This window comes from Hemitrygon akajei, chromosome 8 (genome assembly GCF_048418815.1).
Source record: "Hemitrygon akajei chromosome 8, sHemAka1.3, whole genome shotgun sequence".
In the NCBI taxonomy this organism is placed as follows: Eukaryota; Metazoa; Chordata; class Chondrichthyes; order Myliobatiformes; family Dasyatidae; genus Hemitrygon; species Hemitrygon akajei.
Genome location: NC_133131.1, coordinates 14,961,245 through 15,087,681, shown reverse-complemented (window position 1 = coordinate 15,087,681; position 126,437 = coordinate 14,961,245). Strand labels below are relative to the sequence as shown.

General features: G+C 39.7%; 1 protein-coding gene across 4 annotated transcripts; it reads right to left on the bottom strand.

The window, feature by feature from the left end:
* Window positions 1-24,152: 24,152 nt before the first annotated feature.
* Window positions 24,153-117,070, bottom strand: akap10 (A kinase (PRKA) anchor protein 10). Of its 4 annotated transcripts, XM_073053302.1 has the most exons (17): window positions 116,874-117,070; window positions 94,918-94,968; window positions 76,151-76,305; window positions 64,939-65,118; window positions 59,871-60,440; window positions 56,390-56,488; window positions 52,639-52,723; window positions 46,154-46,277; window positions 39,973-40,109; window positions 39,355-39,499; window positions 38,448-38,624; window positions 37,337-37,446; window positions 34,766-34,848; window positions 33,722-33,774; window positions 31,610-31,705; window positions 31,489-31,523; window positions 24,153-24,846 (listed from the first exon to the last, which is right to left on the bottom strand). In XM_073053302.1, the coding sequence occupies exons 4-16, from the start codon at window positions 65,018-65,020 to the stop codon at window positions 31,509-31,511; spliced, it is 1,776 nt and encodes a 591-aa protein (XP_072909403.1). In that variant the 5' UTR covers window positions 65,021-65,118; window positions 76,151-76,305; window positions 94,918-94,968; window positions 116,874-117,070; the 3' UTR covers window positions 24,153-24,846; window positions 31,489-31,508. The 4 variants fall into 4 exon arrangements, with proteins under 4 accessions (XP_072909403.1, XP_072909401.1, XP_072909399.1 ...); XM_073053300.1 differs by lacking the exon at window positions 76,151-76,305; XM_073053298.1 differs by lacking the exons at window positions 76,151-76,305; window positions 94,918-94,968; window positions 116,874-117,070 and adding an exon at window positions 84,149-84,753.
* Between the last annotated feature and the right edge of the window lie 9,367 nt (window positions 117,071-126,437).

Below are 126,437 nucleotides of genomic sequence, written 5' to 3'. Positions count from 1 at the left end.
GCCCCTTTATCAGAGGTGCTACCCCTCCCTGGAGCAAAACAACAAATTTCACAACATATGCCAGCGATATTCATCCTGGTTCCAAATCTGATTCTGATTCAGGTAGTTTGTAGCATAGGTAAATCCCCACATAGCAGCTGTTTGTATTACTGCCAAACCAGTAAGGTGCATGTGCTGCAGGCACAAATAATTAGTCAAAAAACCAGCTCATGGCATTTATGCAGATTCAGACCTCCACTATTATCAATGTTAGACCTTAGTGCTGAGAATTTAAATAACGCTAAGTATGTGGGCCACGTTCAAGATTCAAGTTTGTTTATTTTTGTTTACATCGAAACATACAGTAGAATGTATCGTTTATGCAATAAAACCATAAGACGTAGGAGCAGAATTATATCATCTGCCCATCGGGCGCACTCTGATCTATTATCCCTCTCAACCCCATTCTCCCTGTCTTTACTAATCAAGAACCTGTCAGCCTCTATATACAAGAGAAAATCTGCAGATGCTGGAAATCAAAGCAAAACACACAAAATGCTGGAGGAACTCAGCAGGTCAGGCAGCATCTTTGGAAAAAAGTACAGTCGGCGTTTTGGGCTGAGACCCTTCAGCAGGACTGGAGAAAGAAAGATGAGGAGTAGATTTAAAAGGTGGAGGATAGAGGTTTATGGGTTCTTTTATACACACACACACACACACACACACACACTCACTCACACACACACACACACACACACACACACACACACACACACACACACACACACACACACACACACACACACACACACACACACACACACACACACACACACACACACACACTGACTTGGCTTCCACGGCTGTGTGTGGCAATGAATTCCACAGATTCACCACCCTCTGGCTAAAGAAGTTCCTCCTCATCTCTGTTTTAAAGGGACATCCTTCGATTCTGAGTCTGTGCCCTCTGGTCCTAGATTCCCCCACTATAGGAAATATCCTCTCCATGTCCAGTTTATCTAGGTCTTTTAACATTCAACAGGTTTCAATGAGATCCCCACTCATTCTTCTAAACTCCAGCGAGTACAGGCTCCGAGCCATCAAATGTTCCGCATGCTTAAGTGTTTATACATTTTTGCGGTTTTGCCAGCACTGCCAGCATTTATTGCCTATCCCAAATTGCCCTTGGGAAGATGATGAGGAATCACTCCCTTGAATTACTCCTGTCCTTCGAGTGAAGAAACTCCCATTAAGCCATTACAGAGGATTATGGATGTACTGACAACCATAAAACCAACAAGTAAGTAATCTGATGGCCAAAGCAAATTGTGACAATCTTATCACCTTGACTCATTGGCTACCCTCTGAAATAACCATATTAGCCAAGGGCAATGAATACATCACAGTTGTCATCAACTTCTTTTGGACCTGTCTGAATGAGCATGTGCCTTTGAGAACATGCCAAACGTACCAAAACCAAAAGCCGTGGATGAACCAGGAGATTCAAAGTCTGCTGAGGGCTAAATCTGTGGTATTCAAGACCAGCTATCAAAAACTATACCATAAGTCTAGGTACAACCTTACAGAAGTCTATTTTAAGAGCAAAAAATAGAATTCTGATTGAAGTTAGAGATAGAATAGATGCACATCAGCTCTGGCAAGGTTTGCAGGCCATTACTTTCTGTAAGGCAAAACCTAACATCTTGAATGGCTCTGATGCTTCACTCCCAGATGAACTCAAAGCCTTTTATGCACACTTTGAAAGGGAGAATAAAATACACCTGTGTGAATCCCTGCAAAATCTGGTGACCCTGTGATCTCTGCCTTGGAGGCTGATGTCAGAACCTCCTCCATGAGGGTGAACCCTCGCAAGGCAGCAGGCCATGATGGTGTACCTGGTAGGCCACTGAAAATCTACACCGACCAACTGGTGGGTGTGTTCAAGGACATCTTCAATCTCTCACTGCTGCAGTCAGAGGTCCCCACCTGCTTCAAAAGGGCAACAATCACACCAGTGCCCACAAAGAGCGGGGCGAGCTGCCTCTATAGCCATCGCCCAGTTGCACTCATATTTCCTGTGAAGAATTGCTTTGAGAGATTGGTCATGGCCAGAGTCAACTCCTTGTCTAAGCAAGGATCTGCAATTTGCCTAACGCCACAACAGATCTACAGCAGATGCAATCTCACAGGCTCTCCACTCGACCTTGGATCATCTAGATAATAGCAATACCTATGTCAGGCTGCTGTTTATTGATTACAGCTCAATGTTCAACACTATCATACCCTCAGTACTAATCAACAAACACCAAAACCTGGACCTCTGTACCTCCCTCTACAACTGAATATTTGACTTCCTCATCCAGAGGCCACAGTCAGTGTGGATCAGAAATACCATCCCTTCCTCCTCTCTGACAAACAACACTGGCACACCTCATGGATGCGTGCTTAGTCCACTGCTGTACTCTCTCTACACCCACGACAGTGTGGCAAGGCGCAGCTCAAAGGCTATCTATAAATTTGCTAATGACAAGAGTATTGCCGACACGGTGACAAGGAGGCATACAGGGGTGAGGTAGATCAGGTGGTTGAATGGTGTCGCAACAACAGCCTCACCTTCGACGTCAGTAAGACCAAGGAATTGCTAGTGGACTTTGGGAAGGGGAAGTTGAGGGAACACACACCAGTCCTCATCGAGGGATCAGCAGTGGAGAGGGTGAGCAGTTTCAAGTTCCTGGGTATCAACATCTCTGAAGATCTATCCTAGGCCCAACATATTGATGCAATTACAAAGAGGGTATGACAGTGACTGTATGTTATCAGAAGCTTTAGGAGATTTGTTAAGTCACCAAAGACTCTCACAAATGTCTACAGATGTACCACAGAGAGCATTCTCATCACCGTCTGGTATGGAGGGGCCATTGCACAGGATCAGGAAAAGCTGTAGAAAGCTCCAAACTCAGCGCGCTCCATCATGGGAACCAGCCTCCCCAGCATCGAGGGCATCTTCAAAAGGTGATGCTTCAAAAAGAGTAAATATAAATCCATCATTAAGGATCCCCGTCACCCAGGGCATGCCCCCTTCTCACTACTACCATTGAGGATGAGGAGCCTGCAGACACACTCTCAACATTTTAGGAACAGCTTCTTCTCCACCATCAGATTTCTGAATGGACAATGAACCCACGTACACTACCTCACTATCTTTCTTGCTCTCTTTTTAATCTACTTATTTAACCTAAATTTTTAATATATACAGTATATTTCTTATTGTAATTTATAGCATTTTTTATTATGTATCACCACGGACTGCAGCTGCAAAACAACATATTTATTATTTAGAAATACAGCACAAAAAAGGCCCTTCTGGCCCAATGAGCCGTACTGCCCAGCAACTCACCTATTTAACACCAGCCTAATCACAGGAGTGTTTACAATCACCAATTAACTTACTAACCAGTACTTCTTTGGACTAGGGGAGGAAACCAGAGCACTAGGGGGAAACCCAAGCATTCATGGGGAGAACGTACAAATTCCTTACGGAGGATCCTGCACGTGTTGGCTATCTACGCTGCACTTTCTCTGTGGCCACTACCCTTTATTCTGCAATATTTTACTGGGAGATACTGAGGATGCTTGAGTCAGGGGTGGGTTGAGTTCTTCGGATGGCCCAAGAACCATCTGATGGGAAGAGCCCAGAACAAGGGGAAGGAGGCCTAAAATTGGGTTAGGGAGTGGATTGTTTCTCCTAGTCTGGAATATGGAGCCCCCCCCCCAAAGTAAAATCTATTTGGAACAGGAACACTGGAAATGTTCAGAATTCGGAGTTGAGGTGAGCTTCGTTTCCGTAGACATGGGCGATGATGACTGTTTGAATCGGTACAAGTTAGAAGTGATATTAAACCTGATTCTGATCCTTTTGAAATATGAAAACATTGTCTCACTTTTCTCCCCCCCATCAATGGCTCCTGAGGTAAATACAGGAGGGGAGTGCCATCCAGGCAACCTTAAGCCGGTCCTCCTCCACATCAAAGTGGAACCTGTCAGGGGCGGGAGAGAGGTAAAGATTAAAGATCAGTAGCTTTATTTGTCACGTGTACACGGAAACATCTAAACATACAGTGAAATGCGTCTCGTGTCAATGACCAATACGATCCAGGGACGCGCACCAACATAACATGCCAACAACTTACTGACCCAAACTCATATGTCTTTTGGAATCTGGGAGGAAATCAAAGTTCAAAGGTGAACTTATTATCAAAGTACATATATGTCACCATATACAGTCTTGAGATTCGTTTTCTTGCGGGCATACTCAATAAATCCATAGAATACTAACCATTGCAGAATCAATGAAATCCATACATTCACGGTGAGAACATACAGACAGCAGTGGGAATTGAATCCTCATCACAGCCACTGTAAATCATTGTGCGAACAGCTGCGCTAAGGTGCCACACTTGAATTCTTTTGTGTTCCTGCTGTGCTTCAAATATTCTTAATATGTTTACTTATTATTATATTTATTACATGTAGGAGTGTGCATAAACACATCCCAGCCGTTGCATTTGTCTGATGTATAGCAGGCTTACAGTGGAACTCAGTGACAAGATAAATAAGAGACTGTATGAAGGGAAGAATCAGTGGCAATAAATTCACTAGTGATGATTATCAGAGAACTCAAGGGTGAATAGGCGGAGGTTGAGTTACAGTCAAACTAACGAATGGAAATATATATCACGACAGCACGACATCTTGTTCAACTTAAAGCATGTTTTCAAATGCAAAATATATAATTTTAGCAAGTTTATTCAGCCACAAGAAAATCAGCTAATTTTCATGCAGATAATATTCCATCACTTGAATTATTAATTTCAAAACCCCCTTAGGAATTTCATAATAGCAACTCTAAATTTACAGCCATTAATCCTCTGAAATAATGAACCAAAGCAGAGTTAAATTTCCATAAATCAGGCAGTACCTGGCTGCCAGTCTACCAGGGATTAAAGATGTTGGCACTGCTCTGTGGAGTTGGGGAGTCCTCAATTCCAGCAGTGGAGGCTTGGCCACTGAGCATATTCAAGAATTGGGGGCAATTAATTTTCATATATTGAGGGAGTCATAAAGAAAAAGCATGGCCTCAGTATAAGAATGGTCATGATCAGACATAGTGACAGTGTGTGCCGCAGGATTGAATGGTCTAATTATGTTTTAATTTGATTTATCAATGGGCCCACATAGGCTTTGGGGGGTGAATTGAAATTGGTTTATTGTTATATGTAGTAAGGTGCAGTGATAAGCTTATCTTATATAGACAATAGGTGCAGGAGTAGGCCATTCGGCCTTTCGAGCCAGCACCGCCATTCAATGTGATCATGGCTGATCATCCACAATCAGTACCCCATTCCTGCCTTCTCCCCATATCCTTTGACTCTGCTATCTTTAAGAGCTCTATCTAACTTTTTCTTGAAAGCATCCAGAGAATTGGCCTCCACTGCCTTCTGAGGCAGAGCATTCCATAGATCCACAACTCTCTGGGTGAAAAAGATTTTCATGAACTCCGTTCTAAATGGCCAACCCCTTATTCTTAAACTGTGGCCTCTGGTTCTGGACTCCCCCAACATCGGAAATGTGTTTCCTGCCTCTAGCGTGTCCAATCCCTTAATAATCTAATATGTTTCAATCAGATCCCCTCTCATCCTTCTAAATTCCAGTGTGTGTGTGTGTGTGTGTATATATATATATATATACTGTTCATATGCACTTTACTCTGCACACTGTTAACAACAGAATGCAAAATAAAGTGTAAAAGCTACCAAAAAAGTGCAGTGCAGGCAGACCTGTAATTTCATAGCAAGGTCGATTGTGAAGTCAAGAGTCCCATCTCATCAGCTGTGTGCTTAGTCCCCTGCTCTGCTCACCAGCATATGTCATGAAATTTGTTAACTTAGCAGGTGTATAATGCAATACACGATAAATATAGAAAAAATAAATTACAGTAAGCTTGTATATACATATTAGTTAAATTTAAAATAATGCAAAAACAGAAATAATAAAAATAAGTGAGGTAGTGTTTATGGGTTCGATGTCCATTTAGAAATCAGATGGCAGAGGGGAAGAAGCTGTTCCTGATTCACTGAGTGTGTGCCTTCAGGCTTCTGTACCTCCTACCTGACAGTAACAATGAGAAGTGGGTATGTCCTGGGTGATGGGGGTCTTTAATAATGAACACCGCCTTTCTGCGGCACCACTACTTGAAGATATCTTGGATACTATGGAAGCTAGTACCCACGATGGAGCAGACTAATTTTACAACTTTCTGTAACTTCGTTTGAACCTGTGCAGTAGTTCCCCCCCCCCCCCCACCCCGCCCCATACCAGACTGTGATGCAGCCAGTCTGAAAGCTCTCCGTGGTATATTTATAGAAGTTTTTAAGTGTTTTAGGTGACAAACCAAATCTCCTCAAACTCCTAATGAAACATAGCCGCTGTCTTGCCTTCTTTATAGTTACATTGATATGTTGGGACCAGGTTAGATCCTCAGATATATTGACACGCAGGAATTTGAAATTGCTCATTCTCTCCACTTCTGGTCCCTCTGAGAACTGATATGCTAAAGAAAGCTTTTGTCACATTGGCCTTCATGAATTTTGAGTACAGGAAATGGGATGTTATGTTGAAGTTGTACAAGACATTGGTGAGGCCGAATTTGGAGTATTGTGTGCAGTGTTAGTCACCTACCTACAAGAAAGATGTAAACGCGGTTGAAAAAGGACAGAGAAAATTTACAAGGATGTTGCCGGGTTGGAGGACCTGAGTTATAAGGAAAGATCGGATAGGTTCGAACTGTATTCCTTGGAACGTAGAAGATTGAGTGGAAATTTAAATGTGGTATATAAAATTATAAGGAGTAAATGCAAGCAGGCTTTTTCCACTGAGGTTGGGTGGGACTACAACCAGAGTCGTGGGTTAAAGGTGAAAGGTGAGAAGTTTAAGGGGAACACGAGGGGAAACTATTTCATTCAGAGGGTCGTGAGGATGTGGAATGAACTGCAAGTGGTGCATGCAAGCTCGATTTCAATGTTTAAGAGAAGTTTGGACAGGTACATAGATGGTAGGGGTATGGAGGTCCATGGTCTGGGTGTAAGTCGATGGGAGTAGGTAGTTTAAACGGTTTCAGCATGGACTGGATGGGCCAAAGGGGCTGTTTCTCGGCTGTACTTCTCTATGACTAAGCAGGACATAATTCCAAGTAGTGGTTTTTCAACATTTTCTGACGCCCCCCCCCCCCCACCTTTATCATGGAGCTAGATACACTCAGCTGCCACTTTATTAGATACCTCCTGTACCTAGTAAAGTGTCCACTGAGCGTATGTTCATGGTCTTCTGCTGTTGTTCCCCATTGACTTCAAGGTTTGATGTGCTGTGCAGTCAGAGAAGCTCTTCTGCACACCACTATCATAAAACATGGTTACATGAGTTGCTGTCAGCTTGGCTATTCCCTGACTAAAAAACACAAAACTTTTTTTACCCACAGAACTGCAACTTATTGCAGTTTTGCAACTTATTTTGTTATTGCAACTTTTTTTTTCCATTTTCAACATCATTCTCTGTAAACTCTAGAGCAGGGGTTCCCAACTTTTTTTAAATGCCATGGACCCCTACCATTAGCCAAGGGATCTGTGGACCCCAGGTTGGAAACCCCTAAATCCCAGGAGATCAGCAGTTTCTGGGATGCTCAAATCACTCCAAGGTCATAGTCACTTACCGTAGATTCCGGATTTTAAGCCGCTACTTTTTTCCCACATTTTGAACAGCTTTGAACTCTGCGGCCTTTAATACAGAGCGGCTAATACATGGTTTTTTTTCATGCCGCCAAAAACATTTTGCCTCGTAACAGTAGACCAATAAAATTGATGAGTAGTTCACAGAGGTCCAATGAAATTGTACGATAAATCAAGCGCACTTTCACAATTACATTATTGTAAATCAGTCATTTGTACTCACCCCCATCAACATGGAAAACACTCGAAGAAAAGCATTGTGCTGCCTTTATGGCAGTTATTTAGTTTATAATATTTTCGCTTAGTAATTCATTTTCTAGTTAAAGTTAGAAGAGTTTTAACTATATTTGTTTTCTGTACTACATCGCGGGATGCTATGACGTCACACCCGGTTTCGCCGCGTCTTGTGGGATACCGGTTTGCGATAAACGGGACAGCGGGGGGGAGCGGCGGAGCGAAAACGCTGCTTTTAAGTTAAAGGCGATCAATAACTTTTCCTGGTAGGCTGCAGTATATATATTTTTTACCAGTCATTAGGAGATATTGGAATGTTGTTCAGTAAAGAAGTATACGCAACGTATATTTAAAAGTAGCCGCGTTACAGGCACGGTTCGAAAAAAAGCATTTGCAATATGTATTTGTTTTTGTTACCATATGGATTTAATTAAAAGTTAAAAAATCCTCACGTGTAATATCTTTCTGTGTAAATATCTCATATTACAACGTGGGACACCTGCGGCCGAAAATCCGGTGCGGCCTAAAATCCGGTGCGGCCTTTACAAGTAAAAAATTGATTTTATTTCTAAAATTAGAGCCAGCGGCTTTTAATCAGGTGCGCTCTGTAGTCCGGAATCTACGGTAGATCGCATTTCTTCCCCATTCTGAATTTTGGTCTGAACAATGCAACCACTTGACTGTATCTGCATGCTTTTATGCATCGAGTTGCTGCCACATGATTGGCTAATTAGATAATTGCATTGATGAGCAGGTGAACAGGTGTACCTAATAGAGTAGCCACTGAGTGTACATACATTATCTCTCCTATTACCTACAATAGGGGAAAAGTACGTCTCTTTAGTGAATTTTAGTTATTTTTTGCAGATTCTGATTACCTGCTTTATATTTAAAAAAATCAAGCTACTACAGGAGGACATTGCAGAAGTTGTCAGTAACTGTGCAAACACTGAATTAAGTAAATCAATTTTGTTTTGTTAATTTGGCCTCAAGGTGTCCCATAGCACTTCATAAACAATAGGTTCTGATGAAATAACTTTAAGAAGGATGTGATGATCCCAGAGAGAGTGCAGAAGAAATTTATTGGAATGGTTGCATCTTAGTGAAAGCTGGTCGAGTGTCTTCTTACTGCCCAAACTATTTATTGTTTGTTTTAAAACACAAATGATTATCTCTTAAAAACTAAACTAAAACAGTGCTGATACTAGAGAGGGTTCAAAGGAGGTTCATGAAAATGATTCCAGGATTGAACGCCTGGTCATATGAAGAGCGTTTGATGGCTTTGGGCCAGTATTCACTAAAATTCAGAAGAGACCTATTGAAATCTATCGAACGGTGAAAGACCTCGATCGCATGGGTGTGGAGAGGACGTTTTCTTTGGTGGGAGAGTCAAGGATCAGAGGACACAGCCTCTGAATAGAGGGGCGCCCTTTTAGAACGGAGTTGAAGAGGAATTTCTTTAGCCAGAGAGTGATGATTCTGTGGAATTCATTGCCACAGGCAGCTGTGGGGGTTGATAGATTCTTGATTGCTCAGGGCATGAAGAGATACGGGAAGAAAGCAGGAGATTGGGGCTGAGAGAAAAAATGGATCAGCCATGATGAAATGGCAGAGCAGACTCGATGGGCCAAATGGCCTAATCCTGCTCCTATATCTTACGTTTTTAAAAACATTTAAGTTTTGAATACTGTACTATAGCTCAGCATCAGCAATAGTCTGTTCAATTTTGTCGACAATTGTTTTTTCCTGAAGGAAATGAAAGGTAGGTGACTTACAGAGAATGCTGCAGATTGGCAATTGTTAAGAAAGTCTAAAGGAATTCAATTTCATGCTGTAATGTGATTGTGAACAACAGGATCAGTCACTCTCAAGAAGAAAGTGAAATTAGTAAATTGAAGACTAATTCAATCAAGGAATTACAACCAGAAATTGCTTTTGATTTACTTGATTTCAAGATCCACTGTTTCTAATCCTCGGATATAATTATATTTTGTCAAATGCTATGGCATTTGTGAAACATTTGCTGGTATATCTTAAAATAGAGAAGGATTTGATACTAAATAATCTCAAACACAAATCAATGAATTACAGCCACAAGAGGGCGCTCACAGCACAGAATATGTTCATCAAGAACTAATAAACTCGTTTCAAAAACAGGTCAGACATTTTAATTAATTTTGCGCTGGAGGCAGCTGGAATAGTAAATGTCTTGACTCATTTGCTCTTCTTTTTCCTCTTCTAATTTTCTGCGTTGTCACTGGGGCATGGAGGGCACGTTTCTGTGCGTTGCAACTCTCTCAAAGTCTGAAGGCGAAAAAAGTGCAGAGGCTGCATGCCCGAAATAAAAACAGAAATTGATTTTTAACACATGAGATTCTGCAGATGTTGGAAATCCAGAGCAACACACAGAAACGCTGGAGGAACGCAGCAGGTCAGGCGGCATCTATGGAAATGAATAAACAGTCAACGTTTTGGGCCGAGACCCTTTTTCCGGATTGTTATTTGTAATCACTTTTCATGATTACAAACAACTAGCTCCCCTTGAGCAATATTAACAACATTGTCATCTAAATTTTCTTGGCCTCCAGCCCTCTTTGACATACTTCTATTCTCCCACCCCTCCCACTTCTCTGGATCATTACAACTTGTTTTCTCATTTTTCCAGTTCTACCAACATTAACCCTATTTTTCACTCTACGGATGCTGCCGGACCTGCTGCGTACTTCTAGCATTTTCTATTTTTTTAAAACTCGGCCTAAACTCTTGAGCGGGAAATCTTGCCAGACAAATCTGTTAGGAATGCCAGATGCAATAATGACTCCAACAGACTTGCAGGTGAAGTGTTGCCTGACCTAGTAAGACTGTTTAGGGCCCTGTTAGACTCTTTGCCTCATCTACCTATCACCTCCTCGTCATTCCCTTTCATCTCCTCCCACCTTTATATTCAGGCTTCCACTCCCTTCCTTTCTAGTCCTGATGAAGGGTCTCAGCCTAAAATGTCATCAGTTCGTTCCCTCTATAGATGCTACTTGACTTGCTGAGTTCCTCCAACATTTTGTATATGTTTGTCAGAATTTCCAGCATCTGCAGAGTCTCTTGTATCTCAGGGAACTGAGTGTTTTCCACTCTGTTTAAGAACAGTAAAATCCTGGGTACCAAAGAGAGTGTTTAACTCATTGAAATGGGTGTATGGGGACCAAAACCATGTAATAGAAAAGTAGAATAAAAGTTGCCATTAACAATTCTCCACAAGGCAAGTTTCACCATTATTATTGCCTACAAAGAGCGCTGCCGCAGGAAAGCAGCATCCACCATCCAGGCTATGCTCTCTCTTCAGTGCTTCATCACGAAGGTGGTCCAAGAGCCGTATGTCCCACAGCACCAGGTTTAGGAACAGTTATTACCCTTCAACCATCAGGCTCCTGAACCTCACAACACTGAACTGATAATTCTACACAACCTTTGGACTCACTCTCAAGGACTCTACAGCTCGTTCCATTTTATCTATTTACTATTTTACTTATTTCTTTATATATTTGCACAATTTATCAGTCTTTGTGTGTAGTTTTCATTGATTCTATTGTAATTCTTTGTTCTGTGAATGCCTGCAAGAAAATGAATTTCAGGGTAGTATTTGGTGACGTATACATATTTTAATAATAAATTTACTTTGATGGTCTGTACATTGTCCTATCTTGATGCCTTGTTTTGAAAAGACACTATATGAATGATAATTATTCAGAACAATTTTGGATCAAAGGCGATCTTTTAATCACACATCGGCTTTCTTGCCAGTTTATAGTAGTGGTTGTCATTGTACCCTACTGTGGCATTTGTCAGCAATGTCAGATATATTAATGAAGAAGATAATCTGGATGATCTTTAAGACCATAAGTCATAGGAGCTGAATTAGTCTATTCAGCCCATCAAGTTTGTTCCTTCATTCAATCGTAGCTGATTTTATTCAACCCCATTCTCTATTCTCCCCATAGCTGTTAATCTCCTTACCGAGACTTCCAGTAAGATAGCGAAAGTTTAGTCGCTTAAAACTATCGCTCTGTTTCGTTTCTTACCTCCGCACTCTTTATCTCCTTTTTTTTAACTCCAGACTGTTAAATTTTTTGCTCTCCTACCTGCCTGCGAATACACCTGCCCTACAATGGTCACAAAGTTCCCTAGATCTGGGAAAAAAAGAAGTCTGCAACTGTGACTATCCCTGGTTCCTCTGCTGAGATTATCTCCATTTTGGAACAGCACCAACAAGAGATTGTATCTGAACTTATGTTTGAATATAAGTCTTCTTTCAGTTTGTTGGAGTCAAAATTGGATCAAATTAATTCCAAAGTGGAGGATCATGCTGAACGTCTCTCTCATCTCAAGTCAGCTACCGAAGATTTAAAATGTCATGCTCAGCAGCTGGAAGCCGTCTGTTCCAATTTGAGTGAGCAAAACACCAAGTTAACATCCAAAATAACTGACCTCGAAGGTCGGAGCAGACGTCATAACCTACGAATCCTCGGTCTGCCAGAGTCTATCGAAAGTGGAGCTCCTGTTGAATTTTTTTCTTCTTTACTCTGTGAGATTTTTGGAAAGGATATTCTTCTGATCCCACCTGAGTTGGACAGAGTGCACCGTACATTTCTAGCCAAGCCGGAGCTGGGCTCTAGGCCATGCCCAGTTATTGTGTTTTCATCAATTTCAGCTGAAAAACCTTTTGATCATGGAAGCACATTGGAGAGGAAAATTGGATTTCAAGGGTCATTTTATCCATATCATTGAGGATTATGCTCAAGTACTGAAGCTGCGCACCAAGTATAAAGAAGTTATGTGAAAGAGTTTTACAATCGTGGATTCAGGCCCTCTCTGCGTTATCCAGCCCATCTCCGAATAACTCTTTAGTACTAGATGAAAAAGAATGGTTTAGCTCGGTTACAGAAGCTCAGAAATTTGTTGAAAGTCTCCCTGCCATTTCGACTCCATCAGACTAGGTCTGATTATTTAAAATGGCCGCTAAGTACTTTTCCTTCCTGGTTTTTTTCTGTTTTCTTTTTAAATTACTGTATTTTTTTCGGAGTTTCTTGCGGGTAGGCTACTCTGGATTATTACTTTGAGTTAAGTTTAATACTCTTTGATGGAACTGTTTCTCTTTTCTTTATGTATAATTTTAATTCGTAGTGCATAGGTTCTCTAGTTTTCAAATTGTTAGTTAAACAGAGCTTACGATGATGTTGCGAAACTGGAAATTGGGTTTTGGGGTGTTTGTTTCTCTGAAGAGCTTGCTGCTGTTTTTTGTTAGCTTTCTTGTTCTGGGATTTGAGGAGGGGGGGTGTGAGGGCTCTCTAGTGCCAACACCATACATTGAACCTTTAGTTATTCTTTGTTACTCAGGACATTTTTTTGCCTGATTCTCTTGTCTTATATTTTTGCCCCAGAGCTGTTATTTGAATGTTTGATCGTGTTTATGCCTACTACCTTTTGTTTTTTTAAATGACAATGTTTAGCTCGTTGAATCTTATAAGCTGGAATGTAAAGGGATTCCCTTTACATCCTCTACACATCCTCTGAACATCCTCTACATAGCACCATCCAGAGACAGAGAAGCAGTTTCAGTGACAGGTTGCTATCGATGCAATGCTCCTCAGACAGGATGAAGAGATCAATACTCCCCAATGCCATTTGGCTTTACAATTCAACCGCCAGGAGTAAGATATGTTAAAGTGCCGGGGTTAGGACTCAATGTACTTAAGTAAACTACTTAAGAACTTTTTAAAAGCTATTATTAATGCTTTTTGAGAGGGTGATTTTAGATGCATATCATATTTTTACTGAGTTAAGTATTGTATGTAATTAGTTTTGCTACAATAAGTGTATGGGACATTGGAAAAAATGTTGAATTTCCCCATGGGGATGAATAAAGTATCTATCTATCTATCATCTTGTTAAAAGAAGGAAGGTGTTTTCACATCTTAAGCAGCTCAAAGCTGACATTGCTTTTTTGCAAGAAACACATATTCGTAGTTTTGATAACTCTTGTCTTATGTCAAGGTGGGTGGGACAGCACTTCCATTCTGCCTTCCCGGCTAAAGCCGGGGGGGGGGGGGGGTCTGAATCCTTGTTAATCAAAATGTTCCCTTTGAACTTCACAACAAAGTATCTGATACAAATGGTTGTTTTATTATTGCCTCTGGGAAATTGTATAATACTAGGGTAGTCTTGGCTAACCTGTATGCTCCCAATTCGAATGATGTAAACTTTTTTGTTTTTTCGTTTTATTGCCTGACTTGAGTTTATTTTCTCTTATATTGGGTGGTGATTTTAATTGTTGATTAGATCCCATTTTGGATCAATTGTCCTCTGTTCCTAGACTATCTACTAAATCTGCTTTATCTATTCGCTCTTTTCTTTCTAATTATGGTATCTCTGTTGTGTGGCATTTTTACCATCCTACTGAGAGAGATTATTCCTTTTTTCACATGCCCATCATACTTTTACTAGAATTGATTATTTTTTAATGGATAACCAGCTGATTCCATCTGTTCACTCTTGTGATTAACAGAGTATATTGATTTCGGATCATGCCCCAGTTACCCTGTCTATAAATTTTCCTGGTTTCCCTCAAATGAATAAACATTGGCATTTTAACCTGACCTTGTTGTCGGATAATGATTTTGTAAAATTTATGAAGGACCAGATAACTTTTTTTTAAAACACTAACACATCATCTGAAGTCTCATCCCAGGTTATCTGGGATGCCATGAAAGCATATTTGAGGGGTCAAATAATTTCATATACTGTGAATCTGAAATGAAAGACCTATTTAGAGTGAGTAGATTTGATCAGTCAGATTAAAGCAACAGACCAACTATATGCCCAGACCAAAAATCCCAAACTGTACAAGAAGCAAGTAGAAGTTCAAACTAAGTTTGACCTTATTTCCACGCAACCAGTTGAACGTCAACTTCTTGAAAGCAAGAGCCAATTTTACATTCATGGTGATAAATCTGGCAAGTTTTTAGTCAACCAACTAAGACGCTCTAAAACTAAACAACAAATTACAAAAATTCGAATGGGAAATGGGAACATTACTTCGAATCATTCTGAAATTAATGACAAATTTAAGAATTATTATTCTCGACTTTTTACCTCTGAATCTTTAAATGATAATATCTCTGTTGAGCATTTTTAAACAGTTTAAATATTACTTCACTTTCTTCCCGATCTTAAAGCAAAACTCGATGAGCCATTATCACTAGAGGAAATATCCTCTGCCATTTCTGCACTGCAGTTGGGTAAATCTCTTGGACTTGATGGGTTTTCTGCAGAATTTTATAAATAATTTTCCTCACTGCTTTCGTTTCAATTGTTCTTAGTGCTATCTGATTCATTTAAACATGGTAAATTGCCATCATCATTTAATGAGGCATGTATCACTCTTTTAGCCAAAAAAGGTAAAGATTCAACAGAGTGTTCTTTGTATAGGCCGATTTCTTTGTTAAATGTCGATGTTAAAATTTTGGCTAAAGTTTTGGCTTGTGGATTGGAGAACTTTATACCTTCTAATATTTCTGAAGATCAAACTGGTTTTATTAAAAATCGCCTTCCTTTTTTAATATATGGCATCTATTTAATATCTTATATTCACCTTCAATTGGGACTCCTGAATGTGTCATTTCCCTTGATGCGGAGAAAGTGTTCGATTATGTGGAGTGGAATTACCTTTTTGTGGTTTTAGAAAAAATTGATTTTGGACAAAGTTTTATTTCATGGATTAAATTGTTATATTCATGTCCCACTGCTTCTGTTTTGACCAATTCTCAGCAATCCCAGTCTTTTAGCCTTAAACGTGGCACCCAACAAGGATGCCCTTTAAGTCCCCTACTTTTTGATTTGGCCATAGAGCCACTCGCGATTGCATTTTGTAGCTGTGCTGAATTGATGGGGATTTGGAGAGGAGGTATTGAGCATAAAGTTTCTCTTTATGCCGATGATCTTTTACTTTTTATATCAAATCCGACTACTTCCTTACCCCCAATGTTTTTACTTCTTAATCAATTTAGTCACCTTTCCAGTTACAAACTTAATTTACACAAGAGCGAACACTTCCCAATCTATAGAGAAGCACAAGCATTAGTATTTCATGACCTCCCTTTTAAAGTAGTTAATAATCAATTTACTAACCTTGGTATTACAGTAACAAGGAACTTCAAGAATCTTTTTTGAGAAAATTTTGCTAATCTTTTAAATTCTACAAAACAGAGTCTGACACAGTGATCACCCTTATCCATGTCTCTGGTAGGTCGAATTAATGTTATTAAAATGTATATCCTTCCTAAATTTTTATACTTATTTCAGTCTTTACCAATTTTTATTTCTAAAGCTTTTTTTGGATTCATTAGATTCTATTATTTCATCCTATCTATGGAAGGGCAAACGTTCCAGACTTAATAAAGCTCACCTTCAAAAATCTAAAAAAGAAGGCGGTTTAGCCTTGCTTAACTTCCGTTTATATTATTGGGCAGCCAATATTCATTGTCTTACTTTTTGGTCCTTCTTTCATAATCAGTCTGACTGCCCAAAATGGGTAGCAACAGAGTTGAACTCTAGTAAGGATCTCTCCATTTCTGCACTTCTTGGATCCGTACTTCCTTGTCACTTGCCTAGACTAATTGTTAATCTTCTTATTGGACATACTCTGAGAATATGGGCTCATTTCAGAAAATATAATGGCCTTCATGGTTTCTCTCTCTCTAGACCTATTTTACACAATCATCTTTTCCTACCTTCTATGCAAGACTCAACATTTCATGATTGGTACAGAAAGGGCATTAGGCACTTTGAAGATCATCTCATAGATAATCGTTTTGCAACTTTTCAACAACTGTCTGTAAAGTTTAACCTACCTAATACTCATTTCTTTAGATATCTTCAAATTAGACATTTCATTAACCCTTTAATATCACATTTTCCTGAGATGCCCAAGAAAAACGTTGTGGACCTGCTTCTTTGTATTAATCCATTGGGTAAAGGTTTAACATCTACTATCCATGCTAAGTTAGTGATCTTGAGGCAAGCCCCCTTCGATAAAATTAGAACTGCCTGGGAGCATGGTTTAAATATTTCTTTATCTGATGTGGTTTGGGATTCAATTCTTAAGTCAGTTAACTCAACCTCTTTATGTGCTCGCCACTGCCCTTTGCAGTTTAAGATTTACATAGGGCTCATATGTCCAAAACTAAATTATCGTGGTTTTATCCCAACATTAGCCCCATTTGTGACAAGTATAAAGGGGGCGAGGCTTCTCTTATTCATATCTACTGGTCTTGTCCTAGTCTAGAGAAATTCTGGAGAGAATTTTTTTTATCTTTATCCTATATTCTTAATTGCCACTTAGAACCTAACCTTCTGATTGCTGTTTTTGGCACCTTGGGTGAAGTATACATGTATTTGAGTCCGACTAAATGTTGAACATTATCTTTTGCCTCCCTTTTGGCTAGACAGTTAGTTCTTCTCAGGTGGAGAGATGTAGCCCACCCACATGCTCAATGGCTTAGTGATATTATGTCCTGTTTAGACTTTGAAAAGATTCATTATTCACTTCTCAATTCGGACATAAAGTTTCATAAGGTGTGGGGACCTTTCCTTGAATACTTTCATAACTCCTCTTTAGATTAAGTTTATTCTTTTCTTTGTACTATAATCCCTTACTTCCAGCTTTTTTTTCCTTTTAGTTTTACGGTTTTTATATGAATTACATTATGGTTTTGGTAGTAGGCATTATATATTTTTTATATATGTATTTACAGCTCTGTGGGGTTGAATGCTCCGATTAATTTTTCTTCTACACATTGAAATGGTTGGCCTGGAGTTTTGTAATGGGAGGGTGGGGAGGATACTAACTTTATATAATAGATTTTATTTTGGGTGCTTTTTCCTTATTGTTATGAATTATATATTAGACGTTTGTTTTGCACTGTATAAATCTCCATTTTGTTAATTATTTTGTAGCTGTATTGTAGAAACTCATAAAAATATTAATTTTAAAAAATCTCCTTACCAGTCAAGAACCTTTCAATCTCTGCCTTAAGTGCACCAAATAACTTGGCCTCCACTGTTGCAGAATAAAGGGACACACATTCACCATCATTCACCTGAAGCAATTCTCCTCATCTCAGTTTCAAAGTGCGTTTAATGTCAGAATACATGTTCAATATACAACCTGAAATTTATCCTCTTCACAGAAGTTCATGAAACAGAAACCCCACTGAACGATAGAAATATCAAAGCCCCAAAGACCTCTCTGCCCCCTCCCACTGCACAAGCAACAGCAAAAACATTGACCCCCCACCCCATCTCTATCTGTGCCAGCAGAAGCACTGACCCCCCCAGCCCATTCCCCACTGTGTGAGCAGCAGCAGCAGTTTTAAAGGAACATCCCTTTATTCAGAGTCCATGCTCCTCAGATTCTAGACTATCCAACCAATGCAAACATCCTCTCCATGTCCACTCTATCCAGTCCTTTCAGTATCTGGTAGCTTTTAATAACTTTCATTCCAAGAGAAATCAAGTGCTCTTCATGTGTTGAACATTTCAATCCTGAGATTGCTTGTGTGAACCTCTGTTGGGCCCTCTCCTGGGTGATAAGTGTTCCAAAATTCCTCAATGTACCAAATATGGTCTAACCAATTCCTTATAAATCCTCTGCAGTACATCTTTGCTTTTTCATTCTTGTGAAAGGAATAGTGCATTTTCTTTAACACCAATTCAGCTTGCAAGTTAACCTTGAGGAAATCCTTTACATGGACTCCCAAAACTCTATGCATCTCTGACTTCTGAGGTTTCTGCCCAGTTAGAAAATTGTCTACTTTTATTCTTACTGAAGTGCATAACCCCACGCCTTGCTGTGCTGCATTCCATCTATTGTTTTGCCTATTCTCCCTCTTCTCTATAAACCTGCCTTGAGAACTTCACATTGTGATCATTTTAGTTGCAACCAACCAGTTACTCTCATTGTTGCCTTTATCTTCCAACAGTGCAGATTCCTCCACTGAATTAGTATTGTCCAATGTCAATATTAATTACTCTTTTAATGAACTTAAATAGTTTTGTCTAAGTTGTATTTCAGTTTAAAGATTCGCTTTACTAGTCATGTGTACATTGAAACATACAGTGAAATGCATTGTGTCAAATCAAATCAGTTTGGATTGTATTGGGCACCCTGTAAGTGCTGCCACCCATTTGGCACCAACAATAGCATTCTTACAATTTACTAACCCTAACCAGAGATTTTCTTGGAATGAGAGAGAAAACCTTAACATCTGGAGGAAACCCACGAGGTCATGGGCAGAATCTACAAACTCCTTATTGGAAATGGCGGGAATTGAACTCCAGTCAGTGATTGCTAGGCTACTGTGCCACACTTTTAATTAAAGAATGTTAATTGCAGATTCTAAGGATAACCAAAGTCCTCCTGTATTTATTATGTTTCCAGGTGCACACCAAACCTATACTATTGCACTCTGCTGGGCACTAAATTTGTTCTGGTGCACACTTAAGGTGTTTTCAGCTCTACTGGATTTGCCAGATTGATATTGTTAATCAGAATTAAATCTCTTGATCTGCCAAATTCAGAGGGAGCTCTTTGTTTTCAATGTAAGCTGTTTCTGTATTGGTTTCATGTTGACAATGCATTTCAGAAAGTCTTAAATGAAGGTCATTGATGCCACACAGTTTGTGAAGAGGCTGATAGAGATCAAATTCCCATGATGCTCACAGGACAAAATTATTGTTTGTCTCTTCCTGTGATGCTGAATTACCACCGCCATTGTGTTCTTCAGTTTACCCCCTCCCTTATGGGCTCACTTTCAAGCACTCTACTACAACTCATGTTCTTGGTATTACTTATTTTGTATTTGCAGTTTGTCTTTTGCACATTGGTTGCTTTTCAATGATTCTATTCTGTTTATTATTATTATTTGTACTTGCACAGTTCGTCTTGCCAGTCTTTGTGTGCAGTTTTTCATTGATTCTACTGTATTCTTTTGTTCTACTATGAATGCCTGCACAAAAATGCCCACCACTGTCTATAAGGAGCTTGTATGTTCACCCCATGACCGTGTGGGCTTCCTCCGGGTGCTCCAGTTTCTCCCACAGTCCAAAGATGTACCAGCTGGTAGGTTAATTGGTTATTGTAAATTGTCTCATGATTAGGCCAGGGTTAAATCAGGGGTTTCTGGGTGCCACGGCTCGAAGGGTCAATCCCTCACTCAGTAACATTCCCTATTTGAATAGAGAACACCCTTGATGGTAACACAGAGAAAATGCTCAGCAGTTCAAGCACCGTCAGTGAAGAGAGAAACTGGGTCAACCGTTCTGTCTGGTACAGGGAAGGTGGAGAGAGTACAGTCCATACGTTAATATAAACACTTTTCACACCATCAGAATATTTTTCAAAGTATGTTTTATTATCGAAGTACATATATGTCACTATATACAACCCTGAGATTCATTTTCTTGTGGGCATACTCAACAAATCTATAGAATAATAACTATAACAGAATCAATGAAAGACCGCCAACTAGGGCATTCAACCAGAGTGCAGAAGACAACAAACTGTGCAAATGCAAAAAGGGAAAAAAAATCAGTAATATAAATAAATAAGCAATCCCCTTTGGTTCAAAAGCCTGATGGTTGGAGTGGTAACTGTTCCCAAAAATGGTGGTCTGAGTCCTGAGGCTATGTACCTTCTTCCTGATGGCAGCAGTGAGAAGACAGCATGTCCTAGGTGGTTTGGGTCCCTAAAGATGGATGTTGCTCTCTGCAAGAGCGTTTCATGTAGATGTGCTCATCCCACGATGAGCTTTACCCGTGATAGACTTGGCTGTATCTATTATAACTTTTTGTAGGATTTTACATTCAAGGGCATTGGTGTTTCCATACCAGGCTGTGATGCAGCCAGTCAATATACTCTCCACTGCACATCTATAGAAGTTTGTCAAAGTTTTGAATGTCATGCCGAATCTCCACAGATTCCTAGGGAAGTAGAGGCACTACCCTCTACTTAGAGTAAAATCAGTATTTTTAAGAACCAGGAAAACACTTTTACATAATGTAGGGATTATTATCACTTTGTTTGGTCAATATACTATTGTATACTATCAGTATCCTGTCACAGGGGACATTCTACTGATCTGTCACTCACTTCTTCTTGGTCTCTGCCCAGCCCAAATAAGACACGAGGCACAAGAGATGGTCGCTGCTTGGGTGCAGAGTATAAAACAAACTCCTGGAAGAACTCAGCAGGTCAGGTAGCATCTGTGGGGGCAGAAGGATGGTTAACATTTCAGGTCAAGACCCTGCATCAGGACGCAAGACACTGCTCATTTAATAGGGTAAAACCATCAAACTCCTGAACCAGCGTGGATAACTTCACTCACATCAACACACTGAAGTAACTCCACAACCTATGGATTCACTTTTAAGGATTCTATAACTCATGTTCTCATTTATTTATTTGCACTGTTCACCTTCTGTTGCTCATTGGTTGTTTGTCAGTCTGAGTAGTTTTTCATTGATTCTATTACATTTCTTTGTTCTGAGTGCCTGCAAAAAATAAATCTCTGGCTATCATATGGTGACATACATGTACTTACATAATAAATTTAATTTGAACTTCAAAAATATCCTAGCAGCATGAGATAAACATTTTTGTAACCCATTGTTACCAATATCTAACATATTGAATTGTGAGATAAACCAATTTCTCAAATTAAACAACTTCACTTACTCAAAATTGAAGTTACTGGTATCTTTATATATTGTGTGCAGGACAGTTGCAATGGCCAACGGGAGATGTTTCTGTAGTCCTTTTACACTTACATGGCTCTAATGCAATAAACACCAAGATATCCCAGCAATAGAATGCACGAGTTTTAAAAGCATTTTGGAAACGAAGATGAAGCATGGGTTGTTGGGGAAACTTAGAAGAGATGTCAGAACAGGAGAGCAGCTGGAGGACCTACGAAAACACTAGGCGAATGGGAGAATGTGGTGTGGGGTATATGGTAATATCCAAGCTTTTGGATCAAGATTTGAAGAGAGATTCAAAAGTCCTTGTCCTCAGGCATGTGGAGCTTGGAACACAGTCAAGAAAGATAAAGAAAGCTCAGGTTTGTAAGTAATCAGAACAGGACATTTTTTCTTTCCTTATTCCATCAGCTGCTGAAAAAGTGGCTGATGTAATCAAGGCACAGACTCTTGGGCAATGTGCATATTGTGTTTGAAGTTTAGATCTGTGCCCACCCAATCAGCCAATAAGGTTGTAGGACAGCAAAGAATTAGGATTTTGATAAGAATTGCAATTTTCAAAGCCACTGAATAAACCAATTTACATTGTCTAATGTTCAGTACAGTTCTGATTCACTAATCACACTTACTTTGCTGTTTGTCTATGGTAATGTTTTAATTATTGCCAAGAGAGCTTACTGAGCCATTCCACTACATTTGTAGAGGAACTGGTGAAACTGCTGCCCACACAGTTCCAGCAACCCAAGGGTTGGTCCTGACCTCCTACTTTGTCTGCATGGAGTTTGTATGTTGACCCTGTAGACACGAGTTTTCTCTGGGAGCTCTGGTTCCCCCTCACATCCCAAAGACATGTAGATTGTTAGGTAAGTGGCCACTATAAATTATCCCCAGAGTGTAGGTGAGTGATAGGAATGTGGAGAAGATAAAATGGGTTTGGGTAGAGATAGTGTAAGATGGTCACTCTAGACTGGATACTCAGAAATACAATTCATCTGAGTTGATCAAGATGCCCATCTATTCAAGTCCCATTTGCCTACATTTAATCTACACTCAGTGGCCAAATTATTCAGTTCACCTGCTCGTTAATGCAAGTCTAATCAGACAATCATGTGGTTTCAACTCAGTGAATAAAAGTTTCTCAGAAACTGCCACTCTCCTGGGATTTTCATACACAGTCTCTAGAGTTTACAGAGAATGGTGTGAAAGACAAAAACAACATCCAGTGAGTGGAAGCCTATGGACGAAGATGTATGTATGTATCCTTTGCCTTCCGAATTGCATCCAGAAATTCCAGCCATTGCTGCTCTTCCATCATTCCTGCCGGTGTTCTTTTCCAATCAATTCTGACTAACTCCTCTTTCATGCTCTGTAATTTCCTTTACTCCACTGTACAACTAATACATCTGACTTTAGCTTCTCCTTCTGAAATTTCAGGGTGAGTTTGATCATATCACGATCACTTGTTCTTAAGGGTTATTTTACCTTCTTCTCTAATCAATTCCGGTTCATTGCACAATACTCAATCCAAAATAGCTGATTCCCTAGTGCGCTCAACCACGAGCTGCTTTAAAAAGCCATCTTGTAGGCATTCTAGAAATTCCCCCTCTTGGACTCCTGCACCAACCTGATTTTCCCAATCTACCTGCATATTGAGATCCCCATGACTATTGTAACATTGCTCTTTTAGCATGCATTTTCTATCTCCTGTTGTAATTTGTCGACCACATCCTTACTGCTGTTTAGGAGCCTTTATACAACTCCCATCAGTGTCTTTTTACCCTTGCAGTTCCTCAGCTCTATCCAAAATGACTCAACACCTTCCAACGCTATGTCATCTCTTTCTAATGATATGATTTCAATTTTTTTTTTACCAACAGAGCAATGCTGCCCCCTCTGCCTTCCTGCCCTTTCAATACAATGTGTATCCTTGGACATAAAGCTTCCAGCCATGATTCAGTGATGCCAACATCATACATGCCAATATGTAACTATGCTACAAGTTCATCTACCTTATTCGGTATACTATGTGCATTCGAATATAGCACCTTCAGTCCTGCAATTTTCCCTATCAACAGCTACTCCTCACTACACTTTACATCTGTTTGTAAACCAGTTACCTCATCTTCAGCACTATCATCTGTCTTTCCTACAATAACATGGAGAAAGGTTGAAAGTATGTTTTTAATTGCAAAAGAAATGTAGAACACTAGTGGTGATCATTGGTACCATTAGGAAGGAAAGCACAGGAACTCCCCAGATCACTGTGAACTTGTGCAAGATTTTAGTGGCCCCACCAGTTTCTCTCCGCTTGCAAGGGCTCAAGAAAACAGAACAGAAACAATATAAATGACACCATTCTCAATAATATATGTATTTTAAATCAAACACAATTAAATAGGTATGATTTTAGATTAAGTACAGGAATACTTATGCATCTGAAAACATAGAAATGGTACATAGTACCAAAACTTAGACACAGCCTTAATTTGTTTGCTTCTGTGATAATCTTCAATCTTAACACAATTAGGTAACATCTGAGGACCTAATCGCCACTTAACAATTATTATACAGAAACACAAGATTTCCAATCCTTTTACAAAAGTCATATTATATATAGATTTTTTCCCCATACTGTGTCACATTTTTAAACAAAAATCCTGGAGTTACCTAGCGGCTGGACAATGAAACAGACAGCAACAAACCAATGGAGTGGTGTTCAGAGCACAGCACAGCTCTATGACAAGTCACTTCAATGTACTAAATCCATACACCCAGAACCCAGATTTAAAGAGCGCTTTGAAATCCTTTCAGTGCAGAAACTTCATGAGAAAACCCTTCATAGTACCCGGTCTTCTAAAGTCACATCTTGAGGCTGAAAATCTTGGAGTGCACAGTTTTCTTCTTACAGATAATGGAGTAACATCAGACTGTGCAATTCACGGCACTGCATCATGGCTGTGTTAACAGAAAGGAGTCCTTTTCTGGATGCGGAGGGAAGCCACTTGAACAGGAGAACACATGAACCAGGTCTTCCTTTCACTAGTCATAGCTACAATTAATAGAAAAAGAACAGCAATTAACTGAAGCTTGCAAAGAAATAAACTGATCTTTCTTTAGGGAAAAAGTAAAAAACCTGAATACAGCAATGGTATGCTTTTAAAGTATTTGAAGTATGGGGGTGGGGAATATGACAGAGCTAGTCTGTTTTTGCAGACAGTGGTACGTATGTGGAAGGCTCTGCCAGGGGTAGTGATTTAAAAAACTCTTAGATAGGCACATGGATGCTGGAAAATGGAGGGTTATGTCTGAAGAAAGGGCTAAACTGATCTTAGTAGGTTAATAGGTCAGCACAACATCATGGGCCAAATGGCCTTTACTGTGCTGTAATATTCTATATTGTACCTGTGTATTAGCATGTACAAGATATACAAAGACCTACCTAAATTTTACTTAATACAGTCATAACAGATCTTTATTATTGTATTTTTATTTAGGGATACAGCATGGCAACAGGCCCTTTTGGCCCAATGAACCCATTGCACTCAATTATACCCATGTTACTAATTAACCTACTAACCCGTACATCTCTGAAGTGTGGGAGGAAACCAGAGCACCTGGAGGAAACCCACACCATCTCAGGGAGAACAAACTCTTTACAGATGCAAAGGGAAATGAGCCCAGGCCGCTGGCACTGTAAAGCATTACAGTAACCATTACACTAAGGTGTTGCCCTATGCTGCTGTCTAGTCTGTCCATATCTTACGCTCTCAATGTTAGTGAAGCCAACTCTCACAGCAGACCATATCAGATGGAAAAATAAAACTTCCCCCTTTCAGTTCCTTCTGTTTTGTGCATCAGTTGTCCACCACCTTGACTCCAAGACCAGCAAAGCATCTGAGAAGGTCCTGTATGTTAAGCTGGCCCTGAAGGTTAAGGTAATCAGACTCAAAGGGAGTTGCCTAACTGGATCCAACAATGACTTGGTGATAAGTAGCAAAGGGTATTGGTGGGAGAAACCTTTCAGACTGGAAGTCCCTAACCTATCTTGTACTATGGGGAACAGTGCTAGGACCCTTGTTTGTGCTATCAATAATTTGGGCATGAATCTTAAGAGATATGATGCATACATTTGCAGATGACGTGAAGATTGCTGGTGCTGTGGACAGTGAAGGTTGACTAAGGCTAAAGCAGGATGTTGATCAGATGGAAGGTTGGGCTGAGTGTAGGCAGATGTGAGGTGATGTATTTTAGGAAATAGGAAAGAGCATATATTGTAAAGGATAGTCATTAAAAATGTGTTCCTTGAGGGTTCAGGTCATTTGTTCCCTGAGTGTTGAAAAAAAATACTTTGACCCATGAGGGCAAGAATATAAAAGTAACTTTGCAAATTTCAATAACACTGGTTAGACCACACATGGAGTATTGCTACAAATTGCAACACTACAGGGAGGATGTGGTGATAATAGGGAAAATGCAGGAGAGATTCACCAGGTTGTTGTCTGGACTGGGACAGAGATTGGACAGAGGCTGAGAGCATGGTTCAATGCAGTCCCTCTCTCTGTGTCTCCAAGCTTGGCAGCTTCCTTTTAATGCATCAACTGCTTTAAGCACTACCTGTGGGACAGAGTTCCATGTTCTTATTGCTCTTTTGAGTACAGTAATTCCTGCTAAATTCCTCAAATGCATTTCTTGTTGATTTTCTTTTAAAGACAGCTTTTAGTTATGTTCCTCCCAAGTGGAAATATTATTTCTGCATCCACTCCATCAAAACATTCCATAATTTTAAACTCCTTATTTGGTCACCTTTCAACAGACGAAGAACCCAGCCTTCCTCCTTTTCCCACTGTGGATACCTTTGTACTCCTGGCATGGTCTGTATAAATTTATTCAGTCCATCTCTGTATCCATGATTTATATACATGCAAATATACAAATTAAGAGCAGCAGTAGGCTCTGTTTCCCCTCAGAGTTGCTCCAACATTTAGTAGGACAATTGCTAATCTATTTGTATCCATAATTCTGCAGTCTCACTGGGTATATTTAAAGCAGAGGCTGATGGATTCTGGATTAATAAGGGTGTCAAAGGCTATGAGAAGGCAGGATAATGAATCAGCCATAATCGAATGATGGAACAGACTTGATGGGCAGAATGTCCTAATTCTGCTCCCATGTCCTATCTTTCTGGTTTCATCAAGCTACAATAATCTTTTACCCCTGTGTTTATCAAGACCGTATCCACCTCTGCCTTAAAAATATTCAGTGCTTCTGCCACTGAATACTAAAATACAGGATCACCTGAGGGAGAAAAATGCCTTAAGTAAGCAACCACTTCATCCTAAACAGCAAACCTAGTTCTAAAGTTTCCAACTATAGAAAATAATTTCTTCACATTTATCCTGTCAAAACAGTTCTGGATCTTTTGTTTCAGTCAGCTCCTCACTCCAAGCTCCAGCAGATACAAACAAAAGCAGAAGAGCAGTGTATATAACCATTTCTCGTAAAACAACTTGCCTGTTCCAAGTATTAGCCCAAGTATTACATAGATTAGGAAGTTGCTGTGATGTGTTGGTCAGGGTACAACATGCAAAAATAATCAACATTCAATAATTTTAAAGAATAAAGAATAACATAGAAAATAAAGTTAAGAGTTTAAAAGTTCTTCTTTGAATGAATTCCAACACACTAACCACAATCAGTAAATCATTCATGCATTTTAATATCAGTTCCTTTGCATCTTAAGATTAATGTCAGAGCTCAAGGTGTTTCACTGTAACTGTTGCTGACCCCACTCATTCATTTACATCTTGCACTAGACAACCGAGTAGGTGTACTAGCAAATTATGCCTGAGAACATCAATTATGGTTAAAAAGAAAACGGCACTGGATTTTTGAGTTACAATATAATCCATGTACATCAGAGAACTTCTGTGAGTGCTTGAGACTTGTATGAAGCTCTCAGAATGTGTTGCAGCCATCAAACTCATGATGTTCTTGTTCATAAAGGTGTTAATGGTGGAGCATTAAATAGTTGAAGTGTGATATTAAAAGAGCAGATGCATAGAAAATCTTAACTTGCTTAACAGCCATAAAACAAGAGACCAAAAATCATTTAGTCTGACTTTCCTGCTTTTTGTTGTTGCTTTCATTCCGCACAATTTAAAAGCAAAATATGAAGACAGTAACTATTTTGTTCATTCCTACGAAGTGTACTGAAAAAGTCACGAACAGTTCAATCAGCTCTCACTATAACATAATTGTGAATTTACGATTGATGCACACACTAATGACAAGGATCAAGGATCAACTATATTTAACTACATCTTAACTACATTTACATGGATGAGGAACTTGCAGTGCTGTGTTGGTCTGGGCACGACATATAAAAATAAATAACAGCATTCAATAATTTTAAAGAATTATATAGAAAATAAAATTAGAGGCTAAAGTATCTATATGGAATAACATTTGCATATACCAGCATATATTTACAATGTAAACAGTGTTATAAAAAGAGGTTTAAAGTATTTACAGTGCTGTGGCTGGGGTTCTAGATAGATGGAGGTGTGAGGCTAACTCGAATGGATGACTAGATTAACTGCCTGGGGGAAGAAACTTTTAAAATGGCATGAAGATTTTGTAGATCAGTCATGCATTTTAATATCAGTTCCTCTGCACCTTAAGATTAATATAAGAAAAAGTTAAGAAAAAGTTCAGAAGGGAACTTTTGGGAAAGGTAGTTTACACAGTCGGTAGTGTCCACAATGGTTTGTGCTGCCTGCTTCTTTGTCCTGGATACATAAGAGACCTACAGTGATGGAAGACTGAAGCCAATGACCTTTCCTGCTGACCTGATTTAACAAGAACATTCTTGTACGTCATTATTCCAAGCCCCACGCAAGGAAAGTCCAGAAAGAAAAAAGGATATTAAAACACACTGGGGGTGAAACTGAAAGCCTTTTAAATCATCGTGTTTAGATTATAAAAGGGAAGCAAATTTACTAATACTAAAGACTCCTTCCATTGTAGCAGCATCTTTAACAAAGAGGTAGCCTCCTTAAGACAAATTGATGAATTCACCGGATCTTTGGGTGGTAAAAAAAAATTGAATTATTAGTTATGAGAAACTATTGGCAAATTTAAAAATAATGTCTACTCATCTGCATTGCCATCACTGACCTTACAAATTAATAATTCACTTAACTATAAAATACTAATAACATTTCTATAACCAGTTCACATAAAAAAACATCTCCAGACAAAAGACATCTTAGAAACATGTAAGAACAAGCAGGATAGTAAAAGGTGAGTCAGTAGATGTTTACTTGGACTTTCATAAGACCTTTGACAAGGTGCTGCACATGATGCTGTTAAACAAAAGCCCATGGTATTACAGGAAAGATACTAGCATGGATAGAAGATTGGCTGCTGGTGACTACTAGTGTTCCACAGTGGTTCACATTGGGACCATGTCTTATCACTTTATATGTCAATGACTTGGATGACAGATTTAATGGCTTTATGAGATAGGTGAAGGGGCAGGTGGTGTTGAAGTAGGGAGTCTGCAGGAGGACTTAAACAGATTAGGAGAAAGTGGCAGATGGAATATGGTGTAGGAAAGTGTACAGAAGGAATAAAGGTGTAGACTATTTTCTAAATGGAGAGAAAATTCAAAACTCAGAGGTGCAAAGAGACTTGGGAGTTCTCGAGCAGGATCCCCTAAAGATTAACTTAAAGGTTGAGTTGGTGGTAAGGGAGGCAAATGCAATTTCAAGAGGACTAGAATATAAAAGCAAGGATCTAATGCTGAGGCTTTATATGGCATTGGTCAGACTGCACCTGGAATATTGAGAGCAGTTTTGGGCCTCTTATTCTCAGAAAAGATGTGCTGGCATTAGAGAGAGTGCAGAGGAGGTTCAAGAGAATGATTCCAAGAATGAAGAGCATTTGATGGTTCTGGGCCTGTACTCGCAACAAGATAGAGTGGATGTTGAGAGGATTCCTATGGTGGATGAGTCTAGATCCAGAAGGCACAGTCTCAGAATAGAGGAATGTCCCTTTAGTACAGAGATGAGGAGGGATTTCTTAAGCCATAGTCTGGCAAATCTTGAATTCATTACCAGAGATGGCTGTGGAGGCCAAGTTATTCGGTATTTTTAAGCAGAAGTTGATAAGTTCTTGATTAGTAATGGTGTCAAATATTATGGAGAGAAGGCAGGAGAATGGAGTTGAGGGGGTAATAAATCAGCCATGATCAAATGGTGGAGCAGACCCAATTTACCAAATGGTCTAATTCTGCTCCTATATCTTATGGTCGAAGATTTGAGTGATGGGGGTCATAAACTGAAGTTATCTGCTCTGCTGACATCTCTCCCTTAAGTTCAGTATGTGCTTTTAATTCCTTCTGCAGAGAATATAGATATTGGAGGCAATGAACAAAAAAATATACAGTGGTAAAAGATTAGGGGAATAAAAGAAGCTTGATCATCAGGCTCAGTGTGGTTGAAGTTAGTGGTGAAAAGTAATTTAAAACAAAATGTAAGACGTGTCCTGGAAAGTAAGTGGGAGATGAATAAATGATTTGATGCATATTTATTAATTCATACTGCAGTGACCAAATATTGACACTTCAGTAAAAATGAATGGAATTAGAATCAGACGTTTGCCATATAGGAGATCAGCTCATTGTTTACATCAGTTAATAAAGATCTACTACTTTCAGTCTGTAATCAAGTTATCAAGCCAGCCACTCCTCTGGTCATTCTCTAAAATATAATGAGGGCTCCTGCCTTCTCTACTCCATCAGATGGTGCAATTGAGGCCTCCACCACCAAGATCTCTCAATTCCTTTTAAATCTTTTGACCAATTTAAAATCTATTATCTCTGGCTATTGCAATACCTAATGGAAATAGATCCTTCCTATTCATTGTATATACAGTACACAGTTGTATCTGAACTGCAAGGTTTCATTTGTTTGCAAACAAGGTTACAAAGAAAATTTGAACTCATTCACTTTTTTCTGTGAAAGTTTTGAGTAGACTAAAATTTATTGCCAACACCAATTGTACGCTCAATTGAATGGATGTTCCAGAGAAACTACAAATCTTGAGGTTGGCATTTTGAAAACACTGACCCACATTATTGATTGCAATCTTTGCAATTGATTGCATCTTTCCAAACTGGTCAGTCTTTTGGAAACATCAAATTCCAGCTTAATGGATAACTACTGATTATCAATCACTAGGCTTAGAAGCATTAATCAGCCTCAGTCAAGCTTTGGTGGGTGGGTAGGAAAGTTTACATTGCATGACAGACTGGGGTTAACTTTCATATCCAGGCAGCCAAACACCCATCAGCCACTGTCAAGGTCACAAATTATAAATAGGACGCTACAAGTGCAAATATGAAAGACGGAGAGAATAAGCAAGATCAAATAAGATATTATACGGCCGAATGGGGGAACAAATTCATGAGGCTATGATACCTGAGCAAGGGAGAGTGGAGAGTTCCCAAAAACTAAGTGAGTAAGATAAAATTGTGATGTGATCCATGGACAGGATTTGTAATAGGACCATTCCATTACCATCACGTAGTTCTCATAACTGTATGAAGTTCAGCAATCATTCAGTATTTTCCATTTGTTGCAATTTTCAATTATAGTATTCTCTTGATTGGCGAAAAATAATCACTTACCCAAGACACAAATGTTTCCTTTACATTCTGGTCCACTGCGAACAACACAATACATTATTTCAGGAGTTCTTAATGGTAAAACTGTTAAAGATACAGTGATTTAACATGACCAGTTCATTACCTTTGTGGACTTCACAATGTGAGGCTCACTTTGTGCTTGTTGTATGACATCATTGACAATCATTTTGGCAATCTTCCATGCCATCTCTTCCTGGGCCTAAAAAAGAAACAACTTTAGACAATCAACAATGCCAGACTTTGAAAAGGTGGAGAATCTAGTGCAGAGTAACTTTCTTGCCAACCTCTCCAAATGGCAAATTCCTCAAACCCAGACAAGTCTGAAGCATTGTACAATAAAGGGAATTAGAGGGTGCTGCAGACTAGAATGGGGTGGAATAAAGGGAGTATCTCATATCCTGTGTATGTCCTGGTAGCAGAGCTTTACTCTGCTTTGAAAATATGGGGTATCACATTGTTATTATGAGTAATTAAACCTCAAGGTATACATGAATAAGAGGAAAGAGTTGGATTAAGCCTGTAGGAAACAAAAGACCATGAAGCTGAATTAATATGGCAAGGCTCCACCAGAAGTCATGGAGCTCAGACAATGAAAAATTGGTTTTTTATTATTATCACAGTGAAAAACTATGTTTTGCATGCCATCAACAATCATTTCATCACATTAATACATTAAGGCAGTAAAAAGGAAAAGCAATGACAAAATGCAGAATGAAATGCTACATTTAGAGTAAAAGGGCAGTGCCATATGGGTTTCCTCCCACAGTCGAAAGGCATACCAGTTACGAGGTTACTTGGTCATTACAAATTGTCCTGTGACTAGGCTAGGACTGAATTGGTGGGCTGCTGTGTGGTACAGCTCATTAGGCCGGAAGTGCCTGTTCTGGGCTGTATCTCTAAAAATATAAACAAACACTGACAATACCAGCACATTAAAGATGGCATCCTTTGAATGAGTTTTGAATCCTTTGAAAGGAGTTTTCAATTCAACTGGTCAAAATAAATCAAACTGATAACTAAAAGTAAATACAGCAATAAAAGAGCAATGTCTGGGGCAACATTCCTCCTTCAACATCTGCTTAGATGGTTCATTCATCTGATTGCTTTATTTGTGGGATGCTACTGTACACACAACAGCCTCAGTGTTTATTCATGCAAAAGTAGCAAATAAATAATTAATTGGATGCCAAGTGCTTTGGAAAATTTGTTAAGCTAACTGGATGCAAATCTTCGCATAAAAGACTATTTAATATATCCTCTCTACGCATCCACCATATTAGTAGCTTTGAGCTGGACAGAATTGCTTCTCTACATCCTGTACAAGTATTCAGGACATCAAACCATGAGGCTAGTTAAATTAACCCCCCCCCCCCCCCCCCCCCCCCCCGTCCTCTAAATAACAACAAAAATAAAATCAGCAGCTCTCTATACAATCTAAATGATGTTTTATCCACATTTGGCTTTGGACATTTTCAAATTTTATCAGATAAAAGCAATTAGGAGGAACAAATTAATTGTTTCAGAGCTCTAGAAACTGGGGCAGGATTTGTGGAGAGGGAAGTCAGAACCTAATAGAAAAGTAACATTGCACTTTTATGATATCCCTTCATTTAGATTGTTTCAATAAGCCTGGGGATAGAAAGGGTACAGAACTATATAGGATGGGTTTAATAAAAGTGGAAAGAACATTGACTTGATACTAAGTATAAGTAATGGATTTATTTCAATGCTCATGGTTATAAATAAAGTTGCCACTGGTCTTTCTAGATACCGCTCTTTAGGTATGCTAATAAAATTTGTGTGAGATCTCTTATAGCTGATTTTAATCGACATTATTTTAAATTTCCAAATCTACAATGATGGAGATCAGTGACTTTACCCAAGTTTTAATGCAAGTGAGAAAAGCAGAGAGGAAGTAAGAAGGTGATATCCATGCAACTCAATGACTGTAGTAGTGCCAATGATCAGTAACTGTGAAGATTACATTGTTGACCTCCAGAACTTGAGGAATTACAGTTGTGTACCTTAAGAAAGCCATGATTAACTGAATCGATAAACGTTGTAATTTTGGGACACTTCACACTTATCACCTGAAGCAGTCCAACAGATCTGAGGATTGATTGCTTAGCAAAATTGCAGGTCGATGTTGTTTCTGGGTAGTAAGTGGGTCAATTTAAAATTATAATTTGGTTTTAAGTTTAGGTTTAATATTTACCTCATCAGTGTTCCCCTGTACCCATTTCTTCATGGCCTGTGAAAACATGGAACCTGTTTGAAATAATTTAAAAATAAGTTTAATACATGTATTTGTTGTCTCTGTGAACTGAACACCTTTGTTTCAAAAATATGTAAACTTCAACTGAGTAAATTGCCATTTTGAAAAAGCCTGGATGCAATTTTGTGTCTTCTTTGGCACAGTTGCTGAGTCAGTAACTGCTCAGCGACTGCTCATTGCAGTGAACATCTGGCATCACCACTGCGTGGCATGGCGTCTCCATGTACAAGGGTTACAAGAGGCTGCAGAGGGTTGCACTTTCAGTCAGTTCTAACACAGATAACAATGCCAGCAAGGACATCTTCAAGAGGATGTTCTTCAAAAAAAGTCGCATCCATCATTAAGGACCCCCATCATTCTGGACATAATCTTTTCACATTACCACTATCAGGGAGGAGGTACAGGAGCCTAAACACATTCAATGTTTTAGGAGCAGTTTCTTCTCCTCTGATCACACCACTAATCCATGAAGAATGCTTCATTATTCGTCTCTTGTATTATTTATTTACTTTGTGACTTTTAGTACTTTTATGCTGCAAAACCACCAATTTCACAACATATTTCAGTGATAATAAACCTGATATTGATCCTGAACACAAGGCATCACTCAAGTGAAATTTAGCTGGTTTCAGGGATGTGATCATTGGCAAACAATATTTTTGGCATTGTCCCTGTTAATTCGTTTATTTCATTTTAGGATTTTTGCAAAATACATAGATTGGGCTATTTATCAGGTCTTTTATTTGCATTCCTACAATGGAGAGCCCTTTCAGCTGGACTAAGTCTGAACACTATTTTCTCAGAACACATCTATGGAATGCTAATAATAACAATTTTTATTTATACAGTGCCTTTTATGAAGTAAAAACATCTCCAAGCTCTTCCCTGGAGCACAATTAGACAAAGACAGACACTAAGTCAATGACTGAATAATAAATTGGGCAGGTCTTTTCTCAAGTGAAAACAACCAGGGTGAATATTTACCTTTTGATTTTTTCACATCTGGCTCTGGTTCAGACTCTCTTATAAACTGGCCAAGTTCATTTATCTTCCCAAATGTCATACGCCTACAAAAATAAATCAAGAAGAATTCTGAACTTGTAATAACATTTTACTGCTTGCAGTCCATATTCCTTTATGGTTGGGACCAATGATACAAGAGTCTGTATTACACAGCTCATTACTGGAACTGAGAGTCTCTGCACTATAACAAATTGGAGACAACGCAAACTGAAAGATTGAATACATATGAAAAATATATGATATTTGTACAACAATTAGGATAGTTAAATGGGACCCAATTCAATAAATATTTAGAGTTCAAGAAAGCAAAACTAAAACTAATGAAACAGCTTACTGTTAAATAAGCACAACTTAACACCCAACTACTCTGATCATCATGTGCCGTGTTGTATGATGTGGGCAGTAATGGTCTCATGACTTCTTGGCAAATTTTTCTACAGAAGTGGTTTGCTATTCTTCTGGACAGTGTATTTACAAGATGAGTGACCCCAGCCATTATCAATACTCTTCAGAGATTGTCTGCCTGGCATCAGTAGTCACATAACCAGGACTTGAGATATGCATCAGCTGCTCATATGACCATCCACCACTTGCTCCCATTGACCCTGCTCCGGTGGGGGGGGGGGGGTGGTTAAGCAGGTACTACACCTTGCCCAAGGGTAACCTGCAGGCAAGCAGAGAGGAGTGCATTACACCTCCTTTGGTAGAGATGCATCTCCACCCTGCCATCCTAACTACACCTGTACCCAACTACACTAAATGACTTACACCCAGCTACACTTTGGCCATACATTAGTTAAATAACAATCACTTATAACAGAAGAACTATGGTAACTTAGTGTAAATTACAAAGTTCCTGCAATGTCCAGTAAAACATCGTTATCTCAGCTCATTCCCCAACAGATTATGTTTCTTCAAAGGTGTGAAAAAACAAGCCTGACTTGGAAAATAAATGAGAAACTTCCACTTAACCCATGATTGAAATTAGTCTAGAAAACAATTCCGGCCTGATCGATGACACCATGCACAATTTTTCCTCACATCCTGATTTAGCCTAAGTATCTGGTGACAAGACAGCTTCAAGTTGTCATAAGTTGTTCGGCTTCAATATCTGCAGCAGTGACTCACTCTGCAAAAGCAGAGTGATATAAAAGCCAGCAAGTCACCAAGCAAGAGTGCTGTGATAAGACTTCAGTTCTCTGCAACCACCATTGCTTATCAGATAATATCATTTCTCAAGAATGGATGTAAAGTGGAAAAGCCACAAGAGGATTGACAGCTTGTGGACAGCTATAACGTGCACAGGTGTTGCACTGGTGTCAAGGCCATATATAGCTCAAGCACCCAGGAGCCCATCACAATGAAAGCAAAGAATGAAGGTAGTCCTATCAAGGACAGGAAAGCAAGTCAATATTGGAAGAAATAATTCAGGAGATACAGCACAGAGTAGGCCCTACTGGCCCTATGAGCTAACAGTTCTCCAATTTAACCCCAGCCTGACCACGGGATAATTTACCATAACCCATTAACCTACCAACTGGTAGGTTTTTGGACTGTGGGAGGAAACCCACATGGTCGGGGTAGAAGGTCATTACAGGGAGCAGTGGGAATTGAACCCGGGTCGCTGGTTCTGTAAAGCTTTGTGCTAACCACTATGCTACCATGCTGCCCCAAATAATTTCACCTTTCTCCCTAGAACCAAGACCTCTGGTTCGAGCCTCACCCAACCTGTGGGGGCAAGAGCCTACATACCACTCAATTTTGTATACCTCCATAAATCTCCCCTCATTCTCCTATGCTCTAAGGAATAAAGTCCTAACCTATTCAACTGTTTCCTATAACCCAGTTAAGTCCCGGCATCATTCTTTTAAATTTTCTCTGCAATCTTTCAAGTTTATTGATCTCTTTCCTATAGGTAGACCAGAATTGCATACAATACCTTAAATACGACATCTCCAGTGCCTTATACAACTTTAGTATGACACCCCAACTCCTGTACTTAATGCCCTGATTTATGAAAGCCAATATACTTTATACAACCCTTCTGCAGACCTTGTCATTTTCATATTTGATATGAAACTCCTGACTTTGAGATGTGTCACAGTAAGACATGTATCATCAGGTTTCAAAAGAAAAGACTGGAGGATGTTCTCACAGCCTCCTTTAAGGAAAAAATATTCACACCTTCACGTACTGCCTGATCCACAAATGCTCAAACTTGAGGCATTCAGGATGGCCCTAAGACCCTCAGATCCATGTGCGGCAGTACACCAAAGCCCATTATGAGGGCATCAGAATTACAAATCACTCTCCACCTGCCTCAATTAAACCCATCTATGGAAGAGTCTGCAATTCCCACAATGACTAATCACTTCAGTACCCACAGGTCCAGACTAAAAGTAAATTATCCTCAATCCTGACAGAATACCCAAGATGACCAAACATCTTCCTCATCTTAATTTCACTAAATATTTAGCATCAAGACAGCAGAACATAATCTACTTAGCCTCAATATTTGCAGCAGTGACTCACCCTGCAAAAGTCCTGTGATATAAAGACTCTGGCTCCAAGCTTGCAGCGTCAACTACTATTGCTTCATCAAAGTTTTTTAGGATTTTTATTGCTGTCTTTCTGACACCATGCTGTTTAAAAAAACAAAACGAACACAAAATTAGCACCAATATTTTCAAGTTACATCACTTGGCATTGCTGTTGGTTGATGTAGTCAGTGCTCTGCAATTCTACCAAATCAGTCATGCATTAGGCTTAAATCTTAAATTAAATGACTTCCTAATTGAAGTTCTCTTAGCTTTTACAGTGGGCCTTGCTTATCAATCTCATTTTGCTCATTTCTCAAGCAACTTTGTGCAGTCAATGATAAAACTATTATCAATAGCACAAGCATTCCTCCTTCACACAACAGCAACAAAGACGAACTGGTCATTCATCTCATTTGCTGCTTATTGTAAGGTGTACACAATAGGCTGATGCAGTTGGCTTTATCATCCTTAGTATAAAAGGACATGCTAACATTAGAGAGGATTCAAAGGAGGTTTACAAAAATGATTCCTGGATTGGCTCTGAGCCTGTACTCACTGGAATTCAGAAGAATAAGGGGTGACTTCATTGAAACCTATCGAATGTTGAAGGGCCTTGACAGAATGGATGTTTCCTATGGTGGTGGAGTCTTGGACCAGAGGACACAGCCTCAGAATTGAGGGGCATTCTTTCAGAACGGAGATGAGGAGGAATTTCTTTAGCCAGAGAGTAGTGAATCTGTTGAATTTGTTGCTGCAGGTGGCTGTGGAGGCCAAGTCATTGGGTATATCCAAGACAGAGGTTGATAAGGTTCTTGATTAGTACGGTATGAAGGGTTACAGGGAAAAGGCAGGAGATTGGGGCTGAGAGGGAAAATGGATCAGCCACAATGAAATGGCCTAATTCTTCTCCTACATCTTGTAATATTATTTCAAAATTCATTGGCTGTAATGCATTTTGAGATTATGATCAAGTTTGTCATTTTATATTTTATATCTGCAATGATGTTCATTGGATTCTTACCTGTAGATTTTTAAATATGGAGTAGACATTCTAAACAACTGAACTACTAATGCTGATACACGCCAACACGTTCTTTTCTTACCTGTGGTGTACTACTATCAGGGGTGCCCGTGTTTGACTCATGTTCGTGAGGGCTATTTGGTCCTTGGCCAGGAAATGAAGTAAAGGCTTTTGCAATATCATTGCTTCGTACTGAATGGATGAGATCATTCAAGTATTTGTAGTACAAATTACTAGATAGGAAACCAGGTAAGTAAACCTGAAATATATAACATGTCAGGCTATTTAATACTATAATGAAAATCTTAAATATGTCAATATTTTCTGTTTTCAAATACAGTAAAGAGGCTCTCTCAACCAAGACTGGAGTCCTGATGAAGGGACTCAGCCTGAAACATCAACTGTTTATTCACCTCCATAGATGCTACCTGAATTGCTGAGTTCCTTCAGCCCTTTGTGTGTGTTGTTTGAAAGCCAGCTGATCAGTTAATAACATTTATAACTTAGCCCCATTGGACTCATTACATTATTTAGGCTTTCATAATTCTTACTTCCTGCTTCAATGTGCTCAAGTGCAGACAGGCCCTTCCGCTCAGATAATAAATTTACATGTACAAGTTAATCTGCAGGGATGAGTTTCATCAGAATAGTCCTCTCACATTTTGCTGGACAAATTGGTCAGGGCATGTTATCACTAGTGTTTAGTGGGAGTCAAGAATAGGTTAAAAGAAAGAATGTACTTGATTGGGTGCTTGATGGTCAGCACGGACCCGGAGGCCTGCTTACATGTTGTATGACTGAAGTTCATCACTAAGCCAGGTTCTGCAAAAGTTATGAGTCTGAACTAAAAATAAATATGCACATGGTGCAAAAAGAACTAATTTATATTTTAATTTTCTTTTCAATTCTCAAATGACCCATTTAAAAACATTTGAAACACATATTTAAAATCAATAGTGCTCAATGGAAGTCAAGAACAGCTTGCTCACTTTTTCCATTGTTGTCCAGGCTTGCCTTAATGGAGTGGTGAAGCAGTTGGGAAGTGGTCCACCTTCTCTGCAGATATTTGACTCGATTTCTAATCGAACAGTATCATCAAATCCTAAAGGGTGCGTAGCTTGCAAAGAAAAGTACCTGAAGACAAACAAGTGGTATGAAAGGACCATTTCAGTTCAAAATGTAACATAGAATTGCTACAAAAAGACTATAGGATAGAGATTCTGGGGAAGCAGTGTGCAGGTGAAACCTCGTTACTGCCAGGATGCAATAGAAGTTACATATACAAATGTCATGAACAAAAAGAGCCATGATATTATTATACTGGTTCAACATATCCACCATTAATTGCTTGAGATCTGAAGACATAGAGGGTTAAATAGAAAAACCCATTGAGACCACATTATGCATACACTCGACCAAAATGTTTTCTTTTACTAAATGAGAAGTAACATGTTACACATATATTGCAAGGCTTTTTATGCTCATCTCTGATATCACTGCTTTAGCCTAGAAATTTGCAGATGAAAGATTCAGTTTCACAAACTTTCCAAATGAAATGTAATGCCCAATCGAACACTGGCCTATACACCATAAGTAACATAACTCACTTGTCATACAAAATCATGGCATCATTCTGTGCTTCTTGACCATCATACTGCCCATTTTTAGCAGCAAGGTGAGCCTGGAAATTATCTGCAGCTAACCAAAACTGCAGGATATTTATAGCCTCTTCTTTCTCCATGTACTAGAAGGGAAAAAGAAAGCAGAATTCTTAAAGGCTTCCCAATACAAAAATTGTTGTTATTAAATGGAGGAAAGCAGGAACCATATATGCACAAAAGAAAAATCATCAGCAGTAAAGAATTAACTAATTTCCTACAAGGGTGTAGAAGTCTAGAACTTGAACTTCATGCCATTTTATTTGGCAAAGTTAATTTACAGTATCTTCTGTAAGGTGGCTCCTTGAAAACTGCATTTCATTAGTACTACATCAAAGTCTCTTCCATAAGATGCACAATACCCATAGAGTAGTTTGCCTAGAACTTTTTAAGACTTGATGCGAGGATCAACCCTTCTTCTCATTGCTGCTATTAGAAAGGAGTTACAAGAGCAGAAGACATTCTTCGCCTCCACTATCAGATTTCTGAATGGACAATGAACCCATGAACTTTACCTCACTGTATTTGCACTACTTCTTTAAATTGACATAAATGTGTACGTGTATATATACAGTATTGTGCAAAAAGATATACAGTGTATAGTGCCTATGACCTTTGTCCAGTATTGTGTTAATTTTAAGTACTGCATTGTATTGCTGCTGAAAAAAAACACAAAACAAATTTCATGACACGTGGGTGATGATAAACTTGATTCTGATATGGGTCATATTGTGAACTGAGAGTGGGAAGGCGACAGGGAGAAGGGAATCATGGTTGGGAAAATTGGAAGGGAGAAGGGAGGGAGTAGAAAGCACCAGAGAGGCATTGTGTAATGATCCAATTGTTTGGAATCAAATGACCTTCCTTGCCTGGTGTCTCAGGGCTGGGTGCGTCTGTACCTGCACTATTCCCTACCCCAGCACACCCCTCCCACAGTGCTCCTCCCTTGCCATTCTCAACATCCTTTACTCCCAGCAGATTTACAATCTCGCACTCTGCTTCATGTTAACAAATACAGTACTGTGCAAAAGTCTTAGGCATCCCAGCTGTAAGATTTTTTCACAGTACAGTATATATGTATTTATAGTGTGCATGTATATATAAACACAAACAATTGTACTACTTCTCATCAATACTGAATACTTCATTTAAACAATCACATTCTACAAACGTTAAGTATGTGAACCTCTGGGGTAATGCCTTCTACAAAAGCTATTTGGAGTCAGGTGTTCCAATCAACGACATGAGATTGGAGTTGTAGAGGTGCCCTGCCTTATAAAAAAGACACACAGATTACAGACAGAGCTTGCTCTTCTCAAGAAAGATATATTCATATGCACCATGCCACAATCAAAACAACTTTCAGAAGAAGAATTGTAGAAATGCATGAAGCTGGAAAAAGCATTTCTAAAGACCTGAATGTTCATCAGTCTACAGCAAGAGAAATTGTCTATAAATGGAGGAAATTCAGTACTGTTGTTACTCTCCCTATGAACGGGCATTCAGCAAAGATCACACCAATGTGCAATGTTGAAGGAGGTGAAGAAGAATCCAAAGATAACAGTGAAAGGCCTGCAAAAATCTTTAAGACTTGCTAAAGTCTCTGTTCATGTGTCCACTATAAGAAAAACACTGAACATGAAAGGTGTTAATGGAAGGACACTGAGTAGGAAAGGACTGCTCTCCAAAAGAAAACATTGCTGCATGCCTCAAGTTTGCAAAGACCACCTGGATGTTCCACAACATTTCTGGGAGAATGTTCTGTGGACAGATGAGACAAGGTTGAACATTCTGGCAGAAATGCACACTATATTTTGGAGGAAAAAGGACACTGCACACCAACACCAAAACTTATCCCAAATGTGAAGCATGGTGGTAGGAGCATCATTGTTTGGGGCTGCTTTGTTGCCTCAGGGCCTGTACAGCTTGCAATCATTGAGGGAACAATGAATTCAAATTTGTATCAAGATATTTTACAGGAGAATATCAGGGAAGCAGGGCGTCACCTGAAGCATAATAGAAGTAACAGACAATGATCTGAAACATGAGTAAATCAGCAACATAATGGTTTAAAAAGAAGAAAATCTGTGTTTTGGAATAGCCAAGTAAGAGTCCAGACCTTAACCCAAATGAGATGCTGTGACATGATCAAAAGGGAGCTGTTCATTCAAGGTATCCAGATATATTGATGAATTGAAGCAGTTTTGCATGAAGGAATGGTCTACAATTCCCCCTCACCATTGTGCAAGTCTGATCAGCAGCTAAAGGTAGAGGTCACTGCTGCTAAGAAGAGGTTCTACTAGTTATTAAATACAAGGGTTCACATAATTTTTCCAACCTGGACTGTGAATGATTAAACAATGTCTTCAATAAAGACATGAAAAATACATTTATTTAATTATTTGTGCATTAGTTTAGGCAGATTGTGTTTTGTCTAATCTTGTGACTAAAATAAAGATATTTTATATATACACACACAGTATGAACATTTCATCTATTATAATTTATAGCAAGTTTTATTATTGAACTGTACTGTTGCTGCAAAACAATACATTTTATGACATATGTCAGTGATAATAAACCTGATGCTGACTACAGTGCCCACCCAGCTAGTCCAATTTCCTGCACTCGGTCCATATCCCTCTGAGCCCCACCCCTCCATGTACCGATTGAAGTACTTTAAAAATAATACTATTGCACCTGCCTCAAGCACTTCCTTTGGCAGCTCATTCTGTATTCCCAGTACCCTCTGTGTGAGAAAGTTGCCTCTCAGGTCCCTTTTAAATCTTTTACCCCTCACCCTAAACCTATGCCCTCTAGGTACTAAGTGACAAGAAACAGAGGCTTCTGGGGTACATGTCCACAAATGCCCGAAAAGAGCAAAATAAGAAACAATGGTTACAAAGGCATCCTGGATATTTGCTTTTTTTCGGTATAGACATATCAGTACATAGTGCAAGGAGAAAATGGCCAATAACAAAACACAGACCTAAATACAGATCATCAATTGCTCATCAATGGGAAATCTAAACAGATCTGATTTCTCAAGTCCAATTACAGCGAAGTACTCTCCAGCTGTGACCAACTTCCAGCACTGGTGAGCGTGAGGCATATCGATAAGTCCCGTCTTATACCTACTGATGAAGTGCCATTTGCCAAACAATAAACAGAAAGCACAGTACATGCATGAGTCATGTCCAATTTAATCTTGAGATTATGAAAATGCCTGCTTTAAGAGCTTAAATGTTCTGCAACTAAATCTACACTTTTATCATTAATAGTTGAGGGGAAAGATTGAAGATGGATTAGAAAAAGATGAGTTGATTTTTAATAGTCTTGCAGAAGCTTTAACATTACAACCTGAACTTCTATGTAATGACAGTGAAGGTCGATAAAGCTGGTCTTATACTTGGAAGCTTTAAATAGTAGGTCTTTTGGGACGAGACAAAAAATCTTATCCTTAGAGTGGAAGGTATGAAGGTTGATATGACCCACTGCACAAATTGCAGTGATTTTGGAGATGAAACACAGAATCATAGTGTCTTTAAGTATTGTTTACAGTAGTTGTCTGTAAATTTCATAAAATGGCATTAATTCTTTATAAAATTCTAATTTTCCCATTAGATACTTAACACTATCTGTACAGTGACATTAAAATGTACTCTGATTTTAGAATATTTTCCTTAAAAGAATCAATTTCTGCCTCTATATTTTCAAAGATCATCTCTACAGGTTCCCCCCGCTATCCAAAAGTAGAGCTTTCCTATGAAACCTTTCATAAGCCAAAATGGCATAAAGTGAAGAAGCAATAACCATTAATTTATATGGGAAAAAATTTTGAGCGTTCCAAGACCCAAACAATAACCTACCAAATAACTCATAAAACCTAAAATAACACTAACAAAACTGATCAAACCACCCTTGACTACCTTTAAATTCCACTTTTGCAACACCTTCATCACCATCGTCCAGTGCTTTCTGTTTCAGCTTATTAAAAAGACTGATTTCTCCTTAAGTATAAGATAACTTAATGGAACATCACGCTTTGTACACCCACAATCCACTCAAGCAACAGACTTTCCATTTTATCCACTACTGGATGCTTACTAAAAGAGACCACTTTGCTACTAGCAGAACCAATAGTAACATCAGCAGTTTTCAAGATTCTTTCTCACTGCGTGTAAACTGTACAAATGGACGCAGGCAAGTTCAACGCACGCACAATGTCTTTATTTTGTTCACCACGATCAAAACGCTTAATTACTTCCAATTTTACGCTAAGTGTAACACCCTTACGAGCTCTCTTAGGCTTTTCTGATACCTTAGGACACAGCTTGCTAACGGATGCACAAAATAAATCGAGATAAAACACAGATGCTCACAGACACAGTTCAAAGCTATGGCGGCTTGATGCTGAGTGCTATTTTTGCCTTTTTCCGTAAAAGCAAAAATCCTCTGGATTTCTTTCAGTTGGCGAAAACAGGTACTAATGTAGGTCTTTCATAAAAGTGAAGTGGTGTAAAACGAACTTTCGAAGAGCAGGGGATACCTTTATTGCATTGAGTGGTCTCGACTCCCAACTTGAATATCACCCTTTCTTTTCAATGCAAACAAACCTCCGCTCTCTCTTGGAAATAAGTAAACCAGAAATAACTTACAGGAATTTATCACTCTACATCAAGGAATCTACATTAGGTATAATGGCATCTCTCTTATATTAGTTGAAACAACTTTGCCTCAGGTTCAACTCCTCATCCAGGAATGCAAGCTCACAATCCAGGTCAATAATACCAAAATTACTAGCATTTGGACGAATCATTATTCCGATATCCACCCTTTGTTCAGATTAAAGATAAGATGGACATTAGCTTTATTTGTCACATGTACATCGAAATATACAGTGAAGTGCATTGTTAGTGTTGAGGTTGTGCTGGAGGCAACCCACAAATGTTGCCAATATAGCATGCCCACAACCTTCTAACTCATACATTTATGGAATGTGGGAGGAAACTGGAGCATCTGGAAGAAACTCACAGTCCTGGGAAGAAAGTACAAACTCCATACAAAACCCTGATCTTACAGCTGGCACTATAAAGTGTGATGCAATGCTATCTTAGCACCATGACTTTTAAAGTCAGTTTTGTACAATAGCAGCGTCATTTCCATAACTTTGTGCATGAACTTTTCTCAAGATGCTGCCTAATATTCCTTTAGTCTTTTCAATTATTTTTGTACCTACCCCATTAGTTTCTTGTGAATTATGTACACAAACCTTGAAATCTTTTTGTTTCTCCTCCTAGAATTTACTATGTCATTGAACTTCACATTATTTTGAAATTTGGGAACCAGCTGACCAATCATTTAGGCCATTTGTAAACATGATGAAAAGCAGTATATTCAGCAATTTGATCTGTTCTTTCATTATAATCAAGTCTAAATCATGGAATTGCTTACTAACAGTATTGCAAGAGTTAATTCATAACATCTTCAATCATATAATCCATGCTCTATCCACCTTTCACTCAACCCATTCACAACTTCAACTCATCTAAAAATACACAACCTGCAACCTACGTCTTTCACCCAACACTAACATCATGGCCTAATTTGTTTACGGATGTCAAAACTATAAATATCTATCTTCTTTTAAATGTACTAGGTACTTATCACTTATATTCCAATAACATTATCAAATGCCCCACCTTGTCCCTCAGACTCCAGAATATGCTCACATCTAAGTATTGGCAATTATGGCTTCATCCATACATCCTTGCCTTCTGGCACCACTTCTGAAAATCCCTCCAGCTTTCCACCTCTCCTCAAAATCCACCTCACTGTCACCAATCATTTGATCACCCTGCTTAGGATTCCTTTAGGTTGCATTATGTTACAAAAACAGTGTTAAGAGAAATCTAAGCTATGGTTATTTTAGGCAACATATTTCTCAGACGTGCATCTTGCATCTCATTGGGTTTCTATCTTCCACAAATGACACAAAACACTTGACAGCTTTGCAAATATTCATAAATATCTGCTACACATCCTTGATGAATGATAGTTTAATTCAAACACGGTTTGCTGTTCCTTGAACAATTCATGACTTAAGCAAAACACCAATATTGAATCTTACCTCTGAAAAATAGAACAGTGCTGACTCATTGAAAAGAATATCAGCCAGGTAAACAGTACCACTTGTCAACACTTCAATTTGATATTTACAAAAATGGTGACTCCGTAAAAACTCTGTAAAGTGCCTGCAGGAGAATGAGCGATAAAAACAGAAGGTCAGCACATATTTTTACACTGTGTGTGAAGAATAATGTCTGAAATTTCAGCCTGAATAAATGCCACCTTAAATTGATTACTTTCAATACTTTAAAGAAATTTTTAATTTAAAAAAATGTAAATTTAGATACAATACAGATCAACACATCAACACCACCTTAAAATAAAATCATTCAATTCTCATAGCATGTTATTTAAAGCTTTTCATTTTAAATTTTGCTAAATTTTGTCTCTTTTAAAAGCATATATTTTACTCATCTAGTTAGGTTGAAGACTGAAGTGCAAAACACCTGCATGAAATAAATTGTCCTTCTCTTCTACTGCAGCTTAATAACAAAATTTCCTTATCATTTTCAAGAGGCTAATTGTGACCTTCTAACAAATCTGCTTGCAGTGTAGGATATCAGATATACTTGGGTGAAATGGTCAAAAGATTTTATGTGTTGCAAGTTAGATCAAGTATGAGCCAGCTTTGGGACTAAAATGTCTAATTAAAAAACTGATGTTCCAGTAATTTAATCCTGGGGTAAAGGTCAGTTGTACATTCTTTAACATGAACTCATTTTACAGTAAAATTGACAACTAACAAGGCATTTTGATTACTGGCAAGTCCTAGATCAGAAGAATTGGAAAAAAATCTGAAAATATGGAAAAACTGATATGAAAAAGCTGACTTATTAATTTTCTATTGCCCACAATTTTAAATGCAGCTTTCAACATCTGACCTGTAAATTGCAAGTTGAAGAAAATTTCCAAAACTTAATGAATGTCAGCTAAGCTGTGGTCAAGTTACATAAGCAAATTGGCTGGGTATGTGCAACTGAAGAGATGTTAAAGATCAGAGTAATTTAGTCCCCAAGTCCTATAAAAATATGCTGAAAATACAAAGAAAATTAATGGAATTTTCAGCATTCTGCTTCTTAACAGTCAGAATCCTAGATGACTACAGCACAGAAGCATGTCCTTCAGTCTGTGCCAAACTGCTGTTCTGCCTAGCCCCATCAACCCACACCTGGACCAAAGCCTTCCATACACCTCCCATTCATGAAACTTCTCTTAAAAGTTGCAAATGAACCCACATCCACCACTTCTGCTTTTCCACTGGCTCCTCACCCCCCAGGTTCCCTTTGAACATTTCACCTTTCACTCTTAACCTATGCCCTCTAATACTAGTCCCACCAACCTCAAGCATTTACTCTATTTACACCCCTCATAGTTTTGCATGCCTTTATCAAGTCTTCCCACATTCTCCAATACTCCAGGGAAAAAAGTCCTAACCTATTCAACCTTTCCCTATAACTCAGGTCCTCAAGTCCTGGCAATATCCTTGTAATATTTTCTCTGAGCTCTTTCAATCTTATTGATATCTTTACTGTAGGTGTATCACAGTGTATCACTAACTTCTGAAACAAAGGTTCACTACTTCTCTAAAAAAGCAATATTTATGCTATTTTATCTGTTCTTCCCCCTACATAAAGCATGGAGCAGCAGGAAAATAGAGATGAAATATTATAAAATCAAATGGCAAAACATAAACATAAAACAGCATGATTGAAAGTCACTTATTATTACTAGTTTTAAATAACTGATTAGATATCAGACTATATAAGTTCCACGCTTCTATGAACACACATACAAATATACAAATCCTTGGACTGTATTGGTTGTTAACAAAAACAAAAAATTAATGCATTTCATTCATTGTATGTTTTGCTGTACATGTGACAAAGCTAATTTTTATTCTTTAAGATAATTGGGGACTGTCTGCATTGCGATGCTAGACCATTCAGAAGAACAGGGAAAAGATTTATTTTGAAAGTGAGCAGTGAGCGGAGACTGCTCAATGGTGATTGCAAGTTCTGTTCTTTGAATTCATAAATTATGACATAGGAGATAGAATGCATAAAACCACAGCTTAAATTCAGTTTAGCATTTAACCACAAGATGGCAATAAATCATTAAGATTTTCTCAGGCCTTATTCTCAAACATACTACCGGTAAGTTTGAACAGGAAACAAATTATATTACAACGTAAAACTAACACAGGTAACAATGACAGAATCTGAAAAACCTTGACGTGCCTAGGAAGAGCTCTGTACCTGGGCAAAGGTAACAAAATGAAATTAAATTGCACATTTATCCAAGAGTGCAGGAGAATTTTTTTGGGAGTAATTACTTAAAACATGGAAGAGTACAGTGCAGAAACAGGCCACTTGGCCCACAATGTTGTGCCGAACCAGCTAAAAAGCAAGTCAGTAACACCCAAACACTAGTTCCTCCTACCTACAGCATGTCCAGATCCCTTCATCCCTCCATGTCCATAAATCCATGTGCCTATTCAAATGCCTCTTAAAAGCCTCTAATGTATTTGCCTCTACCACCATATGGGTAGCACATGCATTCCAGGCATCCAAAACTGAGTAAAAAAAACTTACCCTTCACTTCCCTCCTGAACCTACCCCGCCCCCCCCCCCCCCCCACCTTCAATGCATGCAAGGTTTTCCCAAATGTATACACAGGTTAATACAACCTAATATATAGGTTGTATAGGCTAATACAACAGGATACACTGGTATCAACTAATTCTAATCTATTTATTAGATTAATGTAGTTAATACTCCCTAAGTTTGAAATTAGAGCCAGCTAGTGGTGTAATAGCATCAGCACTGGACTTCCAGGCAGATAGTCCAGAGTTCGAATCCAGCCGGGTCCCAACCTGGGCAGCAGCAGTATCTGCGCAGAAGAAAGGCCTGGCAATCTACCTCTGTATCTTGCCACGAAAATCTTATGGACAACTACAGTATCCATAGGTTCCCCATGATAACTTGATGGCACTCAACAACAACAAATTTGAAATAAGGTTTAAGAAACACTGGCAAATAGGTGTCAACAAGTTCAGGTTTGTTGTGTTGAAGCCTACGTGCATGAAAATCCAAACTTGTTATTCATGCAGGGGAACAGTGCTGGAAATACCTGCAATTGTCCACAAAAATCAGGCCTTCCTGTCTCTATCACTTATTGAAAGATTAGGCTATTCTGGATACTTTCATTATAATATGCTAATAGTGAGCAGCTAAACTGTGGCTTTAAAAATGAGTCAGCAAGCTGGGGATTTAAGTTTAAATTCATTTAATAATACTGGATATTTCAGGACAGAAACATGAAAACACTTGGATGTCACAATAGCCAACAGTTTATTGATGTCCTTAAATCAAGCATCCTGTTGCTCTGTCTGGTCAAGTTCAGGAAAATGAGTTATGCTGCAAGGAAACAGATCCTTCAGCCGACTGGCCATCATTTTGGTATTGCTTTATTATTGTCACATGTACCAAGATACAGTGAAAATCTCGTTTGTATATTGCTCATACAGATCAAATCGCTACATGGTGCATTGAACTAGAATGAGGTAAAATAATATTGCAGCATAAAGTGTAATAGCTACCAAAAAAGTGCAGGCAAATGATAAAATGCAAGATCACAACGAGGAAGACTGTGAGGCCAAGAGTCCATCTTATTGTACAAGAGGTCTGATAACTGTGAGATGGCAGCTAATTTCCCAGCATGGGGCCAGCGCTATGCTATCGTGTTTCAAGTACGCATCGGACACTTGTGAGGGTAGCCACCTCTACCACTTCCTCTAATAGTAAGCGTCATATTTCAACCATACTCTGGTTTTCGTCTTTTAATCACCATCTGTCACCATAAATCTGTTTTTATTTTCAACTCCGATATGGAGAAGAGGTTCCATCTTTATCTTTCTATGCCTCTCATAATGGAAACAGTTTGGATAGTTGAGTCAGGTACACCAAATCCCCACTCCTCCAAGTGCACCCTTCTGTACTGCAAGGAAAACAAGCTCATTCTGTCTAGACTCCCCTCATAGCTGATGCACTCCATTCAATGCAACATCCTGGTGAGTTGCTCTATGCCTGCCTCAGTGTAATCATATCCTTCCTATTGTGATTACAACTGCACATTGCACTCCAGCTGTGGCTTAATTAGCACCACATATACTGACACACACTAAATGCTGGAGGAACTCAGCAGGTTAGGCAGCACCTATGGACAGAAATGAACAGTCGATGTTTTGGTTGAGCTCCTTTCATTGGAATACTCTCAACGACCCTTAAACGTGTGCTTGATGGTTCTTCTGTGCCACAGTACTTCTTAGGATCCCACTGTGCAAATCCTGATATTAGTCTTTGCGAAATGTTTACCTCACACTTAACAGCAATCCCCCAATTTAACCCTGGCCTAATCACAGGACAATTTACAATGACCAATTAACCGACCAACTGGTACATCTTTGGACCGTGGGAGGAAACTGGAGCAGCTGGAGGAAACCCATGCAGTCACAGACAGAACATACAAACTCCTTACAGACAAGCTGCAGGAATTGAACCCGGGTTGTGCAGCTTGCATCCACAGAAGATTTGAGAAGCCTCTGCAATCACTTCCTCTCACTCCCAAACATACACTTCATGAAGCCCAGTGGATATATCCACATTTAAGATTGCTAAAATATCCAAAAGAGGCATCTTTTTGATTTTCAATTGTTCTGTCCCCCCAAAAAAATTCCATAACTAAAATGTCCTTATCCATGATAAATATAGAAAAGTAGTGTTTATTTAAAATCTCACTTGTGTCATCAGACTTCAAATGCAAATTGCCTCATTTAGTCATTAATGAGCCCTATTGTTTCATATGTATGTCATCCTTAACAATGAGGTTATTATTGGAATAAGCAGCACAATGTTGTGTGGCTGAGAGGAAAGAGCAAACAGGCTTCACTGAAAATTAGATCGGCAGGAATTCCTCTTCCTCCTCTCCCGAATCACCAGTCTCCTGTGATATGTGACAGTGTCATACATTTGAACAATGAACCATGCCTTGCATTGAGAATGAAAGGGACTGCTGTATAGTGTACGAGAACAGAATACAAGTGCCTATCTTTAGATTTAGTAAACTTGCTGCTGGCTTCCATTTCTGAGTTTCTGCTTAACAAAGTGAATAAAGCTTGTTGCAGCTGTGCTTTTCTAATATAAATGCTGCCTGTATATATATATTGGGTAAGTGGCAGACATTTGCACAGTAGGAAAACAATACTGAGAAATGTCATGTGCCTAATTATATTATCAACCAAATTTGCTTATGGCACATTTTGCTCGTAATTGGGACACGAGGATAACAGTTTATTTTATATAAAACAAACATGCAGAGCTACACCAGCTGTCAGTGGACAGTGATCGGGTTTGGATCTCTGACAAATTTTATTTTTTCTGTTCCGTGTGACTTGTGAAATTACTCATGGTGAAACAGTGAACTTACGACAGGCACCGATGAATTTGCAGTCTTTCAGACCTGTTTTTCAGATACTGGACAGTATTAACTGTGCAATGGACGGTCCCAAGTCTGGCTGTGAAAGAAGGGTTGGGCATGGGGCTAGCAACCACATCCCGTAAAAACCCAGAGCTATAGCAACACCAAAAGAAGCTCCCAACACCTCAGTCCTGGGAGAGGAAGAATCTTTGACACCAAGATGGCTACACGTGGGGACAACTTGAAAGACTGGCCCAGGACAGAAGTCACTGGTGAGCCGCTATCAGCAGTATATGCCCCAGTAGGGGCAATGGCCTTAAGCAAGCGAACAAGCTAGGCAATATTAAATGATATAATGCAGAACTAAATCCACTGAATCTCTCTACATTTTACCACTGAAAACATTAGTGCTTTTGTTTTCTTTGTTTCAGCAATTATACTTTTACAAGGGGTGATTGATAAGTTTGTGGCCTAAGAAGGAGTCAATTTTAGAAAATCTAGCACATTTATTTTTCAACACTTAGTCCAGCGGTCGTGGAGCATACAGATCTTGGATCTCCAGAAAATGTCCACAGCAGGGGTGATTGATAAGTTCGTGGCCTAAGGTAGAAGGAGATGAGTTATACAGCTCTTGTTACTAGCACATGCAGGTCAACTCTGAGTGATAATGAAGAAAATTTAAAGTTAATAACTCATCTCCTTCTACCTTAGGCCACGAACTTATCAATCACCCCTGCTGTGGACACTTTCTGGAAGTCCAAGATCCGTATGCTCCACGACCGCTGGACTAAGTGTGTAAATGTAGGAGGGGACTATGTTGAAAAATAAATGTGCTAGGTTTTCTAAAATTGACTCCTTCTCCCTTAGGCCACAAACTTATCAATCACCCCTCGTGTGTTGCATATCAATACCTGGTTACAGGCTCCACAATGTCAGAACGTTAGAATGCCGTCTGTTTTTTAAATCAGCTACACTCTTGTTGAATTAATAAATTCCATGAAATATACTCACTCTTTTTCCATTATAATGTACATTACAGCTTGTGCGGAAACAAAACAGTTGGGATCTACTTGTCCATCTTCTCCACATATCTTAGCTGTTAACATAAAAGCACAGTTTACCTTCACAATGATGAGCTGCAACTAGAATTGCATATTTTCAACCACAGTATCAAAACAGCAATCTTTTAAGAAAAAATAACCGTAACATGGGTAAAAATGAAAGTAAAACATGAGTGCAGTTTCAGTCACTCGTACCAGCTTCTGGGCTTCGACTATTTGTTGCAGAGGATCCGTGCAAACCCAGCATAAACAATTTTAGATGAATTATCTGTAAAATAAAGTCTGGATGCTTAATCTCCAAAAATATGATTAATTCTTTCTTTGACAGAAAGTCAGTCATGCAAGTCAATTAACAAGCAGAGCAGTTCAAAATTCAAATGAAAGTAGAATGAACTATTTTAGCATTGCAACAAAACTTTGCAGTAACAGGAAGTTAGAAGATAAAAGTTCAAAAAAAAACTTAAGTTCTGTATTTGTGGCGAAGGTTGAAGAAGAAAGGAAGTTTCACACGGAGAAAAGAGAGGCAGGATGTAAAGATAAAGTAATTATAAAGAATACTGAATCAGAAACCATATTTAAAATGGATATTTCACAAGCAGAGCAGTAATTCGATTTGAACATTCAAGAGTAAAGGAGGCAAATAGAACTATCACAAGTCAGGCTATTTTCCAATTATGTACAGTTTATGCCGTCTAGGTTAACAGAGAAAAAAATATCAGTACTGCTAATTCTCTGCTTGATAGCTTGTTTATTAGGTAAAAATTATGTTCTGGAACCACAATTGCTAGCTGCCAACTTGTATAAATATAAAACTTCCCAAAAAAAAAGCCCAAAAAGACAAAGGGCTTAGGAAGCAAAAACAAACGGCTGCACAAGTCATATTTAGTCCTATGAATACTTGCATCTGTTGACATTTGCTTTGATAAATGATTGCATCTTTAAGATGACTCATAAGGTTGATAGAATTGGAATGGAAACTGGAGAGTTTCATTTTTTAATTAAAAACTACTGTATTTTGGTGCAATTGAGTTGTGGAAAGCATTAGTATTAAATTAGATGTCATTGAGCATCTGCACATACTTTGACTTGAGATGCCAAATCTAATTTCTTTTCCAGTTTCAACTGAAATGATGTTCTTGCTTCAGCATTGATCAGAGTTGGATCCAGGCACTTAGATTACTCTTTCTTTTCTAAGTCCCACTGTTCTAATTTGTATCAGATTCATATGCAAAGGAAAATTCCCTAATGTCAACACAACTGTTGAGGCAAAATCAGAAATAGAGTACAAATATAAAAAGACAATTTACCAGATCTTAAGAATGCAAACAAAATTGAAGTGTTTTAATGGATTCAATTTCAATAATTGCAAGCCAATAGAACTCTGAATCTACTTCCTCTTACAGCTACATCATGAAGTTTAGTAGATCAAGATATCACAAATGAGCAACCATAATGCCGTGCTTAGAGTGACATATACACAACTGCATCCATGAGTCTTCTACTTGTAGTTATTGATGTCAGATAGGCACTGTCAGTAGTTAACTGAGCAGCAGGTGTTTCCTACAACATAGTCAAAATAAGGAGGTAGAGAGTTGTTAGACCTGTGGGAACAGAATCACTACAAATTGCACTGGATACTGGTAGAGGACAGAAATCTTAAAAGGTGTACATTTGTGGGAAGTTACATAATGAAAGAAGATGCTGATCATGAGCAAAGAATGTGAAAAATGAGGGAAGAGGGCCCAGAAAATGTCACTGGCAGACAAGACTAAGAAAAATACAAAGGTACTTCATAAATATATTAAGAGAAAGAAGGTAACCAAGGAAGGCGTAGGGCCCAATAGGAACTTAAAGGGGCAATCACATGTAGAGTGAGAGGACTTGGGTAATGGATACCATGAAGACTTTCCATCTGTATTCACCAAGGTGAAAAACATTGCAGAATTCAGGGAGAGGAATGAAGTATTCCAGAGCACATTAATGTATCCTAGAATGAAAGGAGAATGCTGGGGCACTGAATGAGTTTTTAAACCTTTGCTGACTATGGGTGAGGTACAAGATGAATGGTGGATAGCAAATGTGGTATTTTTGTAGTATTGCACCTGTACTCCTTCCAAAAGAAAGGCAGGAGAAAGCCTGGCAGTTATAACCCTGAGAGTCTAATGTCGATGCTGGGGAATTCAGAAGGAAAAAAAATCTGTGAGACACTATTAATCAATACTTTGAAAAATAATTGATCAAAGATGGTGAGCATAGTTTTGTTAAGGAGAGGCCCTTTTCCAAGAGCCAACATATTTGCATTGATGAAGGAAGTGCAGTTGATGAGATTTACATGGACTTTGACAGAGTCTCACATGTAAGGCTGGTTCAAAACATTCAAGCCCATGGGATCCAAGGCCAGCTGGTAAACTTTTTTTTGGATCCAAAATTAGCTTGTGAAGTGAGAGGACGAAAGCTTGGTGAACCATCGCTTTGGAGACCAAAGCTGTACCAAAGGGATCAGTGCAGGTACCTTTACTATCTGTTATATACATTGATGTTTTGGATACGAATGCAAAAGATAAGATTGTAAGTTTACATGCAATAGAGAAAATAGTGGCACTGTTGACTGCAAAGAGTCAGTTACAGTCCAGGTTACAGAACAATTTTGGTCAGTGGTCATTTAAATGAAAAAATCGCAAATGGACCTTAGTTGGAGAAATGGTAGAGGGACCTTAATCATATCAAGTTTGAGGAGATGCTTTTGGGAGATCTAGTAAGGAGAGAGCATATATCCTGAATGGTAGAGTCTCGGGAGTACTGAGGAGCAGAAGCACTGTGCTGCACAAGACCAGATTCCTTACTGTGGCAACACAGGAAGATAGGTGGTAAGGGCATACAGGAAATTGGGTAGTATGGATGTGGTGGGCTGAAGGGCCTGCTCTCTGTTATACAATTCTGTGGTTTAATATCACTTGCCTTTTACCCTGACACCTCCCACTCCTTTATCCACTTTAATCTGTTGACTTTTTGATCACATTCTTTTTAAGTATTTATTTTCCCACTAAGCACTTAATGGTTTTCCATCACATTATAAAGATCTGCTAAAAACCTAACTCATTGACCATGTCCATGAGGTACCCAACCTCTCAATACATAAACACGAAGTACACTGCAGATGCTGGGGTCAAAGCATCATGTACAACAAGTTGGAGGAACTTAGCAGGTCAGGCAGCATCCATGGAAACAAGCAGTCAAAGTTTCGGCCCGAAACGTTGACTGCTTGTTTCCACGGATGCTGCCTGCCTGCTGAGTTCCTCCAGCTTGTTGTACGTGTTGCTCTCAAAACATGATTGTCAATAATAAAAATACATGAATTTTAATGATGGAACAGTTAGCTACTCTGGGAAAGGCAACTCGATAAATACACTGTCCAGGAAGGCTCCAAGAATTGATAAGCACAAAACTCAAAACCTATGCTATTCTGACTTTGTAATCACCATAAAACTACTGAAGTTATTAGGTTGAATGAAATGACAAAGTAGCAAAGAAAAATTAGATTTAGTATAATGACAAGAAACCAGAGGAAAGAAAAATCTTGATTTTGTTACTCTCCAGCTTGCTTTGCTTATTAATAAAAGGACTATTCAATATACAGTATTTTGCAAAGTGAGGCAAAACACAGTCATTCCATTTTAATAACAACTCAGCTGATTACTTACCAACTATGTCATTTCTCATTGATTCTACAATTGGAATTGGTCTGGAAGCATCTGGTGAAATATATTTAGTAAATATTTTAACTGCATCACGTTCTATACCTGAAAAGAAGAAAAATAACAATTTAAACCAATAAAAATAAAACCCTTGGGTATATCAATATAATTTACCCCCAAAGTGATTACATTTTCATATATAAATAGAACACAGAAATGATCTATTGACCAGCACTACAGAAGACTAAAGGTTAGAAATAAACACCATTGGTATTACTGATCTCCTCTTAAGTACAACCTGCTCAGCATTGCTGAGCAATCCCAGTGGGAACGGCAACTCACTGTACCAGATGAAATAGAGGTTGCTGCCATAATAAGCTACTGCACATTATGCCAGGACAAATAATTTGAAGCAATCAGAGTAAATCAATGAAACCTTACTGCTGGGACTGTGGAGTGACTGTTGCGATGCATTTAGAGAACCTCTGATTTAGCTCTTCTTGGGGGGGGGGGGGGAAAAATCAAGATTTACTAAATATTTTATACGTATTGCTGTGTGTGTAAGAATGAGCATGTTTCTGGATTCAGTTAAGATTTCAATTCAAATCATCTTTCTGGATTCTGCAGATATCACTAAACTAGGGATGAAAGGAAAACTCTCCATTAAAAAGGGAATTAGAAGCCCAATCACAGAAATTTAAGAGAGATTAGGGCAGCATGGTGGCATAGTGGTTAGCATAATTTATTACAGTGCCAGCGTCCCTGCTTCAGTTCCACTGGTGTTTGCTCATCCTCCCCACGACTGTTTGGGTTTCCTCCCATATTCTAAAGATGTACCAGTTACCAGGTGAATTGGTCACATGGGTGTAATTGTGCAGCGCAGGCTCCTTGGGCCAGAGGGGCCAATTACCTTGCTGTACCTCTAAATAAAATAAATCACAAATATTTAAACCACATAAGAGATGAAACATAAAATTTCAGGTTTTAACCATTACCCATGCTCCTTGCTCCAATTGTAGAAAGTGTCTCTTACTGATCCCATTTTTGTATTTGCTTAGTTTGGGGATTTGCTTCTGAAAACTGAGTGGGAAGAACACACGAGGAATTCAGTGGGTCAGGTGGCATCTATGGAAGGGAAGTGGAGAGTTGACGTTTCAGGTTGAGACTCTTTTATCTGATCTGGAAAGAAATAGGGAAGAATCCTGCATATACAAAGGTGACAATGTCTAGTAATTTGCCATCCAATGGTTCAGAAATCCCAATGATTCAGCAGCTGGCTCACCACATGTGGTTTCCTTGTGCTCCTTTACACACACTGGGAATCCATTTCCCATATTTCATACAACTGTATGACATAAGTTCTTTGATTCCATCATGGCTGATTTATTATCCCTCTCAATGCCATTCTCCTACCTTCTCCTTGTAAGCTTTGATGTCCTAAGTAAGAACCTATCAACCTCTACTTTAATTATACTCTTTAAATGAACCAGGGTTCCATTTCCTTTGCTTCCTTCAAAGCAGGAGTTCCCAATTTTTTTAAGCTACGGACCAATACTATTAATCAAGGGGTCTGTGGATGCCAGGTTGAGAAAGCCCTGCTTTAAAGCATACCAGGGTCACTGGAAAATGATGTAACCATGTTACATCTAAAAATAATGAATTAAAAGTGTGCTGGAGCATTCCTAGTAGTAATATTCAAAAGTCCTGAAAATCAGCTAGATTGCTACTATTGTGTCAAATTAAAGAATTGTGTCAGTAACACAGCATAATCTATTTCTTATGATCAGTTATTCTGTTTTCAATGGTATTAGTTTAGGAAATAATACTTCGCAATTACTGCAAAGGTTACTTAAGGTTTTAACTGAGGGAGGAACATTGACCAGGAGGAACATTGACCAGGATAACCAAGGTAACTTGCTGTTGCTTCTAGATTCATAGAAACTTTGCATACAATTGCACACTGAGCTATGTTCTAATGCCTCATCATAAAAGAGATTGCGATTGCAGTATTCCCCCTGTAATGTGGTGAATTATCTGTCTAAAATCAGATTGTTCTGCAACTCCTGATATCGAAGCTGAAGTTCCACTTCCTTAATCCAATTATGAATTATACCAGGTTGTTCTCATAACAAATTACCTGCTTTATGAGTCATCAGGATAATTTGAGATTAACCACGTCTTTACACACGCATACACACAGTTACAGACATACAATCACTACTTGCCATTTGCAAGCTGAATTCTTCACTAGGTAGATGGAACTTTCTGAACTACAAACTTAAGTTTTTAGTGTTCCGCAAAAAAAGGGAGGCCAATTTCAACAATTTCCAATTACACATTTTGCTTTACAATGAAGAAATTATCTGCAGAATGATGTATGCTACCATGACTTTAAAAATTATTAGGTCTAAATGGAAATTTAAGACTGAATTCCCATCCTTGTTTCGCTCCAAGAAAGGACTTGCAAATTACACACATCTTTTCCACTTCCAACCAAACTCAGACTAGGAACGGCAGAGTATTTTGCTTAGCTCCACTGCTCACAGATCAAATCAAATATTTGGAAAGTGGGTATTTTGTTTTAGTCTTTCCAGATTCACTTCACTCACTACAATTTTGAACTGATTCTACAACATACAAACTCATTTTCAAGGATTCTGCAACTCATGTTCACAACATTACTTATTTTTTTTAAATTTATACAATTTAGTTTCTTTTGTACATTGGCTGATTGCCAATCTTTGTTTATGTAGTTTTTCACAAATTCTAAATTACTTCTTTATTCTTTTAAAATGCCAGATCAGAGGCAAGAGTCGATTTTGCTCACTCTCTGCAATTTTCACTCCTCTCTCCAGGGAGCCTGAGCCTTTTGCTGTTCGATTTAAGTGATGGCCGAGACAGACGGAAAAGACAGGGTGTCGGTTGGGATAAGTGCCAATTTCACTCGTCCTCCGCGATGGTCATCTCCATGGCACTGAGGTTATGAAGAGTGGCCCAGCTGCCGTGTTCAGTGCCAGCTAATATGATGAACTGATAAGCGAGGCTTTGGGCCTACTCTGGGCTGCTCCGGGGTTCAGATGCAAGGACTCAATTTTGTTTCAGAGTGCAGTTGTTCACTTCAATTGTTTGCATGATTTGTATTTTTTTTCCCTTTCTCTTGCATATTGAGTGTTGGTCTTTTATTCTTTTTTTCTTTAATTGGGTTCTTTCAGATTTCTTGCTTTGTGGCTGTCTGTGAGTGAACAAATCCTAAGGTTGTATAATTTATACATTCTTTGATAATAAATGTACTTGAATCTTGAAATGCCTTCAAGAAAATGAATCTGAAGGTATATGGTAACATATACATACTCTGATAATAAACTGACCTATGATTTCAGAAGCTTATTACCAACGTCAATGTGAATTGTAGCTTCAAGAAGGATATAGCATGGAAGAGAAAATGGAAGTAATGATTTTTGAAGGGAAGTGATACAAGCACACTTACTTTTCATCAGCCTGTCTGAAAGCCCTTTGAGCTCTGTTGAATGTGGATGGACCATGGATGTAGATTTGATCGATTCCTCACTTGCATCCTCTGTCTGAATGGTTATTGTTTGTGATGTCCCAACATGTGACAGATTCAGATCACTGCCACCCTGGTTAAATGAGTGACCCGGAGATGCCTTAGTTCTATCTACACAGTCCAAACTTGCGGGATTAGCGATACAGAGTTTCTCACTTTGTGAAACCAGATCACCCTTTGCCTCCAGGTCAGATGAGGTGCTGGAGTCGAGCAATACTGGCCCATCAACATTAGGATGCCTGCTTGAAGGAGAGGGAGGTTCTGCTAAAGAACTATGTTTTACTATGTTCAGACTGTGGGCTCTAATGCGAGACCAGCTTGTAGAACGGAAACTTTCTGCTTCCAACCAGAATTTAAGTATATGTCCAACTCCTTGCATCTCCATATACTGGATGATATATGGAAGGGCAACGCTGTCCTGCAAGACTTGCTCAAGGGTCTTTGAAAGTCTGGAGTTAGTCTCTTCGGTTCTGTAGTTCAGAGAAGAGTGACCTATTTGAAATAAACAGATCAAAAGGATGGACATTTTATTCAGGACAATAATTAAATTACACCAAAAGATTTGTGTCATAACCAGAGCATCTTGTAGGAAACGAAAATCTATTCCAAACATATTATTGTGGGCCTCCATTTGAATGCTGATGAACTCATTTGTTGACAATTTTTCAGATAACATGCTTTTTTATAATTTTCAGACAATTTCTTTTATTGTTGGACATAATACAAAAATTACAATGATCCAGAATGGAATAAACCTATTTAAGCAACAAATCTTATCCTTTTTCCCCACCTCAAAAATGCAGCATGGTCTAATTATTCTGTTATGCACTGGCAGCAGTTCTATGCATGGAATGACAGAATATGTTGAACTCTTGCCATCTGTCACTCTGCTGATAACTAAGTTAAGCCTTTGGGAGAACTGCCAAAATGATGGCAACACATTTGGTGAATTCATGTTTCATCCTTGATACATTTTTATTGTGGGTCCAGACAGCAACAATCATCTAGTAATTCTTCAACGTCTGACCTTCTGAACAACACACTGCATCCTGCAATGTTGACACCTGTCTACATGCACCTCCCACTGGAAAAAGAACATATCTTGTACATCAGTTGTACAAACACCTGGTTGCACAGAAGCATAAAGTGCGCATTTAGGAATTCAGAGAATGCAGCACTGCTTAATGGGGAAGATGAAGGATAACTCTGAATGTATTGTTGCATTGCCTGGGCACACGAGTCAGTATTTCAACCTGATCTGCTGAATACTTCAACATTTTTTGCTTCATTTTCAAACTTCTTTGGCTCATCATTAAATGCCTTCTAAACAATAATGCATAACTTGAAATATAATGAATCTTTAAAGCTAGCCAAATACACATAACAGGAACTTCCAAAACATGAATTACCAAAGTCAATAATGGAAAAATGTAAGTATTTCAACTTAATATTAGAATACAGATTAATCTAATATGCCCTTCCACCACTACCTGGAATTATTTCCACAGATCTGAAAACACTGAATTCATCATATTCTGCTGCCTCCTCTATACAATAAATATTTCTAGAAATTAGGGAAGAGAATATTAAGTATTATGCTGCTTTCAGAAGTATATTAAAAGCAGAATTAGGTTTAATATCACTGGAATATCTCATGAAATTTATTTTGTGGTAGTACATTGCAAAACATGGTAATAAACACTATAAATTATAATACACATATATTAAAAATAATTAAGTAGAGCAAATAGAAAGGGGGAATAATTACTGAGGAAATGCCTGGTCATCAAGAAGTTCATACTGAATTCTGTTCCCAGTTGTTTCACAGGATCAGTTTAGTACTGCTTTGTACTGGGTGTGTATTCTGAACATCAGTAATGTAACACAACCATACGATTCTTGAATAAGCAAAGCATGGCGAAACATGGAATAAATGCAGGCAATTAGAATTAGAATACACAAACATGATGGTCTGCGCTGATATGGTGGGCTGAAAGAAACACATACGAAATGCTGGAGGAACTCAGCAGGCCGAGCAGCATCTGTGGAAAAGAGCACAGTCAATGTTTTAGGCCAAGACCCTTCAGTAGGGCCGATATACAAGAGGCCACACCGGAAGCACTGGATACAAGAGATGACCCCACACCTCTGGAGAAAGCTTATCAACTGATGTCTATTACAAACCCACTGACTCTCACAGCTACCTGGACTATACCTCTTTCCATGAGTTATTTGTAAAAATGCCACCCTTCTCTCAATTCCTCTGTCTCCTCCACATCTGCACTCAGGATTAGGCTTTACATTCCAAAACAAAGGCAATGTCCTCCTTCTTCAAAGAAAGGGACCTCCCTTCCTCCACCATCAACCGCATCTCTTACATTTCGCGCATGTCTGCTCTCGCCCCATCCTCCTGCCACCCCAGCAGGGATAGGGTTTCTCATCCTCACCTAACATCCCACCGGCCTCCACACCCAGCACATAATTCTCCATAACTTCCACCATCTCCAACAGGATCCCACCACCAAGAACATCTTTCCCTTCCCCCCCACTTTCTGCTTTCCACAAGGATCACCCCCTACGCAACTCCCTTGTCCTCCCCATTAATCTCCCTCCAGCACTTATCTTTGCAAGTGGAAAATGTGCTACACCTCCTCCCTCACTACTACTCAGGGCCCCCAAACAGTCCTGCTAGGTGAGGTGACACTTTACCTATGAGTCTGATGGGGTCATCTATTGTACCCAGTGCTCCTGGTGTGGCCTCTTGTATATTGGTGAGACCCAACATAGATTGACAGACCGCTTTGCCAAGCGCCTATGTTCCATCTGCCAGAAAAAGAGGGATCACCCAGTGCCCATCTATTTTAACTCCATTTCCCATTCCGACATGTCCATCCATCACCTCCTCTGTCAAGATGAGGCCACAGTCAAGCTGGAGAAGCAACACCTTATATTCCATCTGGGTAGCCTCCAACTTGATGACATGAACATTGATTTCTCAAACTTCTGGTACTGTCCCCCCCCCCCATGCCCCATTCCCATTTCCCTCTCTCACCTTATTTCCTTGCCTGCCCATTGTCTCCCTCTGGTGCTCCTCCCCCTTTTCTTTCTTCCACGGTCTTCTGTCACCTCCTATTAGATTCCCCCTTCTCCAGCCCTGTATCTCCTTCACCAATCAACTTCCCAACCCTTTACTGCACCCCTCCACCCTCTCCTGGTCTCACCTATCACCTTGTGTTTCTCTCTCCCCTCCCTCTACCCTTTTACTCTGACTCCTCATCTTTTTTCTCCAATCCTGCTGAAGGGTCTCATTCAAAACGTCAACTGTACTTTTTCCATAGACGCTGCCTGGCCTGCTGAGTTCTTCCAGCATTTTATATGTGTTACTTGAATTTCCAGCATCTACAGATGATCTCTTGTTTGAGGTGGGCCAAAAGGCCTGCCCTTACACTGAACAACTAGCTAAGCGCTTGTAGTGTGTAACTATAAGAGATTGAAGCAGCTAAGGGATAAAGAGGAATGATTCTTGGATCCCCTTCTATTTCTAGTCCATATTAAGTGGATTGGATATCAAAACTACAACATGATAAATGAGAAACAGATGTCAAAATAGAGTTTGAAAATTAGTTACACAATTGTGGCTTTGCCCACAAGTCATCCAAACTAACAGACTATGCATCAACTCTATTTTTTTTCTGGTCCCCAAATTAAATCAAAATGTCCCAAGGTACTCAAAAGAATGGGTAAAAGGTCTTTAGAAAAGTGAGACTGCTTTCAAATAATTGGCATTAATGTGAAATATTACACAAAGTAACTTTTCAATGAACTCTATGTCTAAAAGGAAACTTAGGGTAGAAGCTAAGCATAAAAGAAATTGGTACAAATTATTTCAAAACAATATTATTTAAAATTGAGTGTTCTGATGATCTTTCAAGTTTAGAACCCAGTCAGAAAGATATGTGGGAGGGGGTAGAAGATGCTTTGATTATGGCTTGTCATAAGAAGACTTAATCTGTCATATACACTCAGTGGCCACTTTATTAGATATACCTGTACACTTGCTCATTAATGCAGTATCTAATTTGAAAGCAACTCAATGCATAAAAGCATGCAGACAAAGTCAAGAGATTCAGTTGTTGTTCAGACCAAACATCTGATTGGGTAAGAAATTAGATACACGTGACTTTGACTTTGGAATGATTGTTGGTGCCAGGCAGGAGTGGTTTGAGTATGCCAGAAACTGCTGACCTCCTGGGATTTTCACGCACAACAATATCTAAAGTTAACAGAATGATGAGAGAAACAAAAAGCATCCAGTGAGCAGCAGTTCTGTGGGTTTAAATGTCTTGTTAATGTGAGAGGTCAGAGGGGAATGGCAAGACTGGTTCAAGCTGAAAGGAAGATGACAGTAACTCAAAAAGCCACACATTACAACAGTGCTGTGCAGAAGAGCATCTCTGAATGCACAACGTGTCAAACCTTTAAGTGGAAGGACTTCAGCAGCAGAATACTATCCGGGTCCAACTCCTGTACCTAATAAAGTAGCCACTGAGTTTATATGAAATTGCACAGAACATTAACTGGAGAGGGCTTGCAATAGATGCCTCCTCAATTTTGACAAAACCTTTGAGCACATTTAAGAGTAAATGTAAGGTGCAGTTTATAACAATTATATTGGGATAGTTTTACAAGTACCTTAATTATAGATGCAAATCTATGAACACTAAAAGGAAGATAAGAGCTGCTCCCAAAGGCATTTGGAATGTGTTGCAAAGGCTGAACAAACACAAAAGCAAAGTACTTGGAGATCTCTTGATATTTTGAACAATTGACATGTTGTTAAATTATCCCAAAAGCTGAACTGTTGTGATTATTTGCAATTGTAAAATCCTATGGACAATAATGGCACTACAACTTCAGAAAGTTGTATTACGTTCAGCAAAGGATATCCGTGGAATAAACTCATTGACTTAAAGTAAATCATCAACCTTACCCAAGTCTCCAAAATGAGCGGCTTCCATATGAATTGGTTGTTGCTTGAGAACTGCGGTTCTGCCACGTGCAAATGAGTCCATGTTGGCAGAGATGACATTGATTGCCACATTGCTTGGCCCTGCAGCTTCCAAAAGTGCATGGTTTCTGCTTGGCGATGGGGTCGCTACTGAAACGGGAGCTGGGAATGCAACGGAAACAAAACATTTCAGGAATGAAATACAGTCAGTAACTTTGCAAAGTTATTGTGATGTAATTAACATCCATTTTAAAACATAACAATAGAGGGAATATGGGACTTTGTTGCCACCTTCCCAATGGTTTAAATTCCAAGTCTTTCAAATGTATAGATTTTTGAAGAAAAGACAAAGGTTTGTTCCAAAATCAGTCAAAGATCCTATATGGACTGAATTTGTAAAGTCTAAGCCCTTAGATGGATGCTCCTCATGCACTCTCATTTCGTACTTGTGACCCTTTAGCACCATAAGCCTTTAATTTTGGAAAAAATAAACGTACACTGCACTTCTAGCAGGAAGAAGCTTTTATTGCAACAGGACAGTTAGCAATTCTTATAACTCAACAAGTTTCGTTACATATTATATATAAATTTTTAGTTCAGTTACTTCTAGTCTAATTTAACGGCCTAAAATCATTAATATGGTTTGTGTATTCGGGATTCATAACATAACAGCTACGTATTGGCTATTTAGCGATGGTACCTGTAGTTCAGCTGAGTATAATACAAGCTGAAGTGAACATAAACGTTTACTAATCCTATTTTGCAAGTTCTGCAATAATTTTAAACAGACAACATCTGGGCAGCATTACTGATTATAGAACTGCGCACAGCACCAAGTTTTCCAAAACTCCCCCAAATACACTGCAGTCATATAGGAAAAGATAAGAGGGAAAAAAAAGAATCAATCATAGCTTTAATTTCCAGTGAACACGTTATCTTGTATTCAACCTACTTTGCTCTTACAAAATAAAAATTAATTAAATTTTTCACTGCACAGCAAAATATTATACTGTAAATTGGGTAGACTGAAAAATCCTTCTCAATTATGATTGGATGAATGATGATCAAGTTATAGTCATTGCAAAGCCAGAAATTATATGATTTGACATTACATTATAAAAGGGAAGTAAAATAATATGAACTAGAACATCATTTATTAATACAAGTCAAACAACTCAGCTCAAGCTCTACCATTAGCATTCAGGAACAGGCTCTAGGCCAATGTACTAGTACGCTTCACTATTAGAACAAAGGATCAGAGTATTTGCCATACACAAAAACTTCCTTGTATTCTAAAGTTAATGAAAGTGAAGTTGTAATAGCAACTTTACATTCACCACTACCTTTCGTAACCATTAACCCACTTGCTAATCAAATATCTATCTTGCCTTAAAAATAATGAAGAAACTGCTTCCACTATTCTTTGAGAAACAGATTGCAACTTCATAATCTTAAATGGTCAACACTTCTTTTCTGTGACCCCTTTGTTCTGCATTCTTTTGTAAATGAAAACATTCTAGTCACGTGCATCTTAAGACAATCAAGATCTTGTATTTTAACAGATGACCTTTCACTGTTCTGAACTCAGACATTTCTTTACAAGGCACTCTGTCCATTCCAGGTAATCAACCTCCTTTAAGCTGCTTTCATTGCTTGAAAACATTTTCCTTGAAATGAGACAAATACCCAGCTCAGCACACCAGATGTAGTCACACCAATGCTCTGTGTTACTAAATCAAAACCTCCTTACATTCATATTCAAATCCTCCTCAATAAATTGTAGCATTCTGTTAGCTTTCCTATTTATTTGTTGTACTAATAACATGTAGTGGACACCCAAATCCTTCTACATCGCAACACTGCAATCCCACACCATTTAGTTAGCATGTTCCAGTTGGAGCAACCAACAATCTGCTGGAAGAACTCTTAAGTTGAACAGTGACCATGGGAGGAAAGGTACCATCAATATTTCAGGTCAAAATCCTGCATTAGTCCCAAAACATCAACAATTCCCTTCCTCCCACAGCTTCTGCTTGACCTGCTGAGCTCCTCCAGCAGGTTGTTTGTTGTTCTGGATTCCAACATCTGCAGCCTCCTGTGTCTTCCATGCCCCCATTTTCCTGTCCAAATAAATAATTTCATATTTTTGTACATAATACAACATCAACATTATGGACCATGCCTATGACATGGGGGATCATGGTCTTTGACTGTGATTGTTTTGGGCAAATTTTTCTACAGAATTGGCTTGCCATTGCCTTCTGGGCAGTGGCTTTACAAGACAGGTGACCCTAGCCATTATCAGCACTCTTCAGAGATTGTCTGCCTGGCGTCAGTATTCACATAACCAGGGTCAACCATCCACCTCTTGCTCTCACAGCTTCATGTGACCCTGATCGGGGAGCTAAGCAGGTGCTACACTTTGCCCAAGGGTGACCTGCAGGCTAGCAGAGGCAAGGAGTGCCTTACAGTAGAAACATATCTCCACTCCTCCACCCAATACAACATACATAACACATTTGCCAGATCTTTGCCTACTTACTTAACCTATTGGAATTATAGCCCACGTTCTTCTTAAATAATTTTCCTACCTGGTTTTGTATTAAAAATGTTAGCAACTACAGTTTTGTTGTCATTTAAATCGTAAAACCCAGAGGCCCAATGTCACATTACTTGTTATATCCTGCTAACCAGTTAAGACCCAGTTAAGCCAACTACATCCTATTAGTCAGCCAAACATTTGGTCATATCAGATTATTACCCACAACATAAATCTGTTACAGTAATTTTGATATGGTTGCTTGTCAAATGCCTTCTGGAAATTTAACCTCAGAATATCAATTGGTTTCCCTTCATCCACTGCACCTAACATTTCTTCAAAGAAGTCCAAATGGGCAAACATGATTTCCCTTTCTTTCAAATCATTATGTTGATTTGATTGACTGTTTCCTCTGTATGAAAGGTGCTCTGCTGTATCCTTCTTAATAATATTTTAACCCAATGAAACATTAAGCTAATTAGCTTCAGGTATCCTATTATTTTTGTTTCCGTCCCTCTTTGAAAAATGCATTTGTTATCTCAAAATTTAATGGAACTGGCCCCAAATGTAGGAAATATCATAAAATGCATCAACCTTCTCACTAACCACCTGTTTTAAAGCTCGAGAACAAAGTTCATTGGGAACCGGAGCCTGGTTAGCCTGTAACTGCAATAATGTGCTCAGTATCTTTACAATTCAAAATTAAACATTTTCTGGGATATCACTTGTAAGCAGTGTAGTGAAGATGGTTAATATTAATATTAGCAGCATTCTTGCTGAAATGCTGGGGATACAAGAGACTGAAGAAGTTCTAATCTGGAGCAACAATCTGCTGGAGAAACTCAGTAGGCAAAATTAAGGAATTATATGAGATAAGGAATTGTTCTATTTCAGGATTGATGCCGGGAATGTCAACAATTCCTGCAGCCATGCACCCCCCAACAAGATGGTGCTCAACCCACTGTGCTCCTCCAGCAGTTTGTTTGAAGTCCTACTTCTTAAAATATTTTGCATTTTTAAAAACTTAGCTAATTAACCTTGCAAGAACTCTTTGCTTCACACCCCAGTTACAACTTTTAATTTCCCACATCCTAAAGATGTGCCAGTTGCCAGCTGATAGAGTGAATTACTCCTAAAAGCAGCAAGCACAGAATCACAGTGGAGCTAATTTTTGTTTGAGACAGAATAAGGATCAATGGGCAAAATGGCTGCCTCCTCTGTTGTAGAAATATAACAATGAAGTAGAACAAGACAAAAACAAAAACTTTTTTAGTGATCGATTCCATTCAAATGGACAGAGCTGGACTGAATAAGCTAGCCATGGCCGAGGTAAAGTTAGAAATACCTTACATCAAGAAGCTCAGGTCAGTTAATTAGAAAATGCCCCTGAAGCAACACTGAGCTCAAAGGCAGAGCAGGGCTCAAATGCACCAACATCTCAATAACACCATGATCATAGTTCATGGGTCAAATGGTGCCATCTTAAACTAGACAAATTTTTAGTCCTCTTCTCAATCCCACCTCCAAGGAAATCAGTGGCACTAAGATAATGTGCACATTGGGAATAGGGTGCACAGCAAATTCATGTACAAGGAAGATCCTGCAACACTGAACGTAGGAATAGAAATAGTTCACTGCACATTCAGGAAAGCACAAGGATCTGATTATATTTAAATAATCTAGACAAAGTACAAAAAGCAAAATTTTTTTTAAATATTCACATAATATAATCTATTTATACATATTACCTATGTAATGCTTCAAGGAAATCTTCAAAAGGTGGCAGCCATCATTAAGACCCCCCCCCCCCCAATCACCTAGGACGCGCTCTCTTCTTATTACTAACTTCAGAGAGAGAAGGTACATGAGTCTGAAGAAAACACTTCATGTTTTAGGAACAGCTTCTTCCCCTCTAACATCACATTCCTGAAAGGGCAATGAATCAACCCACGAACACTACCTCACTATTTTTGCTCTCCTTTTGCACAAATTATTTAATGTTACTTTTAATACAACTGATTCTGGTTAATTGGGACTCATCAAGACCATTCAACTTTGGCCTAACTAAGCAGCTGCTCCAATGAGCCAAAGTTTCATTGAAATAGGTATAAAAAGATTTAAAAAGACAAACTACAAAGAGTAACAATTTATGTATTTAAATTAAATACAGAACAAATTAGAACACTAATATGGTACTGTAGTAGTTTCAATATTACTACAGTACTATAAAAATGTTTTAATTTCTAACAGTTATTGATGGAGGAATTTATCCAGTGTACATTGCCAGGTCCTTTTGATTGACTGCAAATAAACAAAATTAGTGCAGACACCTAGAGCAGATAATGGACTCCCTTCATACAATGCTTTTGACGATAGCATCCTTCAAATCTTCATTTTCATTGTAACATTCAAGGGGACTGTCAATACCTTCAAATTCTTTGTAGTTCCTAACTTGAAGTATTGAAATTGTTTCATTTTCACCCCTGGCCATTTCTGGCATCTCCAAGCCTGAATGCTTGAAATCACAATGAGCAAAACTATTCCAAATTATCTTACTGCTTATTGAGTTTGCAACTGAGGCTATTTAAAAACTGTTGGCTCTAAGCACAGTGTAGAGTTTAATGGCCACATAAGTGTACGTGACTGATGCTAGTTACAAACTGTTCGGAGAGTCTCCTGTCCTAATTAAGCAACATGGTGTCCCAAATAAACAAAGGAAATCCCAGCTATTTTCTTGATTAGTTTTTGTTGTTCAAGAATTGTCCCAAATAAGTGGCTAATCTGATTAACCAATGGCCCAATTAACTGGAATCCACTACATATATTTCTTATTGTAATTTATAGTATTTTTTACGTATTGCATTTTACAGCTGCCACCAAACAACAAATTTCATGACATACAGTACTTCAGTGATACTCAACCCGATTCTGATTTGGACCCCAAATTCAATTAATAGCCCAGTTAGAGTGCTGTTTCAGTTTAATTTAAGGCAGTTGCAAGGTTTGATTACAAATGCCTGCAATTTAAACAGGTGCTGTAATTGTTCAATTAAAGTGACCAGATGATATTTCATCATGTTCACAGTAACAAGTTTCTTCAGCTTTAAACAGGAAATATTGCCAACACCAGTGTAATTGATGAGTGTAAATTTACCATGCAGCAGCTAAGTTTGTCACACCATCAACCCTTGCTGAAAGGATGCAGAAATCCAATGGTGAATTTCCATGCAACAAAATGAGAGTTTCTAAAATGTAACAGCAAGAACATTCCAAAAGCATTTGGAAGAGCATCATTTCACTACACTGGACATAGGACATAATTGAAAATAGACAATGATAAAGTCATTCTTCAAATCACAAGTTATCAAAATAACTGCTGCAACACGACACCATAATGGTATAATTTGAATGGATGAAAAGGTCAAACACAGCAAGATATGACATTCTGAATTGGCAGGCATTCCAGAACTGAGCCTTACATCCTTCCAGGTTTCCTAAAGGCACTTAATCACCATACATTTGACTTGAAGCTATTACTTAACAACACAATTAACCCTGTCAACACAAGTTTAAATCCACCTGAAGTGAAACATTAATTCAAAAGCTTGGACAGTTCAAACTGCAGCATTTTATTTCCACGTAAACTAATTATAGTTGTCAAGCATCACTTTATTGAATCAAATAATGGACTGAATGATAATCACAAGAGATTCTGCAGATGCTGGAAATCCAGAACAACACACACAAAATACTGGAGGAACTCAGCAGATCAGGCAGCTTCTTAAACTGTCAACATTTTGGGCCGAGGTCCTTCAGCAGTTCCCAAGTTTGTTCAGCATTCTGTGTGTGCGCGCGCTATGATGGATTGAATAAAATAAAATTATTAAAAGAGAATACTTTTGTAAATACTTCACTACAGCAATATATCCCATTGCAACTTGGAGGCTATCAAATACTTCCCAAAAGTAGCAAGATCCCACAAACAACCTGTGCAAATAATCTGGTTTAGGTCTGGCTCAGGAATAACTATCAAATAGAAGGCTGAGGCACACCCATTTTCTTCAAATTATTCTATGGGATATTTTTCTTTCCTAGGTAGCCAGGAAAATGCTTTAAATTCACAAGCAAGAGACATCACCATCAATAATATAGTATTCAACTGGTTCTGAAAAGGATTGCCAGAAAACAAAAAATCATGTGCCCAAGTCTCAAGGGACTTAAGCCAAGACATTGACTCAGAAACTACAGTGTTATCATAAACCAAAGCTGACAGTTATATAAGAAGTGGTAATAAACATTTATGGAAAATTAAATCAGCTTCAGGCAAAGCAAAACATATTTACATTATCAACATTACAATACTTGTGAGAAATGTTGAAAATATTCTTCTGATGCTGATTTGTAATTTTGGTATTGTGTTGAAATGTACACTGATCCATCCTTTTCAATCGACCTGCATCATTATTAACATCACTTGCATTTTATTACATGAAGCTCATACTGACATGACGTAGTTTAACTTTTACGTTAATACAAATAATGCTAAGTCACCTGAAATGCACTTCAAGAGGCTGGAGCCAGCTCTACAAAAATGTCTTTATATTTTTAGCTTCACTACAATTAATACTAGGCCAACATGAAGCAGCATAGCTTCCTCCACATATTCAATTTAAAATTTGAAATTTGTTTTATGTAAGGGTGGGAGGTAAGAAGCAGAAGGAGCATGTCTCCATCTCCCAGTCAAAAATAACAAGGAGTAAGCCACTCAGCCCTTCAAGCCTGCCCTGACATTCACTATTATGGCTGATCCATAGTGGTCTCAATACCTCTTCTGTGCCATTTCCCAATAATCCTCAATTCCTCGAATCATTGGCTGGGAGCCTCAATGTTCTGATAGGCTTAAGTTCCAGCACCAGCAATTGTAATGCACTTAACTTTGAGTATCCCTGTTTCATGCACATCCTATAGTCAACAAAATCCAAAGAATATCATATTTATCCATTGTGGTAGCACTCTTACCTAAGAAAGTAACACATTCTGGTACCACTGAACTGAGTACAAATACGTAGCTTGAAACTCAGGAGAACAACATTGTCTCAATGCCATCATTAAAACAAAAGGGCCTAGTTTCCTTCCTCAAAAGGGATGTAAAGGATCTCAAAAGGTATCCATCAATTAATATCACCATAATGAATTATCTTATCAACATCACTGCTGTGGTGAACTACATATACCCGTCTGGACACCCCCCCCGGCTGACTGCTCCTGTGGCTCCTCCCACGGACCCCGGTATAAAGGCGATTGGAGACACAGCCCCGGCCTCAGTCTCCAGGATGTAGTGTGGTGGTCAATTGCTGCTTGTTCTTTCTTCCAGCCAATAAAAGCCTATATCTCGTCTCACGTCTCCGAGAGTTATTGATGGTGCATCAATTTTATTGGCTGGAAGAAAGAACAAGCAGCAAGTGACCACCACACTACATCCTGGAGACTGAGGCCGGGGCTGTGTCTCCAATCGCCTTTATACCGGGGTCTGTGGGAGGAGCCACAGGAGCAGTCAGCGGGGGGGCGTGTCCAGACAGGTATATGTAGTTCACCACATTCACCCCGCCTTTGTTTTAAAAGAGAGTCCCCATGGGGCGAAGTTTCTTACAAGTATATTTACAGGTTAGGTCTATCAGGTGGTCGAATCTGTCGCTGCGATCTACGTAGCACCGGCTGTGATTGCACAGGTGCCGGTGGTGATTGCACTGGAGATGGAGGTTGTGCTGGTTCCGGCCTGACTGGAGGTGTCAGCCCACTCGGCGTCAGTGATCCCTCATGCGTGTGCGAGGCGCCTGGTATATGCGTGTGCGAGACGCCCGGTATGGGAGTGTCATGAGGAGTCTTTGTAGGGCTTAGTGTGCGCGGTGTCACCTCGGGTACAGGGTTCATAGTTACCGTGGAGTGTTCGGGGTAGTGGTCTGCTTGGAAAAATCGTTGGAGGTTGGTGTTGTGATCCGGCCAGTCGTGACCACAGATGGTGATGTTATCCAGATAGGGAAATGTGGCCTTCAGTTGACACTGGTCCACCATCCGGTCCATTTCCCTCTGGAAGACAGAGACACCATTTGTGACACCGAAGGGGATGCGCAGGAAGTGATAGAGCCTGCTGCCCGCCTCGAAGGCGGTGTAGGGGCGGTCCTCTGGGCGGATGGGGAGCTGGTGATAAGCGGATTTCAGATCTATGGTCGAGTACACCTTGTACTGAGCTATCTGGTTGCCCATATCCACGATGCGGGGAAGGGGGTACACGTCAAGCTGCGTGAACCTATTGATGGTCTGGCTATAATCCACGACCATCCTATTTTTCTGCCCAGTCTGAACAACGACCACCTGGGCCCTCCAAGGACTTGTGCTTGGCTCAATGATCCCCTCCCTGAGCAGCCGCTGCACCTCCGACTGAATGAAGGCCCTGTCCCCCACGCTGTACCTCCTGCTTTTAGTTGCCACAGGTTTACAGTCGGGGGTCAGGTTGGCGAACAGCGGTGGGGGAGGGATCTTGAGGGTGGAGAGGCTGCAAGTGGTGTCAGTAGCGCAGCTGTCGGCATGGTGCTGGGTGGGATGTGTGGGTCGGTGTGTGTGTGTGGTCAGTAGCGGGGTATATGACGAAGTCCCGCAAAACTGAGAATTCCTGACAGTGAGTGGTGGGGGGGAGGGCCCCGTCATATGCCATAGTCACACTTTCAAGGTGGCTCTGGAAGTCCAGCCCCAATAGCACAGGCGTGCACAGTTGAGGCATGACCAGTAGCGCAAAGTCCCCATATTCTGTGCCCTGCACCACCAATGTCGCTACACAACCCCCCCGGATGTCTGTGGAATGCGACCCAGAAGCCATGGTGACCCTCTGGCTTACTGGCTGTGTCACGAGTCCGCAGCGTTGCACCATGTCCGGGTTAATAAAACTCTCAGTGCTGCCCGTGTCAAACAGGCAGCTAGTCCTGTGCCCCTCCACCAGGATGTCCATCATTGACCTTGCAAGCTGGTGTGGGGCGCTTTGGTCGAGGGTTATGGAGGCCAGAGTTGAACCACCGTCTTGGTGCCCGGTAAGCACCCGTGGGTCGGGGGCGGGGCGAGGTGGCGCCGACAAAGATGGCCACCCCCATGTCTTGCACGAGGCGGGCAGGCAAGATGGCGGACTGAGTGTTGACTTTAAGGGCCCCCTTCCCTCCACCGACCGCAATGTCTACTTTCTCAGCATTATCGGCGAGTACTTGCGGTTCCCCTTTGCCATCCCCTGCCCCGACACCACTGCCACGTCCGTCATAAAAGCCCTGCGCCAGTTCTTCACTCTGTTCGGATATCCCTGCTATATCCACAGTGATAGAGGGTCCTCCTTTATGAGTGACAAGCTGCGCCAGTACCTGCTGGCTAGGGGCATTGCTACTAGTAGGACCACGAGCTATAATCCCCGGGGAAATGGACAGGTGGAGAGGGAGAATGCCACAGTGTGGAAGGCCACACTTTTAGCCCTTAAGTCAAAAGGGTTGCCGGTCTCTCGATGGCAGGAGGTCCTCCCCGAGGCACTCCACTCTATCTGCTCTCTGTTATGTACGTCCACCAATGCCACCCCTCATGAGCGCCTATTTTCTTTTCCCAGGAAGTCTGCCACTGGGACCACCCTACTGGCTTGGCTGACGTCCCCAGGGCCAGTGCTGCTCCGGAAACATACGCGGAGCAATAAATTACTCCCCACTGGTTGAGAGGATTCACCTACTACATGCGAACCCCCAGTCCGCCTACGTGGTCTTACCTGATGGGCGGGAGGACACGGTCTCCATCCGCGACCTGGCGCCCGCAGGAGCAGCAGACCACTACCCTGAACACTCCACGGTAACTATGAACCCTGTACCCGAGGTGACACCGCGCACACCAAGCCCTACACAGACTCCTCACGACACTCCCATACCGGGCGTCTCGCACACACATATACCAGGTGCCTCGCACACGCATGAGGGATCACTGACGCCGAGTGGGCTGACACCTCCAGTCAGGCCGGAACCAGCACAACCACTGTCTCCAGTGCAATCACCACCGCACCTGTGCAATCACAGCCGGTGCTACGTAGATCGCAGCGACAGATTCGACCACCTGATAGACTTAACCTGTAAATATACTTGTAAGAAACTTCGCCCCATGGGGACTCTCTTTTAAAACAAAGGGGTGGGTGAATGTGGCGAACTACATATACCCGTCTGGACATGCCCCCCTGCTGACTGCTCCTGTGGCTCCTCCCACAGACCCCGGTATAAAGGCGATTGGAGACATAGCCCCGGCCTCAGTCTCCAGGATGTAGTGTCTTGGTCACTTGCAGCTTGTTCTTTCTTCCAGCCAATAAAAGCCTATATCTCGCCTCACGTCTCCGAGAGTTATTGATGGTGCATCAACTGCTATTTGCAGGATCTTGCTTTGTACCAGCTTTTATTGTCCTTGTTTTGTTTAACTTCTGCAGTGTATGACATTTCATGCATTAACATCAGTTTCAACTATTATACTGAATAATTGTGCAGCAGAATTAGCCCTTCCAATACACTTGGAACATCAGCATCTACTTGTGGAAAACTGGGCAGGTATGCCCAATCACAAAAAAAGTAGGACTAATCAAATCTGGCTGATTACCTTAATTGGCACCTGGCAGCACCTGGCCTTCAGTCACTGCTTACCGATGCCCAGTTTACGAGTATTTCCAGGATCACTTGAGTGTGGACCTCCATCACAACATAGGACACAAAACTGAACGTTGTCCATGATTCCTCTTGACATCAAATGAGCATCTAAAATCAATGAGCATTAAAGATACACTCTAGTTGTTGAAGCCCCAAGTCAAATACAGGAAGATGGCAATAGTTGTGGGAGGTCAACCATCCCAGCCTCAGGACATCACTATAGGAGTTCTCCATAGCACCATCTTCAGCCTACTTTCTTACCATCATTATGGCAGGATGCTCACTGATGATTACACAATGTTCAATGCCATTCACAACTTCATAGCAACCTATGATAATAAGCAGCAAGATCTAGATATCAGAAATAAGCAGAGAAGAGGCAGGTAACATGTACACCAGAATACCAGACTTTGACCATGTCCAACAAGAGACCCACCACTGAAATTCTGGGACTCATTGACCCAAAACTCAACTGGACAGCCACACAAGAACCATGGCTAGAAGGGCAAGTCAAAGGCTGAGCTCCTGTTGTACAATGCCCCACTTGGCTCGCATCTTATCAACCATGTTAAACATTCATTCCATCACTAATGCAGTTATGCCATCAACAAAATAAACCACAATGACACCTTCCGAATTCATGACCTCTACCAGCAGGGGAATGGACAGGAGGGGCATGGGAACATACTAACTGCAGGCTTTTCCCCACCTCCACCCCAACATCACACACAATTCTGATTTATAAATATATCAGAGACCTCCAGGCAGAGGGAATGTAGTTGTTCACCATCACCTGGTCAAGGGCAATTAGGTGAAGGACAATAAATGCTTGTCTTGCCGGTGAAGCCCAGATGTTAAAAGCAAATAAAAAAATGAGTCATGGCTACAGATTGGAACTGTACAAGTCTTGTAATATCGGAAGTGTTGCCTTTCAAATAAAAATATCCAACTACTAACGTAGATAAAAGTTCTCAAGAATTTTTTTTGATAAACACACACAAAATGCTGGAGTAACTCAGCAGGCCAGGCAGCATCTATGGAAAAAAGCATAGTTGACGTTTCAGGCCGAAACCCTTTGGCAGGACTGGAGAAAAAAAGCTGAGGAGTAGATTTGAAAGGTGGGAGGGAGTGGAGAGAGAAACACCAGGCGATAGGTGAAACTTGAAGGGGAGAGCTTAAGCAAAAAGGTAGGAAGTTGATTGGTGAAAGAGACAGAAGGCCATGGGAGAATGGAAAAAGGTGGGGGGGGGGGGAGCACCAGAGAGGTGATGGACAGGCAAAGAGATATCCAAGCATTGTTTATCTTTTAGCTAACATTATTCAATGTTACTTGCTGTTAAGAAAAAAATCAAAATCTGTTACCATTACATGGACAAACATTAAATCAAGCTGTGTATTGCTAATAAACTAGAAAAGTCACACTGAAGCCAATATGCTTTTACACAACATATATTTATGCCTGGGTCATAATACTGTGCCCAATCCAAGAACGGACCCCTCAAATCAGCCAAACATTTGGTGCAGCATTGGGATTGTCGAAGTCAACGTGGGGCAAAGATGGCCAGGGGCAGTTGTAGCCAAGCAAGACCTTTCAGGTGAGACTGCTGGAGATACCTCTGCTTATTACAGACAAGATAGTGTGGTATTCAAGCTAAAACCATGAGGCCTTTGTAGTGCCACTTTTACAAAAAGGACTTCCTAAAAATAGTGTCCCTTTACAGAATAGGGGTGCAGGAAAAAGATGAGATAACAGAAGAATATGAACTATACCCAACACTAATGCTCTATTGTCTTTACTAACATCAAATAACTTCAAAATACCATAACATTTTGATTGACTTTAATGCCTCTTATTGTGAATGGCGATTGATCATGTGAGTTAAGAAATAAAACATATATAATTTGCAATAATCAGTATCTGTACTGATAAGCCAATTCTGTATAACAATAGCAGTTTTCTATTCTGACTTCAGAACAGAGACAGGAGCCCATGCTGTTCTCCTTGTGCACAAGTAAAATAAAATGCTTGAGTTGTAAGAGTGCTGTATTCTGGGCCTAGTTATTTTATCATTGGTGCTGACAGTAATTTTGACAAGATGATACTACATTTTAAATAGAGATGTGAAATTAAAGACTCACCCATCTAAAGGATTCCATATCAGTACCTTAAGACCATATAAGATTCATACCCCACTCACACCAATGTTGTTTATGGGCAACTTCTATTAATTAACCAGTACCAGGAAGTGGTCATTCTATTAAACATGGATTACACCCTTGTTATTCTGCAGATAACAAAACATGAACATTATTGTCGGCTCTGGCAGTGTCCCCTCTATGGAAATAATTACATTGATAATTTTCATCTCCTTGTAACTAGTTGAAATGCTTCATAGCTGATTCATACTCTGGACAAACCAAACAGAGGCGGGGGGGGGGGGGGGGGGGGGGGGGGTGTGTGTGTGTGTGTGTGTGTGTGTGTGTGTGTGTGTGTGTGTGTGTGTGTGTGTGTGTGTGTGTGTGTGTGTGTGTGTGTGTGTGTGTGTGTGTGTGTGTGTGTGTGTGTTCCTGCTCGTTTGGTGACTCTGAAACAAACTGGAGGTTTTAAGACTATACGACAGAAGGAGATTGAGGCCAATTAGCCCATTGAGTCAACTCTGCCATTTGATCATAACTGATTTATTTTCCCTCTCAACTCCACACTCCTGCCTTCCCACGGTAATCTTTGACACCCTTATTAATCAAGAACCTATCAAGCTCCACTTTAAATATACCCAAATGAGTGAGCCTCCACAGCTGTGCAATGAATTTGACAGATCCGTCTCTGGATGAAGAAATTCATAATTATCTGTTCTAAAACAACATCATTCTATTCTGAGGACGTGCCCTCTGGCTCCAGACTCTCCCACTACTGGAAACACCTCTTAGGCCTGGGGTCAGCTTGGTAAAACTGACAGTTTTCCATATGACTCTTCAGCTGTTATGCTAGTTGAGCGTCATATTAGGTGATATTTGATGTGCTCATCTTCTGTTCACCGGGTTTCCAGCTCCCTTACTGCCATTCTGTTCACTGGTTTCTCAGTTCCCTTTAAACTAGGTTCACAGAAAACTGATAAATGTTACACAGTACTACAATAAGTTAAAAGTTGGGGTATTAATAACATTAGTCCAGAAAAACTACCAGTCTAGCAAAGTCCTAAGCATGCCATATTCGGAGATTTAATGTGGAGAACAAGACGTCAGATTTCCAAGGACATCCTACATCAGGCCTCTATTACATGCCACACACACAAAATGCTGGTGGAACACAGCAGGCCAGGCAGCATCTATAAGGAGAAGCACTGTCGACGTTTCAGGCCGAGACCCTTCGTCAGGACTCATTATTACATAATTACATATACATAACATATATATTACATGCTGTATTTATCACATCTCAGTGGCCGCATGCAAAACAATTTATTACCTGTGAAGTAGTTTCAAACATCCTGCAATTCAATTATTACAACAGAAATGCAAAATAATGCTGTGAACTCAATGGTGAACAGTTTGAATTTAGAATTTATAATATGGTATTTGATAAATTATATTTATCATTTAAAGTAATGGAGGAGTCAGAAGAATGGGGTTGCAAGGGATGATGGAATAGCAGAGCAGACTCACTGGGCCAAAAGGCCCAAACTGTTTCTATCACAAACAAAAGAAAATCTGTAGATGCTGGAAATCCATGCAACACACACAAAATGCTCAAGCTATCACTTATGGTCTTATATTGTCATCAGTGGTAGAACAGCAATCACTTGCAGTTCACTTGTGTTTTGGTTTCATAACATCCAGACTTGAAGGATTAACTCAGTTTTAATCACACAAGTCTGATAGTCTTGTACAGTATGCCACCCTTGCACTTTGATGTATACACAGTGGCCACTTTGTTAGATACAGGAGTGGAATCTGGATTGCTTTTCTGCTGCTGTAGCCCATCCACTTAAAGGTTTAACATGTGTGTTCATAGATACTCTTCTGCACATCACTCTGAGACACTATTGCCTTCTTTGAACATTGACTTCTCTAACTTCTGTTAATGCCCCTCCTCCCCTTCTTACCCCATCCCTGACATATTTAGTTGTTTGCCTGTTCTCCATCTCCCTCTGGTGCTTCCCCCCCACCTCCTTTCTTTCTCCTGAGGCCTCCCGTCCCATGATCCTTTCCCTTCTCCAGCTCTGTATCACTTTCGCCAATCACCTTTCCAGCTCTTAGCTTCATCCCACCCCCTCCAGTCTTCTCCTATCATTTCGCATTTCCTCCTCCTCCCAATACTTTCAAATCTCTTACTATCTTTCCTTTCAGTTAGTCCTGACGAAGGGTCTCGGCCCGAAACGTCGACAGTGCTCCTCACTATAGATGCTGCCTGGCCTGCTGTGTTCCACCAGCATTTTGTGTGTTGTTTGAATTTCCAGCATCTGCAGATTTCCTCGTGTTGCCTTCTTGTCAGCTTGAACCACTCTAGTCATTGTCCTTTGACCTCTCTCATTAACAAGGTGTTTGCACTCACAGAACTGCCACTCACTGGATTTTCTTTCGTTTTTCACACCACTTTCTATAAACGCTAGAGACTATTGTGCATGAAAATCCCAAATTACCAGTTACAGAGATTCTCAAACCACCTCGAATGGCACTAGAAATCATTTCATGGTCAAAGTCACTTAGATCATGTTTCTTCTCCATTCTGATGTTTGGTCTGAACAACAACTGAACCTCTTGACCATGTCTGCATACTTTTCTGCACTGAGTTGCTGCCACAATGAGCCGATTAGATATTTGCCTTAATGAGCAAGTGTACCTAATGAAGTGGCCTCTAAATGTAAATCATAATGAAAGGAAGAGACTGCAATAGAATTTCACTTCATCTGCACCTGACTGAAATTATAGTGAAGATGCTGAAAGAACGACTGGCAGCTATGCAACTATGGGCCAAGAGCAATTTATCAGGCAGCTCAACTGGAAGGCAATACTTCAGAGAATCTAGTTCAAAGAGTCTGATATTCTATTTTAAGTTCTTTTAATGAGAGAAATGTTCATGCTCCATTTACAAGTTCTATTAAAAAAAATCCTTTTGAGGTTAAGAAATGATCTTTGCTCTCATGAGCGAGTCATCCACCCCAATATCCACATAGAAAAAGGTTAAATCAAATCAAAAGTGGAGCAGGACGCACTGTTCCAAATAACATTTGCAATTGTATTCCTCTATCATTCACTTTGTAGAGAGAATTAAAAGGCACTGAATAATTTAGCAAACACTTGAATCACTGTGCTAAAAGGTTTATAATTATTCTATTTTAATACTAAAGTTACAGATGTAATTGTCGTGACTTCTAAATAATATATTTGAATGTGTAGTAAGTAATATTCTGAAGATGCAAAAATAACTAAGTAAAAGAACTAATAACTAAAACAGAAATGCTGGAAACACTCAGGTCAGGTAGTATCTACAGAAAGAGAAATAGTTATCTTAAAGTCAAAGATACATTGTCAGATCAAAACTATCTGTGTCACAACTGAGATTAGGAACATCATTAATTAAGCAGTCTATCACAATGACAAAACAGCAAACATAGGCAAGTCTCAATTCAAATATTACAATCTAAATTTGGATTACAAGCTACATTTTATTCAAATTTGTATGTTAATTCCTGTGTCATCACTGTTATCTGTGACAATAGCTTCCAGTAATAGTTCACTGAACAAGTAATTGAGCAGACAGATCAAAACAAGCTCATTAAGGTATATGGAAAATAAGAACTCTAAATGATTCTGGGCTGACAATGGAACTTGATACAGATTAATGCAAGGGTAAGACAACAATTAAATAAGCAGTGTTGCTCTAAATTATGAAAGGCAAGAATAATGGCAGCATAAGGCTCAAAAAGTAAAACCCTACATTATATAAACTTTAGAATGCAGGCCTTGCATTTGAGTAGGGACCAATGAACATTAGGAATAGACACAACTGTATGCTATTGGCCCTCTGGTGCCTACTCCCCTATTCAATAAGGGAGTATACTTCAATAAGGGTTGTATACTTCAGCACAATTTTCCAGCACTAATCATAGATCTTTCAATTCCCTTAATATCAACAAATATACGCATGATCATACAAAGAGTCCACTTATCCCTAAAGTTTTTTTCTGGCCTTTTCAGAGAATGGTTGATTTGATTATAACCTTTACTCTGCCTTCTCACCTACTCTTCCACTTGCTCATCACAAACCTATTTACTTTTCCCTCAAGAGTATTCCAAGATTCTGCTTCCAATGATTTTTGAGGAAGACAGTTACAAACTTTAAGACATTCACAAAAACTTTAAAAAGGCTCTAGTGCTTTCCCGGCGTATATGACAAATAAACTCTTCTCGGACTTCTAGCCGGGTACAGATATCAATTATAACCAACGTTTTGAGGACAAACTCTGCCATCCTCATCAGGGATAGCACTGTTTGTCATCGTGACGTCGATTATAATCGATACCTGTACCTGCTGAAAGCCTGAGAAGTTAGGCTACATCCACACTAGACTGGATAATTTTGAAAACGCTGGTTTTGCATAGAAACGAAAGGCGTCCACACTAGGCATTTTTTAAAATATTTCTGTCCACATTAAAATGGATATTTCAGCGAATCTCCTCCTACTGCACATGCTCAGGACACATCTACTGAAAACAAGCAACATGTTTGGTGTCGAATCTCACCACGAAAGACTAGGTGCACGTTTGTTCAGTTACAGACTAGAAAAACTTAAATGACGGACAGCTGTTTGCTCTCGTGCAGGAGGACTTAAAACTAAAAAAAAAACAAATACTGGAGCATATGGAGGCAACCAACAGGGAATTCACAGACAGTATGACCCAGCTGATGACGAACATTGAAAAACTGATGAACTCTGTGGCATTAATAAAGCACCTTGTTAAATGTATAAAATAAGTCTGCATCAGTATTATCTTGTACTTCCATACAGTGTTACATTAGGCTGTATTGTCTATTGTCAGAGAAGTACTTGCATAAATAGGTATACCACCTTCATACGAGCAAGGACAGAAAACAGGTATACTTATGAGTATACTTATTTATTCAGTAAGTTATGGGTCAAAGTATTCGGTGAGTACATTTCTAACTCTTCTGGCTTCAGTTTCGTTGCCGTCTGTTCTGAAATTGTTAGGTTGTGTTCAAGAAAACAATGAAATGCCGTGCTGCCGCCACCATCTGTTCCGGCACATCATGACAGCATTTTTAGATTTCTCTGGTTACCTCGTCCACACTGCTCCGGCCAATCCAGCATTTTCAAAATTACACACTCTGGAGAGTGTTTCTGAAATTCTCCGTTTTTGGGGGACGAAAACGCTGTTTTAGTGTGGATGGAGGGCAAAACCGAAGAGAAAAAGCTTTGGTTACAGATTTATCCAGTATAGTGTGGACGTATCCTAAGTTTTAAGTTCTAAACCTTCATTCTAGATTCTTTCACAAAGGGAAACATCCTCTCTGCTCTATAAAGTATTCGTAGAATATTATGTTTCAATCAAGTCACCTCTTACTGTTCTAAATTCCAGCAATTACAGGACTGGCCCCCGTCCAATTATCATTTCTCATAAGACAAACCACCCATCCCAGATGTCAGGGTGTATTCTGGAGTTAGGATATACACCCTATCCTCGTTATATGCAGGGGATATGTTCCTCGCAGTCAACGCACAATGTGAATAATTATTTAAGTGGAGAAAATAGGGATGCGTTCCAGAGGGCTTCCTAATTATGTTTTATCTGTAATTTATTCACATTTTCATACCAATACGACACAAAAGCAGTACCACAAGGCAACATTCGTAATGTATTTCATCAATTTAAGGTAATATTCAATGTAATAAATCATAAACAGTTAACATACTAGGGTGTACAGTACTCACCAACATTGGCAGATGTGTTCGCTCTGGGAGATGAGCGGTTGTTGTGATATCGGGCAGCTTTACATGGATAAGGTGGATGGTTGTGGGTCGTCAGGATCATATCAAGCACAGCAAGGGGTGAAGGAAGACTCACAGAACTCAAAACTGCCGGCAGCAGGAGATGACACCAGTTTGAAGAAAGTGGTGAGGGTTGTTTGCTTGGCAGCATTTTGTTTTTCAGCATAAATTTGCTTGTACGGAAGAAGGGTTGATGGCAGGGAACAACTGAAATGCTGACTCCATTCTAAACTTGGGTCCATGTCCATCACCATGTGTGCCAAGTGTTCTGACTTCCACCATTCCCTCACTGTTGGTAAACCCCCAGGGTTTTCAAAATCGTCTGTTGCTTGCAGCATCTGAGAGATAGTTCACCATTAAAAAAAACGCCTTGAATGTGGATCACACCTTGGTCGATTGGTTGTGTTAGGCGGCAGGAAATGCACTGTTACGTTAGGATGAATGCTGTCCAAATGTTTCGAAATGGGCTGGCACATTTTCAAGCAACAAGAGAACTTTAAAGGCAAGATTCTGTTCCCGGCAGTAGCGTCCCAGAGCTGTGTTACCTTCACCTGATGCTGCGCTGTTTATAATTTCCAACTTTTTTTTCAAGTGTTAAAGCGGTTCTCTGCCGCTCGGCTGATGGCCCAGGACATGAGATCGGATGCTTAGGAGGCATAGCTAAATATTTCAAGCACAAAATCACTGCAATGTAGGTAAAACCAACAAAAGTTTAAGAGCGCAAGATCGCACATCCACACCTTGCCAAAACCAATGCAGGACTGGCGGGAGTGAGACTGTGAGGCGTGTGCACCTGACTTGTATTGGTGGGAAAGCGATGCTTCTCATCCCAACAGTGAAACTATGAGGGGTGCGCACATTACTAATATTGGCGGGAAAGCAGTGCTCCTCGCATAACTGGGAGTTTTGGACACATACAAGGAGACGTTGGTAGAAGTAGGTTCCTCGCATAACTGTGAATCCGCATTGTCTTAAGACGCATATAACGAGGACAGGGTGTATAGTAAATATTAATTTCACAGCAACCAGCCATCAGATCTGAATATGGATGGAGGGTTGTTGTGATGGAAAATAACTGGTTCTTTGAGTCTCAACAGTAGAGGCCTGGACACACACAGTTTTAATAATAAGGAATTTATTTACAAGGGGAAGTCGGGTCAACACAAGCAACTACAATACACAGGAAGCGGTGTGGGGACAGGGTACAGTTACACATACAAAGAACAAGCGAAAAGCACTATGACAGCTATCCCCCTTGACCTTGGATAGCTGCGGCTCCCTTACCAGGACAAACGATAGACCTTCCGAAACATAAATCAATATACTTACCTTCAATGAGGTGGTCTGTAAGAGAGGCCAAGCCAGGCACATGTCTCACCTTTTATAGCATGGGGCTGGGCGACATAATCCAATTAAGGTGACCAATAATTTAGGTGTGCATTGATCAGTTGGGGGGGACTAAATGTTGATTGGCATGTGGTGTGTCCTCCGACCAGCCAGGTGGCAGTGCGTCTGTCACATGGCCGGTATCTCTGGATACAAGGGTTGAATTTAAAATGCAGCTCAGAACAATGGTCTTCCTGAAGATTCAATTTAGAGTAAATTGCAGATCAGGAAATACCCAAATGATTATGTCTGCATATGCATGAATGCAATCGATACCCCACTGCATGAATACGACTCAAAGACCACAATAATTAACACTCATTTTGGATGTGTTAGTGGGAAGACTCAAGAATTTGAAAAATTACACACAATTCAAAAGAAGCATTAAGAGGGCAGTGTAATTATAGAAACTGTCCTGCTACCTTTGTTCTTTAACATATAAAAATGTGCTGTAATGGTGGATCCGGGAACCTCTCTCTTGGGTGACTCTAAAGGCTGTCAGCTTGTGTGTGTCCCGAATAAAGACGTCTATATCTGCCACCTGCATCTCTCCAGTGACATCTTGCACAGTCATGACACCAGCTATTATTGTGGTAAACCTATGCTCAACTGTTTCCAACACATTTAAATCCTTCCTTGGATAAACATGACCAATAATAGTCCCTAACACAAGAAATTCTGCAGATCCTGGAAATCCAAAACAACACACACAAAATGCTGAAGGCATTCAGCAGGTCGGGCAGCATCTATGGAAATGAAAAAAAACAGTCCATATTTTTGGCTGAGAACCTTCTTCAGGACTGGAAAGGAAGAGGGAAGATGCCAGAATAAAAAGGTGGGGGAGGGGAAGGTGAGAGGTGAAGCCAGGAGGGTGGGAAAGGTAAAGACTGGGGAAGAAGGTATCTGATAGGAGAGTGGGCCACGGGAGAAAGGGATGGAGGGGCACCAGAGGGAGGTGATAGGCAGGTGTGCAGAGGTAAGAGGTTAGAGCAGGGAATTGAAGAGGGAAGGGGGAGGGAATTTTTTTTTAAAAGAGGAGAAATCGAAGTTTATGCCATCAAGTTGGAGGCTACTCAGATGGAATGAGGTATTGCTCCTCCACCCAAAGGGTGGCCTCACTGTGGCACGGTGGACAACATATTGGAACGGGAATGGGAATTTGGTCACCCAGAAATGCTGCTTTTGGCAGATGGAGTGAGGTGCTCGACAAAGTGGTCCAATTTACGATGGGTCTCACCAATGTAGAGGCGGCTGCATCAGAAGCACCAGATATAGTAGACAACACTAGCAGATTTGCACGTGAAATATTGTCTCACCTGGAAGGACTGTTTAGGGCACTAAATAGAGGTGAGGGAGGAAGTGAATGGGCAGTGTAACATTGTTTGCAGGATTAAGTGCCAGGAGGGAGATAAGTGGGGAGGAACGTATGGACAAGGGAATCACAGAGGGAACAAGCTCTGCAGAAATCGGAGAGAGTTGGGGGGTGGGGGAGAGAAGGTAAGGATGTGTTTGGTAGTGGATAACTTTGGAGGCGGGTTGTGGAGAATGTTGTGTTTGATGTAGAGGCTCTGGTAGGTTAGGACACGAGGAACTCTATCCCTGTTAAGGCAGTGGGAAGATGAGTGCAGAAGTCTGGGAAACCGAGGGGATGCAGGCAAGGGCAGCATCAATGGTGGCCTCCAATTTGATGGCATGAACATTGACTTCTCCAGTAAAAAAAAAATTCCCTTCCTCTCCCCTCTTCTATTCCCGACTCTGGCCTCTTAACCTTCTTCTTCCCTTTCTCCCACGGCACACTCTCCTCTACTAGAATCCTTCCTCTCCAGCTCTTTATATTCTCCCTCACTTATCACCTATAAGCTTCACCTAACACCTTCTAGCTATCCTTCTTTACCTCCCTTTTTATTCTGGCATCTTTCACAGTTGCTGCCTGGCCTGGTGAGTTCCTCCAGCATTTTGTGCGTTGTGCTCTTCCACCTTCCTTTCCAGTCCTGAAGAAGGGTTTCTGCCAAAAATGTTGACTGTTTAATAATTTCCATAGATGCTGCCTGAGCTGCCAAATTCCTCCAGCATTTTGGGTGTTGCAATAACAGTCCCTTACTCCTGACATGGTGTCACCAATACATGCCTGAGCCAGAAAATAGCAGAATTCATCTTTTTATTTAAACTGCAGAATGGATATTACTTGCACTCTCATATAAACTAAACCTTTATATTTAAAAATAAAATAGAAACACATGGTGATATGTCACATAAATACAAGTTTTTCATTTGTCATTGATTTAACCTCATGTTTCAAACATTCCAGCAAGTCCAGTTATCAAGATCCTAAATGATATTTCAAATATTCTCAGGAAGTCAATTCATCTTTTTATTTAAACTTCAGAATGGATATTACTTGTACTCTCATATAAACTAAACCTTTATATTTAAAAATAAAATAGAAACACATGGTGATATCTCACATAAATACAAGTTTTTCATTTGTCATTGATTTAACCTCATGTTTCAAACATTCCAGCAAGTCCAGTTATCAAGATCCTAAATGATATTTCAAATATTCTCAGGAAGTCAATTAAGTTTTTTAATTGTCCTTCAGGAAGCACATGCAGTAAATTGATCAATCCTTTTGTAATGCCCTTGGAAGCAATCAACTAAAAATAAGTGAAATCACAGAGAAACCAGTATGCAAACAAATGTACCTCAAAAACTTCCCATATTATTTTCATTTGTGTACTAGCTCATAAGAGGAATACATCAAGTGGATAGCTAGAGACTTTTTAGACATGGAAATGACTAATACAAGGGGTCATATTAGTAAGGCGATTGGAGTAAAGTACAGGGGGAGTCGCAGAGGTAAGTTGTTGCTGTTGTTCTTTTTTCAAAACACACACACACAGTGATGACTTCGTGAAACACCCTGCCAGGGGTGGTGGTGTTGGCAGTTATGTTAAGGACGTTTAAGAAATTCTTAGTTACGCACATAGGTGATAGAAAAATGGAGGGCTAAGTAGGAGGAAGAATTGGATTGATGTTAGAATAAGTTAAAATGTTGGCATAACATAGTGGGCTGAAGTGTCTGTATGTGTTATGATCTATGTTCTATTAAGGTTTTACAATTCTGCTATTAAGATTTTGTTAGAGGAATAGAACCTCATTCTTCCTGGGTAGTAACAACTCTAAGACATGAATACAGAATTCTCTTATTTCAGGTAACCTACTTCCACCTTCTCCCCCTCCACACTATCCTTTTCTCTCCTTCCTTCTGGTCTACTCACTTCCTCCTAGATCCACCTACACCATATCGCCAGAGTACCCAATCACAACTTCTTTCCCTTCCTCAATCCCTCCATCTGCCCATCACCTAAACACACCTCTCCCTGGGTCCTCTTCCCCTCACTGTCCAACCTCCCATACTGGTTCCATGTTCCACCTTCCTTTTCTACCTGGTTTCTTCACCTACCTCCACCTGTCACCTCCAAACCGGTCATTATTTCCACTTCTCCCTCCTGCATCTACTTATCACCCCTAACTTACTGCTCGACAGCTCCTGCTCCACACCCTCCCCTCACCTTTTTATTCTGGCCATCTCCCTTCAGAAACCAAAATGTCAACGGTCCACTTCCCTCCATAGATGCTGTTTGACCCTCCATATTAATTCCTCCAGCAGCTTGTTTCTTGATTAAGTCCTGCTTCATTCATAACATTACTAATGTTTATTCTCCTCCACAGTAAGTCAGAACCTTCCTGATTCTGACTAGTGGATTCAAAATATTTACAAATTAATGCAAACACTCTCGGATAGTTTGCACAAAGCAAAGATAAACGACGCAGTGAATAATGCTAGCAAAAGCAAGAAAAAAGGAGAAAAAATTCTTTTCAACACACACAAGATGATGGAGGAACTCAGTAAGTCAAGCAGCATCCATGAAAATAAATTAACAATCGATGTTTCAGGACAAGACCCTTCTCCAGGAGTGGAAAGGAAGGGAGAAGGCACCAGAATAAAAAGGTGGGTGGGAGGGGGGGAAGAGGGGAAAAGGATAATTAAAAGACGATAGGTGAAGCCAGGTGGGTAAGAAAGGTAAACAGCTGGAGAGGAAAGAAACTGACAGGAGAGAAGAGTGGACTATAGGAGAAACAGAAGGAGGAGGGGACTCAGGGGGAGTTAAAAGGTGGGTAAGGAAAGGTAAGAGGCCAGAGAAGAGGAGGGGAGGAGGGAATTTTTTTTACTAGGAGAAATTGATATTCATGTCGTCAGGTAGGAAGCTATCCAGATAGAATACAAGATGTTGCTCCACCACCCTGAGGGTGACTTCATTGTGGCCATGGTCCAACATGTCGAAAATGGAATGAAAAAAAAATCAGATTTAATTGGCCATTGGGAAGTTCCATTTTTGATGGATGGAGCAGTGGTGCTCAAAGAAGCAGCCCCACATTTACAACCGGTCTCACCAATATAGAGGAGATTACATTGGGAGCACCAAATACAATAGACAAACCAGCAGATTCGTAGGTGAAGTGTTTCCTCATCTGATAGGACTGTTTGGAGCCTGAATGGTGGTGAGGGAGAAGGTGAATGGGCAAGTGTAGCACTTTGCCTGCTTGCAGGGAAATAGTGCTGGGTGGGAGATTAGTGAGGAGGGACAAATGGACAAGGGAAACATAGAGGGTGCGGTTCCTGCTGAAATGGAGGTGAAAGGAGTTAAAGATGTGTTTGGTGAAAGGATACCTTTGGAGTTGTCAGAAATTGCGGAGAATGACGTGCTAACATGGAGGCTCATGGGATGGTAGGTTAGGACAAGAGGAAATCTATCACTTTTAAGGCGGTGGGAAGATGGGGCGAGTATGAATGCTCAGGAAATGGAGACACGGAGAATCTCTGTTCTGTGAAGAAGGACAACATCTCTGATGTTCTAGAAAATAAGCTGCATCCTTCCAACAGATGTGGGGGAGATGAAGAAACTGAGAAAAGGGAATAGCATTTTTACTGGAGACAGGGTGGGAAGAGGTATAGTCAAGATAACCATGGGAGTCAGTAGGCTCCCACTGTTACTTTGACTATACTCTTCTCACCCTGTCTCCTGTAAATATTCTTTCAGATGAGGCAACACTTCTCCTGCGAATCTGCTGGAGTTATCTTCTACAAATGAGTAGTTACGGCATTATATAGGCCAACTAATTTATCGCTGGACACCCAAAAGCATAAATAACCTCCAGTTAAATGCAGATACACCCATCACATTTGTCTCTGAATATAGCCATACAAAAGAAAACAATCACAATTGTTGCTGATGGAGAAGTGTATTGATTTAAATCATGATTGCACAAGGAATGCACTTTAAAGGCCAAGTCATACAACTGTACTACTTTTCTGCCTTCTGTCATCAGTAACAATATCCATTGTTGCAAATGACACAATCTTAGCTGGCACAACATCGCAGGCCTAAGGATCTATACTCTACTGTACTCTTCTATGATATTTTAACTTCAGGAGTATCACCACATATTTTTAGCATTTCACTATATAATCTCTTACAATTTTTATAAGAGATTATAAAAATCAAATACAGGTGACCCCCACGTTATGAATGGATTGTGTTCCTAGAAAACTGTATGTACTACAATTTTCTGTAACAAAAAAAACTATTTCCCTTTGAACACTATCTTATGAGTGGAGATGCATTCCTTTTTGAAATGGTTTAACCTGAAAGAGTATCTATTACATTGGGTGAATAAGCTAAGGGAAAATCTGGAAGTAAACTATGTAGAAAATTCCTAATTTGTAAATATCTAAAAAAGTGTACATTAGATAGGTCATATTTATCCACTAACTGAGTGAAAGACGTTAAACGATTGCCCATAAACAAATCTAAAAAAGTTACTATTCCTTTGGTTTTCCAAACTGAAAAGGTCTGATCGGAAATTGATGGTTTAAAAAAAAAATAATTGAGATGGATTTTACTAGGAAAAACAAAATTATTAAAGTCAAAGAATCTACAAAACTGAAACCAAATTCTTAATGTATGTTTAATAATAGGATTAAGGTCTCGACTACCAATCTTAGAAAGCAAAAAAGGAAGAGGGGCTCCCAGTAAAGAGGCCAAAGAATATCCCTTCATTGAGTTTTTCTCCAAATCCACCCATAAAGGACAGTCATGTATATCTGAAAAATGAATCCAAAAAACGGTTTATCGAATATTAATTGCCCAGTAATACATTCTAAAATTTGGCTAAGCCATACCATCATACTTTTTTAATTTCTGCAGTAAAGGTTTAGTCAATCTAGGATTTTTATTATTCCAAATAAAAGATATAATTTTAGAGTTTATTCTATCAAAAAAACAGTTTAGGAACTGTTTAGGACTGATAGCTATAATTTATAAATGGTTATTAAATTTGCATATGTTATCTAATGATAAAATAAAAGCTACGTGGGAATTGGAATTTTGAAAGTCACTTTCAGATAATCAATGGGATAAAAAAATTTATTTGGTAAATACTTCATTTATTTGTGCCCATCATTCCCTGATACAGTTCAAGGTAGTGCATCGGGCACATATGTCAAAGAACAAATTAGCCCGTATCTTTTCCAATATTAATCCTATTTGCGATAGATGTAATATTGAGGTGGCTACTTAAACACATATTTTGGTCTTGTGTCAAGTTAGATAATTTTTGGAAAGAGTTTTTAAAAAAAACTTTAAAACGTTAAAAAGTTTTTAAAAAGTCTTTAAAACTTTATCAAAAGTCTTGAATTTGGATCTACAACCGAATTTACTTACAGCAATTTTTGGGATCATTCCATCGGAAGCAGGAGATATTCCTGTTTCAGCTCAACGGTTGATATCTTTTACAACTTTATTGGCTAGGAGAGCCATTTTGCTTAAAGGATCCTAATCCACCTACTGCTATTTATTGGTTTACTTCCATTATGTCCTGTTTAAGTTTAGAGAAAATAAGTACCGTAGTTGGAATTTGAGGAAACTTGGCGACTTGGAAACTTAGCATATTTTCATATGCTTTGACTTATGGCCCTTCCAGTTACCTTCTCGAAATGCTGAATTTGATCAGAAAGTTTTTCTTTTTTCTTGCTTTCACTCTCAGTTTGAGCTGCCCAGTTCTTTTATTTCCCCTCTTCTTTTTTGTTTTGGGTTTTTTTGTGTATATTATAATTATAAAAGTTTCTTTATCTTTTTTCTTCTTTTTATGTATAAGAGGAGAATCAATTACCTTTTTCTTTATTATATACTATTATATTAATACTATGTATGATCTTGATAATGTTTATTTTACCTTTTATATGAATTGTTATTGATATAGATATTTGAGATAATTCTCTTGTTTATATACATGCACTCTTTTATTTAAATAATAAAAAGATTGATAAGGAAAGGAGATGCATTCCTACGTGTTTTTCCTTCAAAAGTAATGATTGCACCGCAGCTGCTGGTTCAAGCCAGGGTGCCATTTATGACATTTCTTTGTCAGCTTCCAAAGCAGAAGTCTTAACTGAATGCCAGCTGCGTTTGAAACACAAGTAACTGCAGATGCTGTAAACCAGAACAAAAGAAAATAACAAACTGAAGGTGGTAGGTAGAGACAGATAAGGAAATCATTAATCACTGATTCCATTTATCACCTTCAGCATCTGTCATCTTTTGTATCTGCACTTATTATCTTCCAACACTGTTGGAAGTTTAACTTGGACTTAAACTTGCTGGCCCTTTTCCAAAATACCTTGAAGGTAAATAATATGGAAAACTTAGTTTTCTTTGGGGGGGGGGGAAGGGAAGGGGGTTGGGAGACTATTCTGTAGCAATTTGAACCTACCATGTATCAAACATGAGAATAGAATAGAAAATTTTAAAAAATTGTTTGCTTTGTATCTTGTTTAATATTCCCCCATATGGAGTCATGAGGTAATACAGCACAAAAACAGGACATTTGGTCCATCAATGCCAGGCACAGCATTCTCCCATGTTCAGCCCAAAACCCTCCAAGCCACTACCCTCCAGGTTGCTACCCAAATCCCTCTTAAATATTGCAATTGTACCTACCTTGACCATTCCATCTGGGAGCTCATTCCAGGCATTCACTACCCTCTGAGTTAAGAAATTAATGCTCAGGTCTTTTAAAAATATCTCTCATTTGTATCTGTGCCCTTCAGCATTACCTCTAAAGAAAATAAATTGACCATCCACCCTTTCCATGCCACTCATGATTATATAAGCTTCTACCAAGTCACCTGTTATATTCCTAACCTACAGGGAACAAAGATCCAACATGGTCCACCTCTTCCTATAACTCAGCCCCTCTAGTCCCAGCAGTATCCACGTAAATCTCTTCTGCACCCTCTCCAGCTTAACAATGTCTTTCCTATAACAGGGTCCCCAAAATTTATACAATGCTCCAAGTGTAGCTCACCAATGACTGAAATTCCAATATATTGCTCCTGTTCCTACACCTGATGCCGTAACTGATGAAGGCTAGCATGCCAAGTGCCTTCTTCACCACTCAGTTAACTGAAAGTAGACAGTGTACTTGTACTCCAGGTCTCTCTGCTCCACAATACTTGTGAAGGCCTTGTCATTCACTGTACATGTTTGACTATCCAAAATGCATCAAAATTGAAATCCATTTGCCATTCATCTCCCTAACTTATCAAGATCTCTTCCAATTCATTATAATCTACTTCACTATCAATAATACCCCCTAATTATGTACCATCAGCCACCTTGCTCAGTATACGATGTACATTCATATCCAAATCTTTATATAAACAATGATAACAGAGTTCCAATACTAATCCACTAGTCACAGGCCTCCAGTTGGAGCATCAATCTTCAAGCATCATTCACTCCTTCTTATCACTGAATATGAATTCTGGAAAAGCAAATTTTGTTCTGTATCACATATTTTTGGATGGTGATTTGCAAATTCTGCATGGGTGAAATTAGTTAACTATGTAGCTGTAACATGGGGATCACATCTGCACATTTCAAAGAGTTTACTTAAAATTTAGGTGGAATGGATCCACTGTTGATAGCACTAATGTCAGCTTTTTCTGTTAAAGCACAAAGACTAATTATACATTTATGATATAAGAAAGAATTTAAGGAAATATTGTACAAATGAAACTTATTAATATTAACATAAGGGTGTCATTCAGATCAAAGGGCATATATTAAAATTCAAGCAACATTTGTGTTCCTGGATTAATCACACAGCACCATTCTGTGGAAAGGCAAGTTCTTTTTCATCCCCATCTCTGCCAAAACCTCCTTCGCACCCAAACATTGTTAACATATTTAAATAAAAATTACCTTTATTGATTTGTGCCTCTATTATTTTCTCTTTCTCCCCTTTGGCTTTACCTGTATAAAATAAAAATATATTCAATAATTGCACATCTCAAACAGTATGTCCAGAATTATCATTGAGTTTTATCTTAGTATATGCATGCATTTTTAAATTAATGTCCAGTGCTGGGGGTGTGGTTTAACTACATTCTATTACATTATTAGCATATATAAGATCATATAACAATTTTTCAAACATGTAGACTTCAGATTTATGTCTTTCCATTTCATAGTCCTATTTACAATAGGAATAACAATCATAATTCACAGAAGTTTGTCCCACTAATAACTGATATAATTACACTAGCCAGTCTAATCATTGAACCAGTCAGCTCACACTGAGCTGACCCTTTTAATAAAAAGAGCAAAGAACACAAATTTAAATAAGGCAATGACAGACAACAGAAAATGATGATCGCTAATTGCTAATACCTCCCACATAGACATGTCTCACATACCAATCTCACTGGCCCAGATATGCAATAACTAAAACAGGTTGTCAACACACTTCTGATTTAGAAGTGGCAATCAGACAGCAGCATACTGTGACTGCACAGAAAAATCAAGAACTTTGCAGATAAGCTTCGGTTGTATAACTTGGCTTAATGACCTAATCAAATGTAAAAATGCACAAATGATATGACTGTGATTGAACACTGGTTTTACAGATCCCGAATGATAATTTGATAGTGGACAAGGAACTGCACAGGTGTTACTATTATGAGAAGCCCATCAAGTATGCCTGCAAATAAAGTGCTCAAAACTCCACTGTAGCATACATTTTCTTTACTGTATCAGATATTGTTACTACTGTACTGCCAAATGTCAGCTCTCAGACATTTCCGCATAACATCCACTGCACCAGAGAATGACGGACTTCATTTCCTCAGATCTTCTGTCCACTGCTTTCTACCACCCCTCACTCCCCCACTCCTAAACTTCTTCCACATGCAAAACTCTCCAGACAAACCCCAACACACTTATGTTTTCCTACTTTGGCTCCATCATCTGGTCTCGTCCTTTCAAATGTGTACCTCCGACATCTCTGATACTTTCTGCCATTTCAACAACTTCCAATTTCTTAGTACCAAATGGCTCACTTGGAGAAGGCATAAGGAAAACATAGTCATGGGCTCTATCAACTATGGTAGAGGAGAGGCCACCATTCAGAAAGAAAGATATTTCAACCACTTGTGTGGAAAGTTCTCTCATATTTACACCTCCATCACACACAAGGATGGCCTTCCACTTCTTTGTAGAGTAGACACCCAACCTGTCCCTTCCACACACAAACACACTCCCTTACTAACCTTGTTTTCATGTTGAACAGTTTCTTCTTCAACTCTCCTCACTTTCTCCAGATCAAAGGGGAATTTACACTGGCCCAAACCAAGCTGCTGTTTTTGTTGGACATACAGAACGCCTTCATTCAGTCCTATTTAGAGCCCTCACCCCTTCCCAGCACATTACTAGCTGTATTAGTGCTGTTTCCTGCTCTCATACAGAAATTAAAAATTACTTGTATTGCATATTGATCTCTTTCAGATTGTCCATATTTGATTCTTCTGTTCCTTTTCAGGATCTCTCTACTTCAGGGCACAGTTTAGCAAAATACTCATTGCAAGGCCAGAGAGTCCTACAGCTATATCGACGATATTTCCTTCTACCCCATTTCCTACAAGGACTCTGGTTCCAGTTCCTTTGTTGCCAGGTTCTGTTTCACTGATGAAACTTTCCAAACAGGTGCTCAAGGTGTCTTCCTTCTTCCTGCACATGGGCTTCCGTTCTCCTAATCAAAGCTCTTGACTGCATCTGATCCACCTGCCCTCACCCTCTCCCCTCATAGACAGAAGGCCCCGGGCCTCAATTCCTATCTTACCAGCATCCACAGTCAATAGACCATTCTTTGCAATTTATGTTATTTCTAACAAGATTCCACCACCAGACATATGCTCTCCTCATTTCTAGGTTCAGCATTCCCTTCACAACTTCCTAAATGCTCATCCATCTCTGAACTTATTAAAACTCATTCATTCACAAGAAATGATATTTTTTTAACCTCTTTCCCCCCCCAACAGCTTAAACAGTTCTTCCAGGTGAAGCAGCAATTACTGTGTTCACTATGTGATTTCCTCAATAATGCAGAAACCAAATAAATGCAGATTAGGTAATCACTTTGCCAAATAAGTATGAGCAGTTCTGCAGGGCACTGTTGATCTTTCTGTGGCCAGTCACTAAATTTCCACTGCCCTCCTATGCTGACCTGCCTACCTGTGGCATCCAATACTATTACAAGGTCCAACATAAACAGAAGGAACAGCGTCATATCTTCTGTCTGGGAACATTGATTTCTCTGTTAGTATCAAAGATGTCCAGTTCTGCGATAGATCATCCATCTGCAATATGTGGGTTTCTCTTTACACAAGCACAGCCTAATGTACCACATATGTCCTACTCTGCATTTCATAGTGTTTACATTCCTTTGTTTGCATTCGTTCTCTAAAAATCCTGGTTAACCTATCAGCGATATACATTATTCGCCAGATATATTTACATCATATATGTCAAACTCAAGGCCCGCGGGCCAAATCCGGCCCGCGGTGGAATTATCTTTGGCCCGCGAGATAATATCTAATTACTATTAAAGCTGGCCCCAGTAATCGAAGCGCCTATGGCGTATGATATGGCTAATGCTGAGTTTATTCAGGTACCAGGTTTTCAGGGTTTTTAGTGTTTATTCGGCAGTCTTGCTCGGCAGTCTTCTTCATAAGCAACGGAATTTGTAAAGTGAAACACTTTGTAATTATAGCAGAGACTGAGACAGATGAGAGCAGGCTGAAAAAACGGAGGCAACGAAAGCTGCATTCGCACGCGTCCGACTGATCCGGCCCGCATGAAGCTGCATTTTGCTCAATCCGGCCCGTGACCTAAAATCAGTTTGACACCCCTGCCATAGATACTGTCTGACCTATTTTTAGTTCAAGTTTACGACATCTGCAGTTCTTTGATTTACTGTCCATTTTGGAAGGCACAACAGGTGCACTTAGGGCAAAGTTTAACAACGGCACCTAACTCAAGTCCAACTGGGAGAAGATGGAAGAACTAATTCATTGTAAAAGTATATCTTTTTATATAATTGTCACACTCTGAACACAGTTATTCCACTTAGCACCAGGTAATTATACACCTGTACATCTGCAACATTCATAATCACATATCCATAACAATACATTACACCCCTGTGGATAATGTCAAAATCATAAAAATACTCTCTGACCGGTAATACATCAGAAAACGAATCATAAGCTGTCAAACCAGTTTCACTGATGAGGCAGATTTAGTCAACTAATGGATTGCACAACTGTCAACAAGAGCCAATGTGCACCCGCTCTTGCAAATTTACACAAAAATAGCTATAAATCCAGAGACAAGAATACAATTTGCAATACTGTCACACTGCAGTAAAATAAAAACTAAACCAGAAAAAAAATGCTAACATCATGTGGTGCTCCCAGTAAATAAAACAAAAAAAAAATTCCAGCATAAAGGCTTTCCACTGCAAGGCCAATCGTTCTGCCCCTTGTACTGGCTACTCAGTCCCTACCATCAACGGAGAGAAAAGTATTTTATTTCAAAAACAGGAAAATTCACAAAAGATTATTTAAAAGTAACTGGGAAATTATCTCATCAATATTTCCAATGTATTAACAATAGGTACTTAATTCAAAATATAACTTAGGGTTCTGAAAACATTTGATGGGGAGTCCAAGATGATGATGCTTTGAATTGCTATTAACTAATCTGTAAACATTCACTCAGTGGCCACTTTATTAGGTACACCTGCTCGTTAATGCAAATTTCTAATCAATCAATCATGTGGTAGCAACTAAATGCAATAAAAAGTATGCATTGTCAAGAGATCCATTTGTTGTTCAGACAAAACATCAGAATGGGGAAAAATGTGATCCAAATTACATTGACTGTGGAATGATTGTTAGTCCCACACAGGGTTGTTTGAGTACCTTAGAAGCTACCAAATTATAATGGGTAACATTTTATGAGTAGCTAGTACAAAATATTTGAAGGAAACTAGCTCAGTATATGGAAGGTAAAAGGATTAGATGAAGAGGGGTGAGTGTGAAACATTAAACCCTCCATTGATCAATATGGCAATTGACTGTTTCTGTGCTCCAGAGTCCGGGTAATTCAATGTAAAGCTTCAGTAACCAGTTCAAAACACTGCTGCACTTTTAATTACATCCTTTCCATCATTCAATCTGAATTGCAACCATTTCCAATGAGAGACATTGCTCCTAATTCAATCTATTTGATTCTTTAATCAATGAGTTGCAGAGGAAATGACAGTGGATCAAATGGCTGGAATAGTTTCATTTTTGTTTCTTTCCACCTGCCCACACATACACACACAATTACACAAGTGCTAGTAGAAACTATCAGTCTTCACACCCATGATACAATGATAATGGCAAGTCCAATTCTAATGGTGGTACTACAAATAGATTTGGAAGCTCTGATGTATCAAATGACACAGCACTTTCAAAATCCAACCAGTTTACATCCCAAATCAGAAAGATGCATGTATCACCTATTTCAGGCATAATGTAAGGAACCAATCCAATAAGAAAACCACCAGATCAACAAATGTTTAGGTTCCGAAGCAGTTTGCGGTATTCAGGTCAGGAGAAGATGATACCAGTAGCAAAAACATTCAGCATGTCTTATCAATGGGACCGCCGTGCCAAAACCAACAAATGTATTCAGTCGAAAGCAAGTATCCACTAGTCACAAAGAGTGAATAAACTCACATTCTTAAAAGAAAAATGACTACGTAACTAAATTCTAATTCATTGTATTCATGGAAAATGGAGAAAGCATTCCAATTACTGCAAGAAATTTTTCACTGCAGATTTGGATAAATATTGTAGCATGAATTTCATGGTGCCTTATTTTTTGATCATTTTACAAAATATCAAGACTGACAAATTGGAATCAAATCCCAAACTCAACCTGCAAACCAAATTCCTTCAATTAATAACCAACCTTTAAATCACATCACATTTCATTAAAAAGCAATAGAAAGGTCACAACTACTCCTCTTCCTTTAGCTTATAAATTTGCTATCCCATGTAAAATAATCAGTCAAATGACTGAGTGGTCTTTCATCTTTTATTATATCTGTTTGATGCACAAAAACTACTCACTAGGTTATCAAAGCAATTAGATGTGTACTGTGAAGCAGAATCAGAGTTCGCATCTCCGAGAGGACTGTGCAAGCCACAAGGACAGCAAACTATAGATTCACAGAAGCTCCAGGATAATCCTGGAAGGATTCATGCACGTGCCTAACAAATCATACATTCAGAAAGGGAATAATTACCACTGCATTATCACATTTTATTTCTTGCACTGCTACAATTACTTGGGTGGCCTGGAAAATGTTCCACAAGAAGATTGCACATCCTACATGAAATATCCCACCTGTCTTTAATGTCAATTTAAACCATCCTGTTGAACAGAAATGCAAACAAGCTGAGACAAATAATCCTAATCCTACTGTTCCAAATCAATGCTGATTTAGTAGTAGTAGTATCACTTCAAATATTTTTTTAAACCACAATTTTGGAACACTCACATTATTGTGGTTTCCAACCATTAAATATTGATATATTTCCTGCAACTATTTTAACTAAATAAAACCACAATTAGGAATCAGAGTCATGTAACAAGGTAAAATATCCTGGTCATTAAGTACCACTGTATATGAATCCCAGGTTCCAGGGCTTGATTTTTAGTTCTCTATGCCCTTGCCACATCATGTGACACAATACATAATGACGATGATGATGATGATGCCCTGGCATTTCAAGTACTCATCTAAATACTTCTTAAATGTTGTGTAAGTACAGTACATGCCTCCATTATCCCTCAATGCAGTGTATTCTGGATCTGAGTGAAAAATTCTTTATTCCCTTTAAATCTCCTACACAATCTTAAGCATAATTCCTAAGAGGAAAAGTTTCTCATCACATACTTTAGCTCTGCACCTCATAATTTTGTAGATATTAATAAGGTCACTCCTGTAGCCATCTCCACTGTAAAGTAAATTTCACCTTTCCAATCTCTGAGCTATCTCAGGTAACATTTTAGTGTATGCACTCCAGTATAATTGTATCCTTCCTATAGTGAGGCAACCAAAATTAATGTCATACATAATCTACCTGCTCTTTTATTCTGCACCTTCAACTAATGAAGGTAGGAATACCATATGGCAGCTCAATCACTTCTATCTTCTGCCTTTGAGATCCTTGGACGTGTACACCAAGATCCCTTTGTTCCTCAGTAATTCCTAGGATCTTACTGTTCAATATACATTGAACTTATTTATTTTACTAAAACACATCATCTCCCACTTTTCAGAACTAAATTCTCTCTGCCATTGCTTTGCTCATTTTACCATCTCATCAAATATTGCTCAGTAACTACAGAAAACCATTCACACTATCAACAACAGGACTAACTGCAAACTTACTAAGAGTACCTCCAAAATCACATCAAGATTACTAACATATACAAGCAACAATAGTTCAGCACCAATCTACAGCTCCATATCACTTAGGAGGCTGTTTTGGCTCACTGAATCTATACAGGCTCCCACTCTTATTTTCCCTACAATTTATTCTGCACACATTCCAATCAAACCCACCACTGCCAGAGATTCTACCCTTTACCCATATACTAGGCACATGCTAATTACCCTACGAACCCACATATTTTTCAGATGAGGGAGGAAACCAGAGCACTTGGGAGAAACAAACATGGTTACAGTGAGAATGCAAAAACACCAGACAGCATTGAGGTCTACCACCAAATCGGGTTCAGTGGAGCTATGAGATAGCAACCCTAATAGATGCACAAATAACCACAGACCTTTAAATGCAAACAGAGTCCTCCTATAGCCAAGACAACTTTGGATCTAATTAGATAAATTGGTCAGGATCTCGCTGTCTCTCGCCTTTGCACAAGATTTTCACATGGGGCCTTATCAAAGGACCTACCCAAGTCCACATGGACTACATCAAGCACACTAATTCACCTTCAAGGTGAGGTAGTAAACTGGATTAGATACTGGCTTCACAGAATAAGCCAGAGAGTGGTTGTAGATGTTGCCTCTCTGACTGGAGGCCTGTGACTAGTGGTGTGCCGCAGGGGACAGTGCTGGGTCTGTTGTTGTTTGTCATCCTTATCAATGATCTGGATGACAATGTGGTAAACTAGATCAACAGATTTGCGATGACACCAAGACTGGGGTTGCAGTGGATAGCAAGGAAGACGATCATAGCTTGCAGTGTAATCTGGACCAGCTGGAAGAATAGACTGATGAAATTTAAAGCAGACAAGTTTGAAGTGTTGCATTTTCTGAGGACCAACCAGGGTAGGTCTTACACAATGAGGGGTAGGGCACTGAGAAGTGTGGTAGAAGAGGGATCTGCGAGTACAGATGCATAATTCCTTGAAAATGGCATTAGGCAATAGGGACATAAAGAAAGCTTTTGGCATATTGGCCTACATGGATCAAAATACTGATTACAGGAATTGGGATGCTTAAATTGAAGATGCTGGTGAAGCCTAATTTCGGGTATTGTGTGCAGCTTTGGTCACCTACCAACAGGAAAGTAAGGAAGGTTGAAAGAGTGCAGAGAAAATTTATAAGGATGTTGCTGGAACTTGAGGACATGAGTTATAGGGAAAGATTGAATAGATTAGGACTTTATTCCCTAGAACATAGAAGACTGAGGGGATATTTAATAAAAGTACATATTCAAAATTATGAGGAGTATAGGTAGTGTAAATTCAAGCAGGCTTTTTACACTGAGGTTGCTTGAGACTCCAACTAGAGGTCATGGGTTAACGATTAAACGTGAAATGTTTAAGGGGAACATGGTGGGGAACTTCACTCAGAGGGTGGTGAGAAAATTGAACGAGCTGCCAGTGCAAGTGATGGATTTCAACATTTAAGTAAAATTTGGATAGGTACATAAATGAGGGGGGTATGGAGGGCTATGGTCCAAGTGCAGGTTGATTGTTTTAGGCAGATTAATGGTTCTGCACAGACTAGATGGGCCAAAGGGCCTGTTTCTGTGCTGTAGTGTTTCATAACCACTTCAAAAAAGTCAAATTCATCAGCCAAGATCTCCCCTTAAAGTTATGCTGACTATCCATAATTAATATCCATCTCCCCACATTCAGATTCATCCTATATAATAATTTCCTGCCAATGTTGTACTCAGCAGTATATAATTACTGGGTTTGTCTCTGGTGCCCTGCATGACTAAAATTACAGTGTTCACTATCACCATGCACCTCTCCTGTGGCCAGATAAGATCTTTAAATTAAATGCAAGTAATTAGGTGAAATTTACAAATTGCTCAGCTTCTCTTTTTTATAAACATATCAATTTGCTCAATTGTCTGCGAAAAAATAAATCCAAGATATTCACCAATGGGACTATTTTCCTGTAAACTCCAAAACATAAACTATGTTGATTCAACAATGAACTGTGGTACAGTGCTTTCTTTTAACTGTGTATATATTTTTAATTGCGTCACCGGCCAGCTTAGTATGATCACCCATTCCCATCACCCAAATCAGGGCAGCCTGTGCAACAAAGGAATATTCAAATACTATATTGATAAGAAATGCCAGTATTTGGGGTCAATGATGTTACAAGATTGGCAATGTATTTCCAAATGAGACTATTTCCTGAAACTGAAGGGAATCCTACAGGCTTTGGTGTTCTACTGCATCAACTGCCTTTGTCTGACTGTGTCTGGAGATACTGAATCAGGGGAAGCTATCAAAGAACCCCTGTCAAGATGCTTCCATGCATCTTGTAGATTCCAGTCTAGGCTCCATAGTGATGCATGCATGGAGGGAATGTTTAAGGTAATGGATGTGGATAACTTCAAGCTTCTCATGTTGGTTGAAGCTAAGTCCATTAAAGCAAGTGGGGAGTATTCAATATTTCTTTCCCTAATTAAATGTAGAAATGTTTGGGGGTATTGAGATGAGTCACTTACTTCACAATGCTTCTTGTAAGTTGAATTACTCTTCTAGTTAATGGTGATCTCTGAGGTACTGATACTGGAAGAAACATCACAAAGTAACTAGACTCTTTCTTGTTGGAGATGGACACTATCTGACACGCATGGCAGAAATGGGGGCGGCACAGTAGCGTAATGCTAATATAGTGCCAGCGACCCAGGTTGAATTCCACCACTATCAGAAAAGAATTTTTACTTTTTCCCCATGATCACGTGGATTTCCTCCAGGTGCTATGGTTTCCTCCCACATTACAAAGATGCATGGGTAAGGGCGAATAAGTTGTGGGCCTGCTACATTGGCAGCATGGCAACATCCTTGTACTATGCTGGTCGTTGACACAAATGACATATTTCACTGCATCTTTTGACGTGAGATGACAAATAAATCTAATCTTATTTCCCCATTTAAAAAAATATAAGACTGAACATAGTTGAGGCCTTCTTGCATGGCTTCATTGAAGAACAGTTTTGGAGTCATAAGTGAACATTTGTTTTTGAACACAAAATGAAGGAAAAGATGTTGAAGCAGAAAACTGAATAACATTGTTGAAGGAGTTCTTCAGTGTAGACTTCTAGGTACAAACTTCAGGGAAATCATTTGGTTTGTAAGGCAACTGCACCTACTGAAAATAGTCTCCCCAAACTTTAAAAAAAAAACTGAGAAATTAACACTATCACAAATCAGCTCTGTTGCTTTCAAAATAGCGCATAGAACAGCTGCTATTTCTGTTATCTACATATATGCCAAAATGCAAGAAGCAATAATTAATGAGGAATAAAAGAAAACCATTGATGCTACTTGGAATTTGAAGTAATAGCTGTAGTGTGAAGTATTGGAACTTCCACAATACTCATCTGTATTTTCCATAAAAGACAGAAGATCTATATCAATTAAAACACAGCCATAGAGCTCACATGGAAATATAGAAAAGACACAAGCTGCAGAGACACATACTTATCAACCATTTCAGAACAACATCAACTTTAGAGCCTGGGCTCTTCTGTATCAACAAGAGGCAAATGAAAGGGAATCTATTAAAATAGAAAAGGTTGATTATAAGAGAAAAAACTACTTGTAAGCACTTTTCGATCATAACTAATAGCTCAAGGTACAGAGATGTGGTGGAAGTGGCAAAAGAAAAGATCTCAGTTGGAAGCATTTCTTCAAATAAGCAATAACACTTTGGAACAGCTTTGTAGGAAGAAGGTTGGAATCAAAGTCACAACTAAGGGGAATTTGATGAGCAGGGAAAAGTACCAAGTTTTCTGCATCTGGGTTTAATGAGAAGTGCATTAATAACAGAGGGTTATAACACAATCCATAGCTTTCCAAAACAGATTCTTTCCTGACTCTCCTGGCCCCTGTTTGCCATTTATATTTTTTGGACAAGATTTGTTAATAAGGTATGCAATGGTATTCAATTATGCTCACATCATGAGGTTAGGTGTTAATTTCCACACCCCCCCCCCCCCAACACCTTCACAGTAACAATTTTAGAACTGCAGGTCTGAAGTTAGATATGGCCCTTGTGGCTAAAGGGATCGGGGGTATGGAGAGAATGCAGGTACAGGGTTCTGAGTTGGATGATAGTCATGATCATACTGAATGGTGGTGCAGTCTCGAAGGGCCGAAGGGCCTACTCCTGCACCTATTTTCTAGATTTCTATGTCTCAATATTTTGTTTACAGCAATCTAAATTATTTGTTTTGTGAAAATAAAAAATTAACTGTCAAGATCCTTCATCATTTAGAAATTGAACAATTTATTCAGTTCTGTTTTACTGCTTGAATTATCTACCCACCCTAGAATTACAATGACACATTTAGCTCCAAGGTCATTGTGCACTATATTTGTGAAGCATCTGCCTTGAGCAGATCCATGTCATTTCATTAGCACCCAGATTCAGTGCATTTGAGTGTCTGATAATATCATAGGAAACTGAGTCAGAAAGCACAAGTCAAGGACGCTAAAGTGACCATTACATTACAAGGGCTAACATTTCTCTTTCTACATCCTCAAGTAGATTGTTATAACACATTTAACATTTTAAACAAAATAAACATACTTGGTTCTCCGCAACAAGCAGATTTCCTGGTGGCCAACCGTTTTAATTCCAATCCCCACTCCCAATCCGATAGGTCAGTTCTACCTCCAAATTTGCCACAACGAGGCCTCTCTCAGGTTGGAGGAGCAGCACCTCATTCTGTTTGGGTAACCCTCAACCTGATGACAACAATTTCTCCAACCCAGTAATTTTTCTCCCTCACCCTTCCTCCTCCTATTCCCTACTCTGATGCCCCTCTTACCATGTCTCTTCTCCTCACCTGCCTATCTTCTTCCCTTTCTCCCATGCTCCACCCTCCTCTTCAATCAGATTTCTTCTTCTTCAGCTCTTTAGCTCTTTCACTCATCACCTACCAGCTACCCACCCTTCCAAAACCCACCTGGCTTCACCTATCACCTTCTAGCTTATACTCTTTCCCCTCTCCCCATCTTATTCTGGCACCTTCCCCCTTCCTTTCCAGTCTTGATGAATTATCTCAGCCCACAACGTTAACTCTCTATTCATTTCCATAGATGATGTCTGACCTTTTGAGTTCATCCAGCGTTGTGTATGGATTTCCAGCATCTCCAGAATTTCTTGTTTTTATTCTTCATTCAATTTATTTTATAATCCTGTTACTGTTTTATTGTATTTGCTATACTCAATTAAAGCAAGCTTCATGATTTATATTATTTAGTACACTGGATTCTGTTCACTTAATTCACTGTAAATGAACAAAATCAGCACAGACACTTAATGAAAATAATAGACCGCCTTCATACAATGCTACTGATTCCATTCTCCAAATCTTCATTTTCATTGTAACATTCAAAGTGGTTGTTGAAACCTTCAAATTCTTTGTAGTCCCTGCCTTGTTGAAGTAATGAAGTTATTTCATTTTCATTTCTGGCATCTCTTAGTCTAAAATGCTTGAAACCACAGAGAGCAAAATGGTTCTGAATTCTCTTACTGCTTAATCCTCGCAACTATCAGTGACAAACATCACTGCTTTTTGAAAACAAGCACACACAACTCAAACAATTTAAAATCTGTTCACTCTAACCATGGTATAATGTATATTGGCCACACAAGTGCATGCGTGTGGTGTGTTCAGCAACAGTCTCCAGCCCCAATTAAGCAGCATAGTGCCCCAAATAAACGAAGGATATCCTGGCTATTTTCTCAATTAGTTTTTGTTCTTTAACAGTTATCCCAAATAAATGGCTGCATCAATTAACCAAATGTCCTATTAACCAAAATCCATTGTACTTTAAATGCCTCTAGTTACTACATTCTCTACAACTGTATTGCTTCAGATACTGTTATGGTTTCACACTTAATAACACCAGTACACTAATCTCTGTTAACCTTTTGACTTTAGATGGAGTATTGATCATTACAGCATAGTACAGGCCCCTTGGTCCACAATGTTGTACAAACCTTTTAACCTACTCTAACACCAATCTAATCCTCCTCTCCTACATAGCGCTCCATTTCTCTATCATCCATGTGTGCCTCCAAGAGTTCTTAAATGTCCCTAATGTATCTGCATCTACCACCACCCCGGCAGAGTGTTCCATGCACACACCACTTTCTCTATAAAGAACTCAACTCTGACATCCTCTCTATACTTTCCTCCAATCACCTTAACATTATGTCCTCTTGTATTAGTTAATTCCACCCTAGAAGTCTCCAGCTGTTCAATTAAACTATCTTACCATCTTATACACCTCTCATCCTCCTTTGCTCCAAAGAGAAAACCCTATCTCATTCAACCTCTCCTCATCAGACATGTCTTCTAGTCCAGACAACATCCTGGTAAATTTCTAAAGCTTCAAATTCTTTCTTATAATGATGTGACCGGAACTGAACACAATAGTCCCAAGTGTGATCTAATTAGAGTTTTATCAAGTTGTAACAGTGCCCAGTGGCTCTTGAACTCTACAAACTATGGACTCACTTTCAAGGACTCTTCATCTCATGGTCTCAATATTTATTACTTATATATTATTACTTTCTTTCTGTATTTGCAAGTTTATTGTCTTTTGCACACTGATTGAACACCCAAGATCATGCTGTATTTCAATGATTCTGTTGTGGTTATTTTTCTATTATGGATTTAGTGAGTATACCCACAAGAATATGGTGACGTGTTTCGACAATAAATTTACTTTGAACTTAACCTAAGTAATGAAGGAAACAGCCACTTTGGCCCAACTGGCCCATGGAGGCTAACCTAGTCCCATTTTTTTGCATTTGGTCCATATCAGTCCAAAAATTTCCTAACCATGTACCTATCCAATCTCTCTGTACATCAGTGTTCCTAGAACCCCTGGCATTTCCTTTAAATACCCTTTCAGAATTTGGCTTCCCAAAACTACATCACCTGGTACTTGAATAGACCAGTTTCATTTGTTGCTGCTTCATCCAGCTTTCCAGCAGATCTAGGTCCCACTGTATCCTAAGACAACCTTGTTCCTTAACTAGAGCTCCACCAATTTCCATGTTGTCTGCAAATGTACTAATCAGACCATCCATATTCTCATGCAAGTCATTTACAGTGGCATGCAAAAGTTTGGGCACCTCTGGTCAAAATTTCTGTTAAGTGAGTAGAAGATCAACTGATCTCCAAAAGTAATAAAGTTAAAGATGAAACATTCTTATCAAAATTTTAAGCAAGATTAGTGTATTATCTTTGTTTTGTACAATGTTAGAGTGAAAAAAGGAAAGGAGTACCATGAAAAGGTTTGGGCACCCCAAGAGATTTGAGCTCTCAGATAACTTTTACTAAGGTCTCAAACCTTAATTAGCTGTTAAGGCTATGGCTTGTTCACAGTCATCATTAGGAAAGGCCAGGTGATGCAAATTTCAAATCTTTATAAATACCCTGAAACCTTGTCCCAACAATCAGCAGCAGCAACAATCTAAGCAGCTGCCTAGAATTCTGAAAATTAAAATAAATGATACCCATAAAGCAGGAGAAGGCTATAAGAAGACAGCATAGCATTTTCAGGTTGCTGTTTCCTCAGTTCGTAATGTAATTAAGAAATGGCAGTTAACAGGAACAGTGGAGGTCAAGTTGAAGTCTGGAAGACCAAGAAAACTTTCTGAGAGAACTGCTCATAGGATTGCTAGAAAGGCAAATCAAAACCCCCATTTGACTGTAAAAGACCTTCAGGAAAATTTAGCAGACTCTGGAGTGGTGGTGCACTGTTCTACTGTGCAGAGACACCTGCACAAATATGACCTTCATGGAAGAGTCATCAGAAGAAAACCCTTCCTGCGTCCTCAGCACAAAATTCAGCGTCAGAAGTTTGCAAAGGAACATCTAAATAAGCCTGATGCATTTTGGAAACAAGTCCTGTGGACCAATGAAGTTAACATAGAACTTTTTGGCTGCAATGAGCAAAGGTATGTTTGCAGAAAAAAGGGTGCAGACGTTCATGAAAAGAACACATCTCCAACTGTTAAGCACAGGGGTGGACCAATCATGCTTTTGAGTTTGTGTTGCAGCCAGTGGAACGGGGAACATTTCACTGGTAGAGGGAAGAATGAATTCAATTAAATTCCAGCAAATTCTGGAAGCAAACATCACACTGTCTGTAAAAAAAAAAAAAAGCTGCAGATGAAAAGAGGATGGCTTCTACAACAGGATAATGATCCTAAACACACCTCAAAATCCAAAATGGAATACCTCAAGAGGTGCAAGCTGAAGGTTTTGCCATGGCCCTCACAGTCCCCTGACCTAAACATCATCAAAAATCTGTGGAGTGATCTCAAAAGAGCAGTGCATACAAGATGGCCAAGAATCTCTCAGAAGTAGAAGCCTTTTTCAAGGAAGAATGGGCAAAAATCCCTCAAACAAGAATTGAAAGATTCTTAGCTGGCTACAGAAAGTGTTTACAAGCTGTGATACTTGCCAAAGGGGGAGTTACTAAGTACTGAACATTCAGGGTGCCCAAACTTTTGCTTCAAGCCCTTTTCCTTTTTTGTTATTTTGAAACTGTAAAAGATGGAAATAAAAAAAGTAATATTGCTTAAAATGTGTCATCTTTAACTTTATGCCTTTTGGAAATCAGGTCATCTTTTACTTGTTTAGCTATTCACAGTAACAGAAATTTTGACCAAGGGTGCCCACACTTCTGCATGCCACTGTATTTGTTGAGTTTCTGCCCAGGAAAGCAATTTGGTAGCAACCAGAAGACTTTTTAACCGTTTTTGACATTTCTGGTTCTTCTTGGCTCAGATGGCTCACACAGTGGTCTGAGTCAGGACATTATAGGTTTGGGCTTCATTCTAGAAAATTGAGAAGAAAATATTATGCTGGTGCTTCAGTGGAGGAGGCAGTATTAAACATAGTTTAATGATTTGGATGACAGAATTGATGGCTTTATGGCCAAGTTTATGGACAATGCAAAGATAAGTGGAGGAACAGGTAGGTTTGAGGAAGCAGAGAGGCTAAAGAAGGACTTAGATTAGGAAAATGGGCAAAGAAGTGGCAGATGGAATAGTGTCAGGAAGTGCATGGTCATGCATTTTGGTAGAAGAAATAAAAGCTACCATTGACCATCCCATGTTACTTCACTCCTGATGAAGGGTTTCAGCCTGAAACGTCGTCACTACCTCCTCCATTAGATGCTGTCTGGCCTGCTGAGTTCTGCCAGCATTTTGTGTTTTTATTTATTTCCAGCATCTGCAGATTCACTTGTGTTGCCTTTAAATGGTAAAAGCTCTGATAGAGTGGATATGAGAGGTTGTTTCCTATGGTGGCAAAGTCTAAGAACAAAGGACACAGCCTCAGAATAGAGGGGCGCCCTTTTAAAATGGAGACGATGAGGAATTTTTTTTTAGCCAGAGAGAGGTGAATCTGGGGGATTTGTTGCCACAGGCAGCTGTGGAGGCCAAGTCATTGGTTATACTTAAGGCAGAGGTTGACAGATTCTTGATTAGTCAGGGCATGAAAGGATACAGGGAGAAGACAGGAGATTGGGGATGAGGGGGAAAATAGATCAGCCATGATGAAATGGCAGAGCAAACTCGATGGGCCTAAATGGCCTAATTCTGTTCCGATACCTTATGGTTGGTCTTAAACTGTTATCTCTTTTGCTTTCTTAGATAGATGCAAAAGTTCAGTGATCTGCTTCGAAGAGCAGTGGAGTTATCCTTAATTCTCTGTACATTTATTTTTCACAGCATAGTAGCATAATGGTTAGCACAATGCTTTACAGTCTATGCGACCTGGGTTCAATTCCTGCCACTGCCTGCAAGGATTAGTATGTTGTCCCCGTAATGGGCGGGACAGTAGCATGGTGGTTAGCACACTGCTTTACAGAACCAGCAACCTGGATTCAATTCCCGTTGCTGCCTGTAAGGAGTTTGTACGTTCTCCTTGTGACCAGTTTCTTCCCACATTCCAAAGATGTACTGGTTGTAGGTGAATTGGTCATTGTAAATTGTTCCATGATTAGGGAATACTGGGCGGAGCAGTTTGAAGGGCTGGAAGGGCCTACTCCATGCTGTACATCAGTAAATAAAAATCACGCGAGTTTCCTCCAGGTGCTCTGGTTTCTTTGCACAGAACAAATATATTCTGGTTGGTAGGTTAACTGGTCATTTTAAATGGTCCTGTGATTAGCTTTTGGACATGGCTCAAAGGGCTAGAAGTGCCTATTCTGTGCTGTATCTCAATAAATAAAAATAAAACTTCACAACAGTGAATTCCTTGATCAAAGGATCTGGGTGGTTGTTGACCTTTTTTGCATTGCAAATAAGCTCGTGCATTTTCTAGAAAGCTACAGACAAAAGTATTTCATTGCCTGCAAGACTACAACGCACTGTACAATAGGGCACCTTTCTCTTGGTGAAGACTGATCACTTTCAGAGCAAAATTAGCATTAATGAGGTAAAGGTAACAAGACTTGCCCAGCAGTGATTGTAAGCACGCTGATGAATACTGATCAGTGTTGAATTCTTTTGTTTACTTGTCCTCCCTCACAACTGAGAATAAATTTCAGTTTGTCAGAAAATTGCTAGATTATTTTAATTTATTCTGTAACATTGCGTTATGACTAAGGAAATCAATCCTTTTGGAGAAGTAGATATTGGAAAGTATTGAGTAGCATTGTGAACTCAAATATTAAAACCAACCTAAAAACAATATTTTGATTTTTGTGCCAAAATATATTTTTACGTGTGACGAAGAATTTTAAGAATCCTGTCACTCTCATATCTATGTAGACTATAATATGTGCAGTCCTGTTTTCTTAAAAGATTCAGGAGGATTTATCAGGCATAATAAATCTTTTATATCCAAACAGCAGGTTAATTCAATTTCAAGTTCAACCCACCTGTATATCGCCAAAAGAAAGAGCCTGTCTCCGGAACAAGGTGCTTAACACAGTTCATACAACTCACACACAACAAACAAATAACAGGGTGCATTTATGACACAAATCAAAATGTAAACAATATACGCTACTGGCACTTCATATGTGATGAGACCTGGGTGGTGACAGTGAGTTCAGTAGTTGTACGGCTTGGGAGGGAGGGGTAAGAAGCTGTTTCCCATCCTGAGAGACCTTGCCCTAATGCTACAATACCTCCCGCCTGATGGTAGGGGGTCAAGGAGATTGTTGGACGGGTGTTAAAGGGCCCTGTAGCCCTCAACACATTCCTATACAGATATTAAGTACTGCTGAATAAAAGGAGACTTTATATCCTTGATCAGATCGAACATAAACAACATAGCACATACATGAAGTTATGTCAAAGATTCATTCATTCTGCGGAATCTCTCAAGAAGCCCTTTCACACAGACCTTAAAAAGCTGTAAAATATTGGACATACATTATGGAGTTCTAACTAAACTCACCAGGATAAAACATGGTACTACCTAGGAAACTGTTTTAAAACAACAGGGAAATGGAGAATACTAAGGGAATAGTAGTAGAAACAAGATATGTAACAGATCAATTGTTTAATAGTAGACAGATATTGGCTTAAATGGACAAAATGTTTACAAAGCAGCAAGATTTGGGAAAAGGACATTTGTGGGCCAAATGGACCATTCTTCCCAGAGAGGGTGTTTGCTGTGCACACCATCCACCCATACCTTTGAGACAAACCCACAAAAATATCAAGGAGCATGATTAAAAGCTTGCTCAAAATATATTTTAATTAGCATCTTTAAGAAGGATAGAGAATTAGAAGGGCAAAGATGCTTATGGTTGGAATTCCACAGCATAAGCAGTTAAAACCAGATCATCAAAATAAAAATGAGGACACAAAAGAGAGTTGTAGTTCATAGAGGTAAGGCCATAAAGGGATTTAAAAATAATAACAAGAACTTTAAAATTGAGCAAGTGCTAAGTAAGGAGCCCAAGTAGCTACACAAACAGAAGATGTTGCTGTAGAGTTCAAGTGTGTGGAGCATAAAAAATGTGAGGCTACCAGTTACACTTTAGAACACCACAAAGAAATGAAAATATGACTGAGGGTTTCAGCAACAGTTGAGTAGAAAGAGGGTGGCGATTAGCCCATTCTTCTGATATAGCAGATAACTCATTGGTTACAAGTTTATCTAGGCATTCAATATGACACTAAGTTTGCAGATATTTAAAAGAACTACAGTAATTTAAAATCCCCAGCTGAAATACCCTCTGTTGGATGTAGGGAAATACGATCATCTTGGTGTTCACTAAAAAAGTCCACGAGACAAATTAATGACTGCACAATGTTTTAAAGTGTTATTTCAGGTCCTATCTTGTCCACTGTCCTAATTCTCACCCTGCTTGAGATGAAAAAAATACTTGACAAAAAGGTGTTGCCAGAGAATCAGAATGTTTTATCAGCATCTGATAATGATACAAAATTGGTTTTGTGACAGAAGTACAGTGCAAAGACATAAAAATGACTACAAATTAGAAACTAAATAATAGGGTACAAAAAGGAATCATGAATTAGTGTTCATAGGTTCATGGATTCCTTTAAAAGGTTTCCACCCTAATATGGGCACGTAGCATCACTCCAAGTCATAAACAACATCCTATTGTAATAAAGGTCATCTCTCTTTTACTAATTTTCTCAACTTTCACATGCTTAAGCTCACTAAGCTCCTACAAGGCAACTCCACCATCATTTGTAGGGTGGGGACTACTCCCATTTAGACCCATTCTTATCTCCCCTAGCAAGATACAGCAGCAACAGTTTATCTTCCTATGGCTGTACCATTATCTATCCTTTCTCATCTATATTCCGTCCTCTGGCAGTGTTAATCAAATACATCAGTCCCCACAAGTACACTGACAATACCAAGCAATACTCCAACTATACCTCCTCTGATCCTACTCCCTTCCTATCAAGTCTGAATATATTTTGGATATTAGAACTGGCTGAGCAGAAACGTCCTCAACTGAACTCTGTAAAATCTGAAGTTGTTGCCTTTAGGCTTAGTGTAAATCCTGTCTTCTAAACACAAACTCAATCCCTCTCTCAGGCAAAGCCTGAAACTGGACCAAACTGTTCTCAAAGGTGGTGTCATATTTGACATTGAGGAGAGCTGCAGACCATATTTCCATGCCCTCACTATATTCCAGTTTAGGCTTTTAACTTAACTTGCACAGTGAGCAGATGTTAGAGCAGCAACCCCACAGATCCAGTGACCCAGGTTCAATTCTAACCTGCATAATCGCCCGTGTGAAGTGTGCATGTTCTCCGTGTGGACTTCCCCAGATATGTCACCCCTCAGTCTCAAGATCTAGCCGACTCAACCCCTCCCCATAACGCAGCACCTCAAGTCCTGGCAACGTTCTCAGCTTAGTGACATCTTGCCTGTAACAGGGTGACCAGAACGTGCATAACACTGCAAGTGCAGCCTCAACAATGTTTTGCACAAGGGCAACATAATGTCCCAACTCCTATGCTCAATACCTTGATTGATGAAGGTCAGCATCCAAAGTCTCCTTCATCAACCAGTCTATGAGTGACAGCACTTTTAGCGAATGATGTGCCTGTTCTCTGAAGTGCCTCTGTTCCACAACACTGCCCAGCAAGCTATTATTCACTGTACAAGTCCTCTGCTTTGACTCCCAAAATGCAACACCTCACATTTATCTGGATTAAAAGTCATTTTCTAATGCGCTCTACATTCTTGGTTAGTTTCCACTGTCGTAGAACATTTCAGCACAATACAAGCCTGTGATGTTGTGTCGAACTCTTAACCTATTCTAAGATTAATCTAATCGTTCCCTCCTGCAAAACCCTCCATTTTTGATCATTCATATACCTATCTGAGTTTCTTAAATATCCCTAATATATCTGCCTCTACCACCACCCCTGCCAACACATCCCATGCACCCACCACTTTCTGAACAAAGAACCTACCTCTGACATCCCCTTAAAATTCTTCCAGTCACCTTAAAATGATGGCCTCTCATATTAGCCATTTCCACCCGGGGGAAAGGTCTCTGGCTATCCACTCAATCTTTGCCTCTTACCTCTTGTACACCTCTATCACGACATCTCTCATCCTCCTCTCCAAAGAGAAAAGCCCTACCTCGCTCAACATATCCTCACAAGAGATACTCTCTAATTCAGGCAACATCCTAATAAATCTCCTCCGCATCTTCTCTAAAGCTTCCACATCCTTCTTATAAGGCAACCAGAACTGAACACAATATTCTAACTGTGGTCTAACCAAAGTTTATAAAGTTGCAACATTATCTCATGGCTCTTGAACTCAATCCCACCCACACCTGACTAATGAAGAGCAACAGCCCTCTGTGCAAACCAAACTGATTGGAAGAGTGTTATATAACTTGTAACAGGGGAAGGGCAAAATTGTACTCGAAATCTTTTGGCATCTACAACCAATTTATTATTTGTTTCTCCTCAGCTGAAGTACGGAGTGCACCACAAAAAAATCCTAGACTATAAAGCTCATGCATTTCTTCATCATTACTTATTAAAACAGTAACAAGGAGAAAACAAGGTGAGATAAGTACATTGAACAAACGAGCAAACCAGGCTTCGTTTAACGTTTGTGCAATCCATTTTTGGCTGAGAATTCTGAAACGCCCAATATCTGGTACCTTAACTCATTACGTGGTTTTGCACTGAACTATGAGATTCTCTCTTCAGACTTCAGAACTCTATTTGCTTGTGGTTATTGGTTTGTGTGTTTTGTGATTTTTTTTCTCTCTCTCTGCACATTGGGTGTTCGACGGATCTTTTTTAAATATGGGGTCTTCGGATTTTTTTTGTTTTGTAGTTGCCTGTAAGGAGACGAATCTCAAGGTTGTATAATCTATACATACTTTGATAATAAATGTACTTTTTACATTTTCCCTCAACCTATATCTTAAAGCCACAACGCTTCAGTGACTCACGTAATTACTGTTGTGATTTAAGTTGCAACTAAATAGTCAATTAAATTGCACTACAATATTGAACGGGGATCGCAGAGACCCTGAATTTTTGAGGTGCCCAATGTGTTGAAAATTAACCTGAGAATTTTAATGTAACAGAATTGAAGGAAGGACATTTCCATTTGAGAAAAGTACTAGAATGCACTTGACATCAATAAAAATGCAGCAGGAAGTCTGCATATCTGTAAATAAAACTGGTCTGCTCAGCACGCTGGGCGGGAGAGAGGGTGTTGTCTGCAGGGCTACAGCCGGTTCTAGGAGGCCTACCCCCAGCAATACGGCCTGTTCCGCCGTCTCCCTGTGACCAAGCCCGCCTCCCTCCTCCTTACCTTTTCGCTTAAAAAATGACATGTTCGGGACTGTGCAGGAAACCGGGCCGCCACTCTTTCAGTGCATGGCCACCGGCGGCTCGAAGCTCGCTTCATTCATTATTCGAGAGGGAAAGAGGGAGCTGTCAAACCAACACTTCCTCCTCCTCATAGTCCCTGTCCGCGGCCATCCTCCGAGCAGAGCCGAAGGTGACCGATTAGAAGTGAACAGAGCCGAGGGTGAGCGATAAGGACCGAGCGGAGCCGAAGGTGAACGATTAGAAGTGAACAGAGCCGAGGGTGAGCGATTAGAATCGAGCGGAGCCGAGGGTGAGCGATTAGGACCGAGCGGAGCCGAGGGTGAGCGATTAGGACCGAGCGGAGCCGAGGGTGAGCGATTAGAAGTGAACGGAGCCGAGGGTGAGCGATTAGAATCGAGCGGAGCCGAGGGTGAGCGATTAGGACCGAGCGGAGCCGAGGATGAGCGATTAGGACCGAGCGGAGCCGAGGATGAGCGATTAGGACCGAGCGGAGCCGAGGATGAGCGATTAGGACCGAGCGGAGCTGAGGATGAGCGATTAGGACCGAGCGGAGCCGAGGATGAGCGATTAGGACCGAGCGGAGCCGAGGGTGAGCGATTAGGACCGAGCGGAGCCGACCGCGCAGTACCATGGGAAGACTCCTGGTCCTGGCAGTGAGAGGGCTGCGCGGTAGGGGATGTTGTGTTCTATATTTGAAGTCCCATATTTTCGTTCACAACTAAATATATTCAAGCTTTTCACACATATTTATTTATAGATTATGTATTTATCAATCTATTGTTAGAAAACGCTTAAAAATGTTGGAAATTGGTAGGATCTATGAACTCTCACCTTAAGGTCCCTGCCATTTAATGATTATGTCTTGACAGTATTAGATGTGCAAAATATACCATCTCACTCTTGCTTGGGTTAATTTCCGTCTGCCACATTCTGCTCAACTTTCCGGATAATCTATATTCCCCTGTGTTCTTAGGCAACTATCCTCTCATCTACGAGTCCACTCATCATTGTGTCATTAGCAAATTTACCAAATAATCTGTGATTCTTCAGTTAGTTTGGATCCCTGGATGTTGAAACAAATATTCAGGATTTAGAGATCCACCACAGGCTGTCATGCTCTATGTATAGTCTGTGATAAATTACTGTTTTGAGGGTTTCATGCACTCATTTAAGAAAGTTACAACCAGAGGTAATTTTTTAAAAAAGTAAACCAGGTTATAGAGACTCTAGTGTAGTGATTATCACAACTAGTGCGGGAAAACCGTGACATTTAAAAATCCAACAAAAAGTAAGTAAATTTTACCTGAAACCACTGCAAAAGGCACGTCTTGCAAAACTGTTTTGGAAGTTAGATTATAGTTGTTGCTTTATTTCAATAAGGTGGATGATATTGTTAACTAACAAGCTGCTGGTTTTATAAAGTGACTTTAAGTTGATTTATTTTTGGGATTTTTCATCTGCATGCCATTAAAAAGAGTCCGTAATTTATGGATGCAAAGTTTGATAACTTAATGCCTTATTCCCAGGATTCTTAATAAATTACATTTAGATTTAACTCTGCGCCTGACATCTAAATTTATTTTAAGCCTACAAATATATGTCATCAAGAGATACTTCAATTGATTTCTATATGGAATTTTACGCACTACTGAGTGATTTGCATTTATTAACACAACAGTGCACTCGTGCCTAACATTATAAATCCTTATTTATTCTTACAATGTAATGAAAGCAGAGTTGTAAATTATTGGATGTGTAATTCAGGGGTTCCTTAAGGTTGTTATAACAGGGAGTGGTAATGGGGACAAGCTCCCACTACCTGTTAAATGCTCCCAATAGCGTGCACCTCAAATAGTCTCTGACATCTGCCTTCACGTGTGACTGAGCTAAGAAGCCCGGTGGAACAGTTTGTGACAGTAAAGGGCGCCTTAAAACCAGTTGCTTTGGGCAGATGAGGCTCATCAGCTGTGGTTGGCTCTTCATCTAGGAGAAGGGCTGAGAAGTGGCAGATGGAGTTCAACCCAGATAAGTGTGAAGTGGTTCATTTTGGTAGGTCAACTATGATGGCAGAATATAGTATTAACGGTAAGACTCTTGGCAGTGTGGAGGATCAGAGGGATCTTGGGGTCCAAGTCCATAGGATGCTCAAAGCTGCTGCGCATGTTGACTCTGCGGTTAAGAAGGCATATGGTATATTGGCCTTCATCAATCACGGAATTGAATTTAGGAGCCGAGAGGTAATGTTGCAGCTATATAGGACACTAGTCAGACCCCACTTGGAGTACTGTGCTCAGTTCTGGTCGCCTCACTACAGGAAGGATGTGGAACCCACAGAAAGGGTGCAGAGGAGATTTACAAGGATGTTGCCTGGATTGGGGAGCATGCCTTATGAGAATAGGTTGAGTGAACTCAGCCTTTTCTCCTTGGAGCATCAGAGGATGAGAGATGGCCTGATAGAGGTGTATAAGATGATGAGAGGCATTGATCGTGTGGATAGTCAGAAGCTTTTTCCCAAGGCTGAAATGGTTGCCACAGAGGACATAGGTTTAAGGTGCTGGAGATTAGGTACAGAGTAGATGTCAGGGGTAAGTTTTTTTACTCAGAGTGGTGAGTGCGTGGAATGGGCTGCTGGTAATGGTGGTGGAGGCGGATATGATAGGGTCTTTTAAGAGACTTTTGGAGCTGAGAAAAATAGAGGGCTATAGGTAAGCCTAGTAATTTCTAAGGTAGGGACATGTTCGGCACAACTTTGTGGGCCTAAGGGCCTGTATTGTGCTGTAGGTTTTTTATGTTTCTAAGGTAAACCCTGATCTCAAACCTCAGTTGCCTTGGAGCTAAACCCATGCATGGGGAAGGCTTTGGGAGAAAAGCAGTCCTACAATGAGCTCAACACTGACTGGGAACTCGTGCTGTGCCACCGGTGCCAAACTGTATAGGTCTCTGCCATGGAGAGCGGCGTCCTGCAACATGGGCAACAGCTTGCTCTCCATATTGTACTGCTCTGCCTTGCTGGGATGGCAGCTGGGTTGCAACATCAGCGTTCAACCCCAACCAACAGAGGGCCTCATAATTCAAACGCTTAAACTGATGATTTAGTGATGTTTGTTCAAGTCCCAGTCCTGTAAAGGAAATACATATTGAACGAAAAGCTACCACTAATAACAGAAACCAGGTTGACCTAAAGCTCCATCCAGCTCACTAATTTAATTTAGGGAAGAAATGCTGCTGGTTTTTGTGGGACTGCAAAACAAAAAATAACATGGCTGATTGTCGACCACTCTGTGAAGTGACCAAAGAAGCCATTCACCTCAAGGGCAATAAGGGGTTGCTAAAAGACATTGCTGGCAAAGCCAGCACTTATCTGAACAAGCAGAAAACAACATTTTTCCTGTACATTTAATACAGGTAATCTCAGATAAATATGGATGCTAGGCCAGTAGCCAGATTAAACTGAAATGGACCACTCTCACATTCAGTTTTCAAAACAATTGTTATAATAAAAGCTAATATGAATTTTAAAGTATTCTATATAAGAGCCAAGTGGGCTCTGATTAGTTACCGATTTATTAGTTCTGCTGAACAAAGGCAACAATCTTTAGTTTCCAAAACATGTACTTTGTAAAATTATTTGTCATGTAATGACAGCCGAAGTCAGATTCTTAATGATAGGGGTTATTTTGTGGAGTATTAAAACTTGAATAATAACTAAGGAAAGATGGGAGTTAAATAACTTCAGGACACACCCAGAACTTTACAACCAATTAAATACTTTTTGAAGTGCCGTTGGTCTTGCAATACACAAAGTGAAGTAACTAATGACAATTTATCTATTTAGATATATCATATGGTAACAGGCCCTCCCGACCCAATGAGCCTGTGCCACCTAATCACTCCCATGGGACCAATTAATCTTCTAACCAGTACGTCTTTGGAATCTGGGGGGAAACCAGGGCACCCAGAGGAAAGCCATGCGGTCACAGCGAGAATGTACAAACTCCTTACAGACAGTGGCAGGAATTGAACCCGGCTCACTGTCAATGCAATAGATTACGCTAACCACTACCATGCCACTCTACTTTATCTTGGTTGGGAGACCAAACGAATGTAGAATTTTTATCATTTGTAGATGCCTGGCCAATCAGAGATTGGGATTCATCAGCAAGGGTAAATAAAAGTAAGGCAGGGGCAAGCAGAATGGCCATTGTTGGAGTGGACGGTGTTAGAGTGGGGATTTAAAGTTGTGAGAGGAGGTGAAAAGCTGCAGGTAGATAGTTCCCCATTCCGTTTATTGTTTCTTTCCTTATATTTGGACAGTTAGAACAGTGGGGATGCCAGGCAGGGTAGTTGAAAGCGACCCTTGCAGGATGCGAGAAGACAGTGAGACCTCTAGTGTCCCTGGTGACTTCACCTACAAGAAGTCCATCCAGCTTCTAACACTCAGCCAAAGAGTTGGGGCTGGAACTGGTTGAACTCTGGATCATTTGGGAGGCTGAGGGCACGATAGACAGGACATGTAGAGAGGTAGTTACACCCAAGGTGCAGGATGCAGTTATGAGGGTGAAAAGGGTTAAACAGCGATGGCAGAGTATCCCTGTGGTCATCCCCCTCAACAACAGGTGAACCACTTTGGATAATGTTGGGGGGGAGGGGCGGATGCGAATAACCCAGCAGAGAAAAGTCACAGTGATCAGGTCTCTGGCACTGCATCTGGCTCTGTGTCTCAGAACGGAAGGGAGGGAAAGAGGCGAGCTGTGGTGATAGTGGATTCGTGGCGAGAGAAACAGAAAGGAGGTTCTGTGGATGAGAACAAGATCCCCGGATGGTACATTGCCTCCCAGGTGCCATGGTCCAGGTCATCTCAGATCAAGTCCTCAATGATCTTAAGTGGTAGGGTGAGCAGCCAGAGGTCGTGGTCTATATAGGTAGCAATGACGTAGGTAGGAAGAGCGACGAGGTCCTGCAAAGTAAGTTCAGGGAGTTAGGTGTGAAAGGAGGTTAAAGGCACGACCTCTGGGATTGCGATTTCATGATTGTGACCAGTATCACATGCTAGTAAGGCCGAAGTCAGGAATCAAAAGGGACTAATGTTCTTAGTTGCTTATATTTCACTGCAAGAGGTATTGTAGGAAAGGCAGATGAGCTCAGGGCATGGATCAACACATGGAATTGTGGTATTGCAGCCATTAGTGAGACTTGGTTGCAGGAGGGGCAGGACTGGCAGCTCAATATTTCGGGGTTCCTTTGTTTCAGACGTGATAGAGCGGGACGGATTAAAGGGGAAAGGGCAGCGTTACTAGTCAGAGAAATCAAGACTATAAGATATAGGAGCAGAATTAGGCCATTTGACCCATTGAGTCTGTTCTGCCATTTCATCATGGCTGATCCATTTCCCTCTCAGCTCCAATCTCCTGCCTTCTCCCCATAACCCTTCATGCCCTGACCAATCAAGAATCTATCATTTTGCCTTAAATATACGTAAAGACTTGGCCTCCACAGCCGCCTGTGGCAAAGAATTCCACAGATTCACCACTCTCTGGCTAAAGACATTCCTTCTCATCTCCATTCTAAAAGGACGCCCCTCTATTCTGAGGCTGTGTCCTCTGGTCTGAGACTCACCCATCATAGGAAACATCCTCTCCACATCCACTCTATCAAAGCCTTTCACCATCCGATCGGTTTCAATGAGGTCACCCCTCATTCCTCTGAATTCCAGTGAATACAGGCCCAGAGCCATCAAATGCTCTTCATATGACAAGCAGTTTAATCCTGGAATAACTTCTGTGAACCTCTTTTGAACTCTGTCCGGTTTCAGCACATCCTTTCTAAGATAAGGGGCCCAAAACAGCTCACAATACTCCAAGTGAGGCCTCACCAGTGCTTTATAAAGCATCAGCATTACATCCCTGCTTTTATACTCATCTGGCAGCAGATTCTTCCAGAGACCCAGTCACTGTGACTCCTCCCGGTAGGTCATCCTCCTCAATGGTATCTAAATTATTGTTATTGAGGGGAACAGCCACAGGTGTACTCAACACTGGATGTGCAATCCCCCTCTTTCTCCTGGCAGTCACCCAGTTACCTGTCTCATGCAAGCTGGGGGTTACTACCTCCCTGAGGTCTGTCACCTCCTCATTCTCCTGCAGGTCATCAAGCTGCAGCTCCAGTTCCTTAATATGTTCTCTCAGGATCTGCATTTTGGTGCAACTGGTGCAGAAGTATTTATCTGGGAGACTGGATGCCTGTCAGACTTCCCACAGAGTACAAAACACTGTCCCTGGAGCCATTGCCTCTATTACTATACACTAATAGTTGAGGAGTGAGCAAATAAGAACAGAGAGAGAGAGTAACTTACGTGACAGTCTGCCTCACCCAACTTGATCTCGCCTAAGAGTGATGAGCCAAAGCCACTCTAAAGATTCACACACTCCAAAAATATGGCTGCTCGGCTTGAACTTGAATTAAATGTCACAGCAGTGCTTAGGACAGATTGGAGAACTCATCTAGCGAGGCTGTGTGGGTGAAACTGATAAAGGTGTGACCATGTTTTATTCCCTAGAATGTAAAAGATTGATGGGAGATTTGATAGAAGTATACGAAATTATGAGGGGTATAGATAAGGTAAATGCAAGCAGGCTTTTTCCACTGGGGTTGGGTGGGACTACAACTAGGGGTCATGGGTTAAGGGTGAAAGGTGAAAGGTTTAAGGGGAAACTTACTCACTTAGAGGGTGGTGAGAGTGTAGAATGAGCTGCCAGCATAAGAGGTAGATGTGATTGTGATTTCAACGTTCAAGAGAAGTTTAGATAGGTACATGGAAAACTATGGTCCAGGCACAGGTCAATAGGACAAGGCAGTTTAAATGGTTTAGCACAGACTAGATGGGCCTGTTTCTGTGCTGCAGTGTTGGATGACTCTATGTAAGAATAGGGGGAGAAAGACATGATTAAATGTCCCATGTTACCATGATCTGGAACACACTGCCTGCAACGACAATAGGAAAAGATTCAATATGACTTTCAAAGAGGGATTAAAGAGGGATTAACTACAGGAGTTATTGAACTGGTTCCCCTTGTTTGTCCTTTCTGTTCTTCTCTGTCTTCCCGCATCCTGCGAGGCTTGCTTCTCCACTGAATAGCTTCATGATTCATTATCAAGATTTGTCCATTAAAAATATGAAAAAAATTGCCTATTCAAGTTAGTATTTGAAATTCGACTTACATGCATTGGGAGTGTTTGGATGTAAAATCTGACATGTTATTTTCACAGAATTAATGCAATATCAAAAAGTTCAGAACTTGAAATTGTGAATTAGAATCCACTTGACTTTTGCATTGTGTGAAAGATGAGATCAGTGGAAGGTTAAATCTTATCTCAAGAGTCTTTAAGCGTCACAGTGCACCATACTAACAATAACGTTAAACTCAAAAACTACCACACATTCCATTTCATTTACTATTGTCCGTGGCCCCTCCCAGCTCCCCAACTAAACAGACTGCGCATGTTCATGAGCAATAAGCAGGAAGCTACGTGTTACCTGTATTTTGATGTTGTAAATTCTAAGTATCAGATTCCTGCCACATTGGGCCATATCCTCCAATGCATTCTAACCATGGGGCTCTCTGGCCTCCCTCTCACCCACTCCCATCTCCACACCCCAAATCAAATCAGTCATACCCCAGGATTGCAGCAATGGTGAACACGAAATATGAACTGAGAAAGGAATAATTACTAAGGCAAAACCACCCTACCTGCAGCGTCCAATGGTTTGATTTAAACATACATAAAAAAGTATTAAAAATGTTCTGTTACTTAAACTGCCTTCCTTGTACCCCTCCTCAGCAAAAGTGGAACATGCCCATTGCTTACTGCAAATTATTGCAATTAACGAAAGGAAATACAGGTTGAGTACCCCTTATCCAAAATACATGGAGCAGGAAGTGATTTGGATTTTGGAAGTTTTTGGATATTTGAATATATAATAAGATAGCATGGGATCACCATCATTTCTGACTCTGAATTCATGTGCTATGGGTAAGCAGTCTTTGTTTTAAATTTGTCCATCACATATATTTACTTAACAGTAAAATTTATTATATACCAGTAATATGTAAATATAATGTGTGCTGTATAACAAAAGCAGCACAGTAACATCAGGAGAATACCTGAATCTGCTGTTGAACAACAAACAATGGCAGACTTTCAGCCGTGTTTTGATTAAAAGGTTACAGTACATGATTTGTATTTTACTTTTCTTAGGTTTTATATAAGGTGTAAAAACAGCCAGCATTGGAGACTTGTTCTGGCAGTAGATCTTTGTGATCAGCAGAATCTGATTTCTTAAATTTCTGCAAACAGCCTGCAGAATGTTCACAATTACCTTCAATTTTCAGTTTGTCATGATAGATCTTTGCTTGTTTCGTGTTCAACATACCGTTAAGCAGCACATGTTCCCTCCAATGCTGATGAATTTGTTCTTTCAATACATGGTCAAGATCTTAATTTTTTTACTTTATGCAGTGTTTTTCTATTTTTCATGAACTTCTGTTCATTACGTATGTGAGGTCACTTCTCAGAAATGTCTGTGGTGCGCGGAGACCTGCGCTTTGCCTGGGAACCTTCCTAGCATCTTGTGTCATTTTCCATTTGTGGTATAATGTCCGTGCTCAAAAAAAAACTCAGATTTTGGAAGTTTTTAGATTTTGGAATTTCGGAAAAGGGGTACTCAATCTGTATTACTCTTATGTATTTTGTTCACAACTGGGCCATAATTTCGTTTGAAGTTCATTCTACAGTTTAGGAAGGATCTTAAAGGGAAATCTGTTTGACCCGTCTGTTCATGTTAGGTTACCACTTGGAGCTGTCACCTCCAAGTGTTTCCCTATATCCATTTACAGAACTTAATAATGCTTATTTCAGATCCTCTTTAAAATAATCCCCAGACCTGTGTCTCAACAGCCATTTATGGTAATGCATCCCACATCCCAAATATTATCACCATGAACGAACTACATTTACACTTATTCCTTCATTCTTCAATTGGCAAGTCACAAATGACCCACTTGACAGTGATTTACTTCTGCTGTTTATCCTTTCAAAACTATTCATTATTTGGAAGATCTTATGCTTGAATCTCTTTTGCCTCTTGGGTCTGCACGGTATAATACTTTGATCCTTGATTCTGATTTAGAACATATTGCTCACAGATTATCCTAAGGTCCCTTTACTGATGGAAGGATTTTGTTTTTGTTTAAGATAATATTTTGAAAGTGAATTTAAGATTATTAACTATATTCCATTTACAGACTAACATAAAGGGGAGAATCTTCTGCAGCTCACATAGATTATCAGAAAGGTTTATCAAAGTTCTTTCTCTGTTGGTTGTGCTTCTGTATTCACCCAGTTTTAAATTAAAACCACAGAGAAAATGTAACCAGGTGAGTTCATCCTGTTCTCTTTAGAAATGATAGATCCACTGAAAATTACATATCTTAGGTACATTTTCATAAAAATGTTTTGAAGTGTGCAGCTTCAGAATTTAACCACA

What these genes read in the sequence shown, in the direction of transcription:
- akap10 (XM_073053298.1), bottom strand. Translation starts at nt 84,371, where the DNA reads ATGCTGAAAAACAAAATGCTGCCAAGCAAACAACCCTCACCACTTTCT. An exon ending in CGCTCATTTTGGAGACTTGG is followed by an intron (nt 60,441 to 64,938) that starts GTAAGGTTGATG and finishes TATTTCAAATAG; the next exon opens with GTCACTCTTCTCTGAACTAC. An exon ending in TACATTATAATGGAAAAAGA is followed by an intron (nt 46,278 to 52,638) that starts GTGAGTATATTT and finishes ATTCTCCTGCAG; the next exon opens with GCACTTTACAGAGTTTTTAC.